The following is a 121,896-nucleotide window of genomic DNA, read 5'->3' as shown; positions in this document are numbered from 1 at the left end:
CTTACCTCTTCAACCTGCGTAAATATTTTCAAACATTGACACTACCTTCTCTGAGCTCACTTGCCACCCCTGTAAGCATGGGTTTAAATTTTCAATGAGCCTTCATGTGCAGCGACGAAAAAGCCCATAGTGCAGCCCTATCACTGTTTATGTAGCTCATAGGTTGAGAGGTCAAATGTGAAATTACAAATGGGACCTATCACAAGACTGTTGTCTCTCTGAGGACAACAGACAGCACCCTCCCCCTAAGGATGGTGTGCAAGAAACTGTTTCCCACATTATTAACAGAAAATGCCAGGCACAACTTTCCATGGCTGACATTATTTCATTAGCACCACACATTAACAATGACTTGTAATCCACAATATCAGTGACATAAATGAACATTAGGCTTGCATCAAATTCAGTTAAACTCACTGCTCGTTAAACCACTCTTCAGCTGTTCAAGAGATGGCTGCACCAGAAGAAAATGGTCAAGAAAACAGATTATATTTATTTATTTATTTATTTATTTTTCCTTTTTGGTTTACTTTTTAAAAATATTCCTGAAACATTGTATGCATAAACATTATTATTATTATTATTATTATTATTATTATTATTATTATCATCATCATCATCAGAGGCCATGTACAAATTCATTAAGAGAGAAGATAGGCTTTGTACCAGATTTAGCTCATTTCCATCAGCAATCTCATGGTAGGTAGATATTTAAAATTGGTATAGAACACAAGATGCCCAATTTGATCACACATTTACAATAAAACCCTCACCCCGCACGGGGCTCCTCGTAGGTATCACAAATTATTGAAATGTAACAGTGTTATTTATTTATTTATTTCTTTATTTCTTTATTTCCCAGATCGTTAAGAGAATGCATTGTTCGATCCCTTTACTGAACACCATATTACTGTATAGTTGTCCGAAAACATTACCTCTCATTGTGGATGCGCCTGCGGCTGCAAACAGTCTGAACTAAACCGCAATGGCTGAGCCTTAAAGTCCACTTTAAGTGATGAGTCCATTACGTATACGCAGTACTACGACTATAATAATAATAATAATAATAATAATAATAATAATAATAATCGTCACCGTGGTCATGTTTAAGCCGAAATAAGCCCAAAAACAAAAATAAATAAAATTATATTGCCCCAAGTTTCTGCTATCTCCTGCTCAGTGATTTAATCTACGTGTCCATCTGACAGCGCACACCTCTGTCTCTCCAGAGAAAAGAATGACGATTCTCAAAGGTAGGCTTCCCCTTTCCGGCTCTCCGCTACTGTGTGCTTCTCTACGTAGTTGGGCGCTTACATCGACTCTCTCTCTCTCTCTCTCTCTCTCTCTCTCTCGCACACACGCGCGCGCGCGCACTCACAGTATTCGCCCATGCCCCCCTCCTAGCCCCCCTTCGCTGTGTCTCATTCACTTTAGTGTGTGACCCACGCACTGCTTCGACTGAGCAAGGGGCGGCGGGAGGGGGGTGATGCTGGATATATGCTTTTGTGACGAACCTCAGGGCTACAAAGACTGAATCCAGTTTCAGCGCAAAGACATACAGGCAAGGAGACTCCAAAGCCGGGAGTTAAAGTATCGCTGAAAAGTGCGCCAAGGAATCAGAAGACAGACGGTCGCTGTTGATGTGTTGCTTTGCTGGAGCTTCAACAGAACAATTATCAGAATAACTGGAAATAACGGCACCATCACAACCAAATATTTGGATTTTAAACAAACTAAGACGCCTTCGTTCATAGTTTATCAAATACCTTCGCTGAACCACCAACGTTTTTACGGACTGTCGAACTTGGATAAGAGTGCTTATATTTTGAGTGTGCTTGGATGTTAATTCAGCGTTTAAACTTGGAATTGGTCCGTCAAAGCGGGTTTATCCATTGTTGCCTTTTCTGACGACTGTTCACTTATTTTCTGTTTTATTTTGAATCAATATTTCCTCATCATTTGTCACCTTGCCATCATTACGTCTTGGCTAAATTATGAAAACATCGAACTTGCTATAACCAAGCTTGTGGAATTGTTGGTTGCCCTTCGAAGTCATTTGAATGGAGAGCTTGGACGCAGTACATATGGGACTTCCAACTTTCTCAAGGTAAATTTTAATCTCATTCGTATGCTATTTACTACGTGCATTATCTTTTGAATTCACTTTTCTTCATAGATTCGCATATCAAATAACCTAAACAAAACGAATCACGTTTCCCATATTATAGTGTGCATGTATGAATAGAGTGCGTAAAAGTGATATTTATTGGACATAAAACATGACTGCAAATGTCAACTGAAAGAGGTGTTGTTTCCTTTAACTAGAAAACGCAAGAAACGACATTCAGCTAAGGGACTGGGGTTAATATTAGATTTTTGCGAGATAAACTTATTACAAGTGTCCGGGCTTTTGACTCAGCACGTTCTAATGGTTCATGATAATATGCAAATGTATGACAAGGGCAAATAAAACGCAACTACTTTCCGAATAGAGAACGCGAACATTGCAAATATGTTTCATATTTATCATAGATTATCACATAATTTGCACGCCTTCTACAGAGTGCAGTATTGTCGCTGTCCAAGGTGCCTTTTCAGGCAGTTGCCTTGCCATGGCTCGACAGTATTCAGTTCCAGTGAAAGCGCTTTGCGTGTTATAGCTGATCTACTGCGCGTCAGAAGCAGTAAAAATGTCATTACTGTAAGGGATGTTCAACCCACGAGGAATTTTAGTTCCTTTTTAAAATATTCCGGGAAATTCAGTAAAATGTAAACACGTGCTGTCATTAATTTAACTCACAAGAATTGCACAGACGCACGTCGATTTTTAAATCGTAGACGTGCGCAAAGTGTGCGACAAAGTATTCGTTTATTTATGCGCATTAGTTTTTATTTTCATGTTTTTTTGGGGGGGGGGGAGTGAGGTTCGGGGGGATAGACCTTGTGCTGATAACAAAATGTCTCTTCCCGTCGACTCATTTCTCCTTCAGTACTCATTTACCCCATCTTTTAGCCTACTCCTGTTTGGTCCCTTTGCTGTTATGGGGATAGGGTAACGCATTCACAGGGCGACAGGCATTTCACTGCGTCGTATTGCTTATTTGCACTTTTCTAATGGAAACAAATAGGTGCAACGAAACTTTTCCCGACAAGTGTTAGATTTGTTTCTCTCTTTTGGATTTCAATCTCAGTTGACCTTTTTCCCTCGTGTACTTTCTCTGGGGATACCAGTCTCCCCACATCCTTCGGCATTTATTAAGCTTATATGCACCTTGGGAATATGCTTGTGCTTTGCAGAGCACTGTTTGAATTCAACACATGAAAGGACATACGCATTATTGTCCAGCTTCAGTCTCTGTCTATGCCAGTCACCATAACTGATTTCCAGCATTAGATACTGTAGATGCCCCATGTGTATTGAAGCTTAGTTCAAAAACGGATTGTGGACTGAAATAAGCGAGCACTGCAGCGAGTTTGCGCGTTGGTTGACAATTTGTAGACTGTCAGCTCCGTCCATGCAGTGCAATTAAAATTGTTTTTTCTTTAGTGACTTTATCCCAAATGTGATTTTCTACAGTGCAATACCAATAACTACCAATAACTTTTTCGCGCTGTCGAAGAAATTACAGATCGTTTTGAGTTTAAAACTTTGTGTGCGTCGATTTAACTTCTGCTCAAATGAGAGCAAATATATTCACATGAACAATTTTTAAATACATGTATGACGCTATGTTACTACTTCTACCTGCCATTCATAATGAAAACGTATTTGGCGATATAACTGGAGACTTAACAATTTATTTTCAAACTGGCAAAATAATGCCGAACTATTTCGCAAAACAACTGCTACATTATTGGCAAATTATAAAGTGTTTGTGTGCGTGTGTGTGTGTTTGCGTGTCTGTACATGTGTGTAAACGGCATGTGTGGATGAACCACACAGTTAAACCTTTTTTATTTTTTATATAAAACACACATATCTGTATAAATGTATTATAAAAAACGCAATGTCCTTTTACTCTCGTCAGTATTAACGAATGGAAAGGGGAATATAGATGCGAAACAAATTAGGTGTGTGGTGTACGCACTTTAGGTTCAATGAGGAGTTCCACGTTCTTACAGCAGGGGGAGACTGCAGGCGCTCCGTTTACAATAATAGCGGCGTATCAGTTGTGAGTGTGGGAGATGTTTCTCTGCATACTGTGATGCTCATAGAAACGATGCGGCGCAGTCAACCAGTGGACCAGCCAATCAGTTTCAAGATATCAGCCCCCTATCTATCTATCAGCGGAAACTTAAGCGAAAAATAACCATGAAACCATGAAGGGCGGGTCTTCAACAGGTTGATCCACAGTTAACTTCCCTTGCCGATGCAAATCCTTTTAGTTGTCTGCGGACGATATAATTATAGATTACTCATCTTTGATAGTGTCACATAGTGATACTCTTGAATCGTTTAACAATCAGACACAATCAACATGTCTCGCGCTATGATTTCCTCAGTAACTGTAATGAAATTGAAACGTGGGAAAAGCAACAGAATGATTGTGATTTGCAAGATCTGTCGTCTAACTGCACCGAACCTCTCCACCCGTTTCTGATATATTTTCAGCGACACTGCAAGATTAACACGGAAAATGGAAATGTGAAATGAAAAGGGGGCGTGGGAAGCTGGGTATATTGTTTGTACGTAGTGCAGCTGTTTCTTTAGATCGGGGTCCGCATTGCATCGTTTTCAATAGCAAAGCTACGGAATGTAAAATTACCCCTGGGGACAGCGATAATTTAAGGCCTCGTTTTCGTTTTTCAAATAATGAGAAAGACGGAGTTCCTTAAAAAAAAAAAAAAAAAAAAACACTAGCCTACTTCAGAGACGCAAACCAGAACGGCTGTGAATCACCCTGAGATGGGATCCAGCAAGTTAGCTTTTGGAATGCAGCCACGGGTACCTTTTAACCTAAACGTCCCCTTTTGTTTCTCTATCCTTACTCCCTCCGCCCCCACGACATCTCTAGTGGGCCAGATGCAGCCACACTGCCCACCGCATTGGTTTACATAAAAAAGTAATGCCAAGCTGAAGTAGGATACCAGTCTTAGAATTGGTTTACAAAAGCTCCAAATTAACCAATATCGCCCACTTTCAGTGTGGAGGGGTTACCTTGCTATGTTGGTAAGGGACGTTGGCAGGTCTTCATCTTTTGGTTCGCGCGTTTATCGCACGCGGAGACCGTTACATCGTTTCCCTGCTTTCGTATTATATCGTAATTGGTACGGTGACCTGACTCGTGTTAATCCCGCCTGCAGTGTCAAGCGTGTTCATCTACCCATGCCTTTCCACTGAAAGGGGGTTTGCTCGTTAATATTCATTATCATCTGGTTGATTACAGTGGCTGTGATATGATCAGCTGTCAGAGGGAGTAACTTTCCTCTCTTGTCACATTCGTTTAAGAATTACGAGGCCAACTCCTTGATTCACCCCCTTTTTTAGACCAATCAACTTCAGATATAAAGCCGCATCAATTTACATTTTCATTATAAGATAGCTGGATTTATATGCCAGCACGCAGATATTCTGGTTAGATTGGTTTCGCCTGTTTTGATTTACCCGTGGCTATGTTGGTGGAGACTTGGTGCTACCATAACAACCGCACATCGCAGACCATTTGGATGGTCATTAGCCGGGCTCATTTCTTGTGAAGGCACCTGCTGTCACCAAAGCAGAGAGAGAAAGATTGACAGAGAAATAAAGAGATAAATATATATGTAGAGAGAGAGTGAGTGAGAGAAACAGAAGACGGTGCATGAGAAAGTAAGGGAAGATAGAGAAAGAGAAAATAGCACAGTGAACAAGAGAGAAAACACTTCATTATGAAAGCATTAGACAGCACCATTCTGCTCACACAAACAAACCTCTCACTAATTTGGGTGCCACTGTGACCCAGTCGCTCGCTGTCTCCCTTGTACTCTTTATGTCTACAGACTGAATGTACAGCATTCACCACCCCTTTGCCTCATTCTTTCCTAGTCTCCCTACTGGGCTAATGACAGCATCCGTGTTTTCAATGCATGTAACTCACTGGTCAAAGCTGTTCAGCAGTTGTGGAAGAACAATTTCAGTATTACAGTGCTTGTGCCAAGTTTCATATCAGTTAATACTTTGGTTGGGTGTTTTTTTAGTGTTGAACGAGTGAAGGAAGAACAAAATATAATGCAGCGCTGAAGAATAGGGCATATCAAAAAACATTGTGCAGACATTGTGTACACAATGTGCACAGTGCGTGTCCTCTTGCAGAAGGCGGGCTGGTTTGATAAATGTTTGTACATAAGCAGAATGGGTTAAGATGCCTCTCAGTTGAAGGTCTTTCATTTGGCCAACGGATTCCAAATTTGAGAGTGATCAGGGAACAAGATCACAGTTCACCTGTCCGCCCTCTTCCTCGTGCATGTGCAAAATGGGCCTGGCAAGCTGTATGGCTAGGGGCCGTACACACCGAAAAGGAAAGAGAAGTTATAACACGGAGAAAATGGCAAATGAGTCACGATGCGAAGGCAGTTGCTCATGCTGTTAACAGCTTGTGCTGTTAGAGGTTGACAGTAATGTTCAGAACATGCATACGGCTGCCTGATGCACTTTCTCTGATTATGTTCATTTCTGACATTGATAAGAAGCACTTTAAATAAGTGTTGTTGGAGAATATGTTTTTGTCAGGGTTTTTTATTCCCAATTGTGATTTTTTTCCCCCTATAAAAAATGCAATCGGAACAAGGTTAAAATATTACACTAAAGTAGTTTAGGGGAAAAAGGGATTTGTCAAACACCTGGATCATGCGTTCCACAGGTTACAACGAGAATCATATAACTGCCCTGTTGACACAATCCGATTGCTTAATCTGTGTGCTTGTGTTGGGATCTTTCAGGACTGCTGTTCATGCAGATTTCACATTTCAAATGAGAAGAAAAAAAAAAACACAGAAACGTGAGAAGCTTCCATTTTACAAAACAGTCTAAATAATAGCAGAGTGGCTCATGCAACCCCAGGGCTGCTAGGGCTGGTGTTCACTCTCCATACGTCTGGTGGTTTGATGGGCTGTAGTGTAAAGGAGGGGCTCAACTGGCTTTGTGCAGATACTCTCCCGATAGCCACTGTACAGTCTCAGACAGCTGCGTAGCTGTAGATGGCAAATTGCTTCATTTAATCCCTGTTATTTCTGTGGAGAGAATCAGAATGAGATACACATGGCGGTACGGCGCCCCTTCACTCTGCATGCCATATTTGTTTCAGTGACCACGTATGTTTCAACTGGGAGGCATTTTCTTCTTCTTCTTGTCTGATTTTGTTTTCCCTCAGCATGATTTGTTAGGCTTCTCAGTGTGTGGTGTTAGGGCACTGGGGAGTGTTTTCCATGACTCTGACCAGGACTGCTTTGCAGAAACGGCTTTGGATGGATGCTCATGGGCAATTGTCACAGCTTGCCAAGGGTTCCAAATGCTCGGTTTTTGTTGCAGTCATGATTTGTTTTGCTTTCCCTTCTCAGTTTTTTTCTCAGATGTAACCAGGGGTAAAAGGCTAAAACAGTGCTGAGCAAATGATAACGACGTTCATTTTGCAAGATGAAGGGTGCAGCAGGTGGTGGAGCTCTGATTGTTTTGTGTGTGATGTGTTGCCGAATGTGAAACACGCCCACCTTCCTGAAGAAGTCATACCATTGCCACGTCAAATCTCAAGCTTTCCCCTTGTGCTACGGCAAGCTTTTTCTACACCTACGCACACACATCCACGCAAATGCGCACACGCATACACACACTTCCCCCTACTTCACTTCAGGAAAGGGGAGCCCAATTCATCACATGCTTCTCAGTGTTTCCCAGCAACACCCCCCTCCCTCCATCCCCCAGCTCTTCAGCACTCCAAAAAGGTGCTTGGTGAGAGCAGGAGTGAGAGTTCTTTGTCTTTGGTGTTTAATTACGATGACTTATTAAAAAGAAAAAAGGAGAGAAAAAAAGAATGAAAGAAAGAAAGCGAGTTTTACCAGACTGGTGTGAAGACTGGAAATTTCCGGTACCTTCATTAATTCTAATCAGGGATGACTCTGTTCCCTGTGACGCTCTGCTTGAATGTGCATCGTTTGTCATCATTGTTTTCACAGGGCTCTGTATCAGTATTTTTGTAAGTGTCATCTCCAAGCCACCAGCCATACACCACCCACAACCCCCCGATCAATCTCATACTGTCCCTATTTTTATCTTCTTCCATGAAAAAATGTTGTCAGACCAAGTGATGATTTTTTCCCCCCCTGAACAAATAAGGCTAGATAGCCATTATATGACAAAAATATAAACATCTTGACCAGAACATCTTCCCTCCAATTTTGTCTGTACAGTTTGTCTGGGAAAGAGACACAGATAGACTACATATGCCTGTATACTGCACTGATCTGATTGCCTGGAATGGCGTCGTTTACATTAAACAGACAATTTAGTGGTATAATTAGCTGATGGGCCAGGGAAAGAGAGGACGACTCACTGGTGTGGGTGACTGCAGTTTTTGCTTGTGATGGCAGTTGGGTGAATTGAAGTGGTTTTGAGGAGTCGAGGAGAGAAGGGACATGTAGAATGTGAAAGGATATTGGCACCACCCGCACTTTCTGCTAGACTCCCCCCCCCCCCCCCTCCCCAACTGGACTCTATCAAATGAAACCACAGATGGTACAGTTTTCTGCCGCCAGTTCTCTTTTGTGGGGGGTCGAGACCTTGTTTCCGTGAAGTTGTGACAGCGCTCTAGAGCCTCTTCGCCTGTCTGAGTTTGTCGCACTGATCTGCTGCAAACCCAGACACACCACAACAGCTGTGAAATATTTCCTAACCCCTGCTGTTGGCTGAAGAATGGGGGGGAGCCCTCTTGGATGCTACATATTGTTGGTCATAACATTAAGTACCTCTGCAAATTATGTCCTATATGGCTGGCAGACAACCAGTAGGATTTTGGGCTGATTAACTAAGGGATATTACGCAAAATGGGTGTGTCTTCACCAGCCACTCCATAGAACAATAAGCCAGCCATCAGTGGATCCATGAATACTGGCAAAATGGTAAATGGGCTGCATTTATATAGCGCTTTTATCCAAAGCGCTTTACAATAGATGCCTCTCATTCACCCATTCACACACACACTCACACACAAACACACCAAAGGCTGCCATGCAAGGTACCAATCAGCTTGTTGGGAGCAATTAGGGGTTAGGTGTCTTGCTCAGGGACGCTTCGACACGCCCAGGGTGGGGGATAGAACCGGCAACCAGACTGCCAGACAAGCGCTCTTACCTCCTGAGCTATGTCGGCCCTAGCTACTGAAACGTTACCACTGAACTCAGGTTTTCTGCTCCACTTCTGTGGTCAGATCCCATTGATTGTGAAATCAGTGTCTAGTGGATGGGTGGTGGACAGCAATGCATGCTGGGTGACTGCAGCTGGGTAGGAGACCTGTGTTAAAACCTCCTCCTTAAAAGGCATTTATAGCTGAAACATTGTATCTGGATATTAAGTGGGTGTAAAGTGCAAAATACAAATGTTGGTCAAGACTCATGGTATAGAGTAATGTTAATATTCAAAATGAATATAAGGGGAAAACTAATCTACAAAGCTTGTATCCCAGCCTAAACATCAAGAACACATCTGCTAGTAATTTGTCTTGTTTTTTTTGTTTTTTTGTTCCTTATTCTCAGAAAGGGGCAGGAAACAGCTGTTCCCATAACTACCCAATCTTCCACTGTCAGCTTTTTTATAAAACAAAAATAAAGAAGAAGTGCAAGTTCCAGATTTCCAAGTGACAGCCAGCCCTTGTGCGTTCCATCCCATTAAACAGATAAAAAAGTGAATGTTATACTTGAGAAATCCTATGGCAGCTGGAGATTTGTATCTGGAGTGTGACTTCACCTGTTTGGTGATTTGGCAAACTGCTGCAGTTTACCCCTCTCTCCCTCCATTCCCACCTCTATAACGTGATCATCTCCATCGCCCTACTCTTCAGTAGTAAAAGAAAAAGAAAGTTACTTTTGACTACATCTGGCAACTCCAGGTGCGTGTTTTAGAGTGGTCCCTCCCAGTAAACAGTTTTAACTCACTAATGGTCCTAGATATCCCTTGAAACATTCTTTTGAAGTCACAAGATAATTTTCAGTATCAGTCTCAGAAAGTTTTGTCATTTCAGTAAACATAATTTAAATTATACACCATCATTCATGTTCTGTTGGATAGAATCAGTGAAAACAGTGCTTCTTCACATCGTCATGAAATCATTATTGACGAGTACAGAACCTTCCATGATTTTTTTCTCGACTAAATCATAACCATGCAAGTACGTTTGGATATGACATCCCCAAAATAATTATAAAAAAGAAAATAATAATAATAATAACAATAATAATAATAATAATAATAATAATAATAATAATAATACTATTTCTAAGATGTGTGCTCATAATGTCAATGTTTCTTGTTAGCCGGGTAGATTTGGACTGGATCTGGTGAACCACTGAGTTAATCCAATCTCCTTCCTCTTCTCTTTGATATTCCCTGGGGGCAATCATGTCAGCCTGACCTCTGAATAATGAAGTGGCCAAACGCAGGTCACAGCCTGGATCAGCCTGGATCAAGCAGTCATTCTCAAATATCAACTTTTGTGTCAGCGGTGGTTCATGTTGTTCTTACAAGTATTTGATTGGTTTAGTCTAGAAACGACTCAGTGGGGGATGTTTGTGAGGCAGATTTTACCCTGCTTTTGCAGCCTGCCTTGTTGCGTTCGATGCCAGCGTTGGTGTATCTGCATGCCCTGGAGCTCGCAATCTTACACGGCCATGATTGTCAGAGATGTCCACATCCCACCCACTTATTCCAAATGTGTGCTAGCTCCTCATTACTGCAATAAAAGCGAAGGTCAGTACTAATGCATTTTGTGCTGTATGCGTGTGTGTGTGTGTGTGTGTGCTTGCTTGCTCGGCCAGTCAGGGGATGCAATCATTTGCGGACAAAATTTGACAGATACCTTTTTTCACCATACACACTTTTATATGGGAAATAATAAGGAAAATCAAGGGCTTCCCTCTTTTTCTCTTCTCCATGCTGCCCTCCCTCTCATATATTCTTCATTATTATTGTTCTTTCATACCTCTTCATCTTCTTTTCCTCTCTCTCCTATACTACTATTTGCTCTCTTCTCTCCTTCTCTCTCTTCTCTACTCTTATCCTGCTCTCCTCTTTGATAGTGTGGCAGGCGGCATGATTGATGGATGGGGATGGGCCTCCAGCTTGTCATCAGCCCATCTTGGCAGTGTCCCTCTGCTGATCGGTCTTATCAATGTCTCTCAGCTGATCCACTCCTGGCCCGTATTCAAAGGGAGATAAAGCATGGTTAGCTGTTTGAGACTGATGGGTATCTAACTCCCTGCTGCTGGCCAGTATACCCGCAGCCTGGGTCCAAGAAAGTACCGGATAAGTCTGTCCATGTAACCGACCATGGCCCCCAGGTGTGGATTTCCAGCATCTAACCTGGCTTCCCAGCAATCCACGGTCTCATCGGTTCTCAGACTCGGAGGGGGATGGGAGGAGGGCATCCGGACACACAAACACTGACTCATAGAGTGCATGCATTCCTCCAAGCAGATTAGGACAAACCCAAAGAGGCTGTGCCCTGCCTTACTGTTGGAAGCTCTTGCCAACATTATGTCATGCATGATGTCTCCCAGACCACAGCTGATGTCACAGCCTCCCAAACCACAGGTAAGCCTTCTCATGGCTGAGTCAGGGAAGCAGGAGCCTGGGGAGACTGGCCAATCTCTATGGAAAACAGTTTGGAGATTAATGACTGGCTTTGAACGAGAGGGCATGTGTGTGTGTGTGTGTGTGTGTTTGTTTGCTTATAATAACTATCAGAAGTTAAAACAAAGCTCTTCACTTACTCAGAGGTGGAAAGTCCAGGGGTCAGAAAGTTAAAGTCCTGCCATGTTTTTCTTCCACCCATCAACTTGGCCAACTGATTTCACTAATTAGTTCTACCTCTTGGCTCAATAATTATGCTAATTGGTAAATCCAGGTGATTGGAACAAAATACTGGGGAGGACTTTTACTTTCTGAACCTGGATTTTCCATCTCTGCACTTACTGAAACAACATAAAGTGAGTAATGCAAACATAGAGCCCTCAGGTGGGATTTTTTTTTGGTTTCTCTTTTTTGAATCAGTGTATAGTAATTAGATTAGAGATGCACTGTGGATCAACCAAACTCCAGTCTACAGAGGAATAATTAATGTGAGTATTACCTTCACTACAGCCATAAATACACGCATGCTCACATGCACACAAACATACACACACACACACAATGGTTTGGTGGCTGCTGGTGATACTTCAGATCCTGTTTATTCTTACCTTTGGCACCTAAGGATTATAAAAGATCCAATCTTCTTCCAGCCTTCTCCCAGAATCCCCCCTTGCGCACACTCCATCTCAATGGAGGTCCTTCATTGGTCAGAGGGCCCCACAATCAATCCTGAGAGCGCAGACAGCCTTCTCTTCCCCCCCACTGCCACCTGCGGTTGCAGTGCAGAGTGTACGGCCAGGATCACCAGGCCACAGGCATTAATGAGGACCCATGAGCTCCCGGAACAAATTAGACTCTTCCACTAAAGCACCTCAACTTCTCTCCCAGACAGGAAGATTAATCTCACCAACCCCTGGTGAAACAAATGGTTTGCTCCAGTTCGAATCGGTGGGCTCTCAGGGTTGTTTGCGCGTGTGTGTCTGTGTGTGTGTTTGATATTTGTTTCTTGTCAAATAGAGTATAAGCTGCAGTGCTTGTACAATTTTCTATTAAAGTGTGATTACAGTGAAACATGCTAGTTGAGGTAACAAGCATGTTTTGCAGTAATCACACTCTAATGGAAAATTGTATAAGAACTGGCTGGCTCCCTTATTTGTCTCATGTTTAATAAAAGGCAATGAAATAGTTACCCTGCAGTCGTATAAAAAATAAAAAAATGACTGGAAGAGATTAACATTTTAAAGTTGAAAGTTGAGACCAAAGACAAAATAACGCAAGATTTATTTGACAACTCCACACCTGTAAATTCACTGGTGACATTTCGAAAGCAGAACATGAATTGGGGTGGCACACATCATTAAAGACAAGCAGGACTGAAATCCGGCACTCAAATGTTGCTATCGTAAAAAAAAAGAAACCTTTGAGCTGACAGAGCACGGAGGCTGTTTCAGATTCATCGCCAGCAAATGGAAAAAGGAAAATGGTGAAAAAATACTGAGGAAAAGTTTTTTTTTAAATGTCTGTTAAGGGTATTAACCGGGGGCTTGTCCATCACGGAAGCCTTTGTAAATAAGTGAATGGTAAATATTTCAGCCGTCAAGGCAAAATGTCAACAGCTGTTTCCATCTGTATGGTAATGACAGCAGAGAGGTTGGGCTTGTTTCAATGGGCTCCCTGTCTCCCGGGGACCGCTATTCTGTTTTTTTTGGGGGGTGGTGGGGGGGCTCATTTGAATCAGAGCTCTCTGTGACAGATTCCAGAGCCCCTCTGAAGACTTTTCAGTGAATTTAGCTCCTCACCGCCAAAAAAAAAAAAAAAGACTCGGAGGCTGGCTCATTCTTATGTAAAGTCGTCTGCTTTTTGTAACAGCCGGAAGCGTTCCTGCAAGGATTTAGGATCCCCCCCCATTACACTGTGTGGGAACCTTGGGTTCAAGCAGCACAATGGATGATGTCATTCCTTACATGGTGCCTGAGGATGAGAGAGAAGAAGTAGGAGGGAGAGAGAGAGGTACTTGACCTGTAAACTTTGGCACGGCAAATGCAGGTTTTCAAAGCAGTGCTGCTGTACCTATGTCCAAGGTTCTTAATATTGTTTCATACAGCCAGCTATATTACTGGGTAATAATAAAAAATATTTCCCACATGACTAGCTCTATGAGAGTGTATGCAGTAAACCTTCAATATTAATTGCAGGATTAGTAAAGTAATATAATAAAAAAACCTTTTTTTTGTACAAATTTTGCAGACCTGGATCTCACCAATTATAAAATTGCCTGTGGCTATGTTCAGAGTAGCTACAGGTCCACTTGTCTGGTCATAAAGTAAGCTCACATCCAAGGATCTCTCAGGTCCCTATGCACATTAGCAGATGAGTGGTGTCCCCAGCTGTTTTAGTAGAGCAGGGCTCTAGCAGGCCCAAAGACTGCGATCTGCTATTGAGCTGATGGATGCTAGGCAGCAGGGGAAACTTACTGTATACTGTAGTAATGGGGATTTGTGTGTGCGCGCGCATGTGTGTGTGTGAGCTCACTCATGTTCCTCTAGCAACAAGCTAATAACCCTGTCTCCATATGACCCCTCCCCCCATCTGCACACCTCATTGGGGTCAGACATGTGCCTGGAGCAGAGACTTCAGCTCTGACAGTGAGTCTGTTCATGTAAATTTCCCTATTTCCCACATTTTGTTGCCACACAGGCCAGTAGGCCAAAATAAGGAGTCTGTTGTATAATATTCACTGCCTCTGTACATCCAAATTAATGGGTTACAGCACAGATGGGTTTGATAATGAAACCAAAAAAAAGTTGGCCATGGCTATTCACTAGTTTAGCACACACACACACAAACAGACACACACACACACACACTCACACACACGCACACACTCACACACACTACTTGCATTCGGTTGTCCATTCTGTTGTCTGTTGGAACCAAAAGTAGCCTTGGGCAAACCGTGTGTCTGTTCAGGAAGAGAATGTGTGCAATATTTTGTTGATAAGGAATCAGACCTTGCTATGAATAAATAAATGAATAAATTAATCTGTTGGTTTGAGAGACGGTTTTTGTTTTCCCTTATTATTAACTTCTTTGGCAGCTGTGCGTACGCAGAGTGCATCGCAAAGCCCTCATTGTACAGTAAGTCACATTAAATGCACCTTGATTCAAGCCAGTTGAATTTGATGTATCAGTGGTTTGCTGATACTTAATTAGTAATATCCACATTGCCTGGCCCGGGTCCTCCATTGCTGTAAACCTTCAGCTGCTCTCGTATTGAATATCTCTCCCACGTGTAGTGGGGGCCTGGGGGTGCTGAGCAGTTGGAAATGCTGGCCTCTCATCCCAGCCTCTTCCATGGCATCACTCTTTGGAGCCTGCACACACTGCCACCACGGTGTATTTCTGGTCCAGTGTGTGCTGGGGAATATTACAACCATGGCATCTGCCATGACTGTGAAATCTGTAAACTCCACACACTCTTGGCAAAGAGAAGGTCTCTTTATTTATTAACTGGTGCAGGCAGCAGTAAAGGGTAATTGTATGAAAGGTTTAAACCCCAACTGTCAGCGATAAGCATGCAGTCAGCAGAAGAATTAGCTTGCGTAGCCAAGGGAAGATGGTAATCCTTTGTTGCCAGCATCAAAATTAATGACACCCTGTGTGCAAAATTCGCCTTTATGTGGCTGCAGCTCAATAACATGGATAACACATTGCAAGGTTCTTCACTTGTTTTTATAAAGACAAACAGGCACGCATATACACGGGCACACACAGGCACACACACGCGAGGAGTGATTACGTGGCACATGCTAAATCCCATTTTGCTTTTTTGTGTTTGTTGCCTGATGACTCAGTGACTTACAGTACTCTAGCTGTGTAATGGTACACCACAGTGCTATGCACACTTACGTGTCAATTACTAGAGCACAGTATTGTACTGTGGGCTGTTTATTGTATGCATTTTTTCATGGTATGATTATATATGCGGGCTAATGCATACACACACACACACACACACACACACACACACACACACACACACATATATATATATATATATATATATGAGTCTTAACCCTTTAAAGCACTGACTTATAATTTTGAAAAATTATATTAAAATACCTACTCTTCAAAGGGTTAAATATACAAGGACACAACGCTAACAAGCAAATACACAGGTTCATCAAGAAACCACCTTGGAAGCCTGTGATTTGTCTTACACTAAAAGGTCAATTTTGTTAAAATAGCAGGTCAAGTAAATTGAAAAGGTTTAATTTTTTTGGCTTACTTTGCTGAATGAGAATAGAAAAAACCTAAATTTAGCGTGTATAGGTGTGATTGTGATGAGTCTTTTAAAAAAATAACTTGTTATGTGCCTGCATTTAGATTGGGAGATTGCGTATAACTGTCCACCATCCTTTCATGTCATCTTAGTGGCTGTTCACGATTATCGCATTTGATCTCGCTTGGATACGGCTTGATTTGATATTCATAGCAATTACGGTTCATTTCTGCGGCATTACGCCCAAGCACATGGCACACATTATCATTAGGAGTCTGACGGCTGAGAGCAGCGACTCACTCTCTGAAACATGCCTCTTGCGAAATGTGAGAATTATGTGAAATTATCTGTTCATCACAAGATGACAAGATGTAGTCATAGGTGTGGGCGTACAGCAATGTGCTGCCCCCCTCCCCACATGCCACCCCCCTCACAGTTTCAGATGTTAGTTTCATGTAACTCCCCGCCATCCGCTGCACCCTCCTCACCTTACTGAGTCCGAATCTTTAATCACTTAGCTCCTGCGACATCTTAAAAACTCAAAATTAACGAAAGGCCTTTTAAGTAAGATTGTGATTGTGAAAACACGATTGTGATTGCGAGTGGAAGTGACTAACCACCTAAGCAATGAATCTGTTTGTCAGTAACAGCCCATAAAATTCTGTAAGGCCACTAGTGTAATTTGCTTCTATGAAGAAGACAATATTCCGTGTTACAGATGTCATAAATTCAGCGCCATAAACACAATTAGAGTTACATTTAATGCCATGCCATTTCAACCAGCAGTGCAGTTATTGTGTTTCAGATCATTTATGCCTGTATAGTGTCTTGTTTTGCTGACTGTCGCTATTCTCAAATGGCGTATCATACAAACGAAGATGCATGGATGCAAAAGCAAAAAAATAGGGAAGATAGCACTTGGTGGGATGTTGTTACATACAAATTGTTCTTTGGTATTTGTTAATTAAACCAATGCCTTAGTAAACTCTTTAGCTTGTGTGCCACCAGTCACAGCTAAACAATACAGGTTCTGTTGAAATCGAAGGTCACAAGGTCCATGGATATCACGTATACTAAGGGAGTATTACAGACTTGCGAATCTGCTTTGAGATGGTCACTGCCCTGTACACTGTCAGGCTACACCCCACAGCTGTTTCTACTCCGTCCTGCTTTTCCCTGATCTGTGACCACTATTATGGGTGAGTGAGAGGGTTGTATAGAAATGAAAGAAGGAATGCAAGACCCCTGAATGAGGGGGAAGGGCGTGTGCGCTAACCGCAACACTTTGTTTGTTTGACAAACAGGAAACGGCTGTGCCTCTTTCAGAACCTTGCCCTTCCTCCCGCTACCCCTTCATCCTTTCATCAATCTCACCCTCTGGTCAGCCACCCCTCCCTGCCAGCTGGCTGAGGAAAAGGGCCATTTGTAGTATTGTCGAACCCTCACTCTCTGTTGCCCCATGGGTTCCCCACCCACCCCCCTTGATGATGTTGGCACAGGCAGGGCAGGGTGGAGGAGTGCATTGGGCGAGGGCATGCGGTGAAATATCTGCTTGGCCTTTTCCTCGCCCACCTCAATTCCACCTTTAACGATCGAAACAAAAAAGAATAATTAATGAAAACCGAAACTTTTCTCTTTTTTTGGCATTTCTGAGCTTATTTCTTTCTTTTTCTCTCTTTCTTAGAGTTTCCACAAATGTTTCAGCATACCGGGAACGGTGTAGGTAATGAAATATTCAATCACGCCTGTCAGGCCTAATTCAAGAGATACTCATCTTAAAATCATTAAGCTGTTGGAATAAGACACTCAGTTTGATAACCTAATCGATAATGGTCATGTGTCCAGATTTATCAGCCAAAGTGTTCATTCCACTGTAATAGCCCAGTTCATCATCTCATCCTTCAGGTGCCAATGAATCACTAAATTGATCTTTTTTTCTTTTTGGTTAGGATTGGTATCACTGGATTTCACTGGGTTTCACTGGGTTCCTGCAACGAGAGGATAAAACAGATTTTAATTTATGAGGAAGCTGTGACATTTAGAAAAGTAAACACATTCATCATCAGAGGCAGATAATTACCTCTTTAACTATACATGCCAGCGGGGTCTGTCCTGCTCACCTGCGTTAGCTTCAGATCCTTTTCTTCACTTTTAATTTAGGCAGCAAACAATGTGATTCAGCTTTTGAAACTGCGTCACTTTGATTAACTAGAGCTCCTACATGCCTTGCTGCTAAAATGGATAGAATTGCTATAAGGAGAAAAGGAAACAAGTGCATGTAAAAGTATTCATACTTGAGTTATCTCAGCAACTCCTCTGCCTTTAGCTGTTCTGAAATTCTGTATTTCAACAAAAAATATTTGTTGTAAATGCCAAGTTACTCATGCATACAAAGCCCTGTCTATAAGTCATTAATTAAAACTTAAAAATCTAGGCCAGCTGTTAAAAGTATTGGTATCAAAATGTGTACATTTTAACTTGACTACCAACTATGAACATATCCTTTCTGGAGTGTAATTTCCATCAGCTGTTTAAAACATTAATTACATGATGTCTTCTTCCATGAGGCAATGGTTATTATTTGACACTTTGATGTGACACATGTTTGAATGACCACATTCTCTTCAGACACAAAAACACAAGGCCAAGTTACAAGTCATTTCAGAAACTTTGGGTTGCTTTGCTTTGGGATACAGCTTGCTAACATTAATTTAGAAATGTGGTATTTGCAAGGTAGCTACAGTAGCCTAGCTAAAAAGTCATTAACACTAGACATGCCAGAGCAATCAATTAGACGGTTGTCACTTTAAGAAAATCAATTAACCTGCCATCATGAAATCCATATGGCTCCCCCTTTGTGATTTTTCATAAACATATGTTCTGAACATTCTGATAAATGTGAATATTAATATTGAATAAGGAAATGAAGTTATAAACAATTACTTATTTAAATGGCTATGAACGGTCAAATTGACTGCCATTTAACTTGCCTGTATGCTTGATCATTTTGATCACTGTGTGTAACATTCTTATGAAATGACTCAAATAGTACCCAGCTGCAGCCCCAAAAACCAGCCCCCGGTTGAGTGAAGCCTGCAATAGTATTCCAAGGTTTTAGGATCCACTGTGTTGTCATGTCGCTGTCTGAAACATGAATATTCTTGGGTATCGAAGCTCGGTAGCACTATGGTATGAGTTCCCATAAGAAAGGTACCTACCGGACTGAAGTGCAACACAGATTTTGGTGCTTGATTTAGGTTCCATCTTAACTAATTACACTCCCTCTGTCAACTTAGTCACTTAGTGACTGTGACAGCAGGTACTGTTATCAAGCTGGCTAACACTGGATTTGGTCAAAATCTCTGTGGCTGTATTTTATCCAAAAGGATTCAAATAATGAGTTTGCAATAAAAACAGTATTTTTTAAGGTCGTCCTGTGCTTGTTATTTTAAAAAAGGTAGACCACCGGTTCCGGCACCATTAAGGCACTGTATTGTTTCAAAAGTAACATCAAAATCTAAATGGTACCCATCTCTAGTCATGAAATAATATTATGTGAGGTTTGCATGTGAAATAATAGAGAATGCATTTTAGCAATATAAATTAGATTCCCACAATGAATATACAGCTGTAAAAGCAATAGTTTTATTTTTTTGGCAATTATTTGTTAGCAACCATGCCAGCGTCCACAAAACAAAAATGGCAACCACGAAGTTGTTAAAAACTTTATTTTGGCTCTGATCAGATGTTGTTATTGGCAGATGTAGCTAAATATCTAATGGGGAGAATTGATTGTGGGACTGGAGCATTAAGGTACAGAAGTTAATGTTCGTAAGGGCTGAGAATCTGTGGTCACTGTGGTTACTTCTGTAGGAAACCCTGAAAAGTGCAAAGTTCTCAGTGCTGTCTCCAATCTCTCTCTCTCTCTCTCTCTCTCTATTTTTCTTAAAGCTCAGTCATAATCAGGGTCGTCTTCTCATTTGTGTCTTTTGAAACTCTAAAAATCATTCTTGGCTCTTGATTCTTTGGGCTCTTGTCAGATCAGCTGCCTAAAAAAAGTATTTCAGAACTAGTAGACCTTTTCCATCAATTGCGACCACAGCCCATTTTTTAATTGTCGTCAAACTGAAGTTATCTATCCAAACACTCCTGTTTAAAGAAGTGCTGGCACAAAGAAATAATTATGCAAAGATAATGTGCTTTGTATCAAAGGCTGAATAAAAATGTGATTGTTAAGCCCCATTATTCTGCACTTAATTAATGTTGAAGTCAGGTGCTTTGTGCTAACGCACTTGAAGCCTTGTTCCCGGTCTCTGCTTATGAAATATGAATCATTTTACTTCTTTAACCTGATTAAATTTCACTATTAGGCTGTTACTGGTGATACTAGTGATACTTGCTCAGAATGTACTTTTGCCCCAGGCAGGCAGAACAATGGTGAGGATCCATTGTTCTGCCTGCCTGAATTAAATTGTGAGTTAGACACCTTAGGGTGTGGAATATCTTGGGCAGAATGTACCTCACATTTCAAATGAGGAAGCATGTGGGTGTTACCTGAGCAAACAAATGATTAAATAAGAGGTGATGCCATTTATTCACTGCTCCTCTTCCAGTGCAACAATAAGCATTAACATAAGTGCACTGATATAAAAATATACATACTATTTATATAAGTCTGTCACAATTTAGGCCTCGGTACATTTCTCTCTCGAGGTTATTTCCCCACCCCTCATACTTAAAAAAAAAAAAAAGATTATTGGGGGGGTACCTACCCAGTAAGAGTGAGTAGACATGTCAGTTCCTCCAAAGTAACAATGTGTTCAGCATTCAAAGTCCACTGCTGTATCTGAACTGACCCTGCTCCATTTTTTTCCCTGTGCAGTGACATACATTGCCATGATACCCGTGTAATTGTGCCTCTGCATTTATCATGGCCGAATGAAACTAAATCGGTAATAATGGGCTTTAAATAATGTTAATGGTTTATTGGACATGAATGCAAAGCAGCCATTCGCGATCGGCGCCTCGACCGGAGACCCTCAGCCCAGTCAGGTGACAAGGCGACAGTCATAATGAGATTATGGCATCAATAATGGAGAGTGTCCTCTCACGCGAAAGGCGAGTCCATTTCCGATATGAAGAAAGAGGAGCCTAGCCTCAGAGTAGGAATCCAGGAAAAGGAGGAGTATGGAAGCTTCTCAAGACGGGTTTGAATAAAAATACAAACCGTCCCTGAGGTTATTTTCAACCCCAATTCTATAGAGGGACTTCAGGAACCTGCTCAGAGAAAAAGGGAAAGGAACCAAAAAAAACATTAAAAGTGTCTTCCGCCCTCTTGGTGCGCTTGTGTAAAGTCTTTTGAATTGAAAAGCATTAAAAATCAATACAAATTTCCAGGAGATCCATCAGTAGATGTAGGATGGGGATCATGCTGTGCGTTTATGGATGACTAGCTTTGCCAATGCCCCCTGCATCTCCCCCACGCCCTAGGGGGTTATTTGCATGGCTTGGATATAAAAGGGGGAAGGGGAGAGGAAGTGAGTGGTCATTTACATTCACATCTACATAACTCACATCCAGGAATGAGAGCTCAACTGATCTGATTGGTACATTTTTGTGCACAAAAAAGCACACACACACACACGCAGACACATTGGAATTGCCATTATCTCAACCCCAATACAAGCTAGCCCATCTCCAGCTACACTGTTCTTTTTCCTTTGATCGACTGGGTTGGGAAAATATCATGATCGACCCACTAATCATTGCAAATGGTTCAAGAGGGCAGTTGGGGTCTTTCAAGGGGACTAGGACCACAGTAGACATGGACTACAGTGGGTTTTTTCAGGACCACTGAGGAGTTACAGTGACTGAAGTTGGTGATGAATGCACAGGGGAATGCATAGCTTTGTTTAGCTAGTCTCATGAGTAATAGGAACAAACCATGGCAATAAAAAAGACACAGAGAAGGATAAATTTCTCCATTTGATTGATTTTTCCCTCCCTGGTTGACTGTTGAATCAATAGTCGTCTGAAACCATTGTTTGCTGAAACACTGCAGTCTTGAATAACCTTTTTTCCAACATTTTGTGTTTTCTTGTACATACAGCATCTGCGGTCAGCGCAAACATTCAAATGCCCATGCACACAAACAGGGGGTGTCATTCATTAATTTTGAGGGCTTAGATCCTATCCAAAAGCCAAGAACATACTGTGGGACCTTAGTCTATTCAACTGTCTGAACCCTGAAATCTATAACCTTGAGAGTTTCAGGCCCAATACCATTTTGCTGCTTCTGACCATAGTCAGTGATTATTGAATTTTGAGGAAATGTGTCATCATTGTGCCACTGTATATCGATTTTTATTTCTGTCTCAGATGAGAATTATCAACAATCTCAAAGGGGGAAGAAAGGCAATTCAGCAGAGTGTGAATGGGCTGCATTAAACCAGCCAGATAGGAACCAGACAGTACACAGGAAAAGGGAAACGATGGTAGGCTTTCATATGTTGCTCGTATATTACAGTTTAGACAGAGTGCACTGGAAGTGGTCCAGAAGAAAAGGAAAAAATCAAAAAATTAATGGTTTCATTTGAAAGAATGTATAATTAATGAAAAGGTTTACAGGACCTGGGTGAACCCCAGTTATGTAGCTTTTATCTCAATAATTAACAGTCATGTAAGCTATTGATCAATTTAGCGAGCAGCAAATGGACTTAGATAATTAATGACTGCAGGTGTTCGTATTTATGTAATAAATTGCCTCATAAATGGACAAATTACCAACCTAACTGGTGAAAAAATAAGATATCTACAGGCTCTGGAAGAAAGGGTGTCTCCCCATTGACTCCATTGTCTCTCCATTGCCCTTTAATTCATGTCATTAACAAAACATTTTCAATGTTTATGTTTTCTATAAGAAGAAAGGTTTTCAAGGTTTTCAAAGGCAAGCTTTTCTAAGCGGCCTGCACATCCTTTTGGAGATAAAAATGCTAATGCATTCTTGAATCTGTCCTTTTTTTACCTCAGGTGAGATGTTGTACCAGATGAGAGAATGTTCTGTCTTTCCTGTTTCTCATAAGAATTTTTCCCTGCTCTGTTTCTCGTTCCTGACCTCACAGGTTCATCTGAGTTTGAAGGTAACCTCTTACACAGCCATGGTCACTCTGGACCAGTGAAGCATCACTTCCGCTGCACCACAAAGAGCCAATCCAGAAGCTCTGCAACATATTCAGGCCACACCTGTGAAAAGGACAGAAAGGCAGGGAGAAGAGAGGAAAAGTGTGAGAGAGAGATCATTTAAGTTAAAACAGAGAGGAGTTTAACACGCCTCTCTGTTCATCTCCCTCAAGGATCCCAGATCGCTGAACTCACCAGGATCATGGCCTCACCCTTCCTCTTCTCAAACTTATGTCTGACAACCCTCTTGCTGCTGCTACTTGACATGACCTCTGGCGCCCCCTACGGCCCAGCCTCAGATACCTGCATCACTTTGGTACAGGGCCGCTTCTTCGGCTTCTTCTCCTCTCCTTCCGTCTTCCCCTCCACGCCCTGCTCCTGGACGCTACAGAACCCGGACCCACGCCGCTACACCATCTTCATGAAAGTCACCAAGCCCACCAATGGCTGTCTCCCCCGCCAGCTCAAGACGTTCCAGTACGACTCCTTCCTGGAGACCACCCGCACGTACCTGGGTATGGAGAGCTTCGACGAGGTGGTGAAGCTGTGCGACGCGTCCACCCGTGTCGCCTTCCTCCAGTCCAGCAAGCAGTTCCTCCAGATGCGCAAAGCTCTGCCCCTGGAGGCCTTGGTGGCTGAGGAGAGCGACGAGGGATCGTTCAAGGCGGAATACTTGGTGGTGGGGAACAGGAACCCCAGCATGCCCGCCTGTCAGATGCTGTGCCAGTGGCTGGAGGACTGCCTGTCATCCAGCACCCCTGTCAGGCCCTGCGGCATCATGCAGACCCCTTGCCAGTGTGGGGAGGCCGCCCAGGAGAAGCCTGACGGCTGCTATCGAGGAGGTATCTACCTGGAGAACTGCATCCCCAGCCTGGGCGAGAGCGGACGCGACGCCGAGATCGTGGGTGAGTCCTCCTCTTCTTTCTTCCTCCCTCCTTTTCATCGCGCAGAGCCCGCAAGTCTGCCCCATCCCTCAGTAATCCCCCCTCTCGTTCCCTCGCTCTCACGCCCCGGTGAGTGTGATTCAGAGGTGCGTGAAAGCGCGAGGCGTGAGGGGGGGGATGGGGAGCCGGAACACAGGGCGGGTTGTGTTGAGCTCCATGGTGTGTGAGGATGGAATAAACGTCCCATTACCCGTGGAGAGGTATTGAATTTCGGCCAGTCTTTGAGGGCGGCGTGACCTTGCACCAGCGGCGTAGTGGATAGCAGATCTGGGCTCGCTCAGTGGTACTTGATACTGGAGGGACGGCACTGGGGCGGGGCGGGGGGGTCCTAATTTGGTTGCTGCTGATGCCTGTGCTAGAGGATGTGAGGTTTATCTTCAGCCCAGAGTGGGGCTGCTGCTCCTGGGACACCTCCCTGCCCCTACCCTCCCTCACATACTTGGCCAGGGTTGGGGGGTTGAGCATATACCACTGTGAATTAATTCTGTGTTAAATTTTCTAATAGCCTTGGTCCTAATTGCTTTATACTCGTGCCTTTACATTGTGATGGTAACTAGCAGCTGTTGCTGATACAGCTATGACTGAGCTCTTCTGAAAATGTGCTTGAAATGGGTGCTGGGTTGACACTATCTGCACATCGCATGAGTCCCCTGAGTCTATTTTCTGCCCATGAACTGAGGATACATTGCTCCACTAGGGGATGAGGTGGAGGAAAAAAGAAAAGAAAACAAAAAGACACGACGCAGTCATTAAAGCTACCTTTTTGGAACGATTAAGCTGCAGCAGCCTCCGAAATGTTGTGTATCAGCGAGTCTATCAGACGGTGTGTCAGTCAGTCAGCCAGTCAGTCAGTCAGTCAGTCAGTCAGTCAGTCAGTCAGTCAGGATAGCATCATTCCCATCTGCAGCCTGTGATGTCCGCTTAGCTCCAACAGTTCCCGTACCTCAAAGTTAACTTCCCCCTCCTGCTTATCCCGTGGTCTTACTGCGGCTGTGTAGTTCAGCGATTTGATCTGGTGCGGGTTTGGAATAATGGGCGCTTTGTACCTCTCTGTGAACAGGCTAGGATTTACGAAGACCTGAGAGGAAAATCGGGGGCCTCATTATTTATCTCTGCATGCTCTCCCCTCGGCCTGCTGGGAAAGGGGTATAAATGCGGCGGTTTAGGAAGCAGAGGAACAGCCGTACCTCCCACTTCGAAGCATCCTGACACGTACAGGCTTGAGACCACATTTGTTTCTTGCAAAGGAAACGGGGAGAGGGAGGGGTGAGGTGGATGGATGGATGTAATGACAAAGGGAGAGATGGAAAGATGGCAGATAAATGATACACAGTAGGAGCCTGTTTGCGCCGGGAAGCCATTGCATCAAAGAGGGGTGGTCCGGAAAAGAGGACATCGGAGCTGCAGTGACAGGGGGCGAAATGAAAGATGACTCTATCAGAGGCGGGGCAGGGCATCGTTTACACTGCAGCTTTTTTGGCCTGTCTGTCTCGGGTTTCTCACAGTTATGGATTAATGGATTCCTGTCTGTTTCGCGTTCCCGCCGCTGCATCTGCTTTGCTCATACTGGCACACAAAATGGAGCGGTCAACAGCAGCGAAAGCAGCCAGCGGGCACCTTCCTCTGAGAAGGGGGCGTGGTCAAAGACAGGGGAGATTTTTCAAAAATGCAAAAAACGAATGGCATTAGGTATCAGTGATCTGTGTGGTAGGGATGAAGGAGAGATGGTGATAAAAACCAAATGGGGAGAGAGAGAAGCAAGTGAAGGGGGCATGGGGTAGAGAGAGGAGACAGAGAGAAAGGTAGGAAGGGATAGGAAGGGAAAAAACAGGTGGGGCTGTGTGAGAGTTAAATTTGCCATGACAAAGCAGTTTTCTTTTAGTGTGGTCAGATTCTCATATAGAGAGGTCAGTAACTAAGACAAATTCATGCAGGGTTTTACTTCCTGCTAAAGGGCCTGTGGTTTCAGACAGGGGCAATGCATCTTAGCTCTTCTGCTGCCAGACCAAGGGCTTTTAAATTCTGCTCACTTTTCACAATGACTGCCTGAAAAGTTTGGATTTCTAAGGCAAATCATTTATAAGCACCTCTGATTATGCCCACCCCCTTAAAATAAACATAGACACAGACAAACACAGACACACACACCCTGATGCCTCTGTCCATGCAGCGCACATAATCTAGACATTGGCCGGGATCTGGGATTATGAGAATCCAAATATAATAATGCTAAATAAATGTATTTTGTCAGACCTAACCCGAAAACATAAATTAATATATAAATTAAAAAATAAATAGATAGACCAGTGCTATATGTCTTCCCACGAGAGCCAATTTTATTCCAGTCCACAGTGACAAGAGCTTTAAATGCCATCATTTCCTCAGTCCTCCTTAATCTGTCCAGTAGATTTTAATTAGAGTTAGAATTGGTCCCTATCTCTCATGTGTCTCTCTCACTGTCTTTCTCCCACCCCCCTCCATCCAGCAGGGCGGCAGTGTTAGAGCACAGTGGTTTTTGTCCGATTACATACAACAGAAGCCTGATTCCAGGAAGCGTGTTTCTTACCCAGCCGAACCGGTGACCAGCCTATCCCTGCTCCCCTTTAAGGTGCTGCGAGGCTGATTAAAAATTCATGTTTTAATTAAGCAGTTTTATTGCTCTTACTTTATGGACGATAATAAAAGACTGCTCTGAGTTTGGAGGAGTTGGGGGGGTGGGGGGTGGGAGGGGAGGGCGGGGTGGGGGTGTACATTAATTTTCAGCGATAAAGACTTGAAAATTCAACTTCTCATTGTTCTCCCTCCTCAAGTAGCTCATCACTCATCTGTAACGGCTGGGTAACGGCTTGTCGGCTTGAAGCTTAGCACGGCCTGCGCTAGGTGCCGCGAATATTTCTCCCCTCCCTACAGATAGCTCTTCAGAGGAAACCGGATTCAGAACCGAGTCATTCACCATGGTGTGAATAGGCGAATGACTCAAAATGCTTCTCAGAACCGACGTGACGAAGCCGCCTTAAAGAGAGAAATTTACCCAAGATGAAAACTCCATTATGTGGCAGCGGCCTCAGAAGGAAAGAAATACGGCGGCTGTGCTTTAATGCGGTGTATGGCTTTCCGCTTTATGGCCCTGATGCAGTCATGCTTGGTAGTGCTTCGTGCAGCGAAGCGCACGTCTGTTTGGGGCGAGTGTAAAGTATATCAGTGGATGGTAATCTGCACTCTGCTTTCCTCCCATGGACGCCTCACAGATAAAGAACCTCGACTATTTCTTGAGTCCTTGAGTTGAAAGTCAGCTTTTTTTTTTTTTTTTGTCGTTGCGGTGTTTTCGGATAAACTCCTTGGGTAAGGGGGACTGCAGCCAGGACATTTACTGCAAGACTAAAGTTCTTTCTGCTTTTCTACGGATTTGATGAGTGGTGGAATGAAGATAAATGGTGCTGGATCATTCCACATTTCATAACTGCACTGCCTGTGCCAAAATATAGAGATTTTGTCAGCAAACTCACATATACTCGCAAATATACAGACACACACACGCGCACACCCCGGCACATGCACACACATGTACACACACACATAGACACACACATCCACATGCATCCACATGCACACACACACACACACACACAAACAAATAAACACAGATGTTAACATCAGAATACAGACATTGGTGAGGCTTTTTTGAGTTAGTGTGTACAAGCATGTGTGTGCATGTGTGTGTGTGTGTGTGTGTGCTCCTGTATAGACTGCAGAAAGCACAATTCAATGCAGGGACCGTAATCACTGAAAAAATTCTGCTGGATGACAGAGAGATGACATTCAGTCAGGGGGAGTCAGGCTCCCACACACACATCCGCCTGTCGCAGGATAACAAACTGGGCTTGGGGAGGGAGAAAAGACTTAATTAGGCAAGACGTGTCCTCTCCAGTCCTCTTTTCGGGCGCCCAACCCCCATCCTCCGCCTGGACGAACAGACAGCCATAGCATTGCTGTGAGATCCTCTCTCACGCTCACACCCCCTCACCCTGTCCCCCCCCCACGACCGCCCAAGCTGAAAAGGGACTCTGTGTAGCTACCCTCCATCCCTTTGTGTCAGGCGGAGGGAGAGGAGAGAGCTGCGCTCACACTCACAGATTTATGAGAGCACGGCTGGGCTTTAAGTGTGTGGGTTTATGTACGCTGGGTTTTGTTTTTTCCCCCTCCTTTCCTTCTTTTCCCCCTTGGTTTTCTCTTCCTGAAAAAACATTGTGGCTTTATGAGGTCGAGCGAAACTGAGAGACAGTGCTGCTACTGTAGGCAAAGCCAAGGGAGGAAAATGGGTGTGATACAGTTGTTCGCCAGAAGGGGGAGCAAGTGGCATTTGGGTCATGGATATGCAAACCAGAAGGTCATGGGTTTTGAATCCATGTTGAGATTTTTTTTCAATGCACAAAAATAAATTAAATACAATTATAGATCTGTGCAAGTAAGACTATACAATGTGCAAAATGATTTATTGAGCTTTCTAACCACAGAAGCAAATTATAGCATTTGACAACATTATTTTTGTTCTGCTGCTGTAAAAATGTGTTATCCTTCTGCAGAAGCTGAGAAAAATGGCTGATGAAGGGAGGTGTGTGTGTGCGGAAGAGGCATTTCAGGGGATCTCTGTGCTTTTGAAGACACAGCATGGGACGGGGACACAGTAAGCTCTAGGAGGCACAAGAAGTGGGTGGGCCCTAACAGTTACCATAGGAACATGTTTATCTGCAAGCATTCTGGGCACAGAAGAACAAACAACAGGCAACTTTGCCTAAACTTTTGCCCTGTGGATTGCGAGCATTTTGAATGGCTGTGGGTGCACCTTTTTCGCATATGTGCCAATGACTTTGTCGAATGGAGATTTGTGTTTGTGTGTGTGCGTGCGTGGGTGTGTGTGCACGTGTATGCATGTGTCTGTGTGTGTGCGTGCATGTGTGTGTGTGTGTGTGGGTGCATGTGTGTGTACGTGCGTATGCGTGTGTGTGTTGTGTGTGTGTGTGTCTGTGTGTGTGCATACGTGTGCATGTGCGCGCGCGTGTGTGTGTGACTGTGCGTGTGTTTGGGTTTGGCTGTATGAATATCCATTCAGTGGAGAAGATGGATGTGTGTATAATAGAGAAAACCTTGCTCATACTTTGTTATGCTTTATGGTCTGAAAAAGACAGAGAAATGTCTGACCACTCCTCTGAAGGCGGCTGTGAATTTTTGTTGATGTGAGCATCCATCTTTAAGATTGATCTGTCAACAGTGTTGACCTCTGCCACCCAGAAATATAAATAAATATAACCTTGATTTGTGCATTTGTGGGGCATCACAGGGCCGTTTGTAATTTCTTTACTGTGTTTCTAGGGGAAGTGATGCCTTCATGGGTGTGTGTGCATGTGCTTGTTTATGTACATATGCATGTACATGAACTTGCAAGCATGTGTGTGTGTGTGCACGTGTTTGCGTATGTGTGTGTGTGTGTGTGTTTGTGTGTGTGTGTGTGTGTGTGTATGTGTGTATGTGTGTTTCTGTGTGTGTGTGTGTGTGTGTGTGTGTGTGTATGTGTGTTTGTGTGTGTGTGTGTGTGTGTGTGTGTTTCTGTGTGTTTGAATTAGGGAATCCCAGAGCTGAACTGCCTTTCCCTGGGAGACGAAGCAGTCCATGGGCCATGGCTGTGAGCATGAAGCTGTTAAAATATTTATCCTGGCCAGGATATTGACTGTGAGCAGACAGAGTGAGCAGTGGATTAGCTCTGTTAGCTTTAGCCGACGGGACCCTCTCAATACGAAAGTCAGGGAATGCAAATACACATCAGTGACCCAAAGAAAGAGAGACAGGAAGATGAGAAAATGAAAGAAAGAAAGAAAGAAAGAAAGAAAGAAAGAAAGAAAGAAAGAAAGAAAGAAAAAGATAAAAGCAAATAGAAATGGTGAATGAGGGAGTGGGGAAAGTACAGAGGTAGATTGATGAGGGGACAGGGAATGTGGAGGGGGAGAGATACATTGAAGAATGGAAATGGAATGATGTGTGGTGGGCAGAATGGAGTGAGAGTGAAAGAATGAGTGTGTGGAATGAAAGAGAAGCATGTGAAAGAGTGAGAGAGAGGATAGAGGGAGTATTTTGTATTCTCCTTGCGCAGTATGCGGTTCATTAAGGAAGGTTGAGCAGGATGGCTGATTCCCAAGGTGTCACTGATAGGCAGCCTCGCACAACCACATCCAGCCCAATGCTTATTGCATTATGGCCTGGATCAGCCGAGAAGGAAGGTGGCATCAAGGTGTCATTCACAGATCTGATCGTATAGGTGTATTTAGGATAAACCGTACTGAGAAACTCCGTCCTACTGTAGGCTCCTGTGGGGGAAAGGACCTGCTAGCTGATGGATGGATTCAGCGCTGAGCTGATTTTCCCCTTATCTGCAGGAGTGCAGCTGACACAGTCCATCCTCTGGGTGTCAGCACTAACCATGTGATGGAGCGTCCAGACTTACTGCTGCTGCTGCTGCTCTCTCTCTCTCTCTCTCTGTCTTGCTCATTATTTGTTTCTCACTATGTGAGTGCGAGGGAGAGAGAAAAAGAAAGAGTGCAAGAGAGTGAGGGATAGAAATATGTAGAGTGGAAGGTGAAAAGGTAATCGTACGATTATAGCTTTTGCGCTTTGCGGAGGAGTGGCATGCGTGTGCATGTACGGGGACTGTGGACAGAGGAGTCTGTGAGGCTGCAGGTCTGTGATATCAGGGAGCAGAGGAGGTGATCATGGGTGATTACAGCGGCAATGGGGCAGGTAAAGACTGGTGGGACCGGACAGGTGGGGAGGCCCAGCTGGGCCCACCACCGTGCAGCTGGGATGGGTGGGGTAGAGGGGAGGTAATGGTGCCAATGCCAGTGCCAGCCAGACATCCAGCACTGATGTCTTTAAGCAATTAGACTCTCCGTCCACTATAAGCACTGTGCCATCTGGGGTCTGCCTGAACAACCGGGCACCAGAGTGCCTTTAGCTCCAGTCCGGCCCTGCGTCTCCTGCTAGGACACCCATGGGTGTGTATGTGCAGGAGGGTCCTTAACCACCACACCCATGGTTCTGCACTAGTCCGTGCGCACACGCGCACACACACACACACACACACAGACGCACACAAGCCCAGAGGACACTTGTCAGAAACAAAGGACCCAATTTCCCTCCTTTTTCAGAAGTAATCCCCCCATCCGTGTGGCTGCCAGGGCTCTTTCGTGAAAAGGGGTTGCGTGTTATCAAAGAAGCACAAACTATCTTTAAATTTACTAATTACCCGTCCTCTCCGCGCTTTCCCCCCAGAGCTGGGGGGAACGGCATTTTCTCGGCGAGCGCGGTGCGGAGCCGGAGGCCTGAGGGCCGAGGAGAGGGAGCTGGCGCACTCGGGCTCCTTATCTGTTAATTAAACACAGAGGCTGCTGGGACGGCCGCTGGAAGTGCTCTCCCTGCGAGCGGAGCGCAGCCCCTCCCCCCTCCCGCCGCTGTCTGCTGAGAAGCAGCTTTCGCGGATAGGGTTACGGACGCTCCATCGATCGGGGTGAGGTGATGCGGGGGATACGGGCCCACCGCCGATGCCTCTGAAGCAGCCGGAAACCCGATCGGTCACCAGAGACGCCCGGCTCCAGCCGCTGCCGCATTCTGTCAGGGGCCGCAAGGTGACTTTTAGGCACGTAAACTTTGGCGAGGAAAGGGCGGGCAGGCTGGGTCACCAGGGCCGAGCGCGTTACGCATCGTTCTGCTTCTCGGGGGTTAGGTCTTTGTAGACCATGTGACGAGAATCATGCAGGAACTGGAGGCTGCTCATCGCGTTACTCAGAAGAACAAAGATGGAAGTCCAGAAGATGCCACTGGAACATACGCCCAACTTGCATGTTGCTCGTACGCAGACATGCGTGTACACTCACACGCTCTTCTTGGATAAAATTCCAACATCCGTTTCCTCCCTGTCAGCCAGCATGACAAAGCACATGTGTGCCCGATGCTCACTTTAGCATGGAGCTTATCCCTGGGCGAGGTCCCCCTGGGCTTTCATCTAAAGAATATGTGTGTGTGCATACGTGTGTGTGTGTGTGTGTGTGTGTGTGGCAATGTGTTTGAGGGGAAGGCCCTCACTCTTCAACAGTAATTAATCTGCAAATAGGGCAGAGATGACGCACACTTCACATGGAGGGCCCCTGAGGCATGTATGTGGAGTGAGATACCTAAAGAGAACATGCACTCGGTGTAAAGTGCACTGCGCTTTCTAAAAGCCTCAAATCTGGCTTGAATCTGAGTCTCTCTGAGGTAGAGAGGCGACTATTCCACTGGGAGAGAAGAGGGATCAAGTGACTATCACAACACAGAATGCCACCACTTGCCGCAAATGGTTCATATAGGTTCCATGGGTAATTTGGAATCTGTGTTTTGGTTATATTGTTTTCTTTCTTTGTTATGTATTTATCAATTTATTAATTATTACGTGTTTTGCCAGCTTTTGCAATGGAAGAGCTTCCTTGTCATGCCAATATTCTTCTCGAAGTGATAAAGATGGCTATGCTGTGGCTGTGCTACCCAAGGTGAAATATACCCAGCCCAACAGCAGAAGAGAAGAAGTGCTCTGAATTATTGAAAGCATTATAAAGCGTCCTTGGGGGAGAGAAAGAAAACACTGCATTCTTCTTATTTTCCTTTTTTTTCTCTATAGGCCATGATCATTGAGCGGAGAAAAAAAAGTTAAGACCCGTTTTGTCTTTCACCCGGGAAAGGATGTTATCTGCAAATTGAGTTTTTCCAAAGCGTTCGTTTGACAGATTTTTAAAACCTTTTCTTTTTTTGTCTTCTGACTTGCTGAAAGGACATTTGGTCAAACTGTGTTTGAAACATGACATTTTTAAAGAAGGCTGAGGGTGATTTTGTGGTTATGTTCACTGTAGTAGAAGCTACAAAATGGTGGCCCTTAAATGCGGAGGTAAAACAGTTTTGGAGGAAGACCTTTGGTGTTAATAGCCTCCAGCTTTTTCCATATTCCTCCCAAGTGAATTATGATCTGTGCAATACAAAAAAAGACAAGTGGAGACTTCAGTACAGGCAATTTCATGCCAAATAAGTAAACAATCTGGCCTTAATAGGCCATCCTAGGTAAAACAAATGGATATTGATTGCATTCGTCCATGCATGATCAACAGCTAAATTTGTATCAGAATCTCTGCAGACAGAATTTGGAACATCTAATTGCATTCAGCCCCCAAAAACAAATGCAGATGCTGTCCGACATTCAGGTGTAGCGCCTGGTTAACGTATGCCTGGGGGGCCGTCATTAAGACTTGTGAGCTGTGCGCAGAGCCAATCAGAGTGTCAGAAAATAAAAGGGAAGGGAGAACCATTAAATGTTATGAGTCCCCCTAAGCTCAGTGTAAAGGCCATTAGACTGAGAGAGAGGTTAATAAGAGATGGAGATAGATAGATAGAAAGATAGAGAGAGAGAGAGAGAGAGAGAGGCTGTTAGGCAGAGAGATAATGACAACGGGTTTTAGTCAGCAACCAGTTTCCTATTTTCAGTGACGCAGAGAAAATAATAGCGCTTATCAATCATTCTATAAGAGGCCTGGCCATTCATTTCAAGTCCTGGACTTTTGATTCCTCTCAGGGTACACTTTAATGAAGAACCTGAGAAATTAGACATATATTACACTCTACTTTTCAGAATCAATTCATAGTGAATGGGGCAGGGAGGACAGTTTAAACAAGCAGTTGAACTCCAGGCAGGCCAACCTCCAATATGTAGACCCCCAAAAGTATGAAAGTCATTCTTCCTCTCTGTGGGCCCAGGTGCAACGCATGATTTATGTCTCCTGTTAATTGATTTCCAGTAATTAAAAATCCCTGTCTTGGGGACAGGAACCATCTTCATATTCTATTCATGTAAATTGATACATATTTGTCTTTGCCTTTGCATCAGCGTTGCTTTTGCGCTTTTTTGTCTCCCCATACAACTGATTAAACATTCATAACCGCATGGATCACTGAAAATCACATTCCACTGCTATTTGGGGATTGATTTTCATTTTCCACTCAGATAATAACTTTGTCTGAAAATATGATTTTCTGTTGCTGAATGCTGACATATTTTTTCTCTAAAGCACAATGTCCTTGGTGAGATGTGTGCTTTTGTATAGGGCACCTGACCCTATCTGTGATTGACAGGGTGGTACAATCAGGGTTGCAGGTTCAGAGCCAAAAAAAGCAGTGTAGGGCACTTCACCTGATCTTATTGTGTGATATGTTTAACTTTAAAAATAGATTGATAAAGCGCTACTTTTCTCACCTGTCCTGAATAGTTTTTTTTTTTTTTTTATGGAGCAGAGTTTTGACCTGAATATCCATTTTCTGATTTGATGCTGCCCTTATCAACAGTGGGTCATGTATTGTCACATAAAATGAATGGACTCAAATTTGAAGGGGATTCTGCTCCACTAGATACAGGAACGGGGGCTGATGTTGTGCAGGGAGGTCATCGCTCTGACCTGGCTTGTGACTCTGTGTTGGGTGCAGGAGGCTGGAGCGGGTGGGGCCGCTGGAGCGAGTGCAGCAGCGACTGCGGGGGCGGGGTGCAGACGCGTAAACGCACCTGTCACGCAGCCGCGGACGAGTCGTACCTGTGCGAGGGCGTGCTGGAGGAGGGCCGGCCCTGCAACCCGCAGCCCTGCATCGGTGAGTCCAGCCAGAGGCTCCTACCTGCCTAACTGTCGGTTTGTCTCTGCTTCTCTCTCATCTCTCAGTGGCATAATTTACTTCATATTCCTCACTTGTTTTATTTAATATATCCCTTTATTTTAGAATTGGTTTGATTTACTTGTTCATTCCTTCAGATGCTCTTCAGCTGTGATGCAATCAATAGCTTCTCCCGGGGGTTGAAACATCATTTAAAATAATCCAGATATGGAGGGGAGACCAACCACGATCAGGAAACAGTTCCACCTGCAAAAAGGAGTAGAAGGGAGTACGTCCTCTAACAGCAGCACACCTGGCCCTTAGATTAAAGCTAGTATGGAAAAAACACCTCAGCAATATCTGGATTGACACCTCATATTTAATCACAACGCTATTGCTGTGAGCCATCAAGGTGTTTCTAAGGAGGAAAATAAATGCAAATGTATGTTGAGTTTTCCTGTGTTTCCTGTTCCGCAAGCCCTGTTTTTAGCTGAAGGTCGGCGTGCAGATTTCCAAGCAACGCTTTGTGCTCGTTCCACCACGCAATGTTCAGAATCCCTGCCATCCAGCTCAGCACACCACCATTTTTACCTCCCCCTGTTCGCTCTGAAACATGCAACAGGACTGCCATTGTGTTCACAGATTAGCGTGAAATGTGGGGAAATTTGAAAATGGATGGATCGGGGTTTCAGCCCACGGTTGTATGTGCTATTTCCTTTTTTCTGTTCTTTTCTCATGAAAGAAAATGGAGAAAAGGGTTCCGCCTTGTGTTCTCTGTGAAATGTGGCTCCAGGTGCAAATTGCATTTGGGTTTGAGTCACTGTATTGCTTGTGTCACTGTAACATCAAGACCCATATGACAAGCTCTATTTTCAGTCGGTTCAGAATGCTGTTTCTGTCCTCCGCCTGCCCTTGCCCAAAGAATACACTGTAAGGAAATGTGCAATATCTGTGCAAATACTGTGGAATATATTTCACAATGTATTTTTTTTTAAATAACATATCCCACAATACATGCATAAAAGGTATATATGTATTCCTACAATGCATTTTCACTTAACTCGAAAATGTATTCCTTCTATTTCTATATAGAAGGAATACATTATAGAAGCTCTATTTCCTATTTATTGTGTGTACTGCTTCCCATAAAGCATTAACATCATTGTTTAACTCTACAATAAAAATTACAAAAGTTAACACAGCAGCAGGATGCTAACTTATCATTTGCTCAGATAGTACAGGATGTTTCAACAGCTTTGTATGCTGCTTTTATACATTGGTTTAGAAAAATTTCCAAAGTTACCAAAATTCTCAAATCTCTCTATTTTCTTCACCAGAGGTTTATTACAGCTAGTTCGTAAGTGTGATAATGTTGGATAAATGCTGAAATATCACAAGATTACCAGTTATTTGGGTAATATAAATGGTTTCCACAGGATTCTGATATAGTTTTCATTTTCAACTAAAAGTGGCGAAAGCTAATATCACATTAATGCTTTATTAATGCAGCATCGTGTGCAGAGATGTAGCCTTTGTCCTACGTGCTCTGCTCTCTGTGTCCTCTTAGTGTGGTCAGTTACCCATGTATGGCACTGCATGTGACTCTAAACTTCACATGTACCACTCGGCCCCCTCCCTCACTGCCCTTGCCCATCAGCCCCTCTCCCAGGCCCTCGCCCACACCTTTAGACTTACCCCTGTTTGCTCAGTGCACTGCAAACACATTACCGGAAGGCAGGCACATCGACTGGGACTCCATTACTGTCATAACCTCTCAAAGCCCCACCCGGGACCAGCTGCCACGAGCTTAGGCGATAAGATGGATCCCTCTGCACTTGGAGCCTCTCTGTGTATTCACCGTGACTCTGCCTACAACCCACAAGCAAGGCCTGTCCCCAAACGTGACGCTGCTAATCCCCGAACTTGCCTCACCTTCAGGCAAGGGGCGCCACGTCTCCCGAAGCCAGTCTCTGCGGTCGGTGGACAGCCGCAAGCGAGATGACGGGGACAAGCCTCGCTATGGACACCTGGCCCCCCAGACAGGTAAGACACAGTACCATCTGGCCCACGGATCCAGACATCCGAAACTCAGTCCCCCCCCCCCCCCTCCCCCCAGCTCCTCGCCTCCTCAGAATCGGTCGTAAATGTGCAGCAGTCGTCCACTACAGCCCTGTCACCGTCATACATGCAGACCTGCTAACTGTAGGCGTGACTCCTGCAATCCTCTCCCTTAAAGATGGCACATATTTCTGATCATTGGTCCCTAATATGGGGTACCATCTTCACCTGACCCCCTGCTTTATCCCACAAAAATGAAACAAGTAAAAAAAAACAACCAGACTTCCCTGTCATTGGTGCAGTCATGTTGTTTTTCTTCATCTTGTTGCCACGTGGTGATTGATTTAGTGTACTGATAATGCCTTAAGCTCCACATTCACCCCGTAGCAAGTTGATTTTTTAAAATCTGTATCAAGTTGTTGGGTTTTCTTTTTTTATTACATGGAAGGAAGGGAGGGTTGAATACAAAAGGAAGCTTCATTGAAACCATGTTTTTACCCCCCGGGTGTATGTTCTGGCACATTTTTTTTTGCCTGAACATTTGGATGCTTACACGGGCCATTTGTTGATTGTCACCCTTGATGTTAAAGCAGCGGCAGAAGGCCCCTGATTGGCTGTGTGAGTGCACCATTAGCAGCCAATCAGCTTAGGGGGTGGTGCTTAGTTTCCATGGTTTGCCTGCTGAGCCGAGAAACAGAACGGAAATCGTCTGGGTGTCTCAGGCACTCTTTTCAATCAGGACAAAAAGGACATGTCTGCATGACAAAGATCACTGTGGTTTTTCAAGGAGCTTTCTTCTACATCCAGCCATAATTTGTACATATAATGTTCAATGTCTCTGGAACTGATGACCGCAGATCTGTTATGAAATGACACACTTGAAAGAGGAGGAGGGAGTCATTGATTGGAAATATGGATTCATATACAGTGATTCTTTTTTTGTTCATTTTTTGAAAGCCCAATGTGTTCATTAGCACAGGGCCGTCTCTTGTATTTCCAATGATCTACTTCTCCAATAGCCAGACTGTTTTCTCAAATTCCCTTCCATGCAATCAACAGATCAGCTTTTCCCATAAAAGAAACCATTTTATTATTACCAGCAAAAGCATGTAAAGGGCTAAGATCTTAGCCTGATCTATGCCATATCCATACTCTGAGACATTCGCTTTGCTCACAAGCAGAATGCCATGGATATGGGGGATCAGAGATCACATCCTAGAATAAATTTGTTCTCCTCTGTAAACAAGGACATCCCATCCCTGTTCACTGCAAAGGAGACCACTCTTGACCCCGGCATGCTAACTGATATCGACCCTCTGCTCCCCGCTTCCTCTTCCTACCCTGTCCCTCGCCTAACCCCCTCCCCTCCCCCCCCCGCACTAGAATCGGCCACGGGGGAGGAGTGGTCTCCCTGGAGCGTTTGCTCGGCCACCTGTGGGGAGGGCTGGCAGAGCCGCACGCGATTCTGCATTTCCTCCTCCTACAGCACGCAGTGCAGCGGGCCTCTTCGCGAGCAGAGGCCCTGCAACAACTCCGCTGTGTGTCCAGGTAAGCCCTCCACCCACGCTTAGCTACGTGCTGCACCTTTCCCCTCCGACACCCGCCCCCTCCTCCCCTGCACCCTGCGCTAAAACACCCCCCCACCCCCCTCTACAGTCACATGGTGACTCCTCCTTCTGGCCCCATGCCTTTAAGGTCCTCTCCTTTAAGGTGGTATTATTTTCTCCTTCCCTTTAACAACAGATGATTGGCTCCTCCCTTTTAAGGTGGGGGCACTGGCTCCTCTCCTTTAAGGTGGTATTATGATCTCCTACCCTTTAAGAACAGATGATTGGTTCCTCCAGTTTAAGGTGGGGTCATTGGCTCCTCTCATTTAAAGATATGTGAGGAACCCCATTCAGACCATAGTCCTCCTGCTTCACAGCATACACTGCTAACTTCCAGCACAATGCTGCTCCTGGAGAAGTAATGGCAAGCACACTCAAGGAGCAGTCTTCACAGCATTCCCAGGATGCTCCAGGTCACCTTAGAGATGTGCTATGATATTTTAATGGGGGCATGAATCAGTGGCGTTAGCCCCTGCCCTGCTTACTTTTCCATCTGTAGTGACATAGCTATGAGGATGATGCTTTCAGTACCCATGCTTCACAGTTGCAGTGTCCCTGTCATTATGGGCAGCTGAATTATGGATTAATATTACATAGTATATGTTAAAAAAATAAAAAAACTATGCAGTTAAAATTATGCACTGTGGTACAACAGAATTTTGTGAAATCATCGATCATATTTTGAATTGATTGTTTTAATTCAGTTTAAATATGCTGTGTGTCAGTTGCAAATGTGTTTTTATGTATGTGTATGATCTGTGTGTATGAATGTGTAAAGTGCATGCTTCAGTGCTTCCTGTGCAATCTCTATAGGGTGCAATGTCGGTGTGTGTGTTTGTGTTTGTGTGCTTGACTGTATAAAATGCATGCTCCAGTACCTGCTTTGTAGTCTGCATGGTGTGCCGTGTGTTTTTCTCTCTATAAATCACACCCTAGCCGCTCTGATTGCAGTGCACGGTGCCTGGGATGAGTGGTCGCCATGGAGTCTTTGCTCCTCCACCTGTGGCCGTGGTTACCGTGAACGCACCCGCACCTGCAAGCCGCCCCAGTTTGGGGGTGACCCCTGCATTGGCCCTGCCAAGCAAACCAAGTTCTGCAACATTGCTGTCTGCCCAGGTGAGCCTGCCCCCCGCCCCCTGACCTGCATAGACTTCCCCTTCCGCTGCTGTTCCGTCTTCTGTGCACAGCTGGTGCACTGTAGCATAGGCCATTAAATGACTGGTGTGAGAGCTGATATGGATAAGGGAATACCTTGATTTTTTTTTCCTGTATGTACAAAAAATGATCTTATTTCTTTAGCAGGATCCTCTTTTTGCTCTCTTTCCTATGTTGTCCTTGCTTTTCTTCTCATCGCTCTCTCTTTTGGATCCCATCTTATCTGTCTTCTCCCTCTCTCTCTTTCTGTCCATGTTGTGTCATACTGTATCACAGTCACAGAGAGGGCAGTGTCTTTTTCTTGTCTGCAGCCTGCAAATTGTTGCCACATCTAAACCCATGAGAGGGCGGGGGTGTTAAAAAGGAGCTTGTGTCAGCTTCTAAAAGTTCTTTGTGACTCTGAATGAAGTCTTAAATCATCCCTATAAGAAACAAAAGGCTGGTCTTGGCAGTGGTGGAACAAAGGCAGCAGGTCTCCCGTATGAACTCAAAGGCTCTCTTAATGAGCTGTAACTCGGGAGATTGAAGTGGCTCTTTTCTGGAGCCCACCGATTAGCACACTCACACACAGACACACACTCTCACACAGACACACACACGCGCGCACACACACACAGACACACACGCGCACGCACACACACAGACACACACGCGCACGCACACACATGCAGAGTAGCATTGAATACATTTTCCCAGCTATTTATATGGTTTTCTGTTTTTAGTATCTTAGCCCTTATTATGTGTTTATCCCTGTAGTAGGGCTTCTCCAGTGATTTCTGATGTTTGGGTAAAACCAATGTCCTGACACACTATAGTCATTTAACATCCCTTGAGGCACCTATTCCCAAAAGTAAATGTGCTATCCTGTCCTGTGTCCAAGCCAATTTAAAAAATCTGTATCTTTCAATATGCTTGCCTAGGAAGCATAACAATAAGCCAATTGGAAACATGTGGGCCTTCTTTTAGAAGAGTCCTTAAATGAACAATATCACAAGGAACATAGGGAGGGTGAATAACAAACACAGAAACACAAAATGACGTTCTACCATGCTGCCTCTCTGGCTCCCCTTAGTGGATGGGATCTGGAATGAGTGGTCAAGCTGGAGCTCCTGTTCGGCCTCCTGCGCCAATGGGACGATGCAGAGGACCCGGGAATGCAACGGGCCCTCCTACGGGGGGTCAGAGTGTCGCGGAGAGTGGCTGGAGACTAAGGACTGCTTCTTGAGGGACTGCCCAGGTAATCCATGTCCCCATCAATCATAATTGGCCAATCAAGGTCACATGACGTTGGGCAAACCCGGCTCTGTCAACCATGTAATAATGCTACTGTCTGCTTCTATAGTAATCTAAATACCAGCTTGTGCATTAATTTTGGTCTCTCTTTATTTACTCTCAGACATTCTAGTTCATGCCAGGAATTTCCAAAGCTATATTGCATTTTATGAATATTCACAATTGGGCATGTGCAGAGACAGAACAATCCAATTCTATTACCCTTGGTCAGACTCCCCTCATGAATATTCATAAGATGGTATGTTTCATCTAAAATTGTAGAGAGCCCAAGGTAGTTTAGAACACAGATTTGGCCATCTGGTTCACCCGTAGGATCAGTAGTGATATACAGTGCTGACTGATTGTATCATCATTCCTGCCTAAACCATTGGAATGGAACTGGCAGGGAGGGGTTGAGGGTTGATGCAGCTCCCTGTGTGCCCTGCAGTGGATGGGAAGTGGCAGGCCTGGAGCTTGTGGGGCGGCTGCACCAAGACGTGTGGCGGGGGCAGCCAGCAGAGGCAGAGGGTCTGCTACGGGCCCTTCTTCGGCGGGGAGCAGTGCCCGGGGGACCGCGAGGAGGTGCGGCGCTGCAACGAGAAGAGGTGCCCGGGTGAGTTCCGCGCGTCGGCCCTGTCTGATTCCTCGCCTGTCTGTCCATCATCAAGATCTTTCCCTCAGAGGCCCCCTTCCTAGATCCATCAGTGTGACTGGCTGTTGAGTACTAACAACAAGGGCATGGTATGAAGCTTCTTTTCTCAGCATGCACCACAGGGAGAAATGGAAAGCTATGGTCTGTGTGGGAGGCTCTGAGAGAGAGAGAACAAGAGAGAGCAGGTGTTGGGAGCATGAAGAAGAATCATTCACGTGTGTGTTTTGTGGCCATGTGCACACACTTCTGGGTTTGTGTATGTAAGTGTATGTGTATATGCATGTGCATGCGTGGATCCTCATTTCCTCTATGTCCTTTTGTAGAGCCCCATGAGATCTGTGATGAGGAGAACTTTGCCAACGTGGTGTGGAAGGAGACGGCATCAGGCGACACTGCCGCTGTGCGCTGCCCCCCTAACGCAGTCGGTAAGTCTCCCAGCTCAGAGTGGCGCATACAAAGCCTGAATATGTAACCCAGCGTCATTGTGCTTAGCCTGGACCAAGCCCTGCAAATTCTGGAGGCAGTGATACTGTTCCCCAATCTCCTGCTCTGATGCAGGGTTGATCCTGCGACGATGCACTCTGGACGACGATGGCATTGCTTACTGGGAGAACCCAACTTACATGAAGTGCATCTCCAATGACTATCGCAGCATCCAAACACTGGTAAGCTGTCCCCATACCATTTTTATCATAAATTTATCTGGTAGCACAAGTTGGGAAACAAGTTGTTCATTTTCAACCTTTCACAGTTGACAGCCAACTTGAGGCTAATTTTGGGAAAAACAATCCAGACATTTGTCAACCTGTTCAGTAACCCTCAGTGTTTCTTCCCAAGACTCGTGAGCACCTCTCGAAAGCCCAGCGAGGGCTGATGGGAGAAGGAGTTTCTGAGGTGCTGGCCAAGTTGAGAAGCACATCCAGTGACGGGACCAGCTACAGTGGAGATCTCCTGGCCATCATAGATGTCCTGAAGAACATGACCGAGATCTTCCGCAGGTCTTACTACAACCCCAGCAGTGCTGATGTGCAGGTCAGACACTGCAGGATTTGTTCATCAAAGTTATATTTAAATAAAAAAACATTATTATTATTACTATTTTTATTATTATTATTATTACCTTCTTCTACCATAATCAAATATGCTGAGAGAAGTAATTGCATTTTAGAGGTTTTTGCATGTCAATCCACATTGAACCACCAAATCACACACAACCGTCTTTTCTTGTCCCCTGGACCTGCAGAACTTTGTTCAATCAGTGAGCAACTTGCTGATGGAGGAGAACAGAGAACGATGGGAGGAGACCCAACTGGTGAGTGCCCACATTCCATTCTCTTTACTTGCGATATTTTCTTTTCTCAGTTTTTCATTGCCTTTCCTTTTCATTAATCTGGTTTGTCTGAGGCATGGGCTGTCCCCCATGACACAACCCAGGGTGCAGCTCCCACCCTAGCCCAGATGAGAACAGTTAAACTAATGGAGGTTATATACATATACTCTCAAACATATAGTGAAAGAGAGTATGTGTGTGTTTGGGCATGCTTGGGAATATTATATTCTCATATTTAATATTCAATTTTTAAAAAATCCAGAGAAAGGGAAAGGAAAATAGGGCTTTTTTCCCCTGGGAAAACCATGGGCTCCTACCACCAACTGTGAATGAGTGAGTGCATTTAGCGTGACCCAGGAGAGGGTATGGAGCTGGGACCAGATGAAGCGGAAAGAGCCTCTCCATCTGGGCCCAGCCGTGATTCACAAGCCCCCGCGCCAGAAGACTGGGGATGATGGGGAGAGAAAGAGAGAAAGAGAGAGAGAGAGAGATAAAAACATTACACCCACTCTCCAAGCTGTATGCCGCATCTCACCACGACCCCACATCACCTACTACCCACACAAACTGGTGTCATGCTGACTTTGGACAATTCTCATGATGTGCGAACACATTTTTATTTATTCTATTTATAGTGGGCGAAAATCCTCTCCGTTTGAGTGGGGCGATGCGCGCTGTGTGCGGCACCGGCAGTCGCACGGGGTGCAGGTTTTTAATGGTTTCTGTGGCGTTGGGTGGTGTGAGGTACAAGAGCAGCCTTGGGACAGGCTGCTTTCTCGCCCTGGAGTCCACCCGCTGAACTGCACAGTAACTGTGTCATCAGGATGCACTCAATGCACAGCAGTGCAGGCAGAATAAAGAAGTCCATATGAAATCCTCACTTCCTGAGTAGCGCTGCAGCCAGATATGTGCACCAGCTTGCCAGTCAGATCTGGTACAAGTACGGTCAGGATTCAATAAAAGAGAGTGGAGAGAACCCACTGTTGAGGGCACCCTTCCTTCAGCTCCACAATGCCGCTTTCCTTTACTGCTGAGTGTAGAACAGAATGGATTGTGCCCACACACTTCGAGAGTCAGGGTAGACATGCTAACCTTGCTGTCTCCTCTCTGCAGATGGGGCCCAACATCAAAGAGCTCTTCCGTCTGGTTGAGGACTTTGTGGACGTGATCGGTTTCCGAATGAAGGACTTCCAGGACATCTACGAGGTCACAGAAAACCTAGGTGAGTCATTCCCCGTGATTTGCATGTGCAGTCTGGCCAATAGGGCGGTCTTGTGGACCTGGATTTGAAACATGAAGGAAGCAGGTTCTCCTTCCAAAGTTGGCTGTTATACTGTACCCTTGGGCCAGCTACTTCACCTGATTTGCTTCAGCAAATTGCCATCTGTAAAAATGCATATTATGTCAAATGTAAGCTCTTTAAGTCACCCCTGGCATCTGTCAAGCAGATAAATAATATTATAGCCAGATGCCACACAAATTTAACGGTGTCACATAGGCTGTGTAGAGGCTCAAGGGATGTTAAGGGAGCTATTCTAAAAAAAAAAGGAAAAGGAACATGAGTCAACCTTCATATTTACACACATATGTTTAAAATGAGGTGATCATGTTCCGTTTCAAGCTTGGCTTAAAAGCACATTAGCAGAAGCAGTACCTCATAGAAGGCAAGAACAAATGTGAAAGTGATTACCTTGTCAATCAGTGTGTGTGGTCCCTGTCCAGAATCCTTCATTGAATGATAAAACGACATCCCTTGCGAGAAATGATTTTTTTTTTTGCTAATATTTAGATGGAATCTCAAATGTGTGCTTGAATGCACGTGTGTATGTATGTGCGTGCGTGTGTTTTGTTGTGCATTTTTATAAGAAACATAACTTAAGCTTGACCTGCTTCTCTCTTTTGCCTATTAGTGCTAAGCATCCACAAGCGACCAGCCTCTGGGGCCTCTGACATCACCTTCCCGATGAAAGGATGGAAGGGCATGGTGGACTGGGCCAGGGGCTCCGAGGACAAGGTCACAGTCTCGAGAAACACGCTCTCACTGGGCAAACCAGGTTAGAATCTGAGCATGTTCACGTACATACATGTACATCCACACAAACGCACCTACACACAGACACGCACATGCTCCAAAATCAACAGCTTCTGGTACAGTGAGGTAAAAAAAAGACATTAAATCCAGTGTATATCTAGGCAGAGATTCCCGTGTCAGTGGCTGCCTTGATCCCAGGTACAGATGAATTGTGGGAAACGTGTTTGTTGCCCAACTCCTGGAGACTCGACCTAAATATAACCAAGCCAATTATAGAGGACTGCTGAAAGTCAGGAAGCACACACACACACACACACACACACACACACACACATACAGACATATTGTGCGCTCAGAGCTTCGTGCCCTCTTACTTTTCGCGATGGCAGCTGTGGAGTGTGACTCTCCTTGCGAGGTGACAATGCTGTTTCATTTAGCCCACGCACAAGCTGGAAATGGATCTGATCACACCTGGGCCTCCGGTGGGCCCCTGGAGCTGAAAACCGCACTGCAAACGGCTGTCTCATCAACACCTCTCTCCCCCTCTCTGTCTGTGAGCTTCCCTCCCTTGCCATTCCTGTCAACAATAGCTTTCAATGAGCTTCTTTAAAAATATACACCAAAAATCTCCAAAAAATCTCTTTCTAGCACCCAAATGCATGTATAAATCTGATGGTGCATGTTAGCACCAAGTCTTATTCGGTCATTTCTGAACATTGTTACCATGGCTGTTAATGGCTGGAAATCACAGCTCTTATAGTATACCTCTTGAATATGTTGGTGATTTTTTCCCCACCTTGTATGATTGAAGCTTTTTGGCAGGCCCTCAGTATAGACAATTAGAGGAAGCACTCACCCCGAGCAAACCATGTGACTGGGACAACCTTCCTTAATCAGGAGTTAACAAGAGCCAACCAACGCGCAATTAAAACAAATTCCCATTTTCACGGGGTTTATAATGCATTGCCTGTCACTCATTCCTCTGTGTGTCTCTCTGTGGCATCCCAAGTGATCAGACAACACACACAGAGCCAAAATGGCTCACATTCTTTACACTCCTCTCACCAGACTCCCTGCAGCACAGTGACAGCGCGAGCATGCAGGGAGCCAAAATGGTGTTGTTGCTTACCTGTCATTTCCAGGATATGCCTCCGAGATTGTGTGAGTGAAACATACGTAAAGCAGCCCCGAGTGTCCCCATGAATCACGCTAAAGGCCTCCTGTAGCAGAAAACAAAAGTTCCCATTTGTGAATCTCTTGCAGCGACGGACAGCAGAATCTCACAAGCAATGTGGGGGCCCCTCAGCACAATGAGCCCCTGCGAGAATGAGAGAATGAGACACTGCTCCCAAAGCCCTACACCATGTTGCCTGCGGAAACTACAAACACTCCCCCCCCCCCCCCGCCTTCCCCCCCCCCCCCCCCCCGGCTGAGCGCTGTCCTCTTCTGTTCCAGTTCAAAGCACATGAGACCTCAGCTGTATGCCGGGGGGCTGCTTGTTCTGCCCACAGCCTGCCATCTCCAAGTCTGCCGCAATATGGCACGTCTCACAGGCGCCCGGCCCTCCTCCCTGCATAATTACAATTTCTATAGATTGGAGCAGATGCAGCCCCATGTTTCTCTTTCTAACCCAAGGCGCTTTTGCTTAACTTCTGTCTGATGGAGGCTCTGCTTTTCTCTCTTTCTTTCATTACATTACAATCTCTGAGCAGATGCTCTTATCCAGAGCGACTCAAAAGTGGAGCTTCTTCCTTTCTGTTTGTTTCTATTTTTATCTTTATTTTTATTTTTTCTGGATGGTGGATGCACTCCGTTATAGCTTTGGCTTAGCCAACATGTTTTGTGACAGCTTCTGCCATCATCTTGCCAATATTGTTTGTCACTTGACCAGCAAACTAAAATGACGCACTCATGTTTAACTAAGTGAAGCTATGCACCGAAAACCTGTAAAAATAAACAACTCTTCAATGTGTGCATCTGAACGTCATTTAATCGTATTGAACATATGCTCAAAATTAATGCCACAGATGCACTGACACAGAAAGTAGAGCTCTTACACACATGTGTCCTGTGCACATTTCGAGATGCACACGCACGGTGGGGTTATAAATAGGTACACCGTGCTGATAACTGGGCCATTCTCAGCGTGAAGTGAGTCAGACTGGGGTCTCGATGGGAACACTGTGGGAGACAGGGTAACCTGCATTTATTTTCCCCGGCTCCTTGAATCAGGCAGAGTTAAGGAAAAGGGGCAGTTGTTACACGCAGCTGGTCTGCAGAAGCCTGCAGCATATGTTCTGCACTGTGATCTCTTTTTCTTTTCTGGTAGCTTCCTTCGTTACTTTCATCATCCCTTGTACTGTAAATAATTTCTGTGTTTCAATTACAAATGTTTTTTAAGGATTCTCTCTCTCTCTCTCTCTCTCTCTCTCTCTCTTTCTTTGTCTCTCTCTTGCTCTCGCTCTAATTTTGCAGATGCGGATGACTCCTCTACATTTGTCACTGGCATTGCTCTGTACAGGAACCTGGGCAGCATTCTCTCCTTACAAAGGTAAGAGCTTCCAGCCCTTCACACTCTCTACTTGCTGCCACAGCCCTGGTGCTGTCAGTGTCAGACATCGGTGGCTCCCTCCACTCACCAGCAGCTACTGATTTTATGACAGGCTAATCATTCTAAACTAATGCTCAGCTTAATCCTTAATTAAAAATTGAACATTCTACTCAAATGTATGTACATTGTTAAGACAGTTGTAATAACTTATATATATATAGTATATTGTGCACTTAGTATATGCTTTTGCGATTTCAGATTATGCCATACTGTTTTTTGTAAGGATGCTCATTCAATCATGTTAGAGTCTCAGCAGTTCACACATCAAGTGGCTTGTAAACCCATGGAAAAGCCTAACCTGAGTGGCTTCAATATGGCAGTTCATTATGGCACTTCTAAAGTCAGGGACACGTATTGACATACTGTGTACGAGTAACATGTGGACATGCACTCGACAGACAAATGCAATCCTCTTTTTGAAACAAAATTCCCCTTCTCCTTCACATCTTCCTCCTGTGTTCTGCTATTTCCAGATTAATGTTTTTTTTTTTCTTTTTTGTACTGGTGATGGGGCTGCAAGACAGGTGACTTGGTGACACTGACATTTAACTTGACTGATTACATGCGAAGAAGAAATACCATGGAGACGCTGGGGGGAAATGACTGGGGGAGGGGGCCAAACAAGATGTGTGCAGATGAGTTTCATCTATTGGGTGGGAATGGAAGGGAGAGAAGGGGAGTGGGGGTTTAAGGGCAGAGAGGGGGAGGGAGCTTGCACACGATACATCTGACCACGTGTGTCTCTTTCTCTTCCTCCTGCTTTCAGAAACAGCACTGTGCTGAACTCCAAGGTGGTCTCGGTCACAATCAAGCCCACCCCTAACGTCCTGTCCGCCCCTGTGGAGATTGAATTCTCCCATCTCTACAACGTAAGTATCCCTCTTCCCTGCAAACTATTCCCCTCTCTTTGGTCTCTATTGTGTGGACCAACAGGAAACGCCAATGTTCCAATGTTCCAAACGTTCAATTTAAACCTGAAGGCTGAACTCTCTGCTTGAGGGACACTCATTTCTCATCTGATTTGATCACCCACAAACAGTCATGAAGGTGTCCATCTTCTCCCATAAGCAGATTGTGGCAGTTTTAATCTGAACAAAAATGGAAATTCAAGGCAATCCTGGGGGGGGGGGGGTTACATGGAAGCCCATGGTTGCCAGGTGCTATATGCATTGATATCTCTTTTCCCCCTTCCCTACTCTCTGTACAGGGCACCACAAATCAAACCTGCATCTCCTGGGATGAAAGTGACAGGTAATTTGACATTTTTTGAATTGTTACTCTGGTTTACCTGTGTTTGGTACCTGCATACTTGCATTAATTGACATCCAGTGGTCAGGCTGATCAGGAGGTCAGGTGTGGGGTCACTATTTAAATTATGGAATTATCCAGGAGAGAGAGGAAGCATGGGATTGGGTAGATGGGATTGAGGCTCGACCAATCTAAAAGCACACACTAATTGTTTTGTGAATGTACGTCTGTGTTGGTGGCTCAATGAGGAGCATGAGGCATGAGGAATGAGAAGATTCTGAAATAGCACAGATGGCGAGAACTGGCCCTTTCTCTGATCCCAAATTTCCCATGTGCATCTTTCCAACTGACGCCCAGAACTGTCTATGAGACGTGATCCCTTGGGGTTGCATTGTGTCATAATACAGCTGCTCATTACATAATTGCAGGGTGCGTTTCTCAGTCTTATCCGACAAACCAAGTGAATATTACGAAAGCAAAAGTTTGAGAAATCACCACACACTCTGCACCAAGAGTTTTTTTTTTCTTTTTTTTCGCTTTGGCGAGAAATTGAGAAAGTGTCGGTGACACTCCGCGTTCAGAAGTTGTAGCTCGAGACAGTTCCCCCCTCAGCCTTTTCTTGCCGAGGCTTCAGTTAGTCACGTTAACTTCACCCCGACAGTGATGCAGCATGCGGAAAATTGAAAGTGTCGTTCACTGTGACGGGCAACCCGCGTGCATGTCAGCAGGAAGGCGGGAGTCGGAGAGGCCGCGTGGTTCCGAGGCGCATGGCAGAAGCTGCCTTGCATATGGGCACGGTGGCATGAATGCCCTGGGTTACCAGCCAATGGCTTACACAACCCGATAAAGGTCTGATGAGCCCCTCCACATCCCACAGGCTTTTATAAATACTCCTGGGACCATTTTTTAAATAAAAAATAGAAGGAAAAAGAAAACGGATCTTTTGTCCACAGCTGCATTGTGCCCTTATCTTACGTTGGATGCAGGACATTTGCATTTAGATAGATACGTACACTTGTGTTACAGAGATGAGACATGAAATACATTCTGTCATGCTTCTCAGATTAAAAAAGTTTGACCTCGAAAGAAAGTGTGAAGGAAAGATAGAGAGAGAGAGCAAGTGAGAGAGAGAGAGAGAGAGAGAGAGAGAGAGAAAGAGAGGGAGAGGGGGAAATTTAATATTGCTGTACACTTTGAGTAGGGGGAACATGTTTCAAACAAAATTAGAATTTTGGACAGCTGGTATGATTAATGAGTTAATATTGGGGGAGAAATTGGAACCTGAGACCTGTTGGCAGAATGTCTGGGTTGTCCTGTGTCTTGTCGATAAGTGCATTGCTGAGGGGTGATTAGCTTGTCTGTTCACTGGAGATCCTGTCCAAGCTAGGCCTCAACTCACCTTGATCAATGAGTGTGCAATTGTTCAATCAATCACATTAGATCATTTAATCACCTAGCCCAGATCCAGATGTAGCCCTGTGTTTATTTGACATAATAATAATACACCTGTGGTATCAATTGTATTATTATTATTATTATTATTATTATAGATATATATTGAAGAGGCATGGATTTCTGCAACTTTTTGTTGGTGCATGAATCTGTACAATGTATGACCTCAGAACCTTTGACATTTGTCATCTACTCCTACTCATTAAGCACATAACATGCCTTAAATGATTCATGGTACAGTTTCTTCATGCTGTGTGGGGGACCATTTTTCTCTGTTCCATCACTTGACCTGCCAGAACCACTGGCAGTTGTCATGGTTACTGCATAGAGATATGAAAGGATTTTGATTCTTCAGGCAGGGCCAATGTGGGTATAGAGGGAGGGGTTCATACCTTGATTGAAACATGCCTGCGTTTTTGGAGCCCCATCAGATTATTATGCCAGCATTTTCATTTGCTACTTTTTTAACCTTCCTGTGTCCTACGGTAAAAAAGAGGCCATTTTTTGTATTTAAGAGAAGCAACCCCCTAAAATCTCAAAAAATATATATTTTTTTTTCAGAATGATATTACTTACAGAATGATATGAATTACTTTTCCTGGAGTGACCCTACCATAAGAAAAAGTTGTATACGTTTTATATACTTTTATAAAAGCGGTACACCTGCAGTTATGAAATCAATTACAGACTAATTGAAGTATTAATGCATGATTTATAGCAACTAAAATGCATAATAAATAACTTGAGGCCATTTTATTTTATCTTTGTCTGTCGCTCCCCTCCTCTCTCTTTCTCAGTAACATACAAACATACATACAAATGCACATGTGCACTCATGCACACATGGCAATAAACTGGAGTTCCAGTACTTTACTCTCTCTCATTCTCTTTCACTCAGACACAAATTCACACATACATACTTGCACACACACACACACACACACACACACACTGGACTGTGAGGTACCTGTAGGAAAACACAGCTATTCACCGATTTGCTAATGAGAGACAGGGTGTTTCTCTGTACAAAACAGCTTTGGGGTTTAAAATTCAATTAAGTGTTTTTATCATAAAGGGGCAATGAGGGCAGGTCAATTTTGACCTTGTGGACATGGGGCGCCTGCATAATATGAAGATTACACAAGGGTTAAATGATGGCCCCCACCTCCTCCATTGAATTTAAGTCCAGTTTGAAACAATAGCTAAAAAGCATCAATGCTATCTTTCACCATACAGAAATCAATTCTGCTGAACAAAAGAGTGATTATTGTATGCTATGTTTGCCTGGAAATCTGAATCAGTCCTCAAGGGCAGCCATTGAGCTCAGGAGGGTGAGGATGAAGAAGAGCTGTAGCTGCAGCAGCAGCCATATCAAGCAGCTGCAAAGGCATGCCTTAAAGACCACTGAGATCCGCACAGAAGCTGCTCTGGGCACTGATAGCTTCCGGCAGTTGGTACAAAGGCAGTGCTATTTCCCTATCTGCTCCTGCACCAAAATGCAGTTATGCATGCATATTCTCTGCACTGCAGGAGCAATATTCGTGTGTATGATCCCCTAATCCAAAGGGTTTGCCAGCATACCTAATGAAACTATATTAATGTTATAGTTGGCTAAAGTGTGTGCATGCTTAGGTTTAGGGCTAAGATCTATATCATCAGCTGCCCTGGGTTACATATAGGTTTTATGTGCCATGGGCTAAGCTGGTCTGTTTGAATGCTACCTGGGGTGTAGGTCATTGAGGTTAGAAAGACGGCAGTTTGGCTTGTGCTGTGTCACAGTCCCCCAGGGTGTGGCCAGTCTGTCTGGCAACAGGACCAAGCCAGTACAGCAAGCCAAGAAGCATAATGTCATCCAGAAAAGCAATAAAATGATGTACAAAGTATTTTCTCAAAACTCTGTTGCTGGATATGTACTCAAAAGTCTTTTGTTTTTTTTCTCAGTTTAACATACCTATAGAATATTTGAATGACACCTGTCAATTTTAGATGTTTTAGTTAGCCCATTTGTTATTTTTTCTTTCATTAGTGAAGGAAAACGTAGACTGTCACTAAATGTAAAAAATAATGTAGCAATGATAACTGGAAGCAGAGAGGGAATTGTAATAAAATGCCACCACACTGTCATTGGTTTATCCTCCTGAGCGTGACATCCAACAGATGAACGTGGGTACTGAACTTTTTACAACTTTCGCTGCTGTCACTCCCAAACTCCCACACTGTAGTTCTCATGCAGTAATAACAGCAGTCCCCTTCTTCTGAGAATGTCTCATCATTAGACCCATAATGAGATGACACATTCTGCATGGGGCCAGAGGACAATGAGTCATTCTTGTTAAAAGTGGGAAAAAAATATATATACATAAAACATTTCTTAATCAAACTGCTTTAAAAATCACACTCACGTCCTGTTTTGACCTAGACTGGCCCCCCCAGTTCTTCCATATGTGATTTCTTGCAGCTTACCACTATCACGCTTCTCAGATCCCAGTGCCAGCATGGAGAGTCATCTTATTTTGTGAAACATTAATCCAACTCATGCAAAATGAAGCTCCATAGTGAACATTTTGCACTTCAAATAGGGATTGGGTAATTTAGCCTGACAATACAGCCCCTGCCTTCTGCTGTGATTCACATTTAATTCACAATCTGTTTGAGTTAAGAGCAGTGAGGCCGACTCTTGCATTGTATGTCAGAGCATATCTATCCGCACAACACATAATGGGAAAATACCATATGTGCAGCAGAGCTGTCATATTCTTTTCCATATTATTCCATATTACTATTGAGAAACATGCCAGTATATTACAGACGTATAATTCAGTAAATTGCTTGGTAATCGAGGTAGAATTGGTTTTTATTTTCAATTATTTCAGCCATGAAATCAATCATGATTTTTTATTTTATTTCTAAAAATGTTATTTACAAATTATAGCACAAAAACCAAAAAAAAAAAACCTCACCTTGTTTAAGTCTATTACAACAAATCATTTGGTCTTGACTTCTGGGTTGGTTGTGTACAGTGTGTGGACTGTGCATGCTGTGCACTATTTGACCCAGGAAGGACATGTGCAGAACACCTGAGGCCCTGCCAATATGGGGCCTTTATGATAAGTTGGTTTTGTAACTGCATGGGAGGGAGGAAGGGGGGGCAGTCAGAGAACATGGGAAGGTTTATGCTTTACCCATCTATATTGCTTTCAGCAAATAAATTTAACAGCCTGATGTTAGCCACTTTGGTCCGGCATTTTGGTGAATTGAATAGCGTTTGGAGAGTGGCTCATGGATGTTGATGAAGTCAGTTCCCTTGAATTACAGATGCACATCTACATATACTGTAAGGCTATAGCATACTATTATGGAAAGTAGTTTTTGTAGTTGTTCGAAGAAAAATAGAACATAAGAATAATGACTGATGATTAGAATTTAGAAAAAAGTATTATTATTATTATTATTATTATTATTATTATTATTATTATTATTATCGTGTCGTCGTAATTTATTTTACCCTTTATATTATGGCGCATCTTTGATTTCTCTTGTATTGCAATAACCTTGCCATGCAGAAACCTGTAGTGTACGAAGCCACAGATCCTCCTCTCCATCACAAATTTCAGTGTGTTTTGCGTGCTCTGCCTGGCATGCAGTGGAGACCGTGAGGGATCAAGAGAAATGGCTTTTTAAGCGTAAGGGGGATTTGAGTCGTTTTTCCCTGTTTTTAACACTCCGCTGTTCTCTCTCTCCTTCTCGCAGCTCCTCGCTGCTCGGATCCTGGTCGGCTAGGGGCTGCAGAGCGGTGCCCGTTGATTCATTCAGAACCAAATGTGTGTGTGACAGACTATCGAGCTTCGCCATTTTAGCACGGATAAATCCTGACATGGTAAGTAAAACGCCTGTATTTTCTTCTTTTTATACGGAACAGCGTTCGAAATGTTCGTTTTGTGCGATAAGAGCGTGAGAGGGAGAGAAAAAAAGATGAAATAGGCGTCATTGTCATTTCGTTTCAACAGATCCTTGTGGCGCTCCCTCCCTCCCTCTCTTTTTCGGCATGCTTGTGCCATTCTGTCAAGCCTTGATTTCTGTGCCTGGGAATCTTGGGGTGTTGAAAATGCGTACAGAACATTTAGGCATTTTTAATTTCGAAAGAAAATATCGATTTAAATTCTCTCGCTGATTTGCCGCGACATTCGAGGATTTGTTCTTGTGGGGTTGAAATTAGCCAAAGAATAGGCATCATTATCTTGATGCTGACAGTGAAATGTGTTCGATTTGAATATATTATGGACGGAATCGAAGGAAACGATTGTGTGCTTACAGAACGATATTTGAATTCGAGGTTATAAATAAATGTTGCATGCAGTAATATTGATTTTGAATAAAAAAAACTGACTAGACAAATCGTTTCATATTTAAGGGGAGCTGCTTTTTAATTTATTCTCGCTCTGTATTGCTTTATTGACGTGTCATTGATGAATGATTTTATCTTCAAATGTCCTGTGAGATTTGTTTTAATAGTATAATATTGGATAAAATAAATAACAAAATACAAATACTACAAGGCATTGTGACTGCAATGAAGCAAAGATGTATTTAGATGTAGTGATACTGTGCAAATACAAAAGGATACATTAAAAACTACAGCACACTATGCTGTGCTGTAGTCACATTAGCATGAGGATTATTATGACCAAAATACATGACGTCCCTGTTCCTTAGGAAAGAGTCTCTTTGTGTAGAATTTTCATTCAGTCAGATTAGTTATTATTAGAATGGAACCTGCCTCTAAAGCATTTTGTTCACTAGTTACCCTGGTAACAACATCCGCACTGGGGGCTCTTAAAGCTATAGAAGATGCCATAACGGCTTCTTTGTGCTTCGTGCCCCAGAAATGCTTTTTTCTCCTTTTATTTTTTAAGGAGAACATATTACCAATTTTCCATATTGCGCTATTGTTGGATTTTGCAGCATCAAAGAGAAGCATCAGAATTGAAACTAGGAGGTGGTGGGGGTGTAAATACATAATAAATATTAATGAATACAAGACTGCACCTGAAAACTGCAGACAAACCCTGAAAAATAAATTAACTCAAAAATCCCATACTCAAAATCTGAATGTTCTAAACCTGCCACTCAATTCTAGGATCAAGGATTATTTTACTTCTGAGGATGCAGGGATTTTGACATGGGGAGGGTAATCTACAGGATGTGCCCAGATTTTTCTGCTTTGAAAAATGAAAGGCTGAAAATGCTCAGAGTGGCATTGGCTGCGTGCTGTATCGGCTGGCATGTGTGAGCCTCTAGCATATTTGCAGCGCGCAGCACATCTGAGACCTTGGTGATTGCATTGTGTGTCTGAGAGTCGGATCTCCTGTCATTCAGTCTACCTGAAAACACTGCCATCCCCCCGGCCCAATCCCCCCCCCCCCCCCCCCACCGCCCACGGTTACATCCACACTGTTTGCCCCGGTCCACCTGGGCAGATGGCTTGCTGGTTTGCCCAGCCATGCAGGCTGTTTTTGAGCAACATTTTGGCATCCATTTTGGCAAGCATTTTGTTCATTTCTCCATTTCTGAGAGAGGAACAAGAAGAAAAAAAAAGAGAGTGATATCAACACCCACCTCCCATTTCTTTTCGTGAGACCCCCATGGCTACATTGCTAATCATTCCTTTGGAAATGCTTGCCTTCCCAATTTACTTCCAGTTTTTCTGTCCGACGGCCCTGCTCTCTGCAGCTAAGCTTGAACAGGCTCTGAATAACAAAGAGGCCGGCTGAAAGACAGACGTCTGGCTGCAGAGCAGTGCTTTTTCTCGCTGTTTTCCCCCCCTCCTCTTTTTGCTTTTTCTGGTGTGCCACGTAGTCTAGCTCAATACATCTCAGCTGCGGGCTTTTAAAAGACAAAATAAAACAAAATGTTGCTGTCATATTTAAGCTCACAAAACCAACTCAGATATTTGGAAACACCACAGGATGGAGTCAAACAATTCTGCAATGTGTGTTCTTAGGGGGGACTAATAGATGTCCTTAAATAATAAACCCAGTTTTAACTGCCATGTTATAGTCCTCACATAGACCTTCACCTTGTAATGGAATGTCATTATTGTTGGCTAGTTCCCCAGGTGAGGTTGCATGTGGAACAAAGTTAGGCTAATCTATGGATCTGTCTCTTCATAAGCTCATTGGTCTCCTCCCAGCCCGATGAACAGGCTTTGATGTAAATCTGCCACACTGTCAAGCTAACATCATAAACAGCCACTAGCTGTGCATTTGTTGGCATGGGCTTACAGGACCTCAGGCAGGTCTGTGGATGGTCGCTGGGTCATGTGACTCTTGGGGAGGCTAAGAAAGGAAAGTGCAACATAAACGTCCTTCAGAGTGAAGCACGTTTCCTTTTTTAGGCACACAATAGCTGGCACCCCACTCCCCCTGGTGATTTAGAGCTTGTGATTCCCTCATGTCATGTGAAAGAGTAGATCACTGTCCCCAAGCTGTCTATCTAGTTCTGACCACCACAACATCCTGCAGTATACCAGTGACACTCCCTCTGCTAACATGTAGCTACAGCAAGTAATCATGGTGGATGCAGCTCGCCTTAGAGTCTGACTCCTCTCTGGACTGCTCTGATTGGGTAGGAGCCAGACAAAGTTTGTCTGCACCTTTTTTTTTTTTTTTTAAAGGATACACTGCAGTGCCGATTAATCAAAGGCATGTAATTGCCTTAGCTTGGGATAGACGAGCAAACTGGAGACGAGGCTACTGATAAACTCAACCAATTACCTTTTCTGCAAACGGTGGGCCACGAGGCTGTTAGCTGTGAGACAGGCATAGCAGGAGAATGGGATCGCTTGCTCTGGTGCTTTTTCTTATCCCTCCATGCCAGCTGTAAAGATAATAATAATAATAATGATACTAACCTGTGATTCTACATAAGTGATATCCGGTTCCCAATTCTTGTGGACAGTCCGCCCTCTCACAGGAAGGACTTAGCGGTGTGGCCTGTTCTGACAGTGTGGGACACACAGGTGCTAAATGACTTCCCATCAGTTCCTGCTGGGCAGGACAACATGGTGCTGATGGCGTTTGGCTGCCCCACACCTTAGCATGCCATGGCATATCACACACACATATACATACACACACACACACACACACTTACACACACACACGCCAGTGTGCATCCACACACATACAAACACACACACGCATGTACACACACACACATGCATAAAGGCACACACAAAAGAAACACATGCATACCTGTAAACATTTTTCTTTGCAACACACATACCTACAGCAGCCGACGGATGCTGCTGCTACTGCCGCAGCTGATGCTGCTACCATGCTAACACATCACCATGGCAACCAAGAAAAAAAGAACCGTGGCAACATATGGAAGGTGTATCAGTTTAGTGGAGAGAAATGAGCATAATGGTGGAATGATCTCTGCAGCGGGGAGATACTGTCCCCGTTTTGCTCGTGTAATTTGATTAATCGAAACGGTTACCCGACCCCCTGGCTCGACCACATTTTCTTTTTTCTTTTTTTGTCAAGTCACCTTGAAGTCACCTTGCTCCTCTGCTGTGGCCTAATTGCGCCAGTCAGCAGGCTGCAAGGAGAAGGCCTGGCACATACGCGAGACATGACTGATCCTGAGGTGGACAGGAACATGTATCCATGTGTGTGCATGTGCGTGTGTGTGTGTGTGTGGGCGTGTGTGTGTATTTTTAGAGAGCTGTTTCTCTAACCTAATTCTCTGTCTCTCTTTTTCTAGAACATGGATAAAACGCTGCTCCCTTCGGTGACCCTGATCGTGGGCTGTGGGGTCTCCTCACTCACTCTACTGCTGCTCATCATCATCTATGTATCTGTCTGGAGGTGAGACCCCCGCTTTTCCCACACCACCTTCCATGCTCAGAATGTGAGAAACAAGCAACTATGATGGACCCACACTGAAGTATTATATATGTTTTGGAGGATATTAATATAATTTTCCGGTTGTGGATATTTGGAAAATGTTTAAAAAATTGTAAGCTGACGTGTAGTTGCCCTGGACAAACAGGCTTCTGCCAAACAAATGCAGTTGAACACATTCAGCATCATCAGCAGTGGAGGTAGCCAGTCCATCTCTTGGAGTTCAGTGTTTGGCTGGACTGGAATGAACCATGGGTCCAGACTGAGTGAGAGAAAAGAAAGAGAGGGAAAGCGAGAGAGGTAAACAGAAGACGGGGAGAGAGAGGAAGGCTGGAGGCCAACTCTTCAAAGGGTGCCCACAGCAGTATTTGTTTGCCCACCCTAATGGGTGAGATAATGGGGCCTAAACCTGCCCATGTGCCCAGGTCAGTGACAGCCAGCAGTCTGCCTCCTCCCTGCCTGTGTGCCCAGCTGGCATGTGGATCTGGAACAGACTCCATTTTCTCACGGCCAACTGAGCACCGAGCCATACGGGGCTCCTGAGCCCCTGCTCCATTGGGGGCAGCTGGGAGGGTACTGCACTCATCCAGGGACCGGCAAAGAAGACACTACATGCAAAGAGAGGGATGGGTTTTTTAAATCCAGTTTGAAATTAGCTGAACTTTAAATGTTATAGGAGTTTGCTATAATAAAATCTACTTTAAAATATGGCCTGGTTCCTGGCTGGGAAAACTACAGTATATTGGAAAATGATTGTGGCTTTGATCTCAAGGCAGCAGACGTGTATTACTGGCTTTAAAGTGACAAGCTTCTCACCCATGTCCCAACCCTTCCAACCTTCAATTCTCTGTCACTACATGTGTGTCCCCATCAGCTGTCAGGCACCTGTACAGACAGGTGAGGCGTCACCATGCTTAGGTCAGGTTGATGATTCATAGGCCCTACAGCCCAGCAGAGCGTGCAACAACACAACCATAAACACTGCCACCTTTCACACGTCATAAACATTGCCGTCTGGATTATGCAGCATTTATACACAGACAAGAGCCCTTGTTTTATGGTCCTGACTGTCACGGGGATGGTTGATGTACAGACAGGATAATTAAAGGTTTAAATTTCAGGAAATTCCCTCGTGGGAAGACTGGCTTTCAGGGGACTGAGGCAAAGAGGGGTTATTTATGTGAGCGGACGTCCGGGATGCCTCCCAGCTGCTGACACGCTTCTTTCCCTGTCCTCAACCAGGTACATTCGCTCCGAGCGCTCCGTCATCCTGATCAACTTCTGCCTCTCTATCATCTCATCCAACGCCCTCATCCTGATTGGACAGACACAGACGCGTAACAAGGTAATGACCAATGGCCTCATCCCCCTCCTCTCTCATATTTAGTCCCTAAATTCTTTTTTTCCATACTGCAATGAAGGAAATTTGATTTGTTTTGTTCAAGTGCTAACCTGCTTTTCCATTTCTCGACTCTGACCTAGTAAACTCAAGCTTCTAATGTCTGCTGCTGTGCTGACCTGCTGACTTCCGTCTCTCTCACCGTCTCAGGTGGTGTGCACCCTGGTGGCCGCTTTCCTTCACTTCTTCTTCTTGTCCTCCTTCTGCTGGGTTCTGACGGAGGCGTGGCAGTCCTACATGGCAGTGACGGGCCGCTTGCGGAACCGCATCATTCGAAAGCGCTTCCTGTGCTTGGGCTGGGGTGAGCGTGCCCAACGACACTGAGCCTCTCTGCACTGCATTGTCACCTAATCTTTCACCCTCGCCAGGTATTCTGGCCGGACGTTGAATTTACCACTGACCCCAATCTCTCTTATCCTTCCCAGGTCTGCCTGCTCTAATTGTGGCTGTGTCTGTGGGCTTCACCAAGGCCAAGGGATATGGCACTGTCAACTAGTGAGTGTCCAGTCCACAGTCTCATTCTGTCTCTCTCTCCTAACACAGTGCCCCATGTTCTGGGCAGCGTGTCTGGTTAACTCCAGCAGTCAAAAACTCACTGAGGAAAAGAAAGTGCAATGCAATAGCCGGCGGGCATACATTTGTGTGAGCTCACTGGACTGTGGTGAATTAACTTATTTTTTCCTTTTTCCCTCTTTCCCCCCTCCCTCACTCTCTCTTTCACCCTCTCCTTTTTGCTCTCTCTCCATTTCTACTATTTCTAATCCACACTATCTCTGTCTTAGCTGTTGGCTCTCTCTGGAAGGTGGTCTGCTCTATGCATTTGTGGGGCCAGCGGCTGCTGTTGTTCTGGTACTTTCTCTCTTTTAAGCCTAGTGATCTGTCATGTGCATGCCGACTGTTAGTCTTCTGACCTTCCTGAAACACAAATGTAAAACCAGCATGAATTACCATAAAATACATGAGCTATGAATGATTGTCCCTGAGGATTTTAAAAGTGTGAAGGTGCTATTCATATCAATACATTTCTCAAGGTCAAAATTAACTTGCCAAAGTAAATGTCAAGTAAATGTCAATAGCATTTTTAGCCAAGATTTTTGTGGCATCTTTATCAGATAATTGAGGTTGAAAAGCAATTGATGAATTGACTATCAGTGTTTGTTGTGTGATGCAATAGTGGATATGACTACCCTTGCATGCCTCCCATACACCATATCTGTTTCTCTCTCCACCAGGTTAACATGGTTATTGGGATACTGGTTTTTAACAAACTGGTGTCCAAAGACGGCATCACCGATATGAAACTGAAGGAGCGTGCAGGGTATGAGCCAGTCTATCATTTCATCAGAGGACTCATAACCAGCCTGTCTTGGGAAGGGGGGGTCATTGCGTCATTGTCTCTCTTACTGCAGGAGCAGAACAGGAAAAAAATTTAGACAGAAAAGTGTAAGAAAAGTCATTGGAGGTGGAGGTGTTTGGTGGGAACAAGAGAAATAGAGGATAAGAAAGTGAAAGCTGGATTGAAAGGTAAAAGTGAGAGATAGGAATAGGAACATGTAAAAAAAGCCTAGACAATCCAAAAGAGCTGTGAAATGGATGAGGTGGGTTATAGAACAGGATGGGTGATAATGACACATGGGTAAGGACAGCCGAGAGAACCACGCAATAGCTGGGCTCGCGAAAGGTATTATGGGTAAAAGAGTGATTAGGAAATATCTCTGATTCCGTAGTGCATGAGTCTTCAGCTAACTCATCCTCAATCTGGATTTAATTTAAATGATTCACAGAGAGCAAATTCACGGACACCATGTCTGACTAACATCCCTCAGACGTGGCTGTGAACTGATTACTGTATCATCATGGACAAATATCTTCATTTCTACAGTTCTGCTTTTTCAATACTTCATATAGTATAAACCCTACATGATATCTATGGTGCATGGTGAACATAAAGTTCTATGTATTATGTGCCTGTTTCTTTGCCAAGATTATGTACGAAGTCTGGAATTAGAAAAGTAATTGTAAAACATTGGAAAAAATACCAGCTGCCTTTGACATGGTGCTAAGGGTTTAGAAGAGAAGAGGCACATAGTAGAGCAGAGAGACAACTGGTTATAGATCCTGACAGGAGACACAATAGCACATCCATGTGCAAATTTCACTTCATTGCATTTCAGTTGTTTTCTACCGCTGCCATATGTGTTGCTTCTGTACATTGCTACAGCTTTAATTTCTTTGTAGATGTAGCTAGTTGCTGTAGATCTACAGAGGTATGAAAATGTTTGGGCATCCCTGGTCAAGTTGTATGTTTTTCAGATTTTCTAAGTGAAAAAAATTTAATACAACCTCTAGCGGGAACAAACATGGTATATTTCTGTACAATTTACAATTTAATCTTATATGCACTTTAGATATCCATTGCAGTGATATGTGGGCTTTTCTTTGAATACCTGACCAGTCTATGGGCAGATTTTTCAGGATCTCTCATATCTAGCCTTGACTTTTAACAGTTCTCCTTAACTTCTGTTTCTTAATGATGCTTCGCACAGTGGAAATTCCAAGTTAGAAGTGTTAGATATCTTTATTTTCAAGACCTCAGTCAGTTGCTTAGAGACATTCATGGCTGTTGAGAGTATGCATGACACCCTGAAAAGTTAGAAGGGTCAGAGTATTTATTAAGCTCTGAAATTGCCTTCACCTGGCTTAATTTAAGGCCTAACAAGTCAATAAAGTTTTGGTACAAGTTTTTCATTGTTTTAAGTATTAATGGATCAATAGGAAAGATAAAATTTTCAACTGGCACATTTTTTCAGAGGTTGTGTTGACTTCTTTTCACTTTGAGGATTCAACAAAACATGCACTTTGAGCAGGGCTTCTCAAACATTTGTATACCACTGTAAAATATGTATATCCATTTCATGTTTTATAATTATTGACTCTTAGTAAAGGGGGGAGGGGAATCAGGAAAACCAGGAGGGGGGAAATTGTTTACAAATGTTCCCAGCAGCATCAGATAATCAATGTTTGGCCAGTCTACAGATGGACTGAACAATCATTGGTTATATTTTTATTTCATTCTTCTTATTTCATTGAAATACCATTTGAAGTATCTCTTTATTTTTTAACTGTACGTCATGCTAGTATGAATGAGATTTGAAATTATTCGATGTTAGAATAAGTCAATTTCATGAGTATTGCGATGAGAATGAAACTAAATATTGATTATAAAACCAAGGTCATTGACCTGTCTAGCTGCAGGGCCTTCCCTTCCTGGGTCCTGGGCCCCTTTTTCCAAATGGCTAGCACAACCATATCAGCACTGTTACTGCATCCTGCTGTTTTTCTTTCTCTTAATAATGTGTTGGGCTCTCGATGAGTACCTCTTCGATTGATTCTGTTTGTTGTCTGAAACATTGTGTTGAAATTCTGCAGCATCCCCTTTTCACCACCACAAGGACGCTCTCGCTCAGTGCTGCCTGCACAGGAAGCCAGGCTCCGGCCCTACTCATTGATTCAGACCGAGCTACCCCCCCCCCCCCCCCCCCAAGCCATCACATTGATTGGTTCAGCCCAAGGATCAGTAGTTTCTTTCTCCCCTGCCTCAATTGGTTCAATCCATGCACCAAATTACAAGCCTTTGACCCTTTTCACCTCTTTCTGCAGTTCAGAAGATAAATAGCTGCCTCTGGAAATAAATGATAAAAACATCAACACTGTTAATGACCATATAAATTTGGACAGGGTAGTTAAAATACAACATATATTGTATATATGTGCTCCTGTTATTCTTATTTATTTATTTATTTTTATCCGACAATATGATAGATTTAAAGTAAAATAAGGAATTACCATTAAAATAAAGACTAATCTACTTCTTATGCATTTAAACCTCATATCAAGGAGCAGCGTGTTGTTGCACCCCCCCATTCCCTCCCCCCACTCTTACCTGGAAGCAGGCATCCTCCTAAGATATTGCAATCGTTTTGTAATTGAACTCCAGTTTGCTGAGTTTGTAAGCTCGCATGTATGTGTGTGTGTGTGTGTGTGTGTGTGTGTGTATGCATGTGTCTGTGTGGGTGCGTGTGTGTGTGTGTGTGTGTGTATGCGTGCTTGCATGTAAATTTGTGTGTTTGTTTGCACATTAACGTGTGCCTTTCTGGTTAAGGCAACATGCTAAGACATGGTAGCCAAAGTATGTTTAGTATGATTCATGTGTGCAATAGACCTGCACTCGATTACATACAACCCTGCCTTCTAGCTTAGACTTGTCTCTCAAGCGTGTGCCATGTTGGCAGTTAACCAGTGGAGACAGAAAAAGACTAGGAGCCTGTGTTGTGGGCACACTAGCTTGGTAAGTGTTCCTGTGACTGTAAGTGACTTGCAGGAGGCAGACTTGGGTGGGTGGGGGATGTGTGCGGGTAAGAGGGGGATTTGAAGCTGGTGGCAAATTGGGGATAAGGGGGTTGTTGTGTGTTGTATCATATGACTGCAGAAATTGCAGTGCTTTTTTTCCCTTTTTGAGTTACAGCTTTTAACATGTTTAAATGATCTAATTAATGTGTGCTTCGTCTAATTAAGCACAGAGTAACATCTGTATGAAACGAGCCTCGCACCATTGAGATTATTTCTCTTCAGAGGTTTGGGAGTTTTTTTTTGTTTTTTTTTTCCCCACAGTACAGTGTAATTGGCTGGGGAAATGAAAATAAGATGCAATCATGCTAATTATTCTGTTAGGGTTTCCTTGACAGTCCATTTTTTACTGTCTCACCTTCCAATTTAAATATTTAAACTTCATTCCTTGGCCCAAACAAATGTTTTGTTGGAATTAGGCTCATTAGCAGTAGAAAAATATGGAGGAAACAGAGGATATTGGGTCTCATATCATAATACAGAGATTAGAGGATTGGCGGCCTTCACTGGGAAAACTATTTGTGGCTGATACTGGCTATTGCTTTGTTTGAGAGCTGGATTTAAGCAGACAAGAGAAGCCTTTTATGCATTTTTATTTAATTTTTTGCTTCTCTTGATTTTTTTTAGCTATGCATTAATGTATTACCCTATGCCTTCCGAACCATTTCATCCTAGGTTGCCATAAAGAGACGGGGGAAATGGCGTTGTATTTCAAAACCACTGATTGCTTTTTAATATCACTGCCTCGGGTCCAAGTTTATTAGTTGTATTGCCCTTTTGCTGAAATTGAATTTCTTATATTATGTGCTTTTGAATCCGTGCCTTCACAAGCTAGCAGAATCGATTCCTCCCAGTATGGCAACTGTGCCAAGTTGATGGCTTTACCTGCCATTTGCAGGTGGCCATGTTGTGAAACAGGATTTAAAGCTGTGGAGGTCCTACTCTTGTTTCTTACAGAAATGTTACAGTAGGTCCATTGTTGACCGGTTCCCAAAACCAAATGTTAATACATGTAACTCAGTATAAAATATTGGCAATAAGAGACACAATAGGGACACACATCAGCAGTGACCTCAGCAACGTTTTCTTTTGGTTTGAAAATTATCTAACTTGTGTCATAACTTGTGTCATTGCTTGTGGTTTACTATAGAACTGCTGATTTGTGCAACAATTAACATTTACCTGCAACCTGAACTTTTTTCTGGGAAAAATTGCTAAATTTAAAATCTTGCAAGGAGCACACCAGCTGATCTTGGTGAGAAAGCAGAGAGTAAATGTATCTAACACTGTAATGAAGCTCTCACTGATGCTCTTGGATGTCTAATTGAGAAGAGAAAATTGCTGCGACTTAAAATAGAACTGAGTCTTCTTGACAGCGCTGAGTCCAGTGCAGTGATTATTCCGAAACTGAGCTGAAGTTGAGGAGGGCCGGAGTGACTGAAATAGACAGGCTGACAGGATTATCATTTTTTTGAGGAAAATGTTCTGGGGAAGACAAGGGCACCCCTGGGACTGGCTGTAATCTGAAACACCTTGATAAAAGCTCCAATGTCAATAGCTGTCTTCCTGGGCATTGTGTAATGCAGCTGCTAAAATATTCCAACACACATGCACACACACACATACACACGCACACACATTTTCACAAATTCTGGAGTTACATTCATAATGGAGAATGGATTTGATTGTACCTGCACAATGGAAAATCTAATTGGAGTAGGATCTCGCTCTCTCTCTCTCTCTCTCTCTCTCCCCCACTCCCTCCCTCCCTTGCTCCTTCTGCCTGCTCCATGGATCTTCATGGAAAGGGAGTGGGGGGTTGTATTTTTGAATGTTTAATAATCTTTTGTTCAAACAAATTTCTCACAAGCCAATATGACTACATCACAACGTGTCCATAATAAAATTATAGGAAGGAAAAATAGAGTTATCAAAATGGTTTAAAATATAGACATTGTAATGATACAGAAAGCACAAAGATCTGTCTTACATATGAATTACTCACGATTACTCACAGAACAGTAAGTGAAAATTAAACCTTTTAAAAATGTAAAATTCCAAGAACTTAGATTAGTGTTTGTGAACAAAATGCCATTAAAATGATCAGATTGTCTGCTGCACTATCTTTAAAATGGACCTGCATTCATGATGTGGCAACTGTTTGTGCCTCCACGTACTGACCCTGGATCATCTCTAGCATTATTCACAACTGAGTTGAATTAGTTTAAAGCTTTGCTGAGCTGATCCAGTTTCAGCAGTTGGGAGCAGAATCAAATATGTTCTGATGCATCTTTGCTGAAGAGTTACGTTTAGCCCCTTAGCTCCGCCCCCTGCCTCACTCACCAAGACCACTCCCCCACTCTCCCCTCCTGGTGCTGGCCCTGAGAGGAAGTCTGGCTGTGGAAAGGGGATTCTGCAGCTGCTGTTTTTCTGGCTGGCTCTGTGTGTGTTTCAGTGTGTTGATTTGACTTTGCAGTCAGATGACAGTGCCACTGTACAATATGACGCTCAAATGTGCCAAATGCGGAGTAATCTCGTCGGCTGACCTGTCCACCACAGCTACCAGTAACGCCATGTTAGTCCCGCTAATTATTTACAACTCTTCTGGTTCTCAGTTCTTTTCTTTTTTTGTGCTTTCCCCCCCTCTTCTCACTATTTTTAACTTCCCTTTCATTTCTCCCACGCACCTTCCCGCCACCCCTCTCCCTCTTGCAAAGCCGAACTGCTTGTGCATGAGTACATTTCAGTGGAGTGTGGACAGCCCCACTTGAAAAACCCTTTCATTTTATCCCTATATGGCAGATGCTCTTTGTAAACAGGTGTGCATACAGTTATATGCAGAGAGCCTCAGCTGAGAGCATGATTGGTCTAAAGTCTAAACCATTGGCAAGCTGGGTGCTCAAGCACCATACAGGCTTTTATAACCAAATGACATAGGTCAGGTGTAACCTTTTCTGCCCCCTAGGGTCGTGGATGACCAGGGCATGCTCAAATTTCATGAAATTTAATGCTGCTGCTCTGCAGGGATTGTTATACATGGCCATTATTTTTATTAGCACAGTCCTTTAAAAAATAAATGAATGAGCATTTTTTTTTTTATGCATTATTTATTTATTCATTTCATATTTATTTATTTATTTAGTATTTATTTGTATGCAGGATGATTCTGCAGGCAATGCTTCTTGTAGATCAGACAGTTTGAATCAGCATTGCTTCTGTTGGTTATGTGAGTGAGAGAAGATTTATAGCTCTGGAGTTGGACTTGGGATGGAGGGTGGGGTCAGGGCTCAGATATACTAAGATATATGATTCTTATTTATAAAATATATTAATCTTGTGGGGTAGTGGTGGGGAGGGGGGGTGCATAAGTGTTACCCAGATAAGGATTGCCAGGTGGATAGCAAGACTGCCCCACACTGGGACCCTGCACCATTGAAGCAATCCCCTCTAATGTTCTCACAATGTTGGGTACATTACAGACCATTGCCATTATACAAGGAAAAAAGTGCATTCTCATACTGAGAACTGCTACAGATGCTACAGCCACATCTGCAATGCAGAGGCTAGGTTCTAATGTGAAAAGCAGCTATGGTAAATGGACTGCATTTATATAGCGCTTTTATCCAAAGCGCTTTACAATTGATGCCTCTCATTCGCCAGAGCAGTTGGGGTTAGGTGTCTTGCTCAAGGACACTTCGACACGCGCCGGGGTTTGAACCGGCAACCCTCCGACTGCCAGACAATCACTCTTACCTCCTGAGCCATGTCGCCCCGTATATGTTGCGCTAGCTGATTTCCCCCCCTCATTCTCACCTTGGTCCACAGCTGATTGAGTAGCCTCTTCAGTTGAGGTCTATGATGATAATAATCTTTGTAATCTATTTACAGGGGCTCTCGTTCCCCCATATACTGTAGTCAAGTCCCGTAGAAGCTCCTTCAGATTCCAGCAGGTTCTGTGTTAAATTGAGATGCATCGTTTCTCCATGTTTCGTCATTTTCTGTATCTCGTCTCATGTTTAGCATTGACATTTTTCTTATTTAGATTCTGTGACCAGACTATGCCACACCTCACTTGTATAAGGTTAGGGCATAGCTTTAGGCATGGTACAGTGCGTTTAGGATAGACCCTGAACACCTCCCGTCATGCTACCTATGGGCAGCAGTTGCTGGCTAATGCAGTGACCTAATTCTGTGGCTCGCGCCTGATCACGTCAGGCCCCCACGCGCCTGGAGGGGCGGCTGGCATGGCCGGCACTGTCGTCTCAGTGTGTGAGCTGGCACCGATGCAGACCCCCCCTTCTCTCCTTCCCCTGGATCACTGTGCCAAAACGTGTGAAGGGGTGATCTAATCTTCTGGCATCCTCTTTGTTCACCTCTGGCCCCCACCCACGGCTGTAGCTCTGTCTTCCGTTGAAGGAGCCTGAAATTTAATGGGGGAGCCTGATTCGTCAAGTGTGGGTTTTCCAGCCTATAGCCATCTTGTCACTAAAAATATTTTGCAGTAGTCTAATGATTTTTTTTCCTCTAAGGCCCTGGGGTTATCCTAATTGCATATTAGCATTAGCAGTTGAGATACAGGATACTAATTTAGTGCCGTTTAAGTAAGACTGTGGGAGCTAACTTCCCCTAATCTCTATATGATGATCTGTATTTGCCAGCTTTTCCCTGTTTGATTTGTATTTTGCCAAGCAAACAAAGAGCAATTTTCATATTAGATCAGTGGACATTGGTCTTCATTTTCAACTTGAAATCATTTCCAGTTGAACGCTTCCTACAGACGCTTAGATACTGGGTGGCAGAGGCCAAGAAAATTGATTATAATTTTTGTCCCATTGTAAAGATACAGTCCTGTACTGCTTCACGTTTCTAGTTAGGCTGGTTTTTACAGTTTTGTCAGGGCCATTTTGGACTTAATTTTGGAATTATCCACAGTGTTACTGGCCACAAAAGAATGAGATATCTCATGCTTTTTTTCCTTTCATGTCACTTCTTGTTAGTTTAACCTTGATAGTTCACTTATCTCAGTCATAGGGATCGGATGGCAGCAGTGTATGGGCAGAGGCTATTAAACGCTTGTTAAAATGATGCCTCTTTGCTCTCCATCATAAACCCTGTCCTTTCATGAATAGCATGAGATACTTGGCTGTGAATGGCTATTTATTACAACTGCAAATGCAGTGCATTTCCACTGATCTAACTGCCCATGGTAAAGAGCTTACAAATCACAATTGAAATTAATCACTACCCTGTTAAATAATGCACTGTGTAACCTTCGTACTGCGCCTTTGCAATAAAGTGACATGCTCTTGTTCCCTGTATTGTTATTATTATTTTAATCTGGGAAGTCCTGTCAGGAAAATGATATATGATATATATCTATTTTTAGTGTTACATTTGCTTGTATGGGACATGCAGATTGACAGATATTAAAGGAGAAAAATGTTGTGTGTGTACAGTATGTGTATGTTTAATTTTTTTACTTTTAAGGCCATGAAATACTCATAGTCAAAAGCAGCATGTTTGTCAGTGCTGTAGAGTTTTTGAATGTGATACACATAGAAAAAGAGAGCCCAATACTTATAAAAAAATACATCAATAACAGCAGGCAACTGCATAAAGAAAGATAACCTACTAGTAACAGGTATTAGGTCATCTCTACCCATCCGTGGGATCATGTTCCTTTGATTGATATATCAAGCCATGTGCTGTAATTTAGGAGAATTTACTATGAATGGCGCCTATTATCCATCCACATTAGGTGATGAAATGGCTGGGGTCCGATTAAGTGAGCCAGACACTGGGATAAATGTTGATTTATCAGTCCTTTGATTTATTCTCGAGGCACTTCTATGACTAAGTGTGTGTGTGTGTATGTGTGTGTAAAGTGTCTACCCTGGGAGTGTGGGTGGGGTGGGGGGGTGGTTTGGTAGGAGGAGAGAGGAAGGGAGAAAGAGGGGTAGGGGTAGAGAGAGGGAAGGGTTAGTAAACAAGCAAAAAAGGGCTAAAGAAAGAGACATGATTGAGAAAAAGCCAGCGGTGGAAAGGCAGAGAGAGAGAGGAGACCGGGAGGGATAGAGGGAGGAGAGAAGTTTCTGGACATTTCCTGTAGAAACATCCTATTGGGGAGAACAGTCCTCTGTATTCATAGCCCTGTTCCTGCTCCTTTCATTTTTCTGTTTGCCTCCTGCTTTCTGTTTTGCTTTCCCTGCTTCATCTCCTGCTTTTCCCTCCTTCCTTCTCTCTTCTGTGGCTCTTGTTCCCATTTTTTTCTGTTCTGTTTTATTGATGTACTATGTGCATACTGCCTATACGTGCATATCAATATATGTGGATTAAGCATATATATATGTATGTACGTATGTATGTATTTGTATTTACTGTAATCAAATAATGATCTATGTATCTATATTTATATATAGATATATGGGATAATTGACTGAAACAAACAGGGCAACTACACAGTGCATGTTCTCATTTTAACAATGAATAAAATTGCGCGTATACATCAGGATGATGGTCACAGAAATTGTTAAAATATTGGCAGATGTGTGCATAAAAAAGATGAGAAAGTAAAATCCTAGCTAATTGATTAGTCATTGCTTTAGAGACACCTCGATCTAGTGTTTGAGAAAAGTAGTTGGATGAAAAGACAAGCTTCAAAGTAGGCTGTTTGCATAGAGAGCTGTGTAGTCTTGCCCTTTTTGCTGGCCTGCAAGAAGACCTGTGATTGCTTCAACTTACCAGGCTTTCCCTTCTGTCCTGCAGGGCATCGCTGTGGAGCTCCTGTGTGGTTCTACCCCTCCTGGCCCTCACGTGGATGTCCGCCGTGCTGGCCATCACCGACCGCCGCTCGGCCCTCTTCCAGATCCTGTTCGCTGTTTTCGACTCATTGGAGGGCTTCGTTATTGTCATGGTGCACTGCATCCTTCGACGAGAGGTACCACATCAAAACTTATTTTTTTAAAATGTATCTCCAATTCCGAGGCCCTCAACACTCACATATCATACCCACAAACACAGATTAGGTCACTAAAAAGACCATCAGCATAACTCTACAATGACCTCTACAGAGACCTCTACAGGAGGAGGGGTCACACTACTGGTTTAAGTTGTGAAGTCATGCCACTTACTGTATGTTTATCAACATTTTATATATAACACATATTTGACCTCTGTGTTTGTGTGTGCTGTTCTAAGGTTCAGGAGGCAGTTAAGTGCCGGGTGGTTGACCGACAGGAGGATGGGAATGGAGATTCAGGCAGCTCTTTCCAAAACGGGCATGCCCAGCTCATGGTATGTACCATGTGGGAATCAAAAGACTATCTGACCCTGATAAATCTGACCTAACTGATAAATATTTTTATATTTTTATTTTCATGTGAATGTTTTGAGCAGTATCCCAATCCTGTTGCTCAAAATATTTCATTTAATTTTTCCCCTATGTAGACTGACTTCGAGAAAGATGTTGACATTGCTTGCAGATCAGGTGAGTGCCTCTGTCCATGTGTATCTATGTGCATCTGTGAGACTTTGCTATTTTACTGTGAGTCCCATCCCTTCTTCTCCTCTAGCCAGGAACACTGCATTACTGCACTATGACTGCACAATCCTCACATACCTAAGCTTTCATCTTGAGTTAGTAGCACAAACAAATGGCTTATGAGTGTGTTGATTTAATTGTGCCACAGCTCAAAACATTAGGATCTGCTCCCTTTGGGAATAAAGGACATTATTTAGACATGAAGAAAAAGATGTCACACATTACAAGGGCATAATGCAGTTCAGTTCAATGAGACGAAAATTTGATTGGTTGTGGTGACGGGCCCTGTGATATGCGGAATGCATCTGTCTCAGCCGTCGACTGAAATCCTTGGTCTGTATTTAATTAAACAGCTCGCACTGGCTCGAGAGAGGATGCAGGCGTCCTTTGATATCCTTCAGGAGCCGAATTTTATTATTGTCTCGCGCTTGAAATCAGACAACATCTCGTGCCCGAACTTAGCCAGCATCTGTCGGCCTGGAAAGAGAAATATGAGATTTATGAAATGATTCCATGCGAAGTAGTGAAAAAGTCTGTCCATCATCATTTCATAAAGAGCTTGACACTGTTTGCTTGAAAATGTGTATTTTGACATCCAGAGCTACCACAGTCTGTGACAATTTGATATTGGCTGAAATCGATTAAAATCAAATTGTGTCATTCTGATATAACACGCTGCTACAGTAATTTCACAGAAGTATCAAGTCTTTTTATTTCCCCCACATACGGATATAAAATACTGGACATTTTTATATTTCAGTGTCTGCTTCCAAAACACAATAACAACAATATAGCCCTTGGAACAGGACACTGTAGAGATAACAAAATCAATGAAATCAAATTCACTAAATGCTAGAATAAGAGGGCAAATCAAATTTACTGATAAAACTAAATTACAAATGAAATTAAATCCACTAGTTGCTGTCTGGTGCACTGAGTCGGCTATAGACAGGTTAGGTTTGTACTGATACTGGGTTGAGGTGGTCGGCTGGTGCCTCCCTCATATGTGGCTCTCATAATAAGGTTCTCCTGCAAATTACTTTATAAATCCCTGTTTAGAAAGTAAATACATTCTTTTTATGTAAAACTTTCGATTTTTCATGACCCGTCACCCTCTTGTCTTACAGGCACCCTGAAGCGATCGTCCTTGCAGGGTGAGGAGAAGATGCCTCCCCAGCAGCTGACCCTCCAGAAGGGCTCCAACTTCAACACCCTGCCGGCCAGCATGACCAAGGTGCACCTGCAGAATGTGGCCGATTATGCCAGCCACACCCTCACGCTGAAGAGGGAGAAGCCCGGCGGGGGTGCCGGCGGGGAACTGTCCGGTGGGAAGTCCATCTACATCTGCGACGGGGAGCTGTTCAAGCAGCTGGACTCTGATCTGACCCGTGGCCAGGCCGAGGCTGGAGCCCCCGACGGGAGCAGCTACGTCCTCCTGCCCAACAACACGTCCACGCTGCGTGGCAAGCCGAAAGACGATCCAGCCAAGTACAACATCAGCATTGAGCAGCTGCCCCAGACCCGTCTCATCCACCTCAGCAACCCCACCAGCGAGCCTGTCCCGGGCTTCGGCCTCAAGACCCTGCCAGCCGACCGGGTCAGCGTGTCCTGCTCCGAGCGGGACTCGCCTGTCCAGAACCTGCAGAACATCTCCAGCGAGTCACAGATGACCAACAGCTTGTGTGAAGCCGGCGACTCGGGGAACTCCGGCATGATGTCTAAGAGCGAGACGGTCTCCACCCTCTCCATGAGCTCCTTAGAGGTAAGAGTGGCTTCTAGGAAATGGATGGCGGGAAGGAGGCGGGGTGGGGGGTGGGGCAGATGATTGATTGCTTCCGATGAGAAGTCGGTTATTTATAACTCGTATTTCACAAACCTGGAATGAGGTGCATATCAACAATCTGGAATTTATTTTTCAGTCAACCACATTGAAGGTCAAACAGTGTATATTTTAGAACCTGTAAGAGGAAAATCAAAGGTTATTTGTGTTCTGTTGCATCTGCAAATGTCTTGCATGCTTTTTTGGAGATATCTGGATAACAATGTTGCTTGCTCTTATCTGACACAGTAAAGAAGCTATTCGTCCCTGCTCTGGCACTGTTGTTCCTGCAATGAAATAATAATTTTAAATGGCTTTCTGTACTACATTTTCCCCCTTGATTAAAGAAGTTAGCTTGATTAAAGAATACAGGCTGGGGATATGAGCTTCCCATAGTCTACTGTGGAGTCGTCAAACACTCCTTAATATGGCTGACATCCAAAAGAGCACATATTGGTTTGAAAGTGCTGAAATCGGTGTGAGAGCCGAACTAGAAATGTCCTCATCTCCTCATCACATCACTGTTTACCCTGCTTGCTTTGGAACCTGATTTGGCTTCGTGGAAAAGCTTGCAACCAAAGGAAACATTACCATGTTTTGTTTGTGTGACAAGAGTATGGATCGCATAAATGACATACTTCCCCATGAGTGCTTCAACTGAACTCAATTTTTGTTTTTATTTTAAAGAAAGCTCAGCACAGCATAACTATTTTATTTACATTCTGTTGTCCAGAGAAATGAGTAACAAGGTCCAGCCAAGGAGTCGCACAGGCACTGCATTCGTGCAATCAACTGTGGAATTGGCTATAGCAGATGGCATTGTGGGTTTTTTTTTGCTTTCCCCCCAAACTATGCTAAGTTCATTTAATTACCCTTACCCCCCACCCCCCAATTACATGCACTAAACGAGTTTGTGCTGTTCTGCAGGGCATATGAAATGAAATGCTGGCAGAGTGGTTTGGTGTGTGTATGTGTGTGTGTGTGTGTGTGTGTGTGTGTGTGTGGCGGGGGGTGGGTGTGTGTGTGTGGGGGGGGGGGGGGGGGAATTGGTAGTTTGAGATGGAGGGCTTGGCAGGAGTCGCCAGCCGGACAGCTTTAATTAAGAGGATACGTCCTCTGAATTATTTATCGCTGTTCCAACAAGGCTTTCGCCTAAGTGGCGGCTCGTTAGAACACTCTGGCAATAGGCTTCGTTAGGGTCTTTCATCAGAAGGTGGAGGGATGTGGGAGTGGAGGGGTACCAATGAGGTGGCAATGATAGCATTTTGATGAGCAGACATAATCTGACGCAGAGAGAGAGAGAGAGAGAGAGAGAGAGAGGCTTAGCCCTTCATTGTTCTTGGCATCAAGGCTCATTTGTGTTTCCTGTCAATGAATTTGTACACCCTCAATGTCTTTGCACCTTTACAATACCCCTCTCCCTATGACTCTCCCTCATTTTTTATTCATCCCAAGGTCAACTCATTCTGGTTTCTAATTTGAGACTCTGGGAAGGTGTATGCACAGTGCAATTGTTTTTTTGTTCTGCTTTTCTTTTTTTTTTAAACTTATCTTCATGGCTGCTTATTTCCTAGCATTCATCTGGGATGAGCCAGTTATGATGGTGCAATCTGTCTCAGTGCATTGTGGGTTATGCAGCTTCATTACCCTGTACATGTGACAGGGCATCTGGCTGAGTCAGTAGTGTTTTTTTTTTTTTTTGGGGAGCATTTGAGGGGTCGCTCTTACCAGATGGGTGACCCTATACGTCTCGTAGTTCACCCCCCATGCAGTAGTGCTAACTGCTACCATTTGGAAGTTGCTTTTTGTAGCAGGGTAAAAGGACCCTCCTGTGCTCCTCATTAAAACACTGATGGAGTGATACCATGTCTGCTAGAGGCAAAGCGCTTCAGTCCATCTAATTTTAGCAGAGAAATACGGTTTGGGGGGGGGGGGGGGCGCTACGGCTGCAGTTTGCACACAACAGCATTCGCCTGGAGGAGAAGAAAAAAGAGACAGGGGAAAAAATGTTGAATTAAGCAGTTTTAATATGTTCATTACAGTTGTGCATTTTTCATAGGATAATGATCGTCTTGGGTGGGAGGGGAGGTGAATGAATTTGCAGATAGGAAAGTGGGTGGAGAACAGAGATTCATGCCGTGTGCTGATTTCTTCAGTGTGTAGACTACATAAGGAGAGCTGGAGGATAATTAATGAAGATTAGCTGATAAATTGTTAACATTGTCAGTAGTCAAGTGGATTATTATTGCTCAGAGCATAACAGAAAAATACAGTGTGTCATAAAATATCCCAACATGAACATTTGCGCTTTTACATTAAATAAACATCTTCTATAAATATACCAATACAGTTGGGTTTTAGGAATTATTCATATTATAATTAGAACTATATTAGAAGCTATTTATAGCCTTTTCCTCTGCCGAGAGCCCATTGCATTAAGGTCAGACAAGTGGTATTGATCAGGGGTACACAGTGCGTTTGGCCGTCAGAAACACAGATCCAGACCCTGTGACATTCACTACCGCAGCGAGAGGTTCCGAAACAAGGCTGCCTTGCCTTACTCAGCAAAAGATAACAAGCTCTTTATAAAGGTCAGTTTGTACTGATACCTTCAGCATGGGCCAACGACCACATTGACGCGCTAGTGGCTATGTCTATTATAGGTCAGGTGACCCTGTGGGGGTTGAGTTATGCATTCTTGTCTTCAGGGCTGAAAATTTACCCACAAGGCAGTGCTGCAGGACTGTATCTGAATAACCTCCTTCCAAATTGTCTGGGTATAGCAGCCAACCAGCCCAAAGGTTAATCCTTCATCAGAATCTCGCAGACAGGAGAGCTAAAGGTCATTCAGTCTCAAGCTGTTTAGTCTGAACACAGGCCAAGAAGCAAATATAAACAAATAAAACCAAAACAAGGAAAGTCAGTTTGCCCGGGCGTTATTTATTGATTTACAGAGGGTTAATATCATACTTCAATTTTCCTTCTCTGTATCTCTGTATTCATGATTCATGTGTCGATGTAATGGGGAAATAGTAAAATAGGCAGCCATGGCAAAAGGGGTGCAAACAAGATTGAGGGTAGAGTTATTTTAAATATTAATGGTGCCATTTGTCTAATAGGCCCAGTGTAGTGTGTGTGTGTGTGTGTGTGCGTGTGTGTGTGTGCGTGTGTACGTGCGTGCATGCAGAGCCGAGGTGGGTTCCACAGGACATTTTTGCACTCAGAATTACTTCTAGGGGTTTCAGTGTTTTGAACTAATTCACTGAACATACTACCCCACTGACCTCTTATTTTCTCTTTTCTTGTTCTTTGCAGAGACGAAAATCCCGCTACGCAGAATTAGACTTTGAGGTAATTTTTTTCCACCCCCACAGTTTTTCCTTTTTTAGTGCATCTTTACCGTTACTGTACCCAGTTATCTCTCTGTATTCCACTGTCTTACAAAAAGTAATGGCAATATTTAAATTAGTTAAGGCCACGTTTAAGTGCTCTGGTTTTTACTAAATTCAATCAGTAAGTACCTATTGTGACATAAATATGAGTTGATAACCAGTAAATGGCTTTTTTTTGTTTCTCTAGTTCAAATATTATTGACAGAAGTGATTGTAAATTAGCTTGTAACAGTGAGTTGCAGTCCTTGACTGACATGTTTTTTCTTTTTTTTTTCCTGTGTAGAAGATCATGCACACGCGGAAGCGTCATCAAGACATGTTCCAGGACTTGAACCGAAAGCTGCAGCATTCTGACAGAGATTCACCACCTGTGGACGGAAAGGTGAGAGATAGACAGATGGACACACAGATGACCAGAAAGCTTCTCACAGATCTATTATATTTTTTGTATTTTGTAGCTTGCAAAACACAAAGGGTTGTTTTATTTACATTTCATTCTGCACAGTGGTCTGCAACAAAAACACCTAGCCCGAAATAACATTCACTAGCCAGTAGGGATGTATCCAAATCTGAATACTGTATTCGGGAAAGCACAAATAATGCGATGGAAACAGATATTTCTTCTACCTGAAGTTGCTCGTTATTATTTGGATTCGGGGGGGAAAAAAAGTCAGCTCCATGTCGAGTTCTCATAGCCTCTATCTAACGTTACGCGGGCAGAGAGAGAGAGTATCTGGAACTCCGGCACATAGCAGCTGCCTCGTGATGGCGAACTATCATAAAGCGAGCTCGCATTCAAAACCCGTTTCAGAGGGTCTTAGAAAGACGTTACGTCTACACTGCGCAACCACACCATTTAAAAAGCAAGACCGTGCTAGGGAGATGAATTTGAATGACTTATGGTTTCATGCAGTTTTATTAAATAATGTAATGACAAAAAATGTATGGTATACATGGTATAAACTAATTGTATGGTATAAAACGAGAAGGAACTATTTTTTCTTGATAGAATCATCGTTTTCATAAAATTAACGATCAGAGGTTTTTGCTTAACAACAGTGCAAATAGAACTACCAACCAGAGTTTTTGCATAACGACGGTCCAAATAGAACTACCAACCAGAGTTTTGCTTGACAACGGTAAAATAATATGCCCAAACGCCCGCGGAAGAATATTTAACTTTCAGCTGATTAAATCTATAAAAATCAATAAATATAAAAGTAACCATATAGCTATAATCATTGTTGGTAACCCATTGTATAAGTGGAATAAACCTCTCCGGGCTGTCCCATTATTGTAAAATAGTGTGCTTCGGGGCATGGTTAAGCGACCCTTAGCTTCGCCTCGGCCGCACCACCCCTGTCGTACATGTAAGGAATAAACCACGACCGACTGTCCCGTTACTGGAAAACCCTCTGAAACGGGTTTTGAATGCCAACTAGCTTTATGATAGTGTGACGTCCGGGGGCTGTTTCGGCAGGCTTTGCCGGCAGCTCCCAGAATGCACGGCACGCGGACTTTTGTAAATAGTTCCTGTGGGACTGCGAATTGTAAATATGTGGAAAAAGTGAATTTATCGTGTGTAAATATGTGTTCTTGTGCTAGCTGAATTGTGTTTGTTGCTTTAAGTTTAGTTTTAAAAAAACAAGGCGGAATAAATATAAATAGCTATGTGTTACCCTGAGCGAACCAGCAGTGCTGTAGGCTACAGGGGGGCTTCTCTGCTGTTCTCTATGGCGAAGTCTGAATCTGAGGATTGCCTTACTTCCTATTTTGTTCTTCAATAAAGTTTCATTGAGTTTCGAACTGCCTACGAGCAGTTTCTTGATAGAGCATTGTCTTGCTACAATAGCTTTGGCCTCACTTGTTACCTAGCCTATATTAAAATTTTTGGTTTTAGGTCAAAATGGTCTCATGGCATGCTTGCTGTCCCGGCTAGCTAGCTAGCTGACTGACTATTGAAACAGTGGTTACTATAAATGCAATCGTTCACAAAAATATGGATGAAAATGCGTCCCGTAGCCATGAGTTAAATCAACGCCTATTCTATTGTCCAAATAAGGGACGATTCTGTTTTGCAGTATGCGTAAATAAAGCTAGCAACAGTAACTAGAAATGTGATTCAACGTTGCCATCAATTGTGAAATTGGACATTGAAAAGGGGAGTGGATGTAACAACAATTCAAAAGCGAAAGAATAATGTTGCTGTTTAAACTGCTTTAGAATGCTGGATTTTGTAGCGCATTGATTTTAGAACTGTGAAAAGGCCTAGGTGTCCCTTTACTGAGAAATTATGTCCACCATTAAACCAATCAGTATCAAGTATTCAGCCAAGCCGTTGTATAATTTCCGATAACGGGACAGCCCGTTGTGTTTATTCCTTACATAACACCCTTAACAAAACAACGTTAACAAATCACTGCAAGCAATGACATTCCGTTTTTATCAACATTAGACATTACAAAAGGGCGCATGCCACTGCACCGTCCAAAATGTAGAGCCAGGGTAAAATGAATTGCGAGAGTTGCACGGAAAGGTAGCCTGCGTGTAACTGTCGTGAATGTCAAACGTTGCAAGGTAATGCAAAACCTTTTTTTTTTTTTTTAGTTTTTTTTCTTCCAGTCCAGTTTTTTTTTTTTTCATCCAGTCCAGTTTTTTTTTATTCCAGTCCAGGTTTTTTTTTTCTTCCAGTCCAGTTTTTTTTGTAATTCCAGTCCAGGTTTTTTTTTCTTCCAGTCCAGTTTTTTTTGAAAATCCAGTCCAGGTTTTTTTTTCTTCCAGTCCATTTTTTTTCAAATTCCAGTCCAGGTTTTTTTTTTCTTCCAGTCCACTTTTTTTATTTATTCCAGTCCAGGTTTTTTTTTTCTTCCAGTCCAGTTTTTTCTTCATTCCAGTCCAGGTTTTTTTTTTCTTCCAGTCCAGTTTTTTCTTTATTCCAGTTCAGGTTTTTTTTTTCTTCCAGTCCAGTTTTTTTTTAAATCCGGTCCAGGTTTTTTTTATTTTTTATTTTTATTTTTTTACCTGGCAACAAGTTATTTCTCAGTAAAGGGACACCTCGGTCTTTCCTAACAGTTCTAAAATCAATGCGCTACAAAATCCAGCATTCTAAAGCAGTTTAAGGGGAGGCACCACCATCAAAAACAATTTTTTTTTTTTTGGTTCCATATGCCAATTTTGATATTTTTCGATATTTTGCTTCTATAACTTCTATAGCTTCATAAAATGAATAAACTAAAGGTAAATGATTGTTATAAATATTTAATTTAGATGATAATATAACACCACCGTCAAGTACACAAAGCATATGATAGCATCTTTTATGATTAAATGCCTCTGTGGTTTTAAAACTGACCTGGTTGAATCATATATTGTTTAAAAGCTTGTTTCCTGGAGCGTACTGCTAGAATGACCATAGGTTCAGACAGTTCATAAAACTTAGTTTAGTTAAAAATAAAAAGAGAGAGAGAGATATGAAAAGTACAGTATGAGGATGTGGAAATATATTTCATAATTATTTATATGCCAATATTAAATCAATTTGATGCTTTGAAGGCACAACAGTTGCATTGCCAATGAATATTAGGTTAGAAAATACAACGTTTGCCTGATTTAACGTGACTTCCGGTATAAACCATGCCCACTTCCGGTCTTCTATCCGAATACAGATACACAGACAGATAATTTTGTTGGTTGAACAGATACAGATACAGATAATGACGTCTCTGCACACTCCGACTAGCCGATTAGAAAGACGTGGTGTAATGAAGTGATGGAATTAGTCACTGTTTTTCTTTTTATTTTCTCTGCAGTCTGTGAAGAGATGGAGTGTGTCCTCAGGGGGCAGTGACAAAACAAACCTCAGTGTGAGTGTCTCTTCCCCCCTTTCATTGTCTTACCTCTCCCCCCTCCCCTTCCTCTGTCCCTCTCTCTCTTTATTTCTGCTTCTCTGTCTGTCTTTCTCTCTTTCCCTCCTGAATGTATGTTATTTCCCTTCTCTCTTTCTGTCTTACTTTCTCTTCCTGGTCTTTCTTTATTTCCCTCTCTGTCTGTCCCTGTCTTTTTCTTCCTCGCTCTATACCAGTCCATCTATTTGTGTCCCTCCCCATGTCTCACTTTCTTTCTCTGGACACATTGCTTTGAAAGCGTGCACTTCATGCAAAGTGAAAATAAATGCATTCTTCGTCTTGAATGTGTGTCAGCGTCCCAGCATCCTGCTTGTTCTTACTCACTCACTTCTCCATCCGCAGGACAAACAGCAGACACCTAGCAAACGGGCCTGGGAGGGCATCCGAAAGACGCACTCACCCCCCTCATGGGTGCGCAAAGACCTGGAGCCTGTGCAGGCCTCGCCTCTGGAGCTGAAGACGGTGGAGTGGGAGAAAGCTGGCGCCACCATCCCTTTGGTGGGGCAGGAGATCATCGACCTGCAGACGGAGGTGTGAGTGGACATGACCCCCATGTCCCTCCCCACCAATGAGAGCTTCCGTCACAGTCTTCTCTGCATTTCACTTTGGTCTGAAAAGAACAAACTTGCCGGGAGAAAGTATTAAAAAGCGAGTGAGCGGCGGAGAAAGAGCAAAACGATGACGAGTGGGACACAGAGCCAATGTCCTCGAACCTGAGTGCAGAATGAGCAGGACAGGAAGTCGCTTTGTTTTCCTTTAGTCCCCCTTTCTGTTTTATGCAGGAATTTCCTTTTCCTGACACGGACAGAAATGAAAAGAAACGAACAAAAAACATTTCTAATGCTGTGGAAAGGAATATTAAAAATATCAAAACTAACTTTGCCAGACTTTGGCATGAGGAGGTCCGGTTTTTGTCTGATGTTCAATATGGATTTTCTGCACTTTTCTCTCTGAGCTCTGGAAGGGGATGTATTCCTGCTGGGCTTTCATCTTTGAACTCACACGGACACTCCAGGTTTCCCATTTGGAAAGACTGGCCAAAGAACAGTGACCGATAGAGGCCTACTCTCTCAGCCATGCAAAATAACATCTGAAGCAACGATCCGCTGAACTCCCTCCACAGTGACGGAATGCTCTGAGACTTGGTTTTTAATCTTATAGTAGATTTAATCATTTTCTATTTTATTTGTTTATTTTTATTACAAGCAGCAAATCAGACAAAAAGAGCGTGTCAGAATCGAAAGAAATCTACCATGCCTTTAAACTCTTCAAAGTAGGAAAAAGTTGGTCACAGTGGGCTTGCCCGGTTCTGAATTTGGAACTCTGGCATCACAGACAACCGCAAAGCAATCTTTATTTTGTAAGCAATCATATAAACTCACATTTTCATGCAACTAGTAAAGTTGTTATTATTATTATTATTATTATTATTATTATTATTATTATTATCATTACCCTACCACACACACACTCACAGACACACAAACACCCATAACCCCTAGTCCACATCCTTGCATACATATCATCAAATTTCTCTGGTATAAAGAAAGCACTCCAGAGGGAGTAGACAGCTTAAGCAGATAGGAAGACGCCAGGGTGGGTGTCAAGGTCAAACAGCATCCCTGGAATTCAGAATCCTCCTGGGTGCAACACTGTGGATGCAGGGACAAGTGGCTCTGGTGGGCCCCAGTGATTAGACACTGCCCAAACTCTGGATCAGTGTTTTGATTGGTTGGGTGTCAGTCATGGCACTGCTGAGAGTGTGATGGCACAGGAGAGAAACAGAAGAGATGGGGAGAGCAGGCTGTTACGCAGCTTCCCATCCACGTCTGAGCCACACGTAGACTCACACTTTGCCTTGCTGTTTTTGCAGGCGTTGATAACACAGCCTCCACCTCAGAAATATGTTTGGGAGGGGAGGGGAGGGGGGGTAGCAGGGCAGCATGGCAGTGCCAACCCGAGTCGTTAGAAGACAATGCTGCCTTCCCAGCCTTAGTGCCAGCACCAAACAGGGCGTGGTACATATAGAATGACGGTTGCTTGATGTACAAGCAGGCTTGATACATTTGTTATGGTCAGTTGTAAGGTTGTAAGGCTATGAGTTCCTCATATATATATATATATATATATGTGGATGAAAAATGAAAAAAATAATTATATATTATAAATATATACAGTATATATATGAAACTTCAGAAACTGTGATTCAATAGTCTGAGTTTTGGTTGCACACACAGAGAAAGCACAAGGCTCCTAAAGGAGAGTCATGTTGTACAGTATTGTAATTATTTAAATAAAGTTACACAGAATGAATTTTAGCCTATAAATATCTTTATACCGTGCTTTTTTTTTGTTTACTGAATACCCTCACCCTATTGGGTTACTGGACTATTAACAGTGTTCTGTAACTAATGTAATGGTGTGTGTTTATATCACTGTCTGTATCAACCTCCGCCCCCACCTCAGCACCTCCCACCCCCGCCACACCTCCCTTCCCACCTCTCCCTCAAACTTAAATGTATTTGTCTGGACTTCCCCATCCCCCTGTCCCCTTTTTTATTTCCACAGGTTCTCTTTGTTATTGTACAGTTTTCAGAGCACAAATGAATGTGTCTTATTTCTAATAAAATATATCTATATTATAAACTATACACTGTAATGGTGTGCATTCATGAGAGAAATTCCTTATGTTGGTTTGGGGGGGCTAGAAGATATAATTATAGGAGGGGGGGACAGGAAGAAGGTATCCTGAGGTTTGTAATGTAGTCCACCATGCAAATGCATGCACAATTTATTTTTATACCATCCTAATGGCTTCACATAGCTGTTCATGAGAGGAATTGTTCATAGTAAATGTCAATTCACGACAGACGCTAATGCGACATCTCTGGTACAACAGGAGCCATAACGCATTTCAGAAAATATGTTCCGGTTTTTAAGCCATTTGATGAATCCACTGCACCTGTCAGCATGCAAACTTTCAATGCCAGGCCATTCCCTTAAATTGCACAGCAGCAATGAAACTGCATGTGCTGCCTATATTACCATGCTGAAAATGTCATAATGCCTGTCATGCATAGAAATGTTATAAGTTAATGAGGGAAAAGGCCCATCCCAGAAAATTCTCAATAAGCCCCAATTTGAGGTAAGAGCTGATTATGTTCTCAAATGTTAGAAACTAACCCAACAACAGAAACCATTGCAAGAACATTAGGGAACATTTACATTACGTTTCTGTCTGTGAGAAAAAAAAAAGGTTTACTTGTGAGAAACTCAGATCTAAAATTTGTTACGGGTTCAGCTGGCATAGGCCTGAGGACCCAGTTCCAGCATTTCAGCAATTCAGAAGTTTTAGGACATGATAACTTACGCCAATCACAGTGGTCAAGATATGGGTTCCACATGTGGCAGAATCCAGATGGTCTCCAGACTTGTTGCAGCCTGTGTCTGCACTCTCAGAGGACTGGAGGCTTGAATAGTAGTAACATGACATATTAGTTGATACATTAAAGGAGTAGGAAAAAAACAACAAATTAGTGACTCTAAGAAAGATGTCATTGACATTGAAACCTCAATCTCCCCTGTTTAGTCCCTGTGAAGTGGTAAAGAGTACTTCTCTGTAGTTTGACCGTCTGGCTGTTGAGTACCTATTCATTTCTCTTTCATTTAGCTTGCATGAATCACGTTGGGCTACTTCCTTTTGCTACCTGTATTACCTTTGGCCAAATATCTGGCTTACCTGTAGCAGAGAACAGTATGTCCTTGAAAATGACATTCTACAACAGTTATCTTACTGTACAGTAGAGCTTGCAAAAAAAAGCAAAGTTAATGCACATCATTTGTTTAATTTTATTGGAGCTGACATTCTTTTGCGCGCCTCTAAAGTCTGCATTTATTACACATTTGCCTATGTACTTTACAATCTGCCTGTCGGAGCGTTGCGCTTAGACAATTAACTCTGAGATATTGGGGTCTCCAGGTTCCCTGCATACTTGATTACAGAGCTGAATGGAAGAGCCTGTAATGGCCAAAGGAGTATTTACATGTTCTGAGCAGAAATCCAATTTGGAGCAGTGAGGCAGTCTTCTAATAAAGGTTTAACCAATAATATATTAAAGGAAAATAATACCATAGGGATTGTCATTAGATTTTTTTTTTTTACATATACACATATACACATTAGAGAGGCATGGTTTCAAGTGGATAAATCAGGCTTACAAACAAAGCATGATTATTGTGACATCCCAGGTGATCATGCATCTACATTAGGAAAAAGGTGACTGGTTATCTGATTATGGTTATGGGAAAACACAATTGTCAAATCTATATTTTTTATCATACAATTACATGTCATTATGTAAGTTGTACATCAAACAGATAATGTTTTCACTGGAAAGAATACTATTGCTAATGTAGGTGTATGGTTTAGATATGCTTCAAATTAATTACATCATATAGATTATATGATATTTGTTAAATCTATCTGAAAATATTTGAAATAAAAAATTAGATAAAGTTAATGTCAAATTCAAGAGATGATTTAGGACACAGAAAGGAAGTAAATTTAATTGAAATATAGCTGTTATGCCTTTGATTTTTTGTTTCTTGGGTGTAAAGGTGGAACAGGGTACACTATATTATAGCACAAATGCAGCCAGGATATGGGATTGTCACTACCTTATATTCCATTTATTTGTTCAACAGACATTTAGCAGACATTCTTATACATACTTTCTTTATACAATAAACTGATGCATATCAGTAATATAGATGTGCATACACATTCAGCTCTGATAACATGTATGACATTACCATCAACATTAAACTCCACAGTAATACAATATAGAGCTTGAGACAATAATATAAGACTAATATTCAAATTTTACCTTAGGCCTAATATTTGAGTCACTGTAGCAAGTCTTTAAAATTTCTCAACTGAAAATCAATCAAAAGACAAATAATGAGTGCAGATTAAACCAAATGTGTTTAATCATCCAGCCACAGGTGCAGGGATATGAAGTAAGTTTTATGATGAAAAAAGGAAAATGTGCAAACAATACTACTAAAATAAATATAATGGTGCCAACGATGTTTTGACTTCCAATGGTCTTCATCAGGTATTCTTATCCCATAAAACAAAAAGAAAAGGCTATGTATGCTGCCATGAGGGTTAAGGGTAGATCCTCAGTAAGCCCATAGTGGGACAGAGGTTGAATGCACAAAGCGACATTAAAAATGCACTAAATAGCAAATAGTGATGCAATGTCAAAGTGACAATCATGTGGAGGCATTATGAAAATATAATTTACATATCCCACTGAGGATTACATATCCTTTTAATAAAGAACCACAGTGTGCAGTGCCTTCAGGAAGTACATATCGCCCTTTGGATTATTTCACATTTTGCTATGATGAAAGGTCAAATTACAATACATAAATGGGTTGTTTTTTTTACTGATCTATAGAAAATATTGTCAAATAAGGTGAAACAAGGTAACTACACTGCAAAAAACAAAGAACAAGTCACATATTTTGGTCTTATATTTAGACTAAAAATTGTATTTTTATTACTTGACCAAAATATTGTCAATGAGATGAAAAACTTTGAGTCATTTCAAGATTTGCTAAAGGGTAAGAAAATGTAATGTTTCAAGCAAACAGTAACTTAAAACAGGCAAATATTTTCTACTGGAGAGGAAAAAAAGTCTAATTAAAAGACTAAAACACTAAAGACTTTTCTTGCAGAATTGATATTTTTAAATATATTTATATATATTAAAATAAAAAATTGAAAATGTCTTACACTATCACACTTCCTTTCTTAACGTTCCAAAAATAAGTGCAGGTGTATCCAAATTTCAAAAGAAATCACAATAAAACTTAGGTACATCCATGTCCATTCAAGGTTGACCTGTGTGCATCTGCAAGACTTCAGAATAAATATCCATGTCTTTGTGAGATAGGACAACTTAAATAGAAAATCAGGTCAGATATGCTCTCATGAAGACCAAGGAGCTGTTCATGGAACTTCAAGATAAAGTTGGTAGAAAACATGGAGCTAGGGAAAGGAATGGTTTTGAAAGCTTTGAACATTAGTAGAATCACTCTAAAATCCATAAAAAATTTAATCCCCAAAAAATCTGCCACCACTAAGAATCAGCCTAAACCAGGCTGTCCTAACAAATGAAGGACATATGCTAGAAGGCTAATCATCAGAGAAATGACAAGGAAACCAGCGAAGTGCTGGAGTTATGAAACTCATAAACTGAAATGGAAGAAATTGAGGACAACAGTAAGTGCAGCACTTCATAGATCTGGCCTCTTTCAGAGGGTGGTGAGGCAGAAGCCACTTCTGGGAAAGAAACACCATTATGTCAAGGTTGGTGTTTGCCAGAATGCACATGACAGACCCTGAGACCATGCAGATAAAGATGGTGTGCCCTGATGAAACTAAAATTGAGATCTTTGGCCTGAAGGTCAAGCATTATATCTGGTACAAAGTAAATACATCTCAACACTTAGGTGATTGGGACGTTTGTCACTATCAAGAAATAAATGTGGACGAAGCCAAATAAATCCTTGAGAAGAACTTGTTTCAGCCTGAAAGAAATTTCAGACTGGCATCACCTAGTTGCTTGTTTTTTTCTTTTCTTTTTTCTTTTTTTGTGTCAATAGCGCAGTTTTTTTTTTAAATTCTTTTTTTTTTTTTTAGATATTAGATTTTTTTTTAGATTTAGATTTTTAGATTTAAATTTTTTTTTCCTCTCCCCATTATTATTAGTAACAAAATGTAACAAAAATACAGGTATGCCAATACATGCTTTAACTCAGCTGACATAATATTTTAACCAGCCATAGCATAATGTGTGAATGAATCATGATAAGTAGAAACATGAGTGAAACCAGTTTTAAATCCTGTCTCCTTTCCAGTGTTATTCATCATAAGATGTATTTGTTCTTCTTCACCATGTGCAGCCCAGAATGGAAAGTGATTTGAGGATGTACAACCTGACACCCTTCTTCAGCATTCTGTGTGTGAGTTATAGGCTATATTAGCGCTGACAAATTACCACCTGATTTCAGAAGCTTGAAAAAGTCTCAGGCAAAGAGTTGCAATTGTACACCCAGTTGCAATTAACGTGTGCTTTCGTAAATCCGACAGAATACTTTATCGCCCTATTTTACGCAATCTCCACCTTGTTTTAGCATGTTCGCTCCAGGTACACACATGCATGAACCCATTAAACTATACAGCAAAAGTCAAGTCGCAGTGACGTAATAACCGCAAATGACATCCTAATAGCAATTTTGTTTAGTAAATCCCACAGTAGGTGTTGCAAGCTTGCAGCGCTGACCTGAGTAAATCTGGCCCTGACAGTACACTGATGTGCGGCAGGTCCTAGATGAGCCAGAAACTCGTTCATGTATGAATGCTTCTGCACAGTGGCAGGAGTATTACATAGAATAGTAATTTCAGGCAGCACAGTGGCTGACGGGCTAAAGTTCCTGCAAGTTGCAACTATTGTAACTACTGTGTTTGATATGCTGTATAGGCAAGGGGGCAAAGAATGTGTACAATCTAAAACTGACTATGGGACCTTGAGGGAAGGCAAGGTCATGTCCTGTTTTGTTTTGAGCAGTGTTCTGTTTCTGCTGTGTGCCAAATGGTTGTGTTTTGCTTGAAAGTTACAAGTAAGTATTTGTTTGTGTTATTTGTTTGGCTGTTTATTGCATGATGTCCCCAGAGGCCAGATGTACATTGGCATTGAGGATAGCTGGCCATGTTCCTTTTGCCCATGTTTGCAGACACCAGTGTCAGAGGGGTACAGTGGGGACACTCCCCCTGAATACTAGCACAGCCATTAGCACCTTGAATCCTCTCTTCTGTATGAGCTTTTTATCCGGGCTGTCAGAAACACTGATTTAGCATGCCAGTTTTAGGCAACAGGGCTTTGTCTTGGCATGCCTCACAGTGCAAACAAAAAGTGTTCCGAATTGAATCTGGAGCAAAATTAAATGCATACAGGCAGCCAGCAACTTAGCTTTTCTTTTTTGTTTGATGGACTTGCTGTTAGCACTGACATCAAGATGCAAATCTCTGCCTCAGATAATCAATTTAGGAAATTATTTATAAAGGATTTATACTTCATACTTTTATACTTTAAAAGTCTTTGCAGAGGACATCTGCTTCCTTTTATAAAATTGCTTATCCTACATCTGTAACACAAGGATGATGAAAAACAGGCCAATCAGTTGGTTATGGGTGAAAGTTTTGTGGATATCAGCAAGTTTAGTGACCTTCACTTGTGATTTTATGTTTTTAAAGATCTTTTCCTCCCTCCACAACAATAATTTTTGAATATTGCCTTGACTTCATTCAATGCAAGTAAATCATGGGACAGCCCAGATAACGGATAACCCAGGTTGACAAGAGAAAGATTACTTGAGCATTAACCCATCAGATTTTATGACAGATCCCTCTGTCTCTAAACACAAAATAGAATTGTAAGACCCAAGACAGAACCTTGGTGGACGCCAAATAAAAGCTGTAATTAATCAATATAGCATCACAGAGTAGAAAAAAAAATCATCCCAAATGAAATTAAAGAGTTCACTGATTTAAAAGGCTTCATATCTGTGTCCACTGCATGTGAACACAGCAGCCTGCAGTACATGCAAAAAAATAAAAAATAAGGGCAGTTTTGTTTTCTTCATGAATAAAAATAAATAAATAATTAAAATTAAATTACAATTAAAATAAGTAAACCTGCAATGTGGATTTTTTGTGTTTGTATTGTTTCTGTATATTTTTGATAATATCCTATTGATGCCTCTAGCTGTTTCTTTAACTGAACTTCACCAATCCATTTCTAGGTGATGGCTATCAACTGAATCGAATTTTGGCATCCACATATATGAAAGCTGGACTTCTCAGTTGCTAGTGGGATATTTGTGTCAAGGTCATTGGACCGAAACATCAACTTCATGAAAGCAGAGCTCTCAAAAAAAAGGGTAAGTGGGAAAAATAGACATAGTGAATGACATCAAGGAATTTAATTTATTTATTGTTTTTGAAAAATATTTTCTATGACAAAGAAAGTCACAATAGCATTTGAAGCAGTTGGTCCATGGCAGATGCTTGGATTGCCCTTGTTTTAGTGTCTGTGTAACAGACGAGTCATCTGGACAGAGGCCTACACTGTGGTTCATGCCACCCAAGTGTCTAAGACTCTGAATTTACTCCACCTGCAAGACCATGGATTTCTATAGGGCTCAATTCAGAATCTCAGAGCCACCTGTCCCAGGGTGTCAATCTCTCACAAAGTCCAGGGGGATCCTGCAAAAGAAATATCTTGTTCATTAGCATATAAATTGGAGAAAGGGGTTACTGACACAGGTTTTCAGTATAAAGTGGCAAAGCTGTTGAGACGAGTTACTTAATGAGAGACAGATGACTTTGTGCTGTTTCACGTTTGTAAAGATTTTCTCTCTCCCCCTTCCCTCCCACCCTAAAAAATGCATTGCTTTTCTCCTTTTGACAAATAAAAGTTTAGCTCCAATGGAAATGTAAAGAATCTGATTTACGCTCCTGAACTGGAGATTTCTGTTACCAAGGGACTGTCAATATATCTCAGTGCCTGAGTATGTGTGTTAACATGAATGCTTGTTTGGGCGATCGAGTTAGAAAGCGGAGATATGGACAGCAGTGTAACATCAAAGTAAAGCAAATTTGCTATTGAGCCTTTGAAAACTGGGGTATGGCCATATTTGTTTCTTATGGTCTAACACTGGTCATTCCAAAGGTCACATTAATTTAGGACATTAGCTGTCACAATATGTACATTTTCTGGAGGAGAAGCCCAGGTCCCTGCCTTGAAAAGGTAACCATCCTCTAGCATCCACTCCTGTGTATGATTGATAGATGGTTCTGTTCACTGTACTGTATGGGTTGCCATACATTTTTCTGTGGTATAGAACCACTACGGCCTCTGTCATGGTTTTGGGTGGCTTGAGCATTCTGCTCTATTCCTTTCTACCCCTGCTTCTCTAATTAGAGTTTGTCACGTCGTTTGGGTTAATGGTCTGTAGGCATGCAGAATTCACTCTGCCTACAGACCCCTTCCGCGCTGATTGGTTCAGAGCTCCGCAGGCATGTTGATTGCACTAGCTGCGGCACCCGTCTAACGTTACTTAATGTGTGGGTTCACAGAAAGATGGCGCTTTAGTGTCATCTACACACAAGAGCCGGTACTGGTCACCAAGCAGTGCTTTTCAGCGCTTTGTACACTCACTTACATGAATTGATTTATTTAATTAAATATTACCTAGAAAATATAGAGGTTATCCTGCTAACAGAGAACATTTTGTAATATAAAATTAACCTATAATGTCTGGTTTGAGCAATGTTATTAACCCACGATGCTTGTATGTTTGAGTTGGTCTAAGTCAACCAGGGTTTCCCTGACTACTTTTGCGTTATTTCATCCAAACAATAAGCCTGGTGCCCACTGACTACCGCAACTGACTTTACAGGCGCAACCATAATTCCAAATGTTGAAGTAACACACACACACACCCTTATGAAAGCACCCAACATATGAACAGTTCACACGTGAACTACAAATAATCAAATAATTCCACTTAAAAGGTGAGTGGAAAAAGGCAAATCACATGTTTGGTTTTCACATATGAAAATTGTGCTGCAGTGTTGCACTGTTCACCATTTTTTTCAGTCAGGTCATTTGAGGTATCTAATTAACTGTGATCTATAGACAGGGAGGTGCAATTAAATCAAAATTACCATTTTCTGTGCCTTGCAATTAAACCATATGTGTTTGTTGTAGATAAGGTTATTTAAATCAGATAGTACTGCAAGTCCCAGCTTCTGTTTGTCTTAAATCCTGGCAAATGCAGTGTTATCAGTGGCTTGGTGCTGAAGAAAAACAGACCCTAAACACTCTCTGTGTTCTTAAAGAAGTTAATGCCAGAAATAATGGCTTTTCCAAGCCGAGAGCCAAGGTGAAAATAATGGTTAAGGGGAAAATTACAAATAAAAGTGTGTTTTTCCAAATGTTTATTTGTGTTTAAGTGAAGGTCTTTGGGTGAACATAAACAAAAATCCAATTACCATGAAGAATTATCTTTAGATTGACCAATCAGAAGCATGTCAGTATTCATTTTTAACTGCCATTAAATCTTAATTCACAGACTGAGTGGTGAAGTCACTATTCACGCTTCTTCATTCCTCAAACAAATTATGCTCCTTTCTGGGTCAAGGAAAAAAATAAGTTCATTATGAGAATTGCGGTATTTTAAAATGCTGTGTAATGTGCATCCAGCATTTGCATTCAAATAACTGTTTTATTCCATGGACTGTCAATTTATGTCCTGTATATTGATATGAGTGCATTTGAAGATGAATTTTAATTTCTTAGGCTTTGTCAGCAAATCCCATAGAGCAGTAGGGCGTGGTCAGTGCCTTAAAACATTGACCTGCAACGTACAATTAACTCACAGTTTTAATGTCAGGGGGTTTCATGGTTTCTAGTATAGAGTTCCTAGAGCAGGGAATCAGAGGCATTAAAATAATTTCTGGGCACTTCTGGGAGGTGTAAAATGTGGTGGGGGGAGCAATGTAAATACATGTACCTTTCGGGAGATTCACATTTAATTTTATATGAAAATGTCCTGATATATTTGTTGAAGGGGGCACAGTACTGTGGGTGAATCCGGTTCCCTCATGCCCTCCCATTGCGATGGCCCAGGAGAGACGAGGCAGATGGTTTTGGAGAAAGTCAAGTTTTTGTCGGTTTGGGGTGAATGAATGCTGCACGAAGGATCACTCAAATAAACATTAAAAAACAACGAAAACTGAGGAATGACTGGGCCGCTGTGCAGCACCTGGGTAGAGACTGGGCTGGAGGCAGAAGAGGAGGGTGGAGTAGTGGAGAGGATGATTGGAGGGTGAGAGTCTTCATGGGGGAAGTGGAAAAAATATTAAAAGGAAGAAAGTAAATTCTGAGGTGAGTGGGCTAGCTCGAGGGAGAGTAGTGGGGAGATGGGAGCATGAATTAAAAGTTGCATTGAATTTTCAGATGGCTGCTGGAGTGCAATGAGTTCAGGTTCACTGTCAGTGGTGTCAAGTAAGGCTAAAGGTGAAATTGTTTTAGCAAAGGTGCTCTGAAATGGCATTTGCTGAAAAGTATTAAAAATATGGAAAAACATATTTAAACACTGAAAATTAAACAGACAATAGGCAATACTGAAATATGGAGACAGCATGATTGAAAGGAGTTATAATAGGGATTCCTTTAGATATTGGCATGGAATAACAAAAAAAAAAAAAGAAGAATAGGCAGTCTTGGCATGGAATAACTAAGAAAATAAGAAAAAGCAGTCCCAGATCTAGAATGTTGTGATTGGGGGTGCAGACAGAGATTTAGGAAACTTTTTTTAGCAACTAAGGCACAGTGTGTGCCATTCAGTTACAGGCTTGCATTGTTTATTTATTTATTTATTTATTTATTTATTTATTTAACTCAAGATCATTGACTCAATCTTTTCCATTTAATTTTATGCACATGCTCAATTATGTGCTTATGGTCAAGAGGTTAATATCAGGCTCAGAGGTGGTGAACAAAGGATTCTGCTTTTTTTCACAGATAAAAGAGCCAAAACAGAGGGGAACAAATACACGGTGTTCTATAAACACAGATAATGGTCTGACATTTGTGCTGTTGTTCAATATCAATCGTATTTGGCTAACAAAGCTAAAGGCATACAGAGAGTGAGCTGTGCATACACAAGTTAGGAGAGCTTGAGCCCCCCAGTTTATCATGTAATTTGCAGTGAGTAGCTCAGTGGACTAAAAATGTAAACTAACCCTTTAAGGCTACATTTATACTGCCTGGTAAAAGTGACGCAATTCCGATTTTTTGCTCACATGCAGCTCAGATTGGATATGTATTAAGAATGTGTAAACAGGAAAAAGCACATGTAATCGGATATCTTCAGATCCCTTTGCAGGTCCACATTCATATGTGGAAATAAATCCAGTAGGTGAATTGGATATCTGCCAATGCGACTATCATCTAAACGTGCATATCATAATTTCCCGGTCCCGGAATTGCAATTCGCACATCATTGAAAATGCTATCTTTTTTTGCATTTGAATAACTCATATTGTATACCACATGCACAACCACTCTCCGCTGCTGAATGTTAAAAGAAGTTACACTCATTTGACTCTCTCTTCTGATATCTTTATACTAGTACCAAAGAAATGACCACAAACTATTTCATTGTACAGTTTAAACAATATGATTTCTGTAGAATGGGCATATAGGATAAGTTTGACATGATCACAGACTGTTGTACAAAGAAAGTGTATGCCTACAAACCATGATCGAGATGAGTTTGCTTATTGAATGATATATAAAACAGATGGCACTGCGAATGAGTATGTATTCTCTGATGTTTAATCTCAAATGCTAAAAGCCATGCTTGAGTGTATTCTTTTTCCATGTATCACAAGTTATCCGCTAACGGGTTCTCTGTTAGAGGTAAAACAATTACATTGGGATGGCAGGTAACATTAATTTCTGTACCTTCTGACCCAATTTCAACAGAGATAATTCACAATGTATTTTTTTTCCTCCTTCTTTCTATTCTTTTCCATGCCTGATTACATGATCACAAATGCTCCAGGCCCACAAAAAATGCATCTCCCCATTGGACATACGTATGTGCATCAGACAATAAAAACATCAGATGCACACACAAAAGGGACATACAAGTGCTACTTTATTGCAATAACGTCTGCTTACCTTGTAGCTCACTGGGTAACGCATTTACCTATAGAACCTTCGGATGAGTAACAGACCCAGATTCAAATCCCCCTTGGACTCAAGCAAACCTGTAACTCAGGTTTAATAAAACATTTAAACTATTGAATTTGCATCTGTAAAATCTTTGCAGGAAACTCATTTATATTTTTTTAATCAAAATAAATTACTCCCACACTTTAGGCAGTTCCACTTATGGCATTTTCACTGAGTTTAACGTTAGCTATTTTGCTAATAACATGACAAACCGAGTGTATAAAGTTAGTACAGATGCCTCCAAAATTAAGCCATCTGCGTTGCGATTTGGTCTGGTAGAAAATGTTACCGATCGTATAGAAACTGGCGCAAGATAATGACTTCTTCATGCCAGGTATATCGATTATATGGTGCAGGGACCTTCATGCCCAGTACGCTCTTGGGTGGCTCTCAAGATGATTGAAATGGAGAAGTGGTTGAGGATTTAAGTGAAGGTGAATGGCCTTGTTTTCCATAATGATGACATGGGGACTAAGATTAATGTTGCGACTGGTTATTGTCAGCCCTGGATCTGATTTTTGTCTCTTGGTCCTTAACAGGGTCAAGTTCCTGGGAGCTACTAGAGGACTCTTCTAAGATGGGAAGTGATCATTACTTATCAAGTGTATTTTAAGAATAGGGTAGGGGTAGAAAAGTATAGTAATGCTGGTGATGTGGGTGTTCAGAATGGCGTAATAGTGGAAAATTAGGTAGTTATGAGATGTCTATGCAGCAGATTGATGTGTACAGGGAAGCAGATGTTGATATAGGTAGTGAGAGGGCCAGGGCTGTGATAATTGGAGATTCCAAAGGGAGCTGGAGGGCAGAGGAGAAAGGCTGTTCCATGGTGGAATCAGGAGCGTGGGAAGCCTGTGAGAGAAAAGAAACAGGCTATTCAGGTTGCTGAGGCAGTCTCGCTGTTTACAGCATCTCGTTCAAAGTAAGCAGGCCCAGGTCCGGAAGACAGTTTGGGTAGTTAAGTGTGTATTGAATAATATTCAGTGGTACGATGAGGAGGGCCACATTTGTTTGAGAAGTATGGGGATAATAAGCAGGATCAAGAGGGAGTGGGTGTTGGTTGTGTTTAACGAAGCGAGAGGACCATGCAGTGATGGAGAGATGACTTCTATGCTGGCCAAGGCTTTTGTCAGGGGACACAGCTCTGATTATAATGTCAGAAGAGAGATGGAGAGGTGGGTAGGGAGGAACTCCCTGGGGTTGTGGATCAGATGCCTGCAGAGAGGCATGTGCTATGTACATTGTTTACTTTGACTGAGGTAAGGAGGGAAGTTAATAGAGCTGGGCATAAATCTCCATGGAAAGACGAGGCATGCTACGTGATGATTATCCATCTGAGTGATCCCTCACTGAATGTCTCTTTCTGGGTCTCTATAATTGTGCTTGGCAGGAGGGGAGAAGTGGAAGACGTTGGCAGTGGTGGTGATAATCCAGAAGATAGGGAAAGATCCATTGGAGCTGGCTAGTTGTCTGCTAATATCCTTGATATCTCATTTGTGCAAGATGATGGAATACATGATTAGAGAGAGGATGACAATGGAGAAAAAAAAGCTTGCTGTCTCCATGAGTGGGTTGAGGAAAGATAGGGGAATGATAGATCCAGTTCTGTGTTTTGAATCAGAAGTGAGGAAGGCACAGGTTAAAACTGTTTTTCTTTCTTTCTTTTTTTTACACAACTAGGTCGTTACCCTTCCTTTTTTCTGTTCCACTTAAAAACCTGCAGAGTTTAGATGGACAGCAACACATACTTATTGAGAAAATGGGAGACATATTTCTTTTTTTTTTTAATCAATGGAAAGTGTGACTAATTTCCATTTAACACACATCATTTGTATTAGCAATAATAGCAAACAAATATAACTTTAAAGGGCACATGTGCATGTGTTATTTCTGAGTGCCTGCCCTGTTTGGCTGACTGGTCAGTCCTTAACTAAGGTTTCAGTCAATGGTATTTTAGACAATTTTTCTAAAGACTTCAAAAAACCTGTTTTATTTTACAGATTGCACAAGTAGAGTCCACTTGACGGATTAAATATGAAACGATACATCTCACAGCCATAAAAAAACGTTATTACACAAGAGTTCTAAAATCCCAACAAATTTTTCTAAGGGAGGCAAGTCAATTCGAATATTGCAATTAATGGTCAATTAATGCCCCCTCCTCAACCCTTAGCTCCTCAATAATTGTAGCTCTAAATATCATGTCTATCTGATTTTTATTATCTGTGGTCTGACTCTGAAAGCCCATATCGATGCTGACACAGACGGGGAAGTCCCTGTGGCTAATCAGTACTCAGGTGACAGGGGGTAGGCTAGGTTAATAGTGTGTGGAAACCCCATGCTTAGAGGTGTAGGGAGTGAGTAAGACTCCCACAGAGCAAAGCCCTATTGCATCCTGCCACCAGGAGTCTGTGGTGGGGTTGTGGAGTTGCTGAATTATTGACATTGCCTAAGTGCCACTTTGTGACTGTCAGAGAGGTGTGCTGTGATGTTACAGGCTGGCGGAGGGGGGCTAAACGGCTAGATTCAGTATTTCTGATAAAGAAGACTCCACTTCTGCCTTTCTACCTTTCTGTTCTTTATATACCTCCCTCTTGTCCTACCTTCCTGCTTCTTACCTTGTATCCTCTATCTTTTCCATCTTCCCTTATTCCTGTTAATTTCTTACCGCTACCTTCTCTTCCCCTCTCCCCTATCCCTTCCGTCCTTCCTTCCACATTCAATTAACCCCTTGTATTGCATCAGCAGATGTCAAATTGATGAAATCATTAATTAGCTCCTTCTCTGTGTCTGCTTCATTAGGTATGCAGCCGATAGCTGAGTGGTTTAATTAAAACCCAAATGGCCATGAGCGGGTGAACCACTCCACAGTTGAGCTTTCTGCATTACAGGTAGCATTTAACTTTGTGCTCCTGCAAATTGCTGTCATCAGGGGTTCTTCCATTCAGTAGTATAGGTCAAATACACGTGCCCACTTTTCAGCCTCAGTCTGAACAAGTTACATGACAGGCCACATTGGAGGACAGCTCCGTATAGTTCTTCATCTGAGCTCTTAAATTTCCATGCTGTTTGTCTTGACCTGTGTGCAAAAAACACATGATGTTGATAACGTACTTTCAAATTGATAATTGTTCATTGCTCACAACCCATGTAACTGTAAATGCTTTTGCTGTTAGCTGTTGGCTTTATATTACGTTTTGAATTAATGGGTAACCCTCATGTGGTTTTACTGTTTACCAGTACATTGTGTTTTGCTTATAATGGGTGTTGTGTCTAATTACACTGTTGCGTCTATTTCTGTCATATTACTGTAATTCTTTGAAGCTTACAAAACAGTTTGAGAGTATCAAGTCTTAAACTTTACATTCATTGGGAAATTCTAAATTTTCAATTTAGGTGGTGTCAGATATTTCTACAAACTAGTGGCAGGGTTAATAATTCTTGATGCTATATGGTGGTTCATTTTGAAAAGATGTAATGTTTTATATTTGAGAGATAACATTCTCGCATTCAATCAGATATTTTCTGCACTGTGTTATAGGGTCGATGTGCCATACTTTTTAAGCATGCATGTGGGAGGTCTGCTTAGACCTGTGGGTTCAACAGGTAACTTTCACATGATTAAATAAAATATCACTTTGTGTTTGGAACATAGGTACACTTGGTGAGTTTCATTCTGTATTTCATTATTCCAGTCTGAAAGCACTATTTTGACTTATTATGTGAAGAACACTTCATAGTACCTATGTTTATTCTCTTACAATATAGACTGTACAATTAGAGAAAATAAACAATTTTAGAAGACAAAATGTAGGCTAATACTGACTTAAACACCAATTATAACACAAAGATAAAGGTCATTAAGATTAGATTAAATGCCTGTGCATGACGTGCAATCTGCATTTCACGCTGTAATTTCATGAATAGGCCTTAAAGGAAAAACATTGCGTTCAGCTCTCTCTGCTGTTTTCTGTCAATCTCTTCCTTCTCCTTGTTTTCTTCCAGTGGCAGTAAATCCCTGTCTCCAACAGATTGGTGCACAGAGTTCTGATTTATAGCCAGTCGCTCTCACCTCCCAGAATGCTCTTATAAGAATGCTGGGTTTGGCCAGGGCTACATCCACACTGATTTGTCTCTGTTGGTGTCAGTGATTAATGACACTAACCGTGTCCTTCCCCACCCAACCCCCACCCCCGATCCTCCTCAGAGCCTTCTCCAGGGAGACGGGTCATACCTGTCTGTCCGACTCCTTGCCTAATGGTGATGGACTCATCAACATGGTCCCCTGCTCCTGCCAATCATGCAAACTCCTAGGGTGGTGATACGTGGCTCGGATTATAAAAGCATGAGCATCCACAGAAAAGAAGCTTAATTAGAGGACAGATTTGGAGATGTGGTAGAGGGTAGGAATTGGAAAAAGATATAGCTGTATACTGTATTTGTGACCCTTATGATATCTTAGCGATACAAAAAACAAAGTTCTGTAGCATCACATAATCCAGTCCTATTTCACAAAACCATTAGAAAAAAAAAAAACAAGAGCTTCAACTAGACCTTCAAGTTGTGTTTTCCCCTAATGGATTTCAAACTATGTTTTTGGAGATCCCATAGATTTTTTTGTAGATAGAGAAATCAAGGGTCTATTACAGATGCCAAATAATTGAATGTTTTATGGATGCCTTAGAAAACACCAGCTTTTAATTGACTCACTCAGCCATGCAAGAGTTTTCATAATGCTGTGTCATGCCTTTTATCTAGCTCCTGATTAAGATCAAGTGGACCTGCTCCTCTTGGCCCCAATCCAAGCGACATGCTGAACAACTAAAAGCCTTAAATTAACTCCGGCATTAAAAGACACTACCGCGCAAACAGTAATTAAAAAATAACTTGTAATGGATATGATTGCTTGCATAATGGGAAAACCCATTAAAAATAAATCAACAAAAATGCTTAGCACTGCACCATAACAGACAATGCATCAGTTGGCCATTCACGCGAAACGTGACAGCTGCTGTATGAGGAAATGTTTCTCAGAGAAAACAGTGTCTTACTTGATTAAAAATAAACGACTAGGATGAACAATGAGTCCATGTTCAGCAAGTCAAAAGACGGGCAACTTCAGTTCAATGGCAAGGACAACACTATAGGCCTGGCCATTGCTGTGGTCTCGCTGCTTAGGAGTGACCAAAAATGATCATCCCAAAATCACTGGTGCGTCTGGGGACAGGATGAATGTGAGGTCGTCCTACCCTTTATACATGGGAAAATCACACAGAGCATCCGGATGTTTCAATAGTTAAGGGAAATTGTCTTAAAAATAACTTAAAAATAAAAACTTAAAAATAGAAGCCTGTTTGCATTGGTTGGCCTCAGCAACCACATGTTCTCATGCTCAACCAATCATATACACACATGACATGTTCTAATACTCAACCAATCGCATATACACATCACTACATGTTCTCGTACTCATCCTATAACATGCACATATCACGAATGGTGAGCTTTTGTAAAAACCGACTATCAGACCTGCCAGGTGCTGCTCATTGCCTGTGCTGCTTTTTGCATGCTACACGTGTTACAGCTTACAGAATTACATTCACCCACCACCACCCCACCGGTTTAGCAGGTGATATGGATTGTGATTCCTGTTTGATTGGTTAGTGGATGCTGGTGCAAGCACAGACGTACCTACAGCAGATCCATTCAGTGGCAAATCAAAACTAATTATCATGTTCATAATATATTTAATCTAAATACATGAGTTGAAAGAAAAATAATATTATGGTTAATGTCATTAGCTAACTTTATTAATAGAGTCTGCAAAAGTAAACCCTAGTTGTAGACCCAACTAGGGTTTATAAGAAAAAATTATTGCACAATTCATTGTATGAGCAGCATAATGTGCACTACACAATAAATTACCCCAAGACAATCACAAACATAACAGTATATACTACACTATGAGGTTTTTTCAAATCATGCAAGCTGTGGTCTACTCCTTATTTGTGTGTTAATTTACTGTGCTCATGGTGGTTGTGCAACTGTGTGTGGAACTTTGTTGAAGTCTTGCAACTCTGTTCTGTGACCAGGGCCACAAAATCCAGAGCCCAAGCTTTTTTGTCACAAGCTTTTTGCTCTCAGAGCATAGAGACTAATTCATGCCTCACTGCAGGCAGTTTTCAAGCCAGTCTTTAATGTACAGAGTGAGCAGCAGGCATTCACATTTTTGGAAATGAAATCTCTCCTTTAGAGAAAAAAACAAGTACTTGCGCCAAGACACCAGCTCAGATTGTATCTAAGGCTAATGTTCCTTAACTTTGAGTAAGGGGTTTACGCAAGATTATTTAGATTTAGATTATTACTCAACATTATTAGAGTGGTGATTGCTGAAGCTATGGGGAAATGCTTTCTGAGAGAAAAAAAGTAAAAGTTATGTACTTCTGTCCAATGCATTCTGTCCCTCCCTTTCCCCATTTCTTCATTATTAATAGACATGGAGTTTGCATGAGGTTGATATATAGAATTCATAAATTCTGTGAGGAATAAACTGTTTGAAATGTGAGATATTGGGAAAAAAAGGCTTTGAACAGATGGCTTATTTACAGGTGAGCATTTGGATTTGTAGTAGGTGCAGCATAGCAGGCATTGCACATTAATTCAGTAGTTTATGTCTAGCAGGTCTGCAATTACTGAATGTGAGACAGACCTGATGCACTTAAAAATTAAAAGCGATATAACAATGAAATAAATTGTCCAAATGTTAACCCTTGCATCCACTATATTTTAATGAATTCAAAGGCACAAAGGTCGTAATAGACAAGGATGACATGCATCCCAAGAAACAATGACAAAAAAGGTATTATGGTATATTAGCTAAAGAATGCATGTCAGCTATGAGTATTTTAGACTGGCCTTTTATACCATCTGGGATGTCCCAGCATGCAAGTATTTCACCAGCAGGGCTTATACCGAAGATTGTGCTCTCTTTCCGAGTCAAATGTTATTTTTTATGAGAACAATTATTCCGTACATCATTAGCAAAATGAATAACAGATCATCTTTTCTGCAACACTGAGCCACAATGAATTAGCACAAAGAAGATGCTAGAGTACTCATGCACATTTCATTTCTTTGCTCTACACTCTAAAGACTGGATAAACAAACCTCTCCATGAATGCGCCATGCTATGCTGTGTAATGCTTGATCAATATTCATAAAAAAACTCTTCATTGCATGTGCGCTCTCTAATATTATGTACTCATAATTTTATAATCTACCTAATTTCCCTTTCATAATGCATCGCATGAACTGAGTGGCTCATTAATGCTAAGGTAGCATCGTGTTGGGTTTACTGAAGAGCTCAGTGTGTTGTATTCTGTGTTGTTTCAGAGACATCAAACCACAGTTACAGTGGACCTTGTTACATTGAATTGTACTGTTATTGTTGTTTTCGCTGTCCATCCCATTGTGTTTTTGCTTAACTCTCTGGGGTCTAAGGGTAAAATGAGGCACACCGGTGATTGTGCCGGCGGAGCTCTCGACCCCAGAGGGTTAAGCTTGACAACCTAGTAGGCTACACTTCCACCCAGTTCACCTTTCTTCCACACCATAAAGTGTCTCTCTAATGTTTCCCACCCACCAGGTACACAGAGTAGCTACATGTAATAGGCATATCATTAAAAAAAGTGCACTGATGAGACAGGCTTACTCTTCTGTTTTACCCAAAACACAGAAAAACTGAACGCCAAACATCAATAACCAGAGACTGCCCCCATTCTGTGCATGTCATTGGTGTAGCGCAAACGGGGTCATAACGCCTGCTTCTTGTTTGTATTAGATTTTTTGGCCCTAATCGTGTATGGAACTCTGATACCTGATGCTGGACAGAGACAGGGATTATTATATATTCGCCCCTTTGATGTTGAGGCTTGTAGGCTATTTTGACTATGTCATGTGTTTTCAATACTAGTATCAGGGGAAACTGAAATAAATTAAAAAGAAATAAATTTAATGGTTTAAGTGCTTAATTTGGTAATTATATGCATTCCAGTTTGACATGATTTGATTACTTTAATCTCGGCCTAAACTTTCCTCCATTTTATTATTCAGACATCAATGACTAATATAAACTGTATGGCTTTTTTCTTTTTTTCAAAATGGATTTTGAAATGAAAGCATCTGAATGTTTATGCAAGCTCAACTCTAAGAGGAAGGTTTTATAACATGTAAATATAGTGCACTCATAAACTAGAAAGAAAAAAGACAAATATACAAGCACATTATTAATAATTGCTTTTAAATCACCTCAAGATTTGGATAATGCACCAGCCACAGCTGCAAATTGATGCCTTAGGACTGAAAGGTTCTGAGAACCTGCACAGCCAGAAAAGCTTTCATGTTAATAAAATGAAAGTCCAGTAGCCAGGCTTGAAAATGGCTCACTGGACTGAAACAAGAAGGAATAAAGCTAGTGTAATAGATGGAGATGTAGGGGAGGCAATACCTAATGCAGTTCTTGTCAAGCGAAATTCAATATTTCAAATGCAAGCCATCTTAAAAGCAACTCCATGAAGACATCAAAACATTTCATTACCATTTCACTGTAGTCCACACAGGCTAGAGTATTACTGTAATCACTGAGGTCCTTTGTGAGAGTGCATGTGTATTTTTTTCCTCTCGTAATTCTCCATTACTTTTATAGATGCAGTTCACAGAAAGACAGGGAGACTAACATTTTTTCTATGTTTTTGACTATTTTCTGGATAATATAATTCCCTTTGCAAAACATTCCTAAAATTCAGGTCTCATCTGTAGTTATTTATCTCCTCTTCATTAAGCACCCCTTCACTGTTAGAAAGTGTGAAGGTTCCCATTCCAGCGAGTCAATCACTAAGTTTCACAAGGCAGAAGAAAATAGAAGTTGGACGTGTTCCAAATCACCCCCTCCACCTTTCTGCGACATTGCTCTTTCCATTACTTCTATCACAAGTTAATGGTTTCATTAAAATGAAAAGTAAAAATGTTTTCAGCATGGTCAGGTTTATTTTTTTATGAAAGCATTATGCAATGTTTTTTCTCTTTAAAAATGCATTTACCATACTCTGGCCAAACAATGGAAGTAAAGATTTCCCAGACAAAAACATGAAGACAGAGTACGATGAAGATATGCTTGGTCTGGGCAAAATTGCAATAAATATATATTTGTTTAAAATATGTATTGCTGTCTGTTTCAAATAGTTGCATAGTAATGTAAGTGTGAGACTTTCAAAACCACATCATGGGTGGAGTTACTTTTTGTTGTCAACAAAATAACATATATGAATCAATCAAAAATCAATCATGGATTTGTGAATCAACAAACACTATACCCCATAGGGGGAAAAAAACAGTCAGTGATTGATAATACGACAGCTTCACCTATTTTGGTGGGTCTCCGCTGAAGTGTTGCCTGACACTTGTATCAAAAGGGGTGTTACGTGCTGGTGATTAGACGAACCCCCTGCAGGTGACCTGTGTTTCTCTCCTCTGCTTCTTAACTTGGAACTCCACCTTAACGAGCTGCTGATTGCCTGATTGGCTTCACCTGCCTGTGGCCCTACATAAGCCTGCTGCAGCTGAAGAAGAGTGATGCTTTTATTGAGCAGTTTTGTGGCTGGATCCTGCACCACAATGCAGATGCGTGGCTTTTGTTTGGTTATTTCTTTGTCTTTTTGTGTGGTGTTGGATGGTGGAATGTTCTTTTTCCTTTATTTTGTTAAGTTTTTGGTCCAAGTAGGAAACCTTTTGGAAGACTGACCATTTTTGTTTCCTTTGGGAGAAAGATTATTATTTGTAGTAATCTAGGATTAGTAGTGATCTGTAGGCCTTGCTTTGGACTGACCTGTTTTGTCTAGCACTTACAACTATTTGTATATATTCTGGTTTTTGGATTTAGTTTTAATGTGTTTTGTTTATGGGATGTTGGGAAATTTCTTTTGAACTTTTGCCCAAAACAAACAACTGGAGGACTGTGCGTTGTTACAATCCTTGTTATTTTATTGTAGGTAAATTTGGGATGTAATGGGGGACTGACAGCATTGAAGTCATAAAGGCCACACCTGCATCAAGGGGTGGGGGGAAAAAGGTGCTGTCAGGAAAGATAGGCAATATTCTGCTTCAGTTTAAAATACTTTTCCTTGTCATTTCAGAAAGTTGGGTTTTTAGGTTCCTTTAATTTTATTTGCTTGTGAAAATGTTGGCTACTCGGCTCTGATCAGGTAGCCAGCTCACTGGGCCCATTTTTTTCCATTTTCACTTTCATGACTAGTTTCATTTACTAGTGCCAAAAAGGTGCCACATCATTGGCTGTACTAACCACTGAGCAGAAAATTCAGGATATCACCTTCAGGAAGTACCAGGAATGCCTCGTGACACCTGAAAGAAGGGCTTCATAGCTACATACAAGCTAGCTGACGTGTTAACAATATGCTATGTTTAGCATTGCACTCAGAGGAACTAACTGAACTGGTGTCTGCCAGTATCAATAGATGCATGTCATTGTATCAACATGATCAAAAAAGTTTCCCCCTTCAGGGTTATTGGGGGGAAACTGTCCCTCCCACGCCCTGATATTGGTGCATCCTTATGACATTGATACATCTGTCCTTATGAGTGCCGATAGTCTGGGGATGTACTGCAGGGTTGTGCAGCAGCGTCTGCATAGCTTTTGCAGTTTGCTGATGCTCTCCCCTCCCCCAGGATAGATGAAGACATCTCTGTGACTTTTATTTACTTTTTTTTTTTTTTTTTAATTCGAAAGAAAATGAATGTCCCAAGCACAGCCTCAGACTAATTGCTGGAATCAGTAGCGTTAATCATCATTAATATATATCTGGGGACAATCCGAGCAAGGAATTTCCTGGAAGATATAGTGGCCTTACAGAATGGGTGCGAGAGAGCTATAATACATTATGGTTAAACATACTTTATGTATTTAATGCTTATTAACTCTTGTAGACAGCAATAAATCTTAATTGTTGGCACTGGAACACAGAGGTTATAAATGATAGCAGGGTTTTTGTAGCTATTAGTTTAATGGGCATATATTAAAAGCACCATCTTAAGGGTCTGGACTGTACAGAGTGCTGACTTACAGGCACAACGCCTGGCACATGATACAGTAGCAGTTCTGCATAAACATTTAAGGATAATTTTTTGCTGTTGATCTATGCACTGAATGATTGAGAGGAAAATCCCATATTTCAGCATGGAAAAAGTTGTGCATCTTCTAATCTGTATAACACCACACCATCAAACACTATGCGTGAACATGAAACCAATTATTTGGTCTTGCCTTGCTCCACAAAGACCTTCATAGCACCAACTTTTGGCTGCCCTTGACCCCACTGCTTACCAGTGCATGTATATATTAAAGGTAGTGCAAACGGGCTCAAAATAGCTAAAATAAATATATGATCACAGTGTGATTTATGCACAACACTTCCACCAGACATATTCAAAGTTATGTCAATAGCTATAATAACACACACATCTCAAGTCAGACATAAAATCTGTCTTGAAGAAAACCACAGGATTGTATGGGTGTCGGGACTATTACCGCCCCCCCACCCCACCGCCCAGCTAATGTTTAATTACCTCAGCTACTGTTACTGCTAGCAAGCTAGCAAAACCTGTGCATATTCAACAGTGGACCCCAGCAGTCTTACATATCCTGCAGCTTCAAGCTCCTTGGCTGAAAATCTGTAAACTATTTTGAGTCCACCCGTCTTTCCCCTGAGATATATAATTGCCTGACCACCTTTCACCCATATTTTTTTTTCCATTTTCTGATTTTATGGTTTTATTTTTCCTGGATTTTTACATTTATTTTTATTTGTATAATGTTATCAGGAATACCCAGACCATTTGTTAAATAATTTATGCAAAAATCTCACAATTCCGTGGCATTGCGTGTGTTCCGCTTTTTAACCCAGATTCTGTCATTCTGTCTGTGCTTTCTGCAAAATAGAAAATATGAGGCAATGCAAACAGAGGCTCAAACTACGGGCGAAATAAACAATGAGATTAACACATTTATTGGCTATCACACCAGGTCCTTCAATATATCAACCTGGACCCAATAGGTCAGAGTACGGTTATAAATTCCATTTTCACCCTATTTAATCCCCACATATGAATAGATTAATTAAATTAATAGTCTGAAATAGGTGGAGATTACAATGCAATTGATTTCTTGTACTACTGCTGACGCTTAATACATACCATAATGATCCCATACTATGTAGTCTGATACCAATTATGGATTTACATTTACATTCTTCATAAGTGTTTGGATGTCCATCTGTGAATAGTTTTCTCTGAACTCCAGAAATTTAGTAGGAGAAGTAATGAGCAGGTGTAGATGGCTCCAGATAGCTTCCCGTAGAGATCTTGCATGCTCCTATTCCACACCATCCATTGCTTCATTGAAGGCCAGTTGTCTTTTCCTTAAGACCCACTTTGTTGCAGTGAGTACGGGTTCCAGTCCCTGTAATAATGGACACTTTGCCACCAAAGAGGTGATAAGTTTTCAAATACGTTTTTGTAATAATTGAATTATGCAGTTATGTTTGTCTCAGTTGTAAATGGCATAATGGCAAACAAATTATCGGTGGTCTTCTCTCAGAATAGAATGGCTTTGCTTTTTATCTTTTCACTTCATTTCACTTAATTTGTTTCTCTTTGCTTATTTGCATTTGTCAGATGAACTGTCTCATTCAAGAGTCTGTGTTCACATTTCACAAAGCACAAACACATCTCGTTTCTCGTCACACAAACCTAATGACATTGCTCTCCCTTTTTGAGGACCATCGCCACAGTGCTGCGGAGAGGCATGTAGTTGCATAATCAGCTGCTCCACATGAGTCATTGGTGATAACCACGCATTGAATGATGCTCATTAACCTTGCCTTGACTTTCAGCCTTTTCCTTCTCTTGAACGAGCAAATGCATCAGTCATAATTCCATGTGTGCTCCTTCCAGCTCTGGCTAACCACACAAAAAAAGCTTTGGGTTCGCTCCATGCAGAGATGCAGTTTTTAGGTTTGGGTAAAGAAACTCTGCCTTTATATTCTGCTTTTCCTTCCCTTTACAGTGTTAGAGAACAGGTAAACTTCACATTTCTCTACACACTATTTTAATTAGGTCTCTTTACCTAATTAAAAAATAAATAAATTTAATGCTCGCTCTTGGGTGTCCTTCCGCTACGGCACGAGAGAAAATAAGCTGTTGGCACACTGGGGATTAATTCCAGTTTATTAGCCCCCTCCGGTTCTTTGTCTCATTTGAGTGACATCCAGTTTGCTGATAAATCCTTGGTATTATCCATGATAAGGCTCTTACTTCCTGGTCAAGCAGGTCTCTGTGCACTGGCCGCCGTTAAATATTTTCTTTGGTCCCTGGTCCCAGTCCCCACATGATTTGTTTGGGCCTGACACAGAGAACTCATCCTAGGTCAGTGCTACCATGGGCGGGGGGTATTTCGAAAAGTGGATTGCAATGTAATTTGCTGGACTAGTCAAGGGCTGACATGTAGATCCCAGGACAGAGCTACCTTGTTGGAAAAGAGAGAAGAAAGGGAGCGGGTTGGGATGTGACCATACTTTGGACCACCATCCTGTCTGGCCCTCGCTACAGCACTGTACTCTCCATGTTGTGAGCCACACGTGAGGTCAGCCAAAAAACCCAAACAGATCTGACCTGCAAAAAATGGTCATCTCAATAGATGCTGATGAACATAGCTTTACAAGCTCCACAAATGTGGTGTTACTAGGATCCAAAAAGCTTTCTTTACATAAGTCTAAATGAAGTTTCACCACACTGTCCTTCTCCAAAGCTCTTTGATAATATGAAATATTTAATATGACCATAATTAGTACAAGCCAGTAGAAAAAAACGCAACCACACTGTCTGCCTGGCATATTAGAGTCTGTTCTCCACTTGGGTAAAAATATATCCAGTATGCATTAATCATTAGTCACCAGCACGTTGTAAAATCAAAACAATGTCATTGCGAGTCACAGCAGAGACTGGGAACATATTGGATGTGCACCACTCCTGCAACCCACTGCTGCTCTCCTGTAATTAACCTGTCAGTCATGCTCCTATAGTATGATGGGGACTGATTTTCCAACACCAGCAATGAAGTGTCCCTCTATTAATTAAAGAAACTGTGAATATCAGTACTATTTGTCTGCCCTTAATTTTTGATACAGCCTTTCAGATTTTTGATGAGTACTTAAATTAAAGGTTTGTTAGACCTAGAGTAGCCTCTCACAAATGTGCACATGTATGCATTCACTTGCTCTCGCTCTTTCACACAGACATGCACTCATATGCGTGCACACACACACACACACACACACACACACACACATCAAATGGATGAGTCTCCCCTCTAACTCCCAAAATTATCAGTTACGGGTAGCGCACGCATGTATGCATGCACATGCTCTCTCTTTGTCTCTCTCTCTCTCTCTCTTTCACACACACACATGCGCACACACACATACCAAAGGGATGAGACTCCCCCTGCTCTAACTCCCAACATTATCAGTTACGGGTAGCGATTATAAAAACTAATTTCAGCAAACCCCAGGACACGCCATACCATATTTATGCCACAGGTAAAACAGTGAAAAAAATAAAAAAGGGAAAACGTGACAGACATTTTCTCTGCTTTTCATATGAGGAGCGGTGGACCTGCTCACCCACGAGCAGTGCGGCGAGGAGCTCCAGGAGAACAGGAGGTCCTCTAGCTGTGGAGGAGCAGAGGAGATGAGTGGGTCTGAGAAAAGGTTCGGCATTTGCAGATGTGGCGCCCATCTGTCTCGAGCTGACCTTCTCCTCCACCCGACGCCCACTCCAACGTGAAGCGAATTCATAGCATCACGAATGAGATTCGCTGCCTTGTCTAGAGTAAGACTGTCCCCACATGGCCATGACGTGACAGACAGGGTAGCAAAATTCAATAGACATACGCCCACTTTACTCTCCCCCAAAAGATGAATTTGAAGACAAGTTTAATTTTAATTTATATAGTTGCACTTTCAAACTATAAAAATGTTTGTTGAGTGCTGACAAAAATAATTGATATTTATTACAGATCTATTTAAAACTGTACCATCAAAGGACTTTCACAAAACCATATGCCCTTAGTTTTCTTGAATTATAACTGCAGTACAACAGCAGAAACAATTTGAGCATTTAACCATTTCTCTATTGAAATATGCATTTTATGGAATTTTATATTTTTGTGTTTTAACTCATTCATTTTTTAGTCGTATAAATGAATAAAATGTGCAGTGTCAGAACCAAAAAGAAAAGATGGAATGCTTCTTTGGTTTCATCCCTCCATAACTGAACTAAAATGCCCTGTGCGTGCGTGCGTGCGGTCTGAGCGAGAGAGAGAGAAATGCACTGGTGAAGTTGTGCTGAGTGGAAGGGTGGAATAGGAATCTTATTGCCACTGTTCTACTGCACCTCCCACTCAACAGATGGATGCATTGTCTCAAGTTTCTTCTAACATCTCTCCCATCACGAACAACCTGGCAAACGTGTTGCAGTTGACAGTCTTGCTTATCAAAGAAAAAATAACAGCAACACTTGTCTTCACAGTCACGATTCATAATCAATTCATAATCAACAGTGATCTGGGTAGTCTTTTTTTACCCTCTTAAAATCCAGGGCTTTTTGCAAAAATCCTCCCCGTAAATAAACCTCAATATCTCCTAAATTATATACAGCACAGACGTGGTTCAAAGTTTGAGATAAAGAGCACATTCGTACCAAAATGAGAGAAATCCCCAGATCCTATGGGAGTCTCACTCTGTAAACATACAGGACATGTTTATTCTGGAAAAAAAAAAGAAGTCTTGTTTTGTATTTTGTTATTCTGTAGTGATTATATGTACGGATACCGGGCGCAACCAGATTTATTTTTTCAATCGTACCCCAGGATGTATACAACATCAGGAGGGTGGTACCTCTATAACCTCATAAAGCAAATAGTATTTATTTACACATTCTCTTTACTGATTAAGCCCTGCATTTCAGTCAAATGCTGTCCTTTTTGAGAGCTTCTTTGTACAAAATGTTTTCATAATGGTTAATTATCACTCAAACTACATTCACTTAAAACCAAGGGGTATGATTGTTTTCTAACTTGCTGTGTGCTCAGACCTGCAATCAGCTGCCAGACTGCTGTAAATGAGGCTAGTCTGCAGTAAACCTCCTGATCACAACAGAGAGCTCACAAGGAGAAAAATGGTAAAAATATAAAATTTAATCATAAATGATTTACAATTGTATAGTGCCTTTTATCACTACTGCCGATAAACAAACAAAGCTCCGATAAAGAATTGATAAAGCGTGTACTAAGCTTCCATTCATGCGCTATGCGAAAACACAAAGTGAAAGTAAGCTGGTATGCAGTAGTATAGCAAAGACGTAGTTTCAGCTGGAAGGGAGCCGTAAGCTACGTTCAAAAGCTACGTAAATGAGCCTGAAGAACACAACACTGTATGGTTACTGTAACGTATATGGGGTTTCCTAGGAGGGGCAAAAGTCACAATGAGTAGATCTTAGAGAGGGTAGTAGTAGCTTGCGTTTGGGTCATTTACTTGGCACTGGAACATATAAATTCTGATTTATTTTTCACTGTTTGGTAAGAAGATGATTTAAAAATTTTTTTTTTTTTTTTTAGAAAAAACAACACTTTGCATTTGAAATTCTATTTACTTTTATAGAAATGCTTTCAGCTCAATAGAAATAATGCAAAATGCTTAGTCATATGCGTTTGCCTGTGTACAAAGAGCAGATTGATTGCTTAGGGATCTGAAGGGGATTTCTGACAATATCAATTCCATCACTGTAGTATTAGTGGTTGTTTGACTTGTTGCGGACAGTTATTGGATTATAAAATGCCATAATCATCAACCTGGAGTGTCAATTTTAGCCATACTTTCGGAAAGGGGACTGCCTTGTTATTTCTTTTGTTATCTCTAGTAGTTTTACCGATCAAGACGGGGTCAGAGCAGTGCATCTTGAATTAGTTACTGATAAAAGCAATAATTTAAAGGAATGCTGTTTTTCGCCCGTGGGTGACCTCCAGTAACTCATTAGGTTAATTAATCTGGGTCATTTTAGGAATTACACCATAACTCCCTCTCACCCCATACACCCCACCCCATTGTGGTTGTGTGTTTTTTTGCTTTTTGTCTTGGTCGGTTGTGGAAGGATATTGTGATTCCATTCCATTGTCCCATTTTTTATTATTCTGAATGTCAAACTTAACTCATTTTTTGCATTAACAAGCTGAATTATAAACCACATTGTAATGTTAAATATACAAAGAGTTGGCCTGTGCTTTGTCTGAACAAAAAGGCCTTTTTAAGGCCTTAGTAAATTATTAGAACACTATTTAACACCTTACAATCTCTGGCACTCCTAAGATTTAGATATAAAAAAAAAAATACAAAGCACTCGTATCACTAGTTTTAAAGCCCTTCCATTGCATGAACTTTGAAAGCAAAGAAGAATGAACACAATGGCAGTTTATTTTTCTGGAAAGATCCTGCCCCATGATATCATGATGCTTATAAATGTTACAGCTATTTTTGTCTGGAGAAGGATAAAAAGAGTCAAGACTGCTTACCTACCACTGAATGCCTCCCCCCCCCCAATGGCACATTTGTAAAGTGCCTACAAAATCCATACACATTGAGCAAAGCTTTGTTAAGAGCAGACGGAAGATTCTTTTTGTCACTGGGAGCTCGAGGCCCGGGGTGGGGTAGGGGTTAACTAATGGATAATTTAATCGACAAAGCAGTGATGAAACCTCACGGCAGGGAAGCGCCGAGAGGAAAGTGTTTCAGCGCGGTCAATACGGCGGAGTTCTCTTAACAATGGCGAGGAGACACATTATTGCCAGCTAAATTCTGTTTAGCAGACACAAATTCAATAGGCAAAATCCAGTCTGTTAGGAAATCTCATAAACAAGCTGACCGATCAATTAAGCCCTTATACTTTCTTTTCTTGTATCTCTCTCTCTCTCTCTGATGCGAATGAAGTGAAGATATTGAATAAACAATAAATTAAAACTGTTTACTTTTCTGAAGGTTGTTTTTTTATTGACCCAAGTTACACGCAGTGCAATGATAGGGCTGTTTGGACATTTCTTTTGGGTTAATTTGAATGTAACTGTTTTTATTCTTATTAATGTTTGATTCATGAACTTGGAGAACAAGTGGATGAACAAGTTGCATTTAGCTGTGATTGAACAACTTATTAATTTACCATATTGAGCGCCTTTCCGACAAAAAATATTTATGACTCTGCATACACAACAACAGCGCAACATTAATTGTAATAATTTATTATCGGCTGGGATATTGGTACCAAGGTTAAACGAAATTCTCATTTTTCTTTGAACACTGAGCCTTGTCATGGAGTTAAATCAGAACAAGATTACAACAAAGCCTTCTTGTGTGGTGACAGCTGACATCAGTGTGGTGCAGTAATCACACATTGTTAAGAGTGTGCCTTGCACATTCATATGAAACAGAATAGCTCTCAAATCTCACACGTTTGTATTTCTTCATATTGCAGACATGCCACTGTGTGGGAAAAAGAACTAGGTACAATATGTTGCAATTGTGTTGTTTTCAGTATTCACAATAAACATCCATCCACGTTTTCATCATTGTAAAAATACCCTCTAATTTACAAGCTTGCGGACACAAACACACACACACACACACTTCTGTAGAGCCACAGTAATAGCATTTGCTAGATGTATTGGATTTATATATCAATATGTACTTTTTATTTTTTGTGTGTGTCTGCTGTGTGCATGTGCGTGTGCGTGTGTGCTTGACCTCAGTTTAATCATTTGAATGATTTAACCCAGACAACAGAGCTGAAAATATTGCACTAGAATCAGTGGTCTATATCAATTTATAATCCCCTATATATTTTATATCATGGTCTTCTAGAGTTTAAATGCAGACTCACTAGACTCAACAACTATTGACGTATCAGCGCTATAAAAAAATTAAAAAAATCTGAATCTGAGGCTGCTCATAGAGGGGATGTAGCATAGTGGACACACACACAGTATGCTGGTATGCTGGTTCCAGGTTCAATCTCTCCTGTTTACAAATTACAATATTTAATTTTCACATGCAATTCTGGTGGTATTGCATTTATTCAAGAAATTATACAGTTGCATGACTGCCTAATCTGTTTTTGTCAATAAAAGATACTGTTAATAATGCATCAGGAGTATATAATGGCCAAATTGACTACATACATCAAGCTTATAAGCATAAATGTGTTTTATTTATTTTTGGGCTCAAATGACAAAAACGCTTCACTGAGAGTTCGGAGCATTACAAGTATTTCCCGTTGCTATGTTGGGATATCATTATTATTAATACTGAAAATAGTGCAAATCTTTCCACACACTGTCATTTTGCTGAATGCTGAAAACTGGTCTATTTCCTGACCAAAATTACCAATTTTAATACTGACCAAAATGGCCTGTGGCAAGTAAACTAAGATGTTTATTAGATGTATAAATCAATGAGGTGTTTGGCATGCTTAAGTCTACAATTATTCTTTCTATATGTGTTTTTGTTTATGAAAAGGGGAATTGAATAATGGCAAAATAAGCCACTGTTGCCATGGACAAAAAGAAAATGGTAGGCAGCGTTATTCATCAGGTTCACGGGCAAAAACTGTGAGCATTTCATTTCTTAATGGGAAAATAAATAAATAAATTAAAGTGATTGTGTGCCAGTCATACCTGGAGGGGAGTAATGCAATACTATAAAGGTATGCACAGAAAAAAGCATGGCAGAAAACTGACAAGCATAAAATGGAATTGATCACAGATGCTGCACAACAAAGAGCAATGTCAATGTTGGTAAGAAGATCTCAAGAGAGGCATTTCAAAAGGGGGGCCATATTGATCAGCAGTTTGTGAGAGATGCGGTTGAAAACATCACGCTCCAGGCAGTAGTTTCTGACACTTTGTTCTGAGAGGATTTTGCCACTGTGACCAGTTAAACCCCTTCTGCAGATCAGAATAGTGAGGGGATGAAGGTACAAAGACACGTATGTTTTATTTAATATACAGTAGAACTTCTATATTGAATCAACTGGACTGGTGCCCACCTTTGGGTGGGCTTGGATAAATTATGCTTAATATTATAAATGTCAGCAGATATGAGCCAAGACTGTGAAAATGGATGTGAGCTGAGACTGTTAAATCTCAAAAGTTGTTCATTAAAGGGAGTGGAGTGGAGACTGCTCAGCATATGACTACTTTAGTTTTTAGGTTTGTTTGATATTTTAGTGTCAGGTAATATTAAAGTCTTACGATATAATATGATTTTAAATGTACTGTAGTCCAAGATTGCCAAAACTGCCAAAAACACACAACAGGTGATGTGTAGTGTAATGTTTAAGTCATCAAGCCAAATGTTTTTAGTTGAATTCCCAAGGTCACTCTTATTGTGTCCTTGAATAACTGGAATGGCTTCAGCAAATATCATCTGTCTGTGCAAAGCTGTGAAATGCAGTTTAGATAAGAATGTCTACTGAGAAAATTAAGACCAAATGAAATCTTTCAAAAATGTCAGTTGCTGATTTACAGTGTCACACCTTGTGGTCATGTTCATACCCGTCCCATTCCAAACATTTACTTTATCATTTTTCAATCCAGTTTCTAATCCATTGTATTTTTAATTTATTTATTTTTTTAACTTTTACGCCAGTTTGGAATAGCCAATCATATGTTGTAGTCTGTGGCAACATCCTCCATCAATGAGGTGATCCAGCCTCCCTATCCAAACAATTAATGAAATTCCAATGTGTACACTCTGTCCTTGATATCCATCCAAACATGTATTGACAGCACAAAGCCGTTATAGCATTGATAATGGTAATCTATCCGAATAAAGACTATGTGGTCATTCCTTTGTGCTTGGTCTGTCAATTCAGTTTCAACAGAGGCAAGTTACAGCATACACAATACCATCCCAATACTATTTTATCTTTTAATATTCTAACCCAATGATGTGTAATTGATGGTAATGATGTAGATAATTGACATTACATTTTCTCATTCACCTCATTCTGTGTCCAAGCAGTTAATCGTTTCTCAGGAAATACAGTGGCTGCTTTTGCAGCAAGCCACTGTTTGACCACTTTATAACCATATCCCAGGCCTTCTACCACCCCCTCCAACCCCCCCATTCCCACATCAACCTCCAGCCATCTGAACAGTACAGACCCTTTCCCTCCCTAAAAAGAGTGTAAGAACCCATGTTTTTCTCATTTATGCTCATTAAAAGGCTTCAGCAGAGAAGATTGAAGGAAGCCATTGACTTGATAGGCCTCATCAATTACGCACATCAGATGTGCCCCATGCTCAAAGCCTCGCCTGCTAGGCCACATGGAAGCCATCTATTGTCTTTCTGTCCATTAGCTGTTGGAGCAGAGAAAGACCATGCTTCACTGTTTTTTGTTCGGGGAGTCATTTGTTTTCAAGTTCTGCAAGGCCTGTCCACAAATATTTCACAATATCCCCGATTTTGTCCCAAAGAGCCTTTATTAACTAAAAAGGAATAATGTAACACAATGTAAATCATTGTTATTAAGTGTTCATTCATCATATTTAAAACTTCTGCTTTTACTACACCACTCCTCACCATGGATGAATCTTTTAATTAACCAGCACTGGCACAATATAACAAAACAAAGCCATAAATCTCTTCTTCATAAAGAAAGCCTATATTGTTCTTTGTTCAAAACAATAATAATACATTATTATTATTATTATTATTATACAATATTATTATTATGGCCAGGCTTTAGGGCTCACTTCCTCATCTAAAATAAGTAAAATACAACAAGGATTTATTTATAGTGAAGCAGCATTATTTCACTTTCCTAGCATAATCTATTTCCTAACATCCTGTCTAAGACATTTCATGTAGAATAGGACAAACACACACACGCACACACACACACACACACACACACACACAAACATGATGCAATGTAAATACAAGGTAATAATTCCAGTTTTCTCTCATTACCAGGGTGCTGAGTACACAAACATATCTGTAAAATACACAACAGAACAGTCAGATATCAAAGTAATTGCAGTGTTCATCCACCTGTCAGTGTAACAGGCTGTTTGCTGAGAACAAATATGCTTTTGTCCTGCACCAATGAACTCTGAATGAGCATCTATACATTTTAATTTTATGCTTACTTTGATGTTCTCAATCTCAAAAGTGCAGTCTTTCCCCAAGGCCAGAGATGCTTCTCTTATTTGGGTCTTGCAATAGCTGTTTTTAAAGCATTCTGGAACTTTTTAACAGCAGAGATACAGATACGTGGCTGAGTTTTCAAAGAAATGAATCCAAATGAAATCTGACCCACAACAGTGGGTCAAGAGGGCCATACTCATAGGATCTAGAAATGATCAGTATTGTTTTCACCCTGTAGTATGTCCCAGGTTCCTCGGTCACACTGGCAACACAGATATTCAATGAGTCAATCTGCACTGCCTCTCGCAGCGTTTGTACATTTTTAGGTTCACAGAACAGAGGCGTTAGAAAGCTGCTAACGAGTGAAGCCTGTGCTTCTCCATGTGATGTGATGTTGGCACAGCCCTGAGCTTTATGGCATGTGGATGTAGGAGGCTGACCACAGTAAGCCACAATGTATGTATACATGCCTATGTGTGAGGATGCTTGTATGTGCGTGTGTGCACATCTGTGTGTGTGCAAGTGCCCTAATGTCTATGTGTGCAGGTGTATTCATGTGTGCGTGTGCGTATGTGTATATCTGCATATGCATAGAGTATAAACAGAAAGGCAGGGAAAGATCAAGAAAACTGCATTAAGGTCTCTGATACTATTTGACCTCTCCCCGCAGTCAGTTTGTGTTCAAGTGATACCAAGCGATTCCTACCAAAAAATGTGACCATTAGATGTACAGTATATTATGGTACAATAGCTGTCAGTGTCTAATGGTTTGCACCTCTGCCACAAGCTTTCTTATTCGATGTAAAAGATGGACGAAGATCATCAAATATATTATCATCAGCAGTAGTAATATGTCATGTGGTCACATTACAATACCAGGCAATTAGAGGAAAACAGAATGTAATTGAATGTAAATTGAAACGTGACAGTTACTGTGCCACAATTTTGAGAAGTGATACACAATAAAAAATTTTGAAAGCTTTAAAAAATGAAATAATACAAGGACTGGATCTAACACATTTTTCTTGCAGTTATAGGCAAACAGCAAATCAAATGCTCTGGAGCATGTACACCGGCAACAGAGAAACAAATACTGTACACAATGCATGGAAAAAAAGACGAACATGAGTAATCAGATGCTGTATTGTGGCATGACATTTGACCTTTTCCGAAAGCAAACTGACTCTCTGAAAAAAGAGAAGAGATGCTCTGTGCGTAACGAAGGAAGAAAACCACATAAATATAAGTTCCATAATGGAGGGATCTCCAATCTGTGCTGCATTTACACTGGGACAAAAGAAATACTAGATTTATATTCCTTCTAAAGCTTGCAGTTTTCTTACTAAAGATGAAAGGGTGTATTCCAATTATTTGATTTGACAATTGTTTATGTTTTATCACATTGCGGTAAAAGGAGCCTGCCTCCTAATGCATTCTTGTAATAAAAAACCTTTTTTTGGAACAGTACTTATAAAAGATAAAATATCTGTCATTAAATTGTGAGAATTCTGTCACATTCCTTTCAGTGAAAGAAAGAAAGCATAACATTGACAGAGAAAGACTGACTCCTGACATGCAGTTCAGATAGTAAAAAAATCCTTCCTAAATGCAGATCCAGCTGAATAGTCACAAGGCCGAGCCTCAGTACAGAAGCAGTGGCCAAGAGAGGACCACTTCAAGTTCTATTTAACAGGGCAAGCAGTCCATTCTCACTGCTCTTGTCTTGAAAGCATATCCATACAGGCTTAAAGTAATTTTTGTAAAATAACTTGGCCAATTGTACTGTTGAGATTCTATTGGTAGACGCACAGCTATATGGACAGAAGAATGATTGAAGAATCTGTCCACATACAGTAGGTATGCATCTACCTATAGAATGGTCTGTGATCCAAAGGTGAAAGTCTTATGTGTATTAAATTGGAAAACAGGTAAAGACTCTAATGTATACAGATAATACTAATGTAATTTACAGCACCACATTGCCTTGGTTATTAGAACCAGAGTCATATGAATGCATTTTATTTGGTTTTAGCGCACACAGAGGGGATATTCAACAGTAGTGCTCCAATCTTTGAGGCCTATATCTGGATAAACATTTATTTTGGTGACGACGGTAGCACAAATGTGCATGGGTGCTTGTTCACAAACTGAGTATTCCTTGTCTATGCCCAGTTGAATTTCATGGTCTGTAAGAAAAGCATTTGCATCAGCATGAGTTGGGTGGAGCAATATGGGGTCTGTCAATAAAAAAAATAAAAAAACATTTGGTACTATATCAATTTGGTGCTGAACAGTTTGTTTGCATTTTAACCCAGCTATGGGACTTTAACTCAACGCTCTGTGCTATTTTGCTCTGTGCTATTTTGATGGCATCACCAAAGTGCACACATCAACATATGAAGCAGACAAGGGTTCTCACAAGACAAGTGAAGAAGTCACTGTAGATGGATGTTGAGAGAGGGTCAGAGACCTTCTGTACACATATCAAATTGGCTAAGGAAAGTGGTTTTTAAATGAGTATATATACGCACAGTAGAATCTCTAACAAATACAAACACATAGAGAATGAATATTTTAAATGGAAATGTTTCTATGGTAACTTGTTCATTTAAATAATTAGAATTGTTATTTAAATTACTGTCACCTTATATGACCTTATTTTTAAATAGGCTGTGGTCATTTTGTAGTCATGAGTCTTGGTCTAAATTAACCAATAAACAAACTGGCAGTAATCAAGATCTCAACAGAACTGTTTTCCAGCATTTGGTTTCTGAATATAGATCTCCTTTTCAGTGACTCATTCGTTTCATTTGCAAACTGTTATGTTTTATTTATGTCTTTCTTTATATCAAGGCAGAATTTATGAGTTGGCACACTGTCTTCAGGTACCTAACATAATTATACAGCAACACACTCAAATGTGCATGACAGAAAAAAACCCCGCAAACAATAATGCCCTTTGTATAAAAACATAAAGAAAAGGACTGACTTTTAGATACTGTGCATAGCTCACACAGGAAACTTACCAGTTTACCATGCTGAAGAGAGGCAGCATGTTTCGACAATCTTTTGGAAAACTGATCCCCTATTCTCAGTATCCAGTATCTCAATTCCAGTAGCATAAGACCTGCAATGGTGAAAATACCTTTTTTTTCTGTTGTATGTATTTGTGCGCATCCAATGTGTACATGTGCTGGGTGGGTATTACTTATATGCAGCACAGCTTTAGAAATAACACAGATGAGCTTGTGGCCTTTAATAATAGAGCTTGGTCTAATTTTGATTGGTAGATTTCTTAATGTAGAAAGTGAATTGTTTCAGGTAAACTCTTTGCATTTGTGCTTGATATCGATGAAGCATAATTGCGAACACTGCTTTGGGTTTCATATAGGTTTGGTCGGCTAGGATGGACCTGTCAACTGCAGTGCATAAATAAAATGAAATTTTATTGTGTTGCTTAAATAGCCTGGTAAACACAAAAGTAGTACTTTTTGTTTTTGTATGAAAAATAAAAATAATAAAAAATAATATTAATATTTTAGGCTTATATTCATGTAAAATAAAAATACACAAACTAAACCCTTAACACGTCTTCTGCTTCTAATTTTCAAACTTTCTTGACAATATAATTTGACCAAGGAGGATTTTCTGTGTTACTGCTAGAGTTTGGCCATTTGTGCCATGACTACAAAAATAGGGCCCTTGGTATCAACATGATGTCAACATAAATTCTAGCAGAAATGTGGTCAGTAGTTTATGGCATCTTACAGAAAATTGCTAAAATTTCTAATTGCTAAAGTCTAATTTGCTCGGCATTTAATTTTTAATAGCTAAAGCATTTAGTGAACTATTCTTTAAAGCAGCCTTGATGAACATCTGTAATGGAGCGAGGATTCTACCCAAAACCTCAGGGTTGCAGTTAAGCAAGTTTGTAGGCTGCTGTTCAGTCAAATTAAAAGTTGCACCCCTACAGACAATTGTACCTGAGTATTTCCCAGACTGCTGAAGCCAGAGTGCGGTTCATCTGTCCAGCTCACCTGTCACACCCTAACCTTTCCTGTGACCTTTTCTCCTTTCTTTCATGCTCTGAAAAATAAATAACTTCAAACGCCTATGCAGTCCAGACCCACTCTACAACTGTTTTATTTATTTTTTTACTCTATTCCATTTTCTTCTGCTCTTAAAAATGGAATCAGTGAAAAAGGCAGATCACCTGACCAATGACTCTACATAGCACAGCTGAACCTGTGCAACCTGTGCTGCCATCTGTAGCAGACAATTATGTCTAAGGTTTGTAGAGTACCACAGCAAGAGGACTGGAAATACACATTTAAAATTATTACCTTCATCCTTAAGTTCAGATTTTGCTGTACTAAAAATGAGAGAAACACAGAAGGCACTGCTGTCTTAGATAGTATGTCCTGTTTTGTATGACTAAGCATTGAGTACTTTCTCAATTTGTGATAATACCTCCATGTCAAACACTAGAAAGGTTAAAGGCCAGTTTACCAGTTGAAGTTTTGCTTGGAGAGTGTTGCACATCATTAGGAAGTTAGTGAACAGTAAAGCTAAGATGTGCGGCAAGAATTATGTCCTGCTAGTTCTCCTCACCAACATGGCTTCTTTTCCATTGAGAGCATCTGTAAAAGATAGGCCTCCAAAGAGACCCGTACTGCTGCCCGACAGCAGTGAGTTATGGGGTATCAATACAGACAAGCTAATTTCCCAAGGGACCCCCATTTTTTTGGTTCTGCACATCCATTTTGTTTCACTGACAAAATCTCCTCTCCAACACCTTGGGACTGATGCATTGCCAGAGAAAGACACGATTCTTGTTTATCCAAAGCCAGGCCCTGACACAGACAAGGGAACCGTCAATTGTGGCACTAAATCCCCTTGATTTAAAGACAGAGGGCCGACAGCAAAGGGCTTCTTGTGTTCCAACACTGAGTTTGACTCATGTATTTGAGGTTGATAGCTGTCA

The 121,896-nt window shown here is 41.9% G+C and overlaps 1 protein-coding gene across 4 annotated transcripts; it reads left to right on the top strand.

The window, feature by feature from the left end:
- Nucleotides 1–1,405: 1,405 nt before the first annotated feature.
- Nucleotides 1,406–82,849, top strand: adgrb1a (adhesion G protein-coupled receptor B1a). Of its 4 annotated transcripts, none has more exons than XM_035393074.1 (33): nucleotides 1,406–2,107; nucleotides 23,219–24,181; nucleotides 34,769–34,927; nucleotides 36,866–36,970; nucleotides 38,369–38,533; nucleotides 39,544–39,708; nucleotides 40,820–40,984; nucleotides 41,468–41,632; nucleotides 41,995–42,096; nucleotides 42,230–42,336; nucleotides 42,509–42,703; nucleotides 42,915–42,983; nucleotides 44,115–44,223; nucleotides 44,912–45,055; nucleotides 47,509–47,584; nucleotides 48,411–48,513; nucleotides 48,852–48,895; nucleotides 54,095–54,221; nucleotides 58,112–58,215; nucleotides 59,494–59,596; nucleotides 59,801–59,951; nucleotides 60,076–60,145; nucleotides 60,433–60,499; nucleotides 60,883–60,968; nucleotides 66,534–66,632; nucleotides 70,823–70,994; nucleotides 71,255–71,350; nucleotides 71,504–71,543; nucleotides 72,725–73,359; nucleotides 76,732–76,767; nucleotides 77,092–77,190; nucleotides 80,618–80,671; nucleotides 81,056–82,849. In XM_035393074.1, the coding sequence occupies exons 2-33, from the start codon at nucleotides 23,479–23,481 to the stop codon at nucleotides 81,248–81,250; spliced, it is 4,710 nt and encodes a 1,569-aa protein (XP_035248965.1). In that variant the 5' UTR covers nucleotides 1,406–2,107; nucleotides 23,219–23,478; the 3' UTR covers nucleotides 81,251–82,849. The 4 variants fall into 4 exon arrangements, with proteins under 4 accessions (XP_035248965.1, XP_035248957.1, XP_035248979.1 ...); XM_035393066.1 differs by having other exon boundaries at nucleotides 39,529–39,708; XM_035393088.1 differs by lacking the exon at nucleotides 66,534–66,632.
- The last annotated feature ends 39,047 nt before the right edge of the window (nucleotides 82,850–121,896 follow it).

This window comes from Anguilla anguilla, chromosome 1 (assembly GCF_013347855.1).
Source record: "Anguilla anguilla isolate fAngAng1 chromosome 1, fAngAng1.pri, whole genome shotgun sequence".
NCBI classification, from domain to species: Eukaryota; Metazoa; Chordata; class Actinopteri; order Anguilliformes; family Anguillidae; genus Anguilla; species Anguilla anguilla.
This window is presented reverse-complemented; position numbering and strand designations above follow the sequence as displayed.

Bases quoted from the DNA above. Each gene is read 5' to 3' on its own strand.
- adgrb1a (XM_035393066.1), top strand. From the start codon at position 23,479: ATGGCCTCACCCTTCCTCTTCTCAAACTTATGTCTGACAACCCTCTTG. The intron at 48,514-48,851 runs GTAAGTATCCCT...CTCTCTGTACAG, and splicing joins AATTCTCCCATCTCTACAAC to GGCACCACAAATCAAACCTG. The intron at 70,995-71,254 runs GTACCACATCAA...TGCTGTTCTAAG, and splicing joins ACTGCATCCTTCGACGAGAG to GTTCAGGAGGCAGTTAAGTG.